Below are 144,179 nucleotides of genomic sequence, written 5' to 3'. Positions count from 1 at the left end.
ATGCCTTCCTTGAAGAAGCTCTCTTCCTCCCTCTACAAAGATTTCAAAGAGTCCCTCTGTCACTGCACACCCCAGGTCATCTCCTCTGCACGGAAGCTCTTTTCCCCTCCCCCCACCTTGTCTCAGTCAAATCCCTCGAACTCAGCACCGCCTTCCTAACCTGCAATCTTCTTCCTGACCTCTCCGTCCCCACCCCACTCCAGCCTATCACCCTCACCTTGACCTCCTTCCACCTATCGCATTCCCAACGCCCCTCCCCCAAGTCCCTCCTTCCTACCTTTTATCTTAGCCTGCTGGACACACTTTCCTCATTCCTGAAGAAGGGCTGATGCCCGAAATGTCGAACTCCTGCTCCTTGGATGCTGCCTGACCTGCTGTGCTTTTCCAGCAACACATTTTCAGCTTTGCATTTTCCCTTGAACCAGGGTTGATCCTCTGGCTTGGTGTAAAGGTTGAGTGGGGGATATGCTGTGCCTTGAGGCTGCAGATTCCAGTAAAATTCTGCTTTTGTTGATGGCCCACAGAATCTAATGGGTACCACATATTGAGCTGCTATATCTGTCCAAAATCATTTAGTCACACCACACAAAAGAATGTAGTCTCAATCAATTGAAAACAGAACTTGGACTCCACAAGGACTGTGTGATGGTTGCTCTTGTCGATACTATCATGGACAGATATATCTGCAACCAGCAGATTGGTGGCCCAGTCTAGCAGCAAATATCCTTTAGGACCCAACCAGCTCAATTAGTAGTACTGCTGCTGAGCCACTCTTGGTAAAGGACATTGAAATCCCCCAGCCAGTGTACATTTTGCACCCATGCCATCCTCACTGCTTCCTCTAAGTGTTGTTCAACCTCCTCAGCTGAGGTTAGTGCTGTACACAATAATCAGCAGCAGGTTTCCTTGCCCACATTTCACCTCATGCCATGAGACTTGCAGTTTGAGTTATAAGGAGAGGCTGGTAGGCTGGGATTTCTTTCCCTGGAACCTCAGAGGCTGAGGGATGAACTTATAGAGATTTATAAAATCATGAGGTGCATAGATAAGGTGAATAGCCAAAGTTTTTTCTCAGGGTAGGGGATCCCAAAACTAGAGGACATAGCTTTAAGTTGAGAGGGAAAAGATTTAAATGGGACCCAAGGGAAAATTTTGTTTTGCAGAAGGTGGTTCATATGTGGAATGAGCTGCCAAAGGAAGTGACAGAGATGAGTACAATTAAGCATTTAAAAGTCATTTGGACTGGTACATGGATAGGAAAGATTTAGAGGGATATGGGCCAAAAGTGGGCAAATGGGACTAATTCAGTTTAGGAAACCTGGTCGACATGGACAAGTTGGACCGAAGGGTCTGTTTCTGTGCCGTATGACTCCATGACTATAACTTCATGTTGAGGACTCTTATAGCATATCAAAGACTGACCAATCCACATGGGAATGATAATAACAACTCTTGGGAAATGCTAGCAATGAAGAGTCTATTTGGACTGTAGCAGTAAATATTAGTGGTTTTCCCAGCTTTACCAAAAGGATTATCAGCAAAATCAATCAATAGCAATTTTTTTTTTATTTTAGCCTAAAGCTGCAGCCTGCTTTTTTGTGCTGTATGACTCTATCTAAAGGGCTGACCATACATCATGACATTCAAACAGATCTTGTTTATCCTTCACAAGGATTGTATCATCTGATAAATTCTTGGACTTACACATTAGTAGGTAAGGTACTTGGAACCAATACTATTTTCAGAAGTACCTGCTTAGTTTGAGTTTTGTGTTTATATAATTTGCACCATTCCTTGCATGAGTCAGATACGTTTGGAGCAGAAGCTGGATGCATTTATTCCACCTGCCCACTTAATCCCTCTCTACTTTCAGGGGCTAACCTCCAAGAGCATTTTCTCTTATTTAAAGGAGGTGAAGTTGAATGGCAGTGGTTGAGGATGGTTGCTTCTTGGCTGTGACACTTATGAAATCTTGAATGTCACGGCAGTGAGGACCAATTAAGAAAAGTGGTGAATCCAGGACTCAAATGATCACAGCCTCTTAGAAAGGAAGATATTATCACTCCCATGCGAGATTGGGAAGTGTCGATGTCCAATAGAATCTGGGAATGGAGGCAATCTTTAAAAACTGACAAAACTCTAAAAATACAAGCTAGATGCCAGAAAGGATGTTTTGCAGTCTAGAACCAAGGGACATAGACTCCGAATGAGGGGTCAACCATTTAGGTATGAGACAAGGCAGAGCTTCTTCCCTCAGAATCTTTGGAATTCTCCACCAGAGGGCTGTGGAAACTCTGTCATTAAATCTGTTCAAGACAAAAATGGATAGATTTCAAGTCAGTAACAGCATCAAGGAAGATGGGAAAAGCACAGGAATATGGTGTTTATCTTAATAAATGACAGAGCAAGCTTGCTCTGATGTTCAACTTTAAACTTTCTCAGGCATTCTATACCATCAGAAGCTCAATAGTTTGGTCTTTGGTAAGAAAACAAAATCTCTGTAGTGCTGCCATTTCCTTTTAGTGGATTTCTTTTGCAGCCTCCAGTTGCTGTACAGATCACAATAAGTCTACAGACTTCTGTTATATAGATCACAATTTTTGCACATTGAATATTCACAGAATCACAGATTTACACAGTGCAGAAGCAGGCCATTCAGCCCATTGTGTCTGCACTTGTTCTATTGTCAAGTGCCAATCTCCTGCCTTTACCCCATATCCCTACACATCATTACTGTCCAAATAATCATCCAATGCTCTCTTGAAAGCTTCAATTGAACCTCCCTCCACCATGTTTCCAGGCAGTGCATTCCATATCCTAACAACTAGCTTTTTTTTCCTGATATCACCCTTGTTTCTTTTGCACATCGGTTTAAGTATATGTCCACTCACTCTCATTCTTGGTCCTTTATAAGTCCATTCAGCTTCACCCTATCTAATGTGTCAACCTGCCCAAGATTTTGAAAACTTCTATCAAATATCCTCTCCGCCTTCTTCTCTCCATGGAGAAAGTCCCAATGTCTTCAATCCATTCTTATGACTGAAGATCCTCATCTCTGGGAACATTCTAGCTCTGCTGTTTACCTAATTTTCCTATAATGTATGATACTAACATGATCCATTTTGTGATTAAGCATTTCTTGTTGTGTGCACAGTTTTTTTTTAATGGCTGCTTGTACTTCATCTTGATGGACCTTTTATGACATAGCAACACAGGATCAGTCACAGTCCCTTCTAGACTAATTTACCATTCAGTAAGACCTTTGCTGCTTTAGTTGTGGTCTCAGCTCCACTTTCTTGTCTGCACTCTATAACACTGAACTATACTGTATGTCAAAAATCATTTTTGAATAAATTTAAGGCACTAGTCTCTATTATTTTTGCAGGAGGAAAATTCCAAAGTATAACCAACCTTGGACAGAAGTGGTGGTCTCTTAGTTTTAAATAATGTCCCCTAGTTTCAATATCTCTGACAATTCCTCTTGCATCCTTCAGTGTCTACCCTATCCAGACCCCTTGAGATCTTATGTTTCCTGTGTGGTCACCACTCAGCTTTCTAAACTCTTATGGATATAGGTCTAATTTGTTCAGTCTTTCTTCAAAAAATAAGGACTTAATCCCAGGAATTAGTTAATTGAATCTTTTCTGAATTGCTTCTACTGAAATTGTATCTTTCTTTTAAGTAAGGACAAGAAAACTGTAAATATTTCCCCAAATGTGCCTGCTGTTTTTGTATTACTGGTTGTTTTTCTCTTATACCTCTACCTCTTTACTATCGTGTTAGTCACTCTTTGCTTGTTCTGAAGGTCTGTTCAGTCATCTGATCAACCATAAATCTTTGCAGATTTGCACATTGTTTCTTTCAATTTTACACTATCCTTAACTTCCTGTTTTTTTTCCACAGATGATGGATCCTTCTCAAACAATCTTTATTTCGACCTTGGATAGATCCTTGCTGTTCTAAAATTATTAAGAGTTATTAAATATTTCCTCAAATGTTGGACACTGTAACCATTCTGACCTAGCATTTAACCTTATTTCCCTCACTCCTCATCCAGCTTTGCCTTCATACCTTCACGGTTACCATTATTTGGGTTTAAAGCACTAGTCAGGGATGCATGCTTTCCCTTCAAACTGGATGGGAAATTCAATCATATTGTGATCATGGAAAATTGATGAGGAGGATCATCTGAGGTTTGAAACTTTTCTGTCAATGTGGCAAACCTGTGCAGGCTGGGGATGATACGTTGCATATATTCAATTCTGCCAGTGCAGATGTGGCAGCTGAGTGAGAGGGTAGGCTGGTAGAATTTGGTGGCAGCTAAGTAAAGGGTTCAGTATCTAGTGGGTGGGTGATGGGTTAGGGCATCAACTGATTTAGTGAGGATTAGGGTGTCCTTTGATCAAAGAGGGGAGGTGGCAATTAGATGGGTGATGGGAAGAATAGCAGCTAAATAGGTAAGAAGGACAAGGTGGGTCCAATGGCCACTTCTGTTTTGAGAGAAATAGAGGGTCTGTCCCACCTCCTTGCAATATTAGGGCTTGTGTATCTTTGTTGTCCACCAATTAAAGCATGTTTACAACTATACACGCAGCTCCACTTAATCAATTATCACAAGGATTTTTGATTACATACAAGATCTCTGTAACCTCTCTCCCATTGTAGTGAAGCATAGCTCACACCTAGCCCCTTATCTGAAGCTCCAACTCCGAAGATGAATAGATGATAGTCTGAGGACTTAAGGCCTCAACCATGGGAAGCATCTAAAAGGACTGAGATATCTTCTCTTGTATCCAATCTAAAATTTATTAAACCTTCCGTTTCCTTAGTCTTTCCACTCCAGTATTCATTTTAAACACCTATGACATCAGAGGAGTTGATTTCTTGCTATGACACTCTGTCACAGTACCGAAGAATTTTCCACCCTACTTCTCTGTGTCCTCTGTGCAGGGATTTGCACAGACTGGGTTTAATATTCTCAGCTGTATTGCAGTTGAACCCTGTACTCTGTCTTTGCACTTTTGACTCTCTGTAAACCTGGAGACTCACAAGTGAAGTTCTGTTGTGACCGAAGACTTTTTTTTAAATGATAACACACCTTGTCATCGGCATGTTTTCTTAGTGCTCACTTCTTCCCTTTATCAGTGGCACTTTGAACTTCTGGAATACTTCACTCACTGTAGCTGATTGATCTCTCCATCTTCCTTACCATGTGATCTGCTGTGGACCTTCTCCCATACTTTTACAGCTTCTCCGTGGGATATTCTCTTCCTCATTCAATGTCCAGATATTCCCTATCACTGCTCAGATTCACTTTGGGTTTCTCCCATACTCCCTTGGATTTGGATCACTGGGCTGGCCTTGTGGTTTAAACTCACTATACTTCACTTAAGGTTCTTACTACCTATCTCCATTTCCATAACTCTGGTCGCCATTGCCACCATGCTACTAAACTCTTATGATTGAACAGGGAAAACAGCCCCAGCCTATTCAATCTTTCCCTATAGCTCAAATCTTCTAACTTCTTGTAAATCTTTTCTGAACCCTTTCAAGTTTCACAACATCCTTCCGATTGGACGGAGACTAGAATTGCACACAATATTCCAAAAGTGGCCTGACCAATGTCCTGTACAGCCTCAACATGACCTCCCAACTCCTGTACTCAATACTCTGACCAATAAAGGAAAGCATACCAAACGCCTTCTTCACTATCACATCCACCTGCAAGTCCACTTTCAAGGAACTATGAATCTGCACTCCTCTTTGTTCAGCAACACTCCCTAGGACTTTATCATTAAGTGCCCTGATTTGCCTTTCCAAAATGCTGCACCTCACATTTATCTAAATTAAACTCCATCTGCCACTCCTCAGCCTACTGGCCCATCTGATCAAGATCCCGTTGTAATCTGAGGTAACCTTCTTCACTGTCCACACCTCCAATTTTGGTGTCATCTGCAAACTTACTAACTATACGTCTTATGCTCGCATTCCAATCATTTATATAAATTACGAAAAGTAGTGGACCCAGCACTGATCCTTGTGGCATTCCACTGGTCACAGACCTCCAGTCTGAAAAACAATCCTCCACCACCATGTGCGCCCAGACGAGAGTTTTCTACAGCTGCAACATGGCCTTGTGGCTCCGAAACTCAATTCCTCTACTAGTAAAATCTACAACCTGGATAATGGAGCAGAGTGTTTTGTAGCCAAAGTCACCAATGATGCAAAGTGGACAAAAAATAAGTTACATAGTGGGCAAAAAAAAACAAGAGTATAATGTGGGAAATTTGAACTTGTCCACTTTGGCAAAAAGAATAGAAAATAGAATATTATTTAAATAGAGTGATGTGCAAAACACAGCACAACAGGTGGGACCAAGGGATTACATGCACGTGAATCGCAAAACCCTAGTATGCATTCATAGCAAGTAATTAGGAAGGCGAATGACAAATTGGTCTTTGTTGCAAGGGTTGTTTTTCAGGAAGAGGAAGAGAAGCATAAAAATGTAGAAGTTTTACTATAGCTGTTCAGTGCATTAGTGAGAATGCACCTAGAGTACTGTGTACTGTTTTGGTGGCTTAAGGAGATATAAATTTACATTTGAGGCAGTTCAGAGAAGGTTTGCTAAGCTGATTCACGGGATGGAGGGGTTGACTTGGACATTATTAAACTGTAGAGGGTTCAGAAGAGATTTACCAGGATGTTGCCGGGTATGGAAGGTTGAGTTATAAAGAAAGGCTGGCACTTTTTTCACTGGAGCATAAGAACCTTAGAGATTTGTAAAATCAGACGGGTACAGGTATGGTTAATGATGAGAGTTTTTTTTACTAGGACGGGGAACTTCAAGACTAGGGGATATATTTTTCAGGTGAGGTGAGACAGATTTAATAAAAATATGAGGGGCAAGGTTTATACAGAGGATGGTTCATGCGTTGAATGAACTTCCTGAGAAAGTGGTCGATATGGGCACAAATATAATGTTTAGAAGATGCCTGGATAAGTATACAAATAGAAATGGTTTGGAGGAATATAGGCCAGGTGCAGGCAGGTGAGACTAGTTTACTTTGGGATTATATTTGGCATGGGCTGCTTGGACTGATGCCGTATGACTCTGAGGTATTTGGGTTTATGTTCACTGTAGTTTCAGAAGCATATGAGACCATCTTACTAAAACATGTAAGAGGTTTGACAGGGTGGATGCTGAAAGGATGTTTTTCCTTGTGGATGAATCTTGATCTAGGGATAGAACTTAGAAAAACTGAATTATCTTACGTTTGCACAGAGACGAGTAGGAAACTCTTCTGTCAGATAGTTTTAGATCACTTACAATGTGGAAACAGGCCCTTCAGCCCAACAAGTCCACACCGACCTTCCGAAGAGCAACCCACCCAGACCCTACATTTACCCCTTCCCCTAACACTATGGGCAATTTAGCATGACCAATTCACCTAACCTGCACATTTTTGGACTGTGGGAGGAAACCGGAGCACCCGGAGGAAACCCACACTGACACAGGGAGCATGTGCAAACTCCACACAGACAGTTGCCTGAGGCAGGAATTGAACCTGGTTCCCTGGTGCTGTGAGGCAGCAGTGCTAACCACTGTGCCACCGTGCCTCCCATTGTTGTTGTTAAAGTCTCGAATTCTGCTCACTAACAAATGTTAAAGGCTGTATCATCAAATATATTCATTGTGGAGTTAAACAGATTTTAGATTGAGAGGGCAGTCACTGGGGAGGAGCTTAGCAGCAAAATGGAATTATCATAACTTAGGTGGACTAGATTTGAGAGGCCAAAAGACGACACGGTGGATCAGTGGTTAGCACTGCTGCCTCACAGCATCAGGGTCCCAGGTTTGATTCCAGCCTCAGGCCACTGCCTTTGTGGAGTTTGCACATTCTCCCTGTATCTGCATGGGCTCTCTCTCACAGTCACAAAGATGTGCAGGTCAGGTAAATTGATGAAGGGCTTTTGCCTGAAACGTCGATTTCGCTGCTCGTTGGATGCTGCCTGAACTGCTGTGCTCTTCCAGCACCACTAATCCAGTATTTGGTTTTCAGCATCTGCAGTCATTGTTTTTACCAAATTGCCCATAGTGTTAGGTGCATTAGTCAGAGGGAAATGGGTCTGGGTGGGTTATCCTTCGGAGAGTCGGTGAGGACTGGTTAGGCCGAAGGGCCTGTTTCTACACCTTTGGAATCTAATCTAAAAGACTTCATCCTGCTTCTAATTTCTTTCTTGTTAAAAGGTTTGACAGACTAGATACAAAGAGAATGTAAGAGCGTACTTGAGGCCATTGATATTTGATAGTGATATAAAACTTTCATAGCAAATTCAGAAGAAACTTCTTTATTCAAAGAATGGGAAAATGGGGATCTCATGATCAGAGGGAATCTGGAGAAGTATTTCACAGTGTGAGACTATGCGGTTGGTTACGATGGTAGAGTGCAAATGAATGAGTGAATGTTGTGAACAGTGCAGTGTTAGTGAATAGATGACTCTTAATGAGTGGGTTTCTGTGAGTGGGTGTGTGAGTGTGGTTGAGTGGGTGAGTGTGTGTGAATGGGTGGGTGGATGAGTGTAAGTGAGCAGGTGAGTGTGAATGCATGAGTGGGTGAATGTGTGTGGGTAATTGGGTGAGTGTGTGGATGGGTGGTTATGTGTGAGTGGGTGGATGGGTGGTTATGTGTGAGTGGGTGGATGGGTGGTTATGTGTGAGTGGGTGGATGGTTGGTAATGAGTAGGTGAATGTTAGTGAGTGTGTGTGGGAGTGGGTGGGTGTTAGAGAGGGTGAGTGTTAGAGAGGGTGAGTGAACATAGAACATGCACCCATGAACCAAACATAACACCAAATTGAATGAATCCCTCCGACTGCCCTTGTTCCATATCCCTCCATTCCTTGTATATTCATCTGCTTATGTAAAAGCCCCTTAAATCCCCCTTTCATAGCTGCGCATTCCAGACTGTTACCACTCTCTGTATAAAAACCATGCTCCACACATCTCTTTTAAACTTTTCCCATCTCATCTTAAATGCATGCATGCCCCCTAGTATTAGACATGTCAACTTTGGGAAAATGATTCTGACTGTCAACCCTAAAAATGTACCTCATAACTTTATAGACTTCTATCAAGTCTCCCCCATTCCCCCCCCCCCGCCGCCTCTGCTGCTACAGAGAAAACAACCTGAGTTTTTCTAGCCTCTCCTTATAGCTCAAACCCTCTCATCCAAGCAGCATCCTGGTAACCCTCTTCTGCACTCTGTCCAAAACCTCCACATCCTTCCTGTAATGTCGCAACCAGAATAGAATGCAATACTCCAAGTGCGGCCTAATCAAAGTCCTATAAAGCTACAATATGATATCCTGACTCTTGCGCTCAATTCCCTGAAGAATAAGGCAAGCATGCCATACACATTCTTTACCACCCTATCTACTCGTGTGTGCACTTTCGGGATACTGTGGACTTGAACCCTATGATCCCTCTGTACATCAATACTGTTCAGGGTCCTGCCATTAACTGTATATTTTTCCTTAGCATTTTGATCTCCCAAAGTGCAGCACCTCACACTTACACAGCTTAAACTTCATCTGCCATTTCTCCACTCATATCTGCAATTGAGTGTATCTGCTGTATCCTTTGACAACCTTCTACATTACCCACAACTCCGCCAATCTTTGTGTCATTTGCAAACTTACTAACTTACTTACATTTTCATCCAAGTCATTTATATAAATCACAAACAACAGAGATCCCAGTACAGAATCCCTGTGGAACACCACTAGTCACAACCTCCAGCCAGAAAAACACCCTTCCACCACCACCCTCTGCCTTCAGTGAGCAAGCCAATTCTGAATCCACATGGCCAAGTCACCATGGACCCCATGCATCTTAATCTTCTGGATGAGCCTACCATGAGGAACCTTTTTGAAAGCCTTACTAAAATCCATGTCTACAACATGCTGTACCCCTATTGATTATTTTTGTTTCTCCCTCAAAAAATTCAATCAAGTTAGTAAGACATGACCTGCTCCATACAAAACCATTTAGGCCATGCTTTTCCAAATGCACATAAGTCCTTTCCCTAAGAATTCTTTCCAATAGCTTTCCAACCACTGACGTCAGACTCACCAGTCTGTAGTTTCTGGGATTATCCCTATTTCCTTTCTTGAACACATGAACATCATTAACTACTCACCAGTCCTCTGGGACACCTCCAGAGGCTAACATGCATCCAAAAATCTTGATCAAGGCCTTATAAATCTCCTCTCTTGCCCCTCTCAATAACATTCTTGTAAGTCGTTTCTTCTCCTTCTCAAGTTTAATAACATTCCTCCTATAGAAGGACAGCCAGAATTGTACACCACATTGCAAAAGTGGCCTCATCAATGTCCTGTACAGCTGCAACATGACATACTAACTACTATACTCAATGTTTTGACCAATAAAGAAAAGTGTGACAAATGCCTTCTTCACACCCGGTCTACCTGCGACTTTACTTTCAAGGATCTATGCACCCCTGGGTCTCTTTATTAGACAACACTCCCAGGGCCCCACTATTAACTGTATGATTCCTGCCCAGATTTGCCTTACCAAAATATAACAGCTCCTGTTTATCCAAATTAAAATCCATCTGCCACTCCTCGGCCTATTAGCCCATCAAGGTCCCATTATACTCCGAGATTATCTTCTTCACTGTCCACTAAAAACTCTATTTTGATGTAATCTGCAAACTTACTAACCATTCTTATATGCATGTCCAAATCGTTCATGTAAATGACAAAAAAGCAGAGGACCCAGCACTGATCCTGTAGCACTCCACTGATCACAGGTCTCCAGTCCAAAAAACAATCCTCCAACACTACCCTCTATTTCCAATCTTCAAGCCAATTTTCTCTCCACTTAGCTAACTCCCTTGGATCCCATGTGATCTAACCTTGCTAACCAGTCTACTATGCAGAACCTTGTCAAATACTTTACTGAAGTCCACTAGTGCTTTGCCTTCATCAATCTTTGTCCTTGCTTTAAAAAAAATTGTTCTCTGCCAAGCTCTTATCTGCCTTGACTTGTTCCCTGTTAGGTACTCATTTTCCCGATAATAGGAATAACCAGACCCAGGAATTACACTATGTCTTCTTTAAGTCTTTATTTCAGAAGCGTGGCAGTTGCATGGCTGATACAACTGCAAAAATGTGACAGCTTCATAGATGGTAGAAGGCAGCTGCTCCTGTCCAATCATGATTCACGTTCTTATAACCTTGTGTTTTCTATGGTTCGGATGTACCTGTATTTGTTAATTTCTGTAGCAATGTTAATTTCTTTAGCAATGGCACTTGAAACTGATCTCTGTGGTTACCGGCGATTATTCAGTGAAGTACTTCATATCACGTGAAACTAATATTGCAGTTACCACCTGTTATCCACTTTAGTGCTTCAACCATTTTAAAGGTCATGTGTTCCCTCTAGAATCAGTTCCTAGTTAGCAATTACAAAATCACTCTTCTTGCCCTGTAAGTATCTGCTAAGAACTCATCCCTGATCTAATCAAGTCCCATTATGTTTTCCCAGATCTGATTAAGCCCAATTTAACCCTTTCTAGTTCTGTGGGTTTCCACTGAATCACGTACTCCCTTAACTACTATACCAGCTTTAGCCTTTTCTCCTTTCTCACTATCGCTTTGGTTCCCAACTATTCCCCTCCCTTACCAATTTAAAGGCTTCTCAGTAACACTAGAAAATCTCCACATAAAAATATTGGTCTCTTTCTAATTCAGGTGGAACCTACCTTTCTTAAACAGATCACTTCTATCCCTTCAGGGATCCCAATGGTCCAAAAGTGTGAATCCTTACTCCCTGCACCAGCTCCTTAGCTATGAATTCATCTGCTCTATCCTCCTATTCCTACTGTCACTAGCACGTGGCACCAGCAGTCGAGCAGATATTACTATTCGCAAGGACCTACTTTTTAACGTCTTGCTTAGTTTCCCGTATTCTCTCTGCAGAATCTCACCCCTTCTCATTGGTACCAATGTGCACAACGATCTCCTGCTGGTCACTTTCCCCTTTTAGAATATTCTGCTCCCTTTCCGAGACACCCTTGACCCTCACACTTCGGAGCCAATACACTACCCTAATGTCTCCCTGACGACTGCAGAAATGTCTGTCTATTCCCAAGAATAGAGAGTCTCCTATTAGAATCAATCACTTGAAACCTGGCATACCCCTCATTGTAGTAGAGCCAGTGACGGTACCAGAAACCCAACTGTCAGTCCTATATTCCCTTGTGAGACCATCCCCGCTAGAGTATCCAAAATGTCATACCTCTTTGAACTGGGTATAGGCACAGGAGTCTCCTGCACTACCTGACTACCTCTCCTACCATTCCTATCAACAACCATCTACTTGAATGTATTTGCAGTGCCTTCACTTGAAACTGCCACCCATTACACCCCCTTACTGTTGTAAACTCCTCATTTCCTCCAACCCTACATTCTGATAACAAGGAGTAAATCTGAGATTTAATAGGGAGTCTTTTCTTCGGTGATGTGTGCTGGTGTAGAAAGGGTTAATGGTGGTTATTGGCTGAATTATATCTTAGAATTCCTTATGTAAGCATGACAGTAAGTAGTCAAAAAGTGTGGTGCTGGAAAAACACCAGCATCTGAGGAAGGCCTTATGCCTGAAACGTCGATTCTCCAGCTCCTCAGCCGCTGCCTGAAGTGCTGTGTTTTTCTAGCTCCACACTTTTTGACTTTGATCTCCAGCATCTGCAATCCTCATTTTTTCCATTGCAATAATATAGATTATACTGTGTGGATGTGAGTGCTGAAGTATAAACTTGTGATATCTTTCTTAAATCCCCCACAAATTAGCTACTGATAGATATCACATGGAGATCACTGTGGATGAAGTGTTGAACATTATGGTTCAAGGATCCTGGATGTCTCAGACTATCTGCAGCCAAGGTGTCAGTAGCTTGTGAGAGATAAGCAACCCTGGTGATTGCAACTTCTTTCATCCTTGAAATATCAGAAGAAGCTGCTCACATCTGAAATGGGTGGTGACTTAACAAGTCCAACAGTGAAAGTTATATTGCAGCTTAACAGTGCAAGTGAACATATATTTAAAAAGTGAAAGAAGATTTACAATGATGCTACCCATGCCACCTATGTGTCATAAAATAATTTTTTTTCTCCCTCCTTCTCCTCTCAGTGCAGTCCACAGATGGATGGAGGGACCCACAGAAAGACTGGACATATTAATTCACTGAAGTCCTTCTTTGCCAAAAACAAGTAAGATTTTCAGAGGTCTCTTGCCAGGATCCTTTATTGTTTCATCTGCAGAATTAAGCTGCACATATTACGTCAATAAGTTATATTCTATAAGGATTCCATTTGCTGCCCACATTATTTATGACTGTTTCCAAGTCTCACTGAAGGTCTCGAGCTATCTTTTCATCAAGTAACATGCAAACTTCATTCTATTAGTTACTTGTTTGTTTTGCATTCCTTTTATTCACCCCTCTTTTGATTCAGTTTCAATTTATTTTTTGCTAAAATAAACACAAAGAACTGCAAATGCTGCTGCAGAGTTCTGATAAAGGGTCAGTGGGCTTGAAACATTAACTCTGTTTTCTCTTTACAGGAGCAGTATTTCTTCAGCATTGTCGGTTTTGTTTCACTTTATTTTTCAGTGTTGCAGCCCTTTTACTAAATTTGAGAAGGTACCTTTGGGGAATACAAGTTTGTAGTAGATGGGTTCAGCCACTAGATGGTGTTTGTGTCAATTAAGTTATGGTGATATCATGTCGGCTTCCTACTGTTCTGACATCAAGGTGGAGTGAACCAGCTGACCTCTGCACACAGGTAAACTGTCTTAATCTAGAAAATCACTTTTTAGGATTTTAAAAGCTCTATTTTCAATCTGAATGACTGAGTATTTAAGCTGAATGTACAGACTTTGACTTATAAAGCTGTGAGAAACCCTTTGCGTTTTTTGGTATTTAAATAGCAAAGCAATCTGCCAGTTTGTTTCATTTTCTTAAAAAAAGTGGGCTTCTAGCTTGACAGAGCCGATATTTTCTGGCTGTTTAATTTGTACAGCTGCATTCATGGAAGTTGGTGTTGTTAATTTTATGATTTCTTTGAGGTCCAGGCCTATCTGATTTTAATTAGGATTCCAATGTATACTTGAATCATTTTATAAGCAACCACTGCTGCTTCCCAGTGTGTTGGGAGATTTTGAGCCCATCAGATTGTTTGTACCTGATCAAGCTTTCATTAGCTTGTGTAATATAGGAAATTACTGTGGAAAACATAGTACTGAAATATTCAATATATGTTTATTATATATTCCATATATTACAGGTATATATAACCAAATAGCCAGGGTTTTCATTCTTCACATAAACTGAGGGGTTAGGAATCTTTAAGGTACAGTGAACCCCTTTTTCTCACCAGTGAGAAAGCCTAGAAAATCAAATTCCAATTCAACCCTTGAGTGGTGATTGGCAGAGCTTCTTGACCAATTAAGTTCTGGGAACTGAGATAGCCCTCTTTGCCACATGCGGCCATCCAGTCAGAGACTAACAGCCACTTTGTTTAGCAGTGATGTGTCTAAAGCCCAGTCACTGGCCATAAAGAGTGGGATCAGTACAAAGGTAAGTGATTTGTTGGCGAGAAAGTGGTTGACTGTGTAAGGATCAGGAGCAAAGGGGACCAGAGGCAAGGACACAGGGAGTGGCTTTCACTGTCCATTTGACTGCCCCCTAATCATACCATAGCTCTCCCCCTGATTGGCATAGATGGAGCCCCACAATGCCTCTCATCTAGCAGTAGTGGATCAGGAAACTTGACCAAAACTTAATTGCTGATGTAGTAAGAAGGGGTTGGTTATCTATCCAGTTCCAAATCGCTTGATTATTTTCCTTTCCTGCCACCTCTTGGGACAGTAATTTCCATCCATTATGGTTGGTTAGCTCCCCAGAGGCATTTTTACTTCCCTTATTCTTTTATAAGGAGAGAAGGAACACACTGGGGAATGCCTGTGAGGTCATATTTACAGACAATTACCTGGCAGTGAAGTGGCAAGAGAGGAGACTGCAGTGTACCCCAGACAGACAACTAGATACAGAGTCTGCCAGAGTTGATGCTGGGGCCAGCTGGCACTGGCATTTGGCAAGAACCAGCTGCTGAGACTTTCCTCTTCCGTCCTTTCCCAGAGATGCCTTTGAGATGGGGATAGTGTCACAGAGAAAATCAGTGGAATGCATTATTTCCTCATGCCTCCCTTCCTCTGGCTTCAGCATTCTATGTAACAAGTTATTTTGTTACTTTTATAATTGATTACTGATAATCTTTTCAACCTTCATGTTTGATTGTATCAGATACTGAATTTGACACAAAAGTTCTTTGGGATAATGTATTTTGACATAGCTAAAGTATACATCCAAAATATTAGGAATCTTGGAAATCTCTTTTCACATCTTTTCAATCTTTTCAATCCCTTTTCAGTTATTTTAAGGCCTTTTTTCATACAACCACATATTTCCACCTGGAATGTTCCCAACTTCAAGTCCAATGTGGGCCCTGGGCTTAGACACAGTGTGCAAGTGAAATATTTCCAAAAAAAAGGGAAAAACAGTGAAAAATGATAAAGTGCACTGACAATATACTCTGAGGTTAATGACTAACCAGAGGCCCAATTGAGAAACCTGTTCACCATCTGCTCACGGTGCCTAACTCTCTGCCCTTTATTTTTAACTGGTATTGTTCATGGGTACTTGTGCTGTTTTTGGTCACTGAGTTCATGCACTATGCTGTGATTGATTAAGTGCATCCTACCATACATCATTTGTGTGTGGCACGAAGTTCCTGTTCACACTCGGTTGCAGAAGGTTAACAGAGAAAATTTACTGGACATTTTTTTAAGAACCAGGACATGTTTGTCCTTCGGTTTTTTGCAAACAAAAGACAACATGTACCTACTTCTGGAATTAGAAAGAACCCTAATTCTAAATTATTGCTGTCAGTGGCACTGAAGCAGAAACACAATAAAGCTGAATGTTCAGTTCAATGAAAGTTATTTCTCTTTTATGCTAATTGGGGATAACCATTGCTTTGAAGCAAATGGAAATCTTAATTCTCGGTGAGAATCACAATTTAATGCTAGAACAGGTTCTGATGTTGATAGTTAACAACAAAACGTGTTGCAGAAAGTACTAAATCATCGGAGATTATATTATTTTGTGGAGACAACCTCTGTAGTAATATGGACATTTCAAGGGATGTCTGGGGTTTGAAGATCTAAGATCAATTTTAACGGAATATTGAACAAAAACAGGGAACATATTCATGTTGAATCACTTTTATATATGGATGGTGGGCTCAATTTGCAGCACTCTCAGGTAATGGTCTTACTGTTTAGATTAATGTTGAAAAGGAAAGAAACATCTTGGACATGTTGGCTTCTTGTCCTCCACAAAGTGAGCGTAAAAATGAGTAAGTTGCAATACGTGACTACAGAATAGCTGAGCCCAAAATGATGCAGAAAATGAGCAACACAGTTTGGTTAAAACAAATTGTTCAAGTTAAACTTAACAAAATTAATCAATATTAAAAATGAAATGATCGGTATTCCACAAAAATAAACAGCTGATAGCCCCTTAATTTAAACATTGCCTATCGACAAGAATGCTGGGGTGTGTAACAAAGCGAATGCTTTCAACAATCTCAATTCAAGTTTCTGAGCTAGGACACGCAAATAATCATGGAAAAGCTCTGAATCAACACAGTATATCCCTCAGAAGTATACAGTGAATATTTAAAAACAGTAGAATTGCAAACATCATCATAATTTTTAAGCAGCCAAGCATGCGAGAGCAAAATATGAAGGGGGCGGCAATGGCCCTTGTGGTATTATGGCTAGACAGTTAATGCAGAGACAATGTTCCAAGGGAGATGGTGGTATTTAAATTAAATTTTAAAAATGTAGAATTAAGGTCAGGAACAGACAACTGAGATCAAATGAATCCCTGGGGGTTATAGGGATTTAGGAGTGCACTTAAAAGGGAAATCAGGAGGGCAAAAAGGGGACATGAGATAACCTTCACAGATAAGTAAAAGCAGAATCCAAAGAGATTCTGCAAGTATAATAAAGGGAAAAGAGTAACTAGGAAGAGAACAGGGCTCTTTAAAGGTCAATGAGGTCATCTAAGTGTGTGAGATAAGTGAGATTCTAAATGAATAATCCTCGTCAATATTTACTGGGGAGAAAGACATGGGAGCTAGGGAACTTGGATAGACAGTGACATCTTGAAAAGAGTCCATATTACTGAAGACGAATCACTAGAAGTCTTAAAATGCATAAAGGTAGATATATTACCAGGACCAGATCAAATGTATCCCAGGACATTGTGGGAAGCTAGGGAAGAAATTGTGGGGCCCGGAGTAGAGAAATTTGTATCATTGATAGCCACGTGTGAGGTGTCAGAAGATTGGAGATTGTCCAATTTAGTGACATTATTTAAGAAAGGCTGCAAGGAAAAACCAGAGAATTATACATTGATGAGCCTAAGATCAATGATGGGTAAGCTGTAGGAGGGGATTCTGAGAGACAGAGTTTTTACGCATTTGGAAAGCCTAGGACTGATTAAAGATAGTCAGGATGACTTTTTGAGTGGAAAATCGTGCTTCACCAATTTTAGTGAACTTTTTGAAGAAGTTACTAAGAAGATAGATAAAGGCAGAGTGGTGAGCATTGTCTACATGGATTTTAATCAAAGAGGTAAAAACAATGACTGCAGATGCTGGAAACCAGATTCTGGATTAGTGGTGCTGGAAGAGCACAGCAGTTCAGGCAGCATCCAAGGAGCTTTGAAATCGATGTTTCGGGCAAAAGCCCTTCTTCAGGATTAAAGGCAGAGAGCCTGGACCGTGGAGAGATAAGCTAGAGGAGGGTGGGGGTGGGGAGAGAGTCACATAGAGTACAATGGGTGAGTGGGGGAGGGGATGAAGGTGATAGGTCAGGGAGGAGAGGGTGGAGTGGATAGGCGGAAAAGGAGATAGGCAGGTAGGACAAGTCGGGACAAGTCATGGGGACAGTGCTGAGCTGAAAGTTTAGAACTTGGGTGAGGTGGGGGAAGGTGAAATGAGGAAACAGTTGAAGTCCACATTGATGCCCTGGGGTTGAAGTGTTCTGAGGCGGAAGATGAGGCGTTCTTCCTCCAGGCGTCTGGTGGTGAGGGAGCAGCGGTGAAGGAGGCCCAGGACCTCCATGTCCTCGGCAGAGTGGGAGGGGGAGTTGAAATGTTGGGCCACGGGGCGGTGTGGTTGATTGGTGCGGGTGTCCCGGAGATGTTCCCTAGAGCGCTCTGCTAGGAGGTGCCCAGTCTTCCCAATGTAGAGGAGACCGCATCGGGAGCAATGGATACAATAAATGATATTAGTGGATGTGCAAGTAAAACTTTGGATGTGGAAGGCTCCTTTAGGGCCTTGGATAGAGGTGAGGGCGCAGGTTTTACAGTTCCTGCGGTGGCAGGGGAAAGTGCCAGGATGGGAGGGTGGGTTGTAGGGGGGCGTGGACCTGACCAGGTAGTCATGGAGGGAACGGTCTTTGCAGAAGGCGGAAAGGGGTGGGGGGGGGGGGGGGGTGAAATATATCCCTGGTGGTGGTTTCTGTTTGGAGGTGGCGGAAATGTCAGTGGATGATTTGGTTTATGCGAAGGTTGGTAGGGTGGAAGGTGAGCACCAGGGGCGTTCTGTCCTTGTTACGGTTGGAGGGGTGGGGTCTGAGGGCGGAGGTGCGTGATGTAGACGAGATGCGTTGGAGGGCATCTTTAACCACGTGGGAAGGGAAATTGCAGTCTCTAAAGAAGGAGGCTATCTGGTGTGTTCTGTGGTGGAACTGGTCCTCCTGGGAGCAGATCCGGCGGAGGCGGAGGAATTGGGAATATGGGATGGCATTTTTGCAAGAGGTAGGGTGGGAAGAGGTGTAATCAAGGTAGCTGTGGGAGTCGGTGGGTTGTAAAAAATGTCAGTGTCAAGTCGGTTGTCATTAATGGAGATGGAGAGGTCCAGGAAGGGGAGGGAGATGTCAGAGATGGTCCAGTTAAATTTAAGGTCAGGGTGGAATGTGTTGGTGAAGTTGATGAATTGCTCAACCTCCTCGTGGGAGCACGAGGTGGCGCCAATGCAGTCATCAATGTAGCGGAGGAAGAGGTGGGAAGTGGTGCCAGTGTAATTATGGAAGATCAACTGCTCTACATAGCCAACAAGGAGACAGGCATAGCTGGGGCCCACACGTGTGCCCATGGCTACCCCTTTGGTCTGGAGGAAGTGGGAGGATTCAAAGGAGAAATTGTTAAGGGTGAGGACCACTTCGGCCAAACGAATGAGAGTGTCGGTGGAAGGGTACTGTTGGGGACATCTGGAGAGGAAAAAACGGAGGGCTTGGAGGCCCTGGTCATGGCGGATGGAGGTGTAGAGGGATTGGATATCCATGGTGAAGATAAGGCGTTGGGTTCCGGGGAAACGGAAGTCGTGGAGGAGGTGGAGGGCTTGGGTGGTGTCTCGAATGTATGTGGGGAGTTCCTGGACTAGGGGGGATAGGACTGTATCGAGGTAGGTAGAGATGAGTTCAGTGGGGCAGGAGCATGCTGAGACAATGGGTCGGCCAGGGTGGTCGGGCTTGTGGATCTTGGGAAGGAGGTAGAACCGGATAGTGCGGGGTTCCCGGACTATGAGGTTGGAAGCTGTGGGTGGGAGATCTCCTGAGGTGATGAGGTTCTGTATGGTCTGGGAGATGATGGTTTGGTGATGGGGGGTGGGGTCATGGTCGAGGGAGCAGTAGGAAGAGGTGTCCTCGAGTTGACGTTTGGATTCAGCAGTGTAGAGGTCAGTGCACCAGACTACCACTGCGCCCCCTTTGTCCGCTGGCTTTTGCACATCCACTAATGTAATTTATTGTATCCGTTGCTCCCGATGCGGTCTCCTCTACATTGGGGAGACTGGGTGCCTCCTAGCAGAGTGCTTTAGGGAACATCTCTGGGACACCCGCACCAATCAACCACACTGCCCTGTGGCCCAACATTTCAACTCCCCCTCCCACTCTGCCGAGGACATGGAGGTCCTGGTCCTCCTTCACCGCCGCTCCCTCACCACCAGATGCCTGGAGAAAGAATGCCTCATCTTCTGCCTCGGAACACTTCAACCCCAGGGCATCAATGTGGACTTCAACAGTTTCCTCATTTCCCCATCCCCCACCTCACCCTAGTTCTAAACTTCCAGCTCAGTAACTGTCCCCATGACTTGTCCGGACTTGTCCTATCTGCCTATCTCCTTTTCCACCTATCAACTCCACCCTCTCCTCCCTGACCTATCACCTTCATCCCCTCCCCCACTCACCCATTGTACTTAATGCTACTTTCTCCTCACCCCACCCTCCTCTAGCTTATCTCTCCACGCTCCAGGCTTTTGCCCGAAACGTCGATTTCGAAGCTCCTTGGATGCTGCCTGAACTGCTGTGCTCTTCCAGCACCACTAATCCAGTACATGGATTTTAGCGAAGCCTCCAATGAGGTTCTGCATGATAGACTGATTGTAAGGTTAGATCAAATGCGATCCATGGAGCTAGCTAATTGGACACAAAATTGTCTTGATGGTAGGTGACAGAGGATGGTGGTTGAGAGTTGTTTTTCAGACTGGCAAGCCTTTGACCAGATCTGTGCCACAAGGATCAGTGCTGGGTCCATTGTTGATTGACATTTATATAAATGATTTGGATGAGAACAAAGGTGACATGGTTACTAAGTTTGCAGATGACACCAAACTTAGTGGTATAGAGGACAAATAAAAAAGGATATCTAAGAGTACAAAATGATTCTTGATCAACTGGGCCAATGGGCCAAGGAATGGCAGATGGACTTCAATTCAGATAAATGCAAAGTGTTGCATTTTGGTAAGACAAACCAGGGCTGGACTTACACAATTAATGGGAGGGTCCTGGGGACACAGAGAGACCTAGGGGTACAGATATATAATTGCTTGAAAGTAGTGTCACAGGTAGACAGGGTAGTGAAGAATGCATTTGATATGCTCGCCTTCATTAATCACAGCATTCAGCACAGGTGTTGGGTCGTCATGCTACAGCTGCACAAGATGGTAAGGCCATATTTGGAGAACTGCATACAATTCTGCATAGGAAGGAGTTATTAAACTGGAAAGGTAGCAGAAAAAAATTATAAGGATGTTAATGAGACCGGAAGGTTTAGGCTATCAGCAGAGGCTGATCAGGCTGATACACTTGTTTCCTGGAATGTAGGAGGCTGAGGGATGACCTTACAGAGGTTTATAAAGTCAATAAGGGGCATAGATAAGATGAAAAGGCAAGTTAATCTCCCCCAGGGTGGGGGAATCCTAAACTAAAGGGCATAGGTTTAAGGTGAGAGGGACAAGATTTAAAAGGGATGTGAGTGGCAATTTTTTCACACAGAAGATGTTGCATACATGAAACAAGCTGCTAGAGGAAGTGCTAGAAGTGAGTACAATCACAGCATTTAAAAGAAACTTGGACAGGTACATAGGTAGGCAAGGTTCAGAGGGTTATGTGCCAAACACAGGCAAATGGAAAAAGTTCAGTTTCGGAAACTTGGTCAGCGACAATGAGTTGGGCCGAAGGGTCTGTTTCTGTGCTCTATATCTCTCAGACTTGGAACTGATTCTTCAAGAATATTTTTAGGAAGGACAGTCAAGAAGGAAAGTAAGGACTCATATGGGAAAAGGAGTATGTAGAATCTGTTTGCATGGAGCTAAGGAACATCAATGGGCAACAGACATTGGTTGGAATTATTTCAACCAAATAATAGTGGGAGTATGGAGCTGGTGTTAATCAGGAAATGAGAGACAGTTGTAATATGTACAACACAGTTATCATGGGTAACTTCAAGTTGTACATAGACTGGATAATCCAACTAAATCTGTGCTGGATGAACTTCTGGAGAGCATTGGGATGATTTTCTAGAACAATACATTGAGCAAGAGAACATGCTGATTTTGATCTGGTATTATGTAATGAAAAAGAGCTCATTAACAATCTTAAAATGTGAAAGTAAGATAGTTCAATCTGAAGCAAAAGTGTTAAACTTGCAAAAGGGAACTTATGAAGTGTTGTGATTCTCCCCAGGCTGTGGAACTGATTCTCCCCAGGCTGTCATCGACTCCATTGTGGCCCTGAGTGTAGCATGTGCACAATTTGGTGAAAGTGCCATGTCAGGTGAATGACTTGCACATTACATCAATCAAGGACTGCTTGCTGTGCCCATCCCCCATTCAAAGTAACATCAACCATGAGACCTGTCTTTCACTTCAGTACAGTCCAACACATACTTATGTGATATATGATGCTGGAATGTTCCTTTCCTCCCAGAGAACCTTTGGAAGCTCTGCAGGTAATAGGGTGTTTTTGGCAAGCATTCACTTCTCTGAGACGATGTTTCCCCTCATGGAAAAGTCTAGGACCAGCCAGCACGGTCTCAGAACCAAGGGGCACCAATTTAAGACTGAGATGAAGAGGTATTTTCACTCTCAGTAGGTTGAGTGTCTTTGGAACGCCTTGCCACAGAGAGCAGTGGGGGCACATGGTGTATACTTAAGACTAAGATAGATAGATTCTTGATGAACAGGGGAACCAAGGGTTATGGGGAAGAAGAAACCCTGCCCTGAACCGCCAAGTATTACCCTGAAAATCCATTTACATCTGTTGTCCTAATGTAGATATTAATCACCTTCAACATTACTTCCACTGTCCTCCCTGCTCCCAGGACTCCATCATTACATCTTAATGTAATCTGTCCACTTTGCTCCTCTATGCTCCCGTTGTTTATGCCATGGAAGTGGTCTCTGCCAATAACCTCCCATACTCAGCAAACTATGCCCTCTGATGTTATTCTAGAAACACTCCCTACACCTTGAGATAGCCTCCCCATCACTGTCCTTTTCCCACCTCCTAATATCTCAGTCCGTTATCCCTTTAGGTTCCCCTTATACGCCTCTCAATAATCAATGGCCAGATTCCCAGTACTGTATTAACATGAGGCCTATGATCAACTTTGACAAGCAGCCCTTAGACCCCAAAGGCTCGCTGACTAATAATTGTCCTGTCTAATGGGACTGGTCTTCCTGACTAGTGTCCACTCCCTGGACTGGGGATGGACAGATCCCACTATGGTGAGAGTTCCAAGCTGATTACTGACTGTGGTCAAATCCTGCACTGTGTGTGGACAACATCCTTGTCTGACAGTACTAGGACACAGTGCCCCTTACCCTCCCTTTGGCTGGACTGAGGGCTAGCCCTCCCCCTGTTTCTGACCTATTCCTCTGATTGGATACATTGTTGAGCAGGGAGTCAGCACTGCTCTAGGGGTTTAACCACTATCTCAATGCGGCCTACATCAAGATGACCCCCCACCCCATCCTCCATTATGAATTTTAGGGGGATCGTGATCACAGTTCCCTAATTTAGGCAGGCAATGATTTGTGAGTAATGTTCTGATAGTCTATTCACTTTGTCAAGAAACAGTAGTTTAGATATGACACGAGTTAGTTACAGAAAGAAAGTAAACAACTGTCATAATTGGGAATGGTTCACTGATAACAGAGGACAAAGCGACTGCTGCATGGACATTAAAGTAGTGGGGCCAGCATCCTGCTCTCTCACTTCCCTAGGTCTTTGTCCTGTTCCTCTGCTCTGTCTTCCATCTCCCTGATGAGGACTGCCTGATGAAGACTGCTCGGCGAACATGAGGACTGCAGATGCTGGAGATCAGAGTCAAGGTTAGAGTGATTTGGGGATGCCGGTGTTGGACTGGGGTGTACAAAGTTAAAGATCACACAACACCAGGTTATAGTCCAACAGGTTTAATTCTGTGTTAGGATTGAGCCCTCCACTATCACCTGATGAAGGAGCGTCACTCCGAAAGCTAATGTGCTTCCAATTAAATCTGTTGGACTATAACGTGGTGTTGTGTGATTTTTAAGATTAGAGTGGTACTAGAAAAGCACAGCAGGTCAGGCAGCATCCGAGGAGCAGGAAAACCTGTTCCGGTCCAATAACCCATCTCCACTCCTGACACCTTCTCCTGCCACTGCAGGAATTGCAAAACCTGAGCTCACACCTCCTCCCTCACCCCCATCCGAAGCCCCAAAGGAGCCTTCCACATCCATCAAAGTTTCACCTGCACATCCACACGTCATTTATTATATCCGTTGCTCCCGATGTGGTCTCCTCTGCACTGGAGAGACAGGACACCATCTCACAAAGTGCTTTAGGGAACATCTCCGGGACACCCACACCAATAAACCCCACCACCCCATGGCCGAACCTTTCAACTCCCCCTCCCACTCCATCAAGGGCATGCAGGTCCTGGGCCCCCTTTATTGCCACTCCCTCACCACTCGACGCTAGGAGGAAGAAAGCCTTATCTTTTGCCTCAGAACACTTCAACCCCAGGGCATCAATGTGGACTTCACCAGTTTCCTCATTTCCCCTCCCCCTACCTTACCCCAGTTAAAATCTGCCAGCTCAGCACCATTCTCATGACCTGTCGTACCTGCCAATCTTCTTCCCCAGCTATCTGCTACAACTTCCTCTGCGATCTATCATCTTCATCTCCACCTCCATCCACCTATTGGACTCTTAGCTACCTACTCCCCAGCCCCACCCGCCTTCCAATTATCTCTCCACACCAGACCTCCCTGCATTATTCCTGAAGGGCCTTCGCTCAAAACATCGATTTTCCTGCTCCTCGGATGTTAGCTGACCTGATGAAGACTGATACTTATAAGATCTGATCAGTGAGAACCCCCTAAAAAGCCTCCCCTCTGCCCCTGGCACTTGTTATTTCAGATTTCCAGGGCCGGTAACTTACATAGTGTCAATCACTTATCTCAACCCTTTTGACCAATGGACACTCATCACATTGGATAATTGTTGATCCCTTGTCCATCTTCATTTGATGGTTCATTCTTTGGAAGAACAAATATTTCTTAGTTTTTAAAACAGCCTCCTGATAATAAGATACTTTTGGCACCAGATAAATGGTTCACGCTAGTTCGATATGATCCCTCTTTTTATAATTTTCAGTTTGTTTTTATATGCTAGAATTTCAGAAACATAATCACAGCTGTCATAATTGCTTAAATGAAGTATTATGCCACAGTAAATAGTAGAAAAAAAAGTTTTATGGGACCCCGATATTCAACACCCACGTGTACAGATCTCTGCTGACAAGCAACCTCTCTGTAAGAGTTTATCCATTTGGCAGTACTCATAGCCTTTAAATTTATTTGAAGTTCCAATGCACTAACTGGCATGGCATTGCAAGATAAGGCATGTATGATGCAAGCATTCAGGTAGGCACTAAGTGAGTAAGAGAGGATGCTAGCACAATGTAGACATGTCACCACAAAGCAAACGTGTGGTATTGCTCAGTCTGGAGTTCCATGGTTATCCAGATGCACAGAAGCTAAGCTCGTGCAGAAAAGTAGAGCTTTCGACAATCTTAAAAAACGTAATACTTAGGGAAGCTTAGAGCTGTATTGAAAGTACAGGATTGAAATGAGAAAGGAAATTAGGGAAACAAAGATTGGGTATGAGGAAATATCTGCCAACAAAATTAAAGAAAACCCAAAGATGTTTTATCAGTACATTAAGAACAAGAAACTAATTACAGAAAGGGTTGTGGCTCTCTCAATTATATGTGATAACTTGTGTGTTGCTGCAGAGGATGTGAGCGAGGTTCCCAATCAATATTTAGTTTCTGCCTTCACAAAAAAGATGGATTATACAAACATTCGGGTTAAAGATAAGGAATGTGAAATATTAGCTACATCAGGGATCTACTGCAGGGACTAATTTCCTTGAAGGTGCATATTTCACTTGGGCTTTCAAAAGGAAGTCATGGGGGAAATAACAGACTTTTTGAGAATCATTTTCCAATCCCCACAGAATTCAGGCAAGATACAAGAGGACTCGTGGTCTATGAACTTATACCATTACTCAAAAACATGCGAGGGTTTGCCTGTAATTTTAGGCCAGTCAATCTGACCTTGATTGAGGGCAACTTACTAATATCAATGTTGAGAGATAGGATTCAGTGTTATTTGGAAAAGTGGGAATTAATCTGGAATAGTCAACACAGTTTTTTAAAGGGTTTTACTAACCTATTTGAATTTTTCAAGGAAATGACAAGGAGGATTGAAGAGGGTTGTGCAGCAGATGTTGTTTACACAGTCGTTTCACAACTTATCACATGGCAGACTGGTCAGAAAAGAATTGTTGTTGACAATCACTTGCTCACGAGTTTGATCGTCCATCTAGGAGATTCCTTGTCACTGCTCCTGTCTAAATGTTTCTTTGTATAAAATTAATATGTGTGAAACATTTGAGGCTTCCATAAGTGATATTTAATCGTTTGTTTAATTGGCACTTTTATTGAGTTGTATGAACAGCATTTTATTCCGCAAAGAAAATCTGTGAATAATAGCTTTTCTTTTTGAGTAGCTCCACACACATCATTGTGATTACATGGTTCATTGGTTCAGGACATAGCCCTTCTATTCCCAGTATGTTCTATCTATTGGTATGAATTGTTCGGTGCACTATACAAGGCCATATTGCAGGGGACATGACTTATGTGTTGGAATGGGCAAGAACAAGGCCTTTTTGAAGTTACTTCTCAAAGGGTTCCCGAATCCAAACTATGGTTTCCTCAAGTGCCATGAACTCTGAGTCAGGAGGAAATTGGACTGACCCTTTGAAGATGAAAAGAGTCTAACAGACCCCTTTATTCTGACAGTATGCCCTCTGGATCTAGATGCTCCAACAAGGGGAAATAACCTCACTGAATTTGCTCTTCTCCACTGTTAAGCTCCTAAAAATCTTATGTTTCAATACAGTCTCCTCTCATTCTTCTACACTCACTGAGTACAAGCACAATCTATTCAAACCTCTCATCCTTGGAATCGATTGTTTCTGACCTAAGTTCCCCACTCTCAAACTGTGCAGGATTGGCTAACAAAAAGAAGACAGATTAGCCATAATGGAGGCATTTCTGGGGTGGCAACCTGTCATGAGTGGAATGCCAATGGGATCAGTGCTGGGGCCACAATTGTTTACAGTACTTCATCTAATCTTGAAAGTTTTAGAGCAATATAGAAGAATCAGAATGATGATTAAAGATCAGCCCAAATGTCAGAGTCACAGAAGATTCTCTTCCTTCAGTGACTGACAATGGCACTCACAGATTGCATGGAATATTGAATCTTTGCATCGGATATCAGCCTTAGATGGGTGGTAGCTTCCCAGATTAGGGAAATGTTCCACGCTTTGAAGGACTTCACCATTGATCTTAATGGAGGGATTATCTGGAACTTGATCTGGGATGAGTTGGTAAAGAATTTGAGATTTCTTGAGATTGAAGCTGAGACCAATTCTTCAGTATGTCACTGCGAAGGTATTACAATTCTCTTCTGGGAGAGCAGAGATGTCATTATCATAGGCATACTGCAGTCAGTCCGGAATTGCTATGGAAGACCCTGTCAAAGGCCAGTTTTGCGGTGAAATTCATCAACATCCTGTAAACATGATAAAACATTTAGCTGGGATTGATTCAGCTACATAAAATTGAATTATATTTGTGGATTTTCTTTTCTATATTCAGTAGGATGGTTTTATCAATAGAGATTTCAAATTAAACCGTATTAGAAAATGAAAAAAATGAAATATTATTATTCTAAACATTTAATTCAGTGTTTATTATTTTTTGTAGACAGTATAAGATTAACTTTCATAAATGGGATGTATGTACTTTAAAAGAAAGCTAAAGCAAGTAGAGAAAAAATAGTGAATGTTTCTTCATTATAAAATTTCTATTAAACATAATTATAACATTTTTCTCTTGATTAAAAAGTGCAATTATGTTCATGTTAATATTGATGATGAGTAGTTCTGGATTTGTATTCCTTCAGTAGAGCATATCTCACTTATTGCACCAAATAGGATCTTCTTCTATTGGACAGGTTTACACATGTCATAATTGCATTCACATTCTTGGAAAAGGAGGTATTCCAGAAGAATCATTTGGCCATTTTTACAGGTGGCTTTGGCAGTCAGCTTTTTGAATTTCTTTGGCATACAGCAGCCGCAATGTGTTTCAATCAGCCCCGTCACTCCATTATAGCTGTCAATTCGAAATGGAAGTGTCAGTCATTTCATACTGAAAATGTATACATTCAAAATTTATCCTTGACACACACATTATTTTACTACTAAGATTAAAAATAGTTATTAAAGAGTAAAATAAATCAAAGGGAAAAATTATTCTGAAAAGTTGTTCCACTTCAAAATTTGGGCCCAAAAGCACTCTATATTGCCTATTCAGTCAGTATTTCTAGGTTCAGATTATCCAATGGTTAGAGATGTTAAAAATTAAATAGTGGATACATTCAATTAGCTTCTGTTAACCCTGCAGCAGGGTTAAAAATAAAATGATAGACAATGACAGGCATCATTGCCACTCATAACCATAGATGTGGGCCTGATATACATTTGTGTGTCAACAAATTAAAAATAATCACTTGGATCCATTTTCCTTGGACAACCTTTCTTAGATTTTAGCGGAAAAATTGAATTATTTGATTTGGTTACCATTTCTCAACACTATTGTGTAGTCATTTCCAAGTTAACACTGCTTGGTTCAGCACTATATAGGTTATTATATTGGAAAGATTGTTTATAAAGCAACACTTTTCTATTTGAGATATAAGGGTCTGACTGTCTTGCATTAAAACGAAAGAACCTTTCAGCACCATGATTCTCATGCAAAATATATAAATGGAAATTGATCCACCTGTGATGTGATGTCACCAGATGGCTACAGGTATATTTTATTCTCTAAATTAAACTTGTGGCTCAAAGGCTGGTCTGGGAGTGAACAGTTTCAATTCATGGGCACTGGCTGTAGTAACTGGGAAAGAAGGGGCTGTACTGTTAGGATCGGCTTCACATGAATGATATTGAGACTAGTCCTGTTGAATTATATAACTAAGGCTATACAGATGGCTTTAAGCTAAAGTCAAAGTGACGTCACAGGAAAGCTGTTGGCTGGTAAGGGAACCAATTTAAGGAATTCTCCCCAAATCCCATCAACAAGAGTCAGGGTGTCATGCTGCAGCTTTGGTTATTCCTCACTTAGAGTACTGCATTCAATTCTAGTTGCCACATTACTAGAAGAACGTGAAGGCTTTGGTCAGGTGCAGAAGAGGTTTAACATGGTGCTGCTTGGATTAGAGGGTGTGAGTTATAAGGAGAGGCCAGAAAAACCCGTATTCTGAGCAAGTTTCACTCAATCCGGAACATTAATTCTGATTTCTCTCCACAGGTGCTGTTAGACCTGGTGAGCTTTTCTGGCAATTTCTGTTTTTGTTTCTGATTTACAGCCTCAGCAGTTCTTTTGGTTTTCATTTCATATTTGACTGACTGTCACTTCTCTTTTATGCATGCCTGCCTTGAAGAAGTTCTGCTCCTGTCTCTGACAGGATTTCCATTCCAATCTTTTTTCCTGTCCACTGTCATTAATTTCACTGTTTCTGCTGGTGTTTGACCAAGCATTTGCTAAAAGCTACAGCCACATCACATTCCTCAGTGACTGCCTGTTCTGAGGGAGGGTCACTCTGCCCGAAACGTTAACTCTGATTTGTCTCCATAGACGCTGCCAGACCTGCTGAGCTTTTCTTGCGATTTTTGTTTGTGTTAGAACTCACTTGTTTTCTCTGGTGCAGGGGAGGTTCAGGAGAGATTCGATAGAAGTCTATAAAATTATGAGTTGCATAGATAGGGTTGATGGGTCAGAAGCTTTTTCCTAGACTCGAAATGTCTAATACCTGGAGGCATGCATTAAGGTGTAAAGGGGAAAGTTGAAAGAAGATGTGAGGGACATGTTTTTTATACAGACAATGGTAGGAGTCTGGAATATGCTGCCAGAATTGGTGTTGGAGGCAGATACAATAGGGGTGTTCAAGGGACTTTTGGATAATCAAATAAATATAGACCAAGGGTAGGCAGAAGTGATTAGTTTAATGTGGTGTCTTGTTAGGCACAACATCATGGGTCAAAGGGCTAGTTCCTGTGCTATACTGTTTTATGTTCTGAGGGTGCTCCATGAACACATACATGCTTTACTCTTCAAGTTCTGCCACAAAGAAGAACTCCACTCAGGGCTTAGAGATGCTCTGATTGTGACTGTTAGCAAAAAGTGTGACAAGGCTGGCTATGGGAATTACAGAGGGATCTCCCTTCTGTCAACTCATGGTAAAATACTTGCACGTGTCCTCGCCAATAGATTTCTGCTATTATCTGAGGCAATTCTCCCTGAATTGCTGTGTGGTTCTGTCCGTCCAGAGGAAGAATAGACATGATCTTCACAGCATGTCAATTACAAGAAAAATGTCAGGAACAGAAACAACTACTTTACATGGCCTCCATCGACTTAACTAAGGTTTTTGACATAGTTAATGGTTAGGCTTTCTCGGGCAGATGTGGCTACCCTGATAAGTTCATCAGGAAATTGAGGCTGCTGCATGATGACGTGTCTGTGACAATGCTTAGCAATTGTGATTGGAGTCTGAGCCTTTCACCTTGGAGATAGTAGTCAAGCAGGTGTGCACCATTGCCCCAATCCTGTTTACCATCTTTACTGCAGCTATCCTCAATCTTGCTGGCCAAATTCTGTCCAAGGGAATTCAAATCATTTACCATATGGATAGCAGGCTTTTCCACCTTCAAGGCCAAGGGCAAGGTCTCAACCACCTCTATCTTGGAGCTTCAATATGCTGACGATAATGCCATCGCAGCACACTCTGGATGATCTATAGTGCATTTTAAATGCCTTTGCCAAGGCATGTAAGTTCCTAAGCCTTACCCTTCATACAAAAAAAACTCTAGTATGCCAGCAACCATCACCCAATAGTCCCACCACCCCTCCTACAACAAGGGTCAACAACCATCCCCTTGAAAATGTGATCTCTTTCCATACCTCGGCAGCCTTCTCTCCTCCAAAGCCAACATTGATGCAGAAATACAACAGCATCGCAATTGTGCCAGTGGAGCCTATGCCCAACTCAGAAGGGTATTTGAAGACCATGATCTATAGCCCCAGACTAAACTTCTGGTCTACAAAGTCCCACACTGCTACATGGAGTTGAAACACGGACTACAGTAGGCAACTTAAAGCACTGGAACACCACCAGAGATTCCGACAAAAAATCCTGCAGATCACCTGGGAAGACAAGCACACTAAAACTTTTAGAGTAGGCCAACAGAGCCAGCATCACCACCACCATCATTTAACAGCAACTCCAGTGGACCAGCCATGTCATCTGAATGCCCAATTCATGTTTCCCAAAACAGATCATGTACTCCAGCTGAAGGAAGGTCAGTGTGACCCTGGTGGTCGAAAGAAATGTTTCACATTTCCAGACCAACCTCAAGAAATTCTATAACAACATGAACAACTGGGAGGATACGGCTACAATCCTGAATCACTGGATAAGCATTTTCCAGCAGAGAGCTGTATGCCATGAAAACTATTTCACCGTGCCACCAAACAGAAGCAACTCTTGCGCAATGACAGACGGAACATCAGGAAGACCCACCTCCAACCACCATTACCATCCACCAATTCCCACAATGCAATGAATCTGTGGATCCCAGATTGGCCTCTTCAGCCACCTGAAGACCTAAACATAGACACTCTTATGGAGGACAATCATACTTGATCCAAACGATCAGCATACTGACAGCATAAATTAGAAGAGGAACCAAGGCAGAGTGCATTCAGTCATTGGTGTCTCCAAGAAGTAAAGTGAAGCTGGATGGCCTCTACTTTAATGCCAGGTGTATTAACTTTAAGATGAGTGAAGGATATGGACTGAAAGATATAGAATCATAGAGTTATACAGCCAGGAACAGACCATTCTGTCTAACTTGTCCATGCCGACCAGATATCTTAAACTGGCCTAATCCTACTTGCCAGTATTTGGCCCACATTTCTCTAAACCCTTCCTTTTCAGGTACCTTTGCAGATCCCTTTTAACTGTTGTAATTTTACTGGCCTCCACCATCTCCTCTGGCAACTCATTCTATACACACACCACCCTCTGCATGAAAAAGCTGCCCCTCAGGAAATGTGTGGAACTGCAATGTTGTTGTTCCATCGTAGAAATGTAGTTGAGTGAGGAACAAGAGTGCAATTTAACATACCCAGGTATAGGAGCTTCAGGCAGGACAGGGAGGGTTCAAACAGTAAAGGTATTATTAGTAAGGGAGTCAGTTACTGCAGGGAGGAGGGACAATATCTTGGAAGGGTTGTCAGATGAGGGTCTGTGCGTAGAATTTAGGAATGGAAAGGGCACGGAAATATTGTTAGGTATGTATTATAGGTCTTCCAAAGAGTCAGCAGACAATTAAGGAGCCAATATGTCGTCAATTCACCAATGTGCATAAAAATAATAACAGGGAAATTATATCAGGGGATTTCAGCAACCCCAGTATTAATTGAGGCAATCACAGTTTGAAGGGTTTAGCAAGGGCAGATTTCTTGAAGTTTATTGAGGAGAGCTTTTTATGTCAATCTGTAGATGGTACTATAATTGGAAGATTCAATTCAAAAACAAACTATACAGTTAGTGGAAAAGCCCTGGGGAAAATTGATGTACAGAGAAATCTTTGTGTTCAGGTCCATTGTTCCCTGAAGATGGCAACGTAGGTCAGTAGAGCAGTCAAGAAAGCATACGACATTCTTTCCTTCACATTGGATTTCAGGGCTCCGTCACTTAAACAGCCTTCCACTACCACCTTCTGTCTCCTAGCACTAAACACCCATCCTCATCCAAACCTTTGGTCAACTCTTGGAAAAATCAACTATATTTGTTAGACATGACCTTCTCTGACAAAGCCATGCTGTCACTGATCAAATCTTACCTCTCTAAATGGAAATTAATTTTATCCTTCACTATCTTCTCCAGTAGTTTGATGTGTGTCCACTTTTAAATCTGCCTAAACCTGCACTTCTTACATCAATCTGCTCAGGAACTTCACAGTCTAATTCTATACTTGCATCCTTCTATTGACTACATGAGTTGGCAGGTCATGTTACTGTTGTGTAAGACTTTGGTTCGACCACATTTGGAATACTGTGTACAATTCTGGTCACCACATTATCAAAAAGATGTGGATGCTTTGGAGACAGTGCAGAGGAGGTTTACCAGGATGTTGCCTGGTATGGAGGGTGCTAGCAATGAGGAGAGGTTGAATAGATTAGGATTATTTTCATTGGAAAGATGGAGGTTGAGGGGGAACCTGACTGAAGCCTACAAAATCATGACAGGTGTAGACAGGGTGGATATCAAGAAACTTTTACCCAGAGTGGAGGATTCAATTACAAGGGGTCATGAGTTCAAAGTGAGAGGGGAAAAGTTTAGGGGAGATATATGTGGAAAGTTCTTCACACAGAAGTTGGTGGGTGCCTGGAATGTATTGCCAGTGGAGGTGGTGGGGTGGGAACGATAGCAACATTTAAGATGTATCTGAGCAGATACATGAATGAGCAGGAAGCAGAGGGATACAGATCCTTAGAAAATAAGGTGGGGAAGGTGAGACCTGTACAAGAAGGACAGGTTGCATCTGAACTGGAAAGGGACCAATGTCCTGGGTGGAGGGTTTGCTCGCGTAGTTCGAGAGGGTTTAAACTAGTATGGCAGGGGGTTGGGAACCTGAGCTGTATACCGGAGGTATACAGTTAAAGGGATCAGTTAAAGTGTGTTTGCTTTAACGCAAGGAGTATCAGGAATAAAAGTGATGAACTTAGAGTATGGATCAGTACCTGGTGCTATGATGTTGTGGCCATAACAGAGACATGGGTTTCTCAGGGGCAGGAATGGTTGCTGGATGTTCCAGGATTTAGAGCATTTAAAAAGAATAGGGACGGGGGAGAAAGAGGAGGGGGTGTAGCAGCACTAATCAGAGAGGGTATCATAGCTACAGAAGCTTCCATTGTCAAGGAAGATGAGTCAGTATGGTTGGAAATTAGGAACAGCAAGGGAGCAGTCACCTTGTTAGGGGTTTACTACAGGCTCCCCAATAGCAGCAGGGAGATGGAAGAAAGCATAGGTCGGCAGATTTTGGAAAAGTGTGGACGTAGTAGGGTTGTTGTAATGGATGACTTTAACTTTCCCAATATTGATTGGAACGTCCTTCAAGCAGAAGATTTGAATGGAGCTGTTTTTGTAAGGTGTGTTTAGGAGGGTTTCCTAACTCAGTACATTGACAGGCCAACGAGGGGAGAGGCCATTCTAGACTTGGTGCTCAGAAACGAGCCGGGGCAGGTATCAGATCTTGTCGTGGGAGAGCATTTTGGTGATAGTGACTACAACTGCCTCACATTCTACATAGCTGTGGAGAAGGAGAGGATTAGGCAAAATGGGAGGATATTTAATTGGGGAAGAGGAAACTATGATGAGATTAGACATGAGTTAGGAAGTGTGGACTGGGAGCAATTGTTCCATGGTAAAGGCACTATAGACATGTGGAGACTGTTTAAGGAACAGTTGTTGCGAGTGATGAATAAATATGTCCCTCTGAGACAGGCAGGAAGGGGTAAGATAAAGGAACCTTGGATGACGAGAGCGGTGGAGCTTCTCGTCAAAAGGAAGAAGGTAGCTTACGTAAGGTGGAGGAAGCTAGGGTCAAGCTCAGCTCTAGAAGATTACAAGGTAAAAACAATGACTGCAGATGCTGAAAACCAAATACTGGATTAGTGGTGCTGGAAGAGCACAGCAGTTCAGGCAGCATCCAACAAGCAGTGAAATCGACGTTTCGGGCAAAAGATTACAGGCGGGCAAGGCAGGAGCTCAAAAATGGTCTGAGGAGAGCCAGGAGGGGGCACGAGAAAGGCTTGGCAGAACGGATTAGGGAGAACACAAAGGCATTTTACACTGATGTGAGGAATAAGAGAATGGTCAAAGAAAGAGTAGGGCCGATCAGGGATAGCAATAGGGAACTTGTGTGTGGAGTCTGAGGAGTTGGGGAAGCCCTAAATGAATTTTTTGCTTCTGTCTTTACAAAAGAAATGAACTTTGTAGTGAATGAAACCTTTGACGAGCAGGTGTGCATGTTAGAATGGATAGAGATAGAGGAAGCTGATGTGCTGAAAATTTTGTCAAACATTAAGATTGACAAGTCGCCAGGCCCGGACCAGATTTGTCTTGGGCTGCTTTGGGGAAACGAGAAATGCAATTGCATCGCCGCTTGCGAAGATCTTTGCATCCTTGCTCTCCACTGGAGTCGTACCTGAGGACTGGAGAGAGGCAAATGTAATTCCTCTCTTCAAGAAAGAAAATAGGGAAATCCTCGGCAATTACAGACCAGTCAGTCTCACATCTGTCGTCTGCAAGGATTCTGAAGGATAGGATTTATGACCATCTGGAAGAGCATGGCTTGATTAAATACAGTCAACATGGCTTTGTGAGTGGCAGGTCATGCCTCACAAACCTTATCGAGTTCTTTGAAGATGTGACTAGAAAAGTTGATGAGGGTCGAGCTGTGGATGTGGTGTATATGGACTTCAGCAAGGCATTTGATAAGGTTCCCCATGGTAGGCTCATTCAGAAGGTCAGAAGGAATGGGATACAGGGGAACTAAGCTGTCTGGATACAGAATTGGCTGGCCAACAGAAGACAGCGAGTGGTAGTAGAAGGAAAATATTCTGCCTGGGAGTCAGTGGTGAGTGGCGTTCCATAGGGCTCTGTCCTTGGACCTCTACTGTTTGTAAGTTTTATTAATGACTTGGATGAGGGGATTGAAGGATGGGTCAGCAAGTTTGCAGACGACACAAAGGTTGGAGGTGTCGTTGACAGTATAGAGGCCTGTTGTAGGCTGGAGAGGGACATTGACAGGATGGAGAGATGGGCTGAGAGGTGGCAGATGGAGTTCAACCTGGATATATGCGAGGTGATGCATTTTGGAAGGTCGAATTTGAAAGCTGAGTATAGGATTAAGGATTAAGGATAGGATTCTTGGCAGTGTGGAGGAACAGAGGAATCTTGGTGTGCAGGTACATAGATCCCTTAAAATGGCCACCCAAGTGGACAGGGTTGTTAAGAAAGCAGATGGTGTTTTGGCTTTCATTAACAGGGGGATTGAGTTTAAGAGTCGTGAGATCTTGTTGCAGCTCTATAAAACTTTGGTTAGACCGCACTTGGAATACTGCGTCCAGTTCTGGTCGCCCTATTATAGGAAAGATGTGGATGCTTTGGAGAGGGTTCAGAGGAGGTTTACCAGGATGCTGCCTGGACTGGAGGGCTTATCTTATGAAGAGAGGTTGACTGAGCTCGGACTTTTTCAATTGGAGAAAAGGAGGAGGAGAGGGGACCCAGTTGAGGTATACAAGTTAATGAGAGGCATAGATAGAGTCGATAGCCAGAGACTATTTCCCAGGGCAGAAATGGCTAACACGAGGAGTCATAGTTTTAAGCTGGTTGGAGGAAAGTATAGAGGGGATGTCAGAGGCGGGTTCTTTACACAGAGAGTTGTGAGAACATGGAATGCCTTGCCAGCAGCAGTTGTGGAAGCAAGGTCATGGAGGACATTTAAGAGATTGCTGGACATGTATATGGTCACAGAAATTTGAGGGTGCATTCATGAGGATCAATGGTTGGCACAACATCGTGGGCTGAAGGGCCTGTTCTGTGCTGTACTGTTCTATGTTCTATGTTCTAAAATAGGCGACAGGTTTAGATCTGGATTGGCGGAGGCTTGGAGGGCTGAAGGGCCTGTTCCTGTGCTGTAATTTCCTTTGTTCTTTGTTCTTAGAATGCAATGCTGGACTGAATTCTGGGGAATGAAGCTCGACAGATGTTCATGTTGACTGTGATGGTGACCACAACACCCTACATTTTCAGTTTGTTCTGGAAAAGGAGAAAGATGTTCTGCAAAAAGGGTAATTATTAGGGTAAGGCATATGTTATTAAAATAAGACAGGATCTGTCTAAAATAGACTGGGAATAGCTACTTGATGGTAAATCTACAGCAGAACAGTGGGAGGTGTTCAAAAAGAAACCAGGGAGAGTACAGGCCCAACAGCTCCCTTTAGGGTGAAATGTAGCCTGGATGGCTAAGAATATTCAGGACTGGATAAAAATGACAAGAAACAAAAATAACAGGTACAAAGGGAGCAACACAGTGGAAAATCATAGAATTCCTACACTATGAAAAGAGTTAATTTGGTCTATTGTGTCTATACTGATCCTCTAAAGAGCATCCCATCCAGGCTCACCTTTCCATCCTATCCCCATAACCCTGCATTTACCATGGCTAATCCACCTAGCATAGTAGTACAAAATGTGCGGGAGACCTCAAAAAAGCAATTAGATGGGGAAAAAGGGGCTATGAGAAAATGCTGGTGGGCAAGAATAGGAAGAATTCCAAGATATTGTACAAGTATATCAAGGGGAAGAGAATAATCAGGGAAGGAGTAAATCCTATCTGGGACCAAGGGAGCAATCTATGTGTGATGTCATTGGGAGAGTTTTATATGAATACTTTACATCTGTCTTTATTTGGGAGAGAAAGGATGCAAGTATAGAATTGGACTGTGAAGGTCCTGAGCAGATTGATGTAAGAAGTGCAGGTTTTGGCAGATTTAAAAGTGGACACACCCCTAGGTCTGTGTGAGTTGTATCTCAAGCTGCTGTAAGAGACAAGGGTTCCACTTTATAAGAAGGGTGGTAGATATAGACCAGGAAACTGCAGATCAATGAGTCTCACATCAAACTACTGGAGAAAATAGTGAAGGATAAAATTAATTTCCATTTAGAGATGTAAGATTTTATCAGTGACAGCATGGCTTTGTCAGAGAAGGTCATGTTTAACAAATATAGTTGATTTTTCCAAGAGTTAACCAAAGGTTTGGATGAGGATGGGGTAGTTGATGTGATCTATATGGATTGCAGTAGGGCCTTTGACAAGGTTTCACACAGGAGACTGAGAAAGAAGATAAAACATGGTAATTTGGCAAGTTGGATACAAAATTGGCTTAGTGCTAGGAGACAGAAGTTGGTAATGGAAGGCTGTTTAAGTGACAGAGCCCTGAAGTCCAATAGTGTACCACAGGGATCAGTGCTGGGTCACGTACTGTACATGATGTTCATAAGTGATGGTGATGAGAATGTGGGGGGAATGATAAGTAAGTCTGCAGATGATACAAAGGTTAGGAGGGAGGTGTTAAGTTACAGCAGGATATAAACAGATTGGTCAGATCGGTAGATCAGTGGAAGATTGAATTTAACCCTGATAAATGTAAGGTTGTGCACTTTGGAAAAGGAACAAGACAAGGAAGTACTCAATGACTGGCTGGACACTCAGAAGCTCAGAGGAAGAGATGGCTTTTTGGAGTGTTGTCCACTATAGTGATTGGAAAGAGGTTAGCCAACCGGAAATAAAGGGGAACTTTGTGATGAGATATCGGCCTGCATGGAGTAATTTCATCCACAGGTTCCCTGAAAGTGGCAGGACAGGTTAATAAGGTGGTTATGTAGACATATAGAACACTTGCTTTTATCAGTAGTGACATAGATTATCAGATCAAGGAGGTTACATTGGATCTGGATAGAACTTCAGTTAGGCTAAAGCTGGAGTTCTGCGTGTAGCTCTGGTCACCACACTACAGGAAGGATGTGATTGCACTGGAGAGGGTGCAGAGGAGGTTCACTAGAATGTTGTCTGGGAGGGACCATTTGAGCTGTGGAGAAAAGATATGCTTGGGTTGTTTTCTTTGGAAAACTGATGGCTGAGGGGGGACCTGATATAGGTGTGTAAGATTACCTGGGGCATAGACAGGGTAAATTGAAAGCAACAGTTCCCCTTAGTTGATAGTTAAGTAACGACGGGACATCATTTTAAAGTAAAAGGCAGGAGGTCTTGAGGGAATTTGAGGGCAGCACTGTGGTTCAGTGGTTAGCACTGCTGCCTCATATCACCAGGAACCTGGGCTTAATTCCAGCCACAAGTGACTGTGCAAACTCTGCACATTCTCCCCATGTCTGTGCAGATTTCCTTTGGGTGTTCCAGTTTCTTCCCATAGTCCAAATATTTGCAGGATTGGCCATGTTAAATTGCCCTCTGGTGTCCAGGTTGTGCAGGCTAGGTGGGCTAAATATGGGAAAATGCACTGTTAGAGAGTCTGGGGGGGATGCTCTTTGGAGGGGTAGAATGGATTCAATGAGCCAAATGGCCTGCTTCCACGCTGGAGGGATTCTATGATTCTAAAATTTTCACCTAAATGGTGGTAGTGGTCTGGAATGCACTGCCTGGGATGGTAGTTGAGGCAGGAAATCTCACAGCCTTTAAAAAAGCACTTGGATGAGCATTTGACGTATCATAAAATTCTAGACTATGGGCCTACTGTGGAAAATGGAACTAGGATAGGTAGTAGTGTATTTTTGGCAGTAGAGTGTTGATGGGCTGAAAGGCCTCTTCTGTGCTGTATAATTCTATGCTTGAAGAGAAATACAGAAAGTTAAAGTGGAAGGACAAGGAAATAGTGCATGGCAACAAGAGGATAATGTTAATAGGAATGTGACAGGAAGGAACAGAATGTACAAACACGAATGCACCAGAAAATATGATCAGAGAAAGGAAAGATGATTTTTAAATAAACAGAATTAAAGATTCTCTATCTGAATACATGCAAAGCTTGTAACAGATGAATGAACTGATAGCACAAATAGAAGTGAGAATGCATTTATATGACACATTGAGAGTCATGTTTGTAAAGTGACCACCCTGTCCTGAATATTCAATAATATTTCACACTTCTGAAGGACAGGAAGAAGGGAAGTGGAGTTGGAGCTGCATTGCTAATGAAGGGTGTGATTAGTACAGTTGTGAGAAATAATCTTGTATGGAGGACAAAAGTATTAATTTGGGTGGAGCTTCTTGGCACCATACATTTGAAACTTAGCATCAGCATTATGTGAGCTCATCAACAAGGATGTACCATACACAGAGGAACCTCGATTATCTGAATGACATGGGCAGGGAATATTTTGTTCAGATAATCGAATGTTCGGATAACACAGTTTAAACGAGCATCGGAACCTTGCGATCTTGTTCGGATAGTCCAAAATTTGGATAATCGACATTTGGATAATCACGGTTCCTCTGTATACAGCAGAAGAACCATCAATCTACACAGAAGATGGGGTGGGTGGAGGGGGAACATAAATAATAGGTTAAGATAGAGCCCAAAGAGAGAGAAAAATAGTTGTTCGGATGGAGGACTGGTTAAAGGCCAGTCTGGGGGAATGAATAACTGCTAATTTGGACAATATGTTATGTGTGGTAGCAGCTCATGTAATGACAAGACATGGGGGTGGAGGAAAGCACGGGGAAAGGTGCTCAAGCCCTAAAATTCAATGTCAAATTGAACTTGATATTAAATCTGAGTCCTAAGTGGAAAATTAGGTACTGTTCTTCTAGCTTTCACAGAGCTTTACTGGAGCACTGCAGCAGAGATGTTCGCCAGGGAGCATGGTGGTGTGTTGAAGTGGCAAGCAACGTTTTTTTGCAGATAGAATGTAGGTGATCTGAACATAGGTCACCCAGACTGTGTTTTGTTTCTCCGATATAACGGAGCCCAGACTGTGAGCAGCGAATGAAGTAGACGACACATCAGACACAGGCTGCTGCCACACACAACCCAGCAATTTCTGTTTTTGTTTCAGATTTCCAATATCCACAGTTTTTTTTTTAGGCCATCAGCCTATGTTTGAGTCTCTCAAGCAAGCATTGTCAATGGAGAACTGCACCCTATAGTTTCACAGTCCAAGTCAGAGTACAATCCTGGAAGTCAAGGCTTCAAGAAAAGGGAAAAGAATATACAACATGCAAGATGGAAAAACAATTGCATGTGAATGCAATAGTTTCATCACAAGTGCAATCCAATTATTCCAACGTAGAATGGGAAACACTTGGTGGCTCAGTGGCTAACACTGCTGCCTCAAGCCTGAGTTCAATTCCAGCCTCTATGTGGAGTTTGCACATTCTTCCCGTATCTGCATGGGTTTCCTCTCACAATCCAAAGATGTGCAGATTAGGTGAATTGGCAATACTAAATTGCCCATAGTGTTTAGAAATGTGTGGGTTAAGTGCATTAATCAGGTGTAAATGTAGAGTAATAGGGTAGGGGAATAGGTCTTGGTGGGTTACTCTTCAGAGGGTCAGTGTGGACCTGTTGGACCAAATGGCCTGTTTCCACACTGGGATTCTATGAACTACACTAAGGGCATATAGCCATACAGCAGACATTATATCCACCATATGATATGAACGATTGGCTAGGGATTAACAGTGACATTGAAAAGTTAGTGAGGCATGGCAGAGCAACAGAATCATGACATTCACATGAAATTCTGTAAACCACTTGTACCAAAATCATTGCCAATCTATTACAGAATGGAGATGACTTCATTTTACTCACCAATTATTTCCCATTTCCATTTGACACACAGGTAAATAACATTTCAAGGACAACTATAACAGACAGATTGAGTGCCATAGTCATTTTGTTTGGTGCACCTGAAGAAATCACTTCTGACAATGCACTGCAATATATGGTCAGACATTTTAGAGATAGAGTCAGTTATTCTATAACGTGATGGTTGCGTTCTTGTGCAACTCTGCATTATAGAAAATTCACGTTTTAGAAAGAGCGCTTAAAGTGTGGCAATTTAATTGCGTTCCAGCCAACACATAAAATTTCACACTTTAGAAACAGTGTTCCCAATTCATTAGTTGCATTGCTGCGAATTTGCATTGATGAAATGTGCATTATAGCAGAATGACCTGTATGTGCACCAAATGAGACACCTTCACCACATCATTCGAGATCAATGGTTTCACTGTTTGTACTGTTAAATCACTGAAGTGAAGTGTAAGTCAATAAAACAATATTTTCATGTTGCCATGTTACACCTCAGAGATATGCCTCAGGGATATGCCTCATTGTCAGGAGAGAACATGCTCACTAAGCAAGTGAGAATGTTCCTGCCACCTATCCAAATACTCCAAGTTGTGGAGTGCCCTCCTTGACAGTAATGATGATGACAGGATGATGATGGTCCATTACTATTATATAGGTGAGGAACTATCTAAACTACATGTAGGGCAAAAGGCCAGAATCATACCACATTGAGAACATGATTACACACAGATTTTCAGAGTGCACAAAGATCCACGGACAAATGAAGTCATGAATCCTCATGAAGTAATACTGAAGAAGACTAGAAGTCAAGTAAGGAAAATATGTAATACACCAAGTGCACACAGTGAAATCAATAGAACACACCCAAACTATTAAAGTGTGATGGAATACTAGGACAACAATCAACATACTAATGACACGCCTCCAGAGGTTATATCATAACAAGTTCTAGGACAGTTGTCAAAATGATATTGAACTCTTACACTTCTTTATTGTAAATTTTACAATCACTATCCCTGAAAATGAATTTTGCTATTACACAATAGTTTTCTGATGAAACAGATAGCGTATGAGAGCTATGTTTGGAAAATTAAAGGGAATATCATATTATCACCTTTGAGGTGATGTCCATTTAAGGGCTTAATATGCAATTAAGTCAAGTACTAGGATGTTATCACATGACCACAGGACAGAAGCTCTTTGCAATGTGATACTCAAGGCATTGGATGTGTCTGGAGCTTACTCAAAACTGTCTACTACTTTACTTTTGGGGAGGTGATGGCCTCGTAGCTAACAGTCAACTATTAATCCAGAAATTCAGCTAATGTTCTGGGGACCCAGCTTCAAATCCCGCCATGACAGATGGTGGAATTTGAATTTAATTTTAAAAATTTCTGGAATTAAGAATCCATTAATGACTATGAAACCATTGCTGATTGTCAGAAAACTTCATCAGTCTCACTAATGTCCTTTAGGGAAGGCAATCTGTCATCCTTATCTGTTCTGGCCCATATGTGACTCCAGACCTACAGCAATGTGGTCAGGAATGACCTAGCAAGGTGGTCAGTTCAAGGACAGCTAGGGATGGGTAATAAGTGCTGGCCAGCTATCAACATCCACTTCCACAAATGAATACAAAAATAAATGCACCCTTGATTTTCAAGTGAATGGAATCCACCAGATGACGTGTTATACTTACATAACACAAAGGTATTCTAGTATCAACTTCCCAACAAATACTGAGGAAAAGACTGCACAGAGCTACAGAGTCATTGATGGACATAAATGGTCATCACTCCAATCCAACATTCCCCCTTAAATTTCCAACTGTTTGCGTATATAAGCAAGATTTCCACCAAACCTCTGTTGAAGTTGCATCATTTGAGCAGAGAAAGCTCTGAGCAGGGAATTCTCAATATTATATATTCTAAAATTGTTTCATTTACTTTAATGAGAATTGATACCAAGCAGAAATTTCTTACATGGTTTCTGAACTACAACGCCCTTTGCAATGATTGAGAACAACGTCGACTTTGCAGTCATTCTTCCTCAATGTAGCTGTGCTAGTAGTAATCGAACACATAGCTGTGAAAAGAAATTACATTCAGAAATTTGTAATATCAATCCCTTAAAAGAATGTTAAATGAATTTCAGATACTGATGAAAATATCTAAAAAAAAAGTGCATGCTTAAGAATGAATACTTTTCATGAATTTGTTTGTTAGCACTTCATGTTAAGTACTGGCTGGAATTCTGTGACGAGTGATCACCTCCTGACTCCCCACAGCCTGCCTACAGCATCTACAAGGAGTGGGATGGAATGCTCTCCTCTTGCCTGGATGTGTGCAGATCCAAAAAAATTGAAGAAGCTCAACACCATCCTGGACAAAGCAGTCAATCTGATTGGCACGCCATCTACCACATTAATCATTCACCCCCTCACCTCAGTGGCAGCAATGTGTACCATATACACTGCAGAAACTCACCAAATATCCTTTGATAGCCTCTTTCAAACCTTTAGTATCTATCACCTAGAATACCATCAAATGCAAGTTCCCCTCCAAGCCAACACAACCTACTTGGAACTATATCACTATTCCTCACCATTGTGTCAAAATCCTGAAATTCCCTTCCTACTGATAGGAAAAAGTGAGGACTGCAGATCTGGAGATTAGAGTCGAGAGTGTGGTGCTGGAAAAGCACTGCAGGTCGGGCAGCATCCGAGGAGCAGAAGAGTCTCATTCCTGATGAAGGGCTTATGCCCAAAACGTCGATTCTCCTTCTCCTTGGATACTGCCTGACTTGCTGTGCTTTTCCAGCACCACACTCTTGATTTCCTACTCTGGCACATGGACCAGAGGGGTTTAAGAAGACATCTCAAAATCACCATCTCAAAGGCACCAAAGCTGGCCAGGAGAACAATACCCACATCCCATGAATTAATAAAATATAAAAACTTATGTGAAGTTTTGGGTAGAACTTTAAATGCTATGAGTGTAAACAAGACATAACAGATATTTCCCTTAACTAATGAAACAGCCTACAACCAGGAAGTGAGTCCAAGTGCCAAAAATTATCAAATTCTGCACAATGTCCAGGGTAAGGATATTATATTAGGAGGAATGTGGAATTAGTTGCTGGGGACTCACCAAATAGGTAGTTTTAATAATGGCTGGACTTATTGTGAGGTGTAAAGAAATAAAGCCGAGAGTTCCTCCATTCAGGGGCCTGTGATCGACTTATGTTTTTTGCATTTTTGGTCAGAAACCAACAATTAGGTGGAGCGTTTGGCCTGCTTGTCAAATTGACATTTTGCAAATGTACAAAAATGGCTCAGTGATTAGCACCTCTGTCTCACAGTGCCAGGGACCCGGGTTCAATTTCGCCCTTGGATGATGGTCTGTGTGGAGTTTGCACATCTTCTAGTATTGTGTGGGTTTCCTCTGAGTGCTCTGGTTACCTCCCGCAATCCAAAAATGTCCAGGGTAGGTGGACTGGCCATGGGAATTGCAGGGTTATAAGGTAGGAGGGGTGGGTCTGGTGGGTGCTCTTGAAGAGTCCATGTGGACCTGATATGTTGAATAGCCTTCTTCCACACTGTAGGGATTCTATGATTCTAAGTTGGGCTGAACAAAATTATAAGCGTGCGTTCCAGTCCTTACTTTGCACTCCCCTTTAGAAGACTGGGATATAGTCAAGTATAATTCAATAGGGTGAAACTGCTAATTTAGGCAAAAATATAGCGCAATGATTCTGTTAAGATCAGGAACATTAAGTTTTATTTGACTTCAACAATTTTTCTTAAATCTGATTTAAACTAATTTACTGATTAAGTGAGAACTAGAGTTATATAAAATCTTTCATATCAAAGAATAATTATTTAAACCTTTCCTGATTTGTATGAAGACACTCACAAATAACAAGTGAAAATTCATTTTATAAAAAACACATACGCTTGCAGTGATATGTTTTGCAGCATCCATTTGCATCATATCCCAGTGGTATCTGCAAACAAACAGAAGAAAATAAATTTCATTTACCTCCATGAAATGCCTCAATGGAAATTTCTGAAGTTTACTGTATTCTTGCTATTGTCTTTTCTATTTAAGCTGAGATCAACTTTACATTTAAATAGTGTTGTTCACAAAAATGAGATGGTTTAACCTTATGAAACAAACTAGAGAATGAGAACAGGACATGCTTCCAATTGAAAAACTAACTTGATACATCCACTGATCAGTAGTTAGCAGGATCAGCCTGAGAGAGAAGACCATTGTGATAGATGGGGTAGGAAACTATCTAATTGTGACATTAGAATAATGTTAAGTAGTGCCTGGAATGGAAGACCATGTGGCAGAGGTTGTAGTAAAATATCTAATTGTGACATTAGAATAACTTTAAGTAGAATGTTGGCCAAAATCATAGTGGCAGAAGTAGAGAGAAAACAGGAACTAACATTATTGGTTTATGATATATCTGGAGAGAGAGAACTCTGACTAACACAGTTGGGTATGCTGATAAGCTAACAAAAACATGATAACAAAAAGGTATATAGAGCTACCTGAGGTTTGGGGGGAATCAAGAATTCGCTTTCTCCTTGTCACGGTTTTTTCTTTGCAAATAAAAGACCTACTTCTTGAAGAACTCTCCGCATCTCGTGGTAATTTTCCAGATTTTCTCCGCGACATACTCAAGGAGCCTTGGTGAATTTCAGCAGTGCATCTTTAGATAGTACACATTGTTGCTACTGAGCATCAGTGGTAGAGGGACTGAATATATGTGGATATAGCGTCAATCAAATGGGCTGTTTTGTCACAGATTGGCATCAAGCTTCTTGGGTGATGTTGGAGCTGCATTCATCCTTGACATAAAGTGTGCATTCCATCACACTCTTGACTTATGCCTTATAAGTGGTGAACAGGTTTTCAGGAGTCAAGAGGTGAGTTACTTGCTGCAAGATTCCCAGCCTCTGTTCTGATTGCCACAGTATTTATTTGACTAGTCCATTTCTGGTTTCTGGTCTATGCTAAACCCCAGTATGTTAATAGTGGAACATTCAGTGATGGTGATACCAGTGAAAGTCAATATGGTTTGTTGTTGGAGATTGTCATTGCCTGACCCTTGAGAGATGTGGGTGATGCTTGTGACTTGTTAGCCAAGCCTGGATCTTGTTCTTCCTGCATTTGGGCAAGGACTGCTTCAGCATCTGAGTAGTGGCAAATGCCACTGGTCATTGATGAACATCCCCACTTCTGACCTTATGATGGATGGAAGCTCATTGATGAAGCAGATTGTGGCAGCTGAGCCCAGACACTGCCCTGAGGAATTCCTGCAATTCTAAAAAAAAGGTCACTGGACCCAAAACATTAACCCTATTCTTCTGCTTTCTCTCCTGAGGTAACTGAGGAGGAAGTGCTGGATATCTTGAAATGCATAAAAGTGAATAAATCCCCAGGACATGTTTAGGTGTACCCTAGAACTCTGTGGGAAGCTAGGGAAGTGATTGCTGGGCCTCTTACTGAGATATTTGTATCATCAATAGTCACAGGTGAGGTGCCGGAAGACTGGAGGTTGGCTAATGTGGTGCCACGGTTTAAGAAAGGTGGTAAGGACAAGCCAGGGAACGATAGACCAGTGAGTCTGATGTCGGTGGTGGGCAAGTTGTTGGAGGGAATCCTGATGGATAGGATGCACATGTATTTGGAAAGGCAAGGACTGATTAGGGATAGTCAACATGGCTTTATGTGTGGAAAATCATGTCTCACAAACTTGATCGAGGTTTTTGAAGAAGTAACAAAAAGCATTGATGAGGGCAGAGCGGTAGATGTGTTCTATATGGACTTCAGTAAGGCGTTCGACAGGTTCCCCATGGGAGACTGGTGAGCAAGGTCAGATCTCATGGGATACAGGGCCATTTGGATAGAGAACTGGCTCAAAGGTAAAAGGGGGAGTGACGTTTTTCAGACTGGAGACCTGTGACCAGTGGAGTGCCACAAGGATTGGTGCTGGGTCCACTACTTTTTGTTATTTATATAAATGATTTGAATGTGAGCATAAGAGGTATAGTTAGTAAGTTTGCAGATGACATCAAAATTGGAGGTGTAGTGGACAGCGAAGAAGGTTACCTCAGATTTCAATGGGATCTTGATCAGATGGGCCAATGGGCTGAGAAGTGGCAGATGGAGTTTAATTTAGATAAATGTGTGGTGTTGCATTTTGGGAAAAACATCCCCAGAGAGTGTTGTTGAACAAAGAGACCTTCGAGTGCTGGTTCATAGCTCCTTGAAAGTGAAGTTGCAGGTAGATAAAATAATGAAGAAGGTGTTTGGTATGCTTTCCTATATTGGCCAGAGTATTGAGTACAGGAGGTCATGTTGCAGCTGTACAGGACATTGGTTAGGCCACTATTGGAATATTGCATGCAATTCTGGTCTCCTTCCTATTGGAAAGACGTTGTGAAACTTGAAAGAGTTCAGAAAAGATTTACAAGGATGTTGCCAAGGTTGGAGGATTTGAGCTATAGGGAGAGACTAAACAGGCTGGGGCTGTTTTCCCTGGAGTGTTGGAGGCTGAGGGGTGACCTTATAGAGGTTTACAAAATTATGAGGGGCATGGATAGGATAAATGGACAAAGTCTTTTCCCTGGGGTGCGGGAGTCCAGAACAAGAAGGCATAGGTTTAGGGTGAGAGGCGAAAAATATAAGAGACCTAAGAGGAAATATTTTCACTCAGAGGATAGTACGTGTATGGAATGAACTGCCAGAGGAAGTGGTGGAGGCTGGTACAATTGCAACATTTAAAAGGATGGGTATATGAATAGAAAGGGTTTGGAGGGATATGGGCTGGGTGCTGGCAGGTGGGACTAGCTTGGGTTGGGATATCTAGTCAGCATGGACGAGTTGGACTGAAGGGTCTGTTTTGGTGCTGTACAATGTAATTGTTGCACATTTCTTTATATTTTGCTAACATAGGGCAAGTAGTGACCATGTACCACCTGTTCACTGAGCAATTATTTTTCTGATCACCCAAAGTGTTCAGATTAACATTGGAAAATATGACTATAGCACCACCTAGAGTTCTCACAAGAAATAATAATGTATAAGCATAACAGAACAGGAAGTTTTGTGGCAGAATTCCTTCCTCTGACAGAGACTCTCTGTTTTCAAGTATCACTCTAGAAGGTTGAGTCATTGAGTCTTACAGCATGGAGACAGGCCCTGTGGTCCAACTGGTCCATGCTAACCAAAATGTCTATCCACGCTAACCCCATTTCCCTGCACTTGGCCCATATCCTTCTAAACCTTCCCTATCCATGTATTTGTCCAAATGTCTTTTAAATGTTGTTAATGTACCCACTTCAACCACTTCTGCTGGCAGTGCATTCCATATGGGGCACCACCCTCTGTGTACAAATGTTGCTCCTCAGGTTCCCTTTTATTCTTTCCCCTTTAACCTTAAACTGATGCACTACTAATCCTCGATTCCCCAACCTTGGGGAGGGGTTATGGGCCGGGTGCTGGCAGGTGGGACTAGATTGAGTTGGGATATCTGGTCAGCATGGACGGGTTGGACCGAAGGGTCTGTTTCCATGCTGTACATCTCTATGACTCTATGGATGGCTGGTTTGAATTAGATAAACGTAAACAGCTTGGGGTTTGATGCCTGTTTTGGCTGAGGTGGTTTTGGAATGTGTCCGTGATGGAGATTACATTGTTTGTGTCAAATGTGCTTTTGGAAGCGAACTAATGTGGAATGCATAATAGTGTAAAGGAATTCAGAATGAGATTGTTTTTTTAGGAGGAAATGTGACACTGTCAATGTGACACTGATGTATATATTTTAGCATTTAAATAGATAATACATAACTTACACAATTTTCATCTGGTCCAGGTTCAGTACAACTTTTAATAAGAGTTGTTTTTGTCAGTAGGCATTGATGATCTTTGTAGATACAAGTCCCAATGACCTTTGTACAGTTATAAACTTCCAGCTGAATACTTTCACCAATCTGTGAAAAGAGAAAGACTAGATTACTGTGAAATGGATGTTTTCATGAGGCTGTAAGTTCAACAGTTTGCATGCTGTTATTACCTTTAGATACTTTCCATTCACAAAGCACTCTGAAAAAAAAATAAAAACGCATTTTCAGTTTTAATACTGTAATAATCCAGAGGTTAGAATTAACAATGAGCCATATTAATATATGCTTCCTACTGTCTTTGCTGCTCCAGTCATAGCTTGCCCAGTTTAGGTTCATATCAGAACTGTACTTTTATTAATTACTCAGCAAAATAAATCACAACCTTTTCTTATCCACCATGCAGCAGGTGAAACCCTTATTGAGAAAGAACTATTTAAAGAAACATGGTCCCTACAGTTTCCATCTTCTTACTGTGTGGGAAATTACATACTCACATTTGTGTCTCACCATTCTTTCATATAATATTCTTTCATATAATATTTAAAGTATCACTTATAACAAAGAACAAAGCACAGGACCTGGCCCTTAGGCCATCCAAGCCTGCACTGACAAATTTTGCCCTTCCATACTGAAAATATCTTCACTTACAGTAACCATATCACTTTATTCACTTCCTATTCATGTATTCATCCAGGTTCTCCTTGAATGCGGCTGCTATTGTGTCTGCTTCCTCCACCTCCTCTGCAACACGTTTCAGGCACTCCCTTCCCTTTGTATGAAAAACCTGACTTGCACAGCTCTTTTAAACTCCCCCCCCCCCCCCCGCCTCATATCTTGAACCTGAGTCCCCTAGTAATTGACTTGTCCACCCTGAGAAAAAGGCTCACAGTTTCCACTCTATCCATTTATAATCATATAAATTTCTATCAGGTCACCCCTCAACCTCCTGCATTCCAATGAAAATAAATCCAGTCTGTCCAACCTTTCTTCAAAGCTAAAATCCCCCATACCAGACTTCATCTTGGTAAATCTTTTCTGCACCCTTTCCAAAGCATCCACATCCTTTTGGTTGTGTGGTGACCAGAACTGTATGTAATTTATGAGGCATAATCTCCCAGCACAAAGCCATGCTGACCACTCCTAATCAATCCCGAATTTTCCAAATGCAAGTATATCTTATCAGAATCTTCTCAAGTAACTTACCTAGCACAGATGTTCAGCTTACTCGTCTATGGTTCCCAGGTTTTGTTTTTCGTTGCAGCCCTTTTTGAATAAGGCCACAATATTCTCAAGTCTGTACAATGACAGTAACTACAATGGCTCACAGCCCGTAATCTCAAGAAAGTTTTAACTGTTTGGCCAAGGCTTGGCTTTGTTTCGGATTTTACTGTGGACTGACGTAGGGTCCATCTGTGCAGGACTTTTCCTCAGTCAGGCTATGCAATTGCCTTCACTCAAGTGGTATTTCCCAAGCTGAGTTGACCTGGCAAGGGTGTTCACTTCCACCAGCATATCCTGTAACTCATAAGCTCCACTTGTCAAATATTCCATTGACAAAGCCAGTTGTTGTGCCTGTTTGAGGTTTAAATGGGCCTTAGCTACTTGGCACTTTTGCACGGTCACATCATTAATCCCACATATCAAACAGTCTCTCAGCATCTCACTTATGGTTAAACCAAGGTCACATGTCTCTGCCAGTCATCTTAACCTCGTCAAAAATCCCGATACAGATTTCTCTCATTCTCAAGCTAGTCAGTAAAACTGACAGCATTTCAGAATTAGGGGAGGCTTGGGGTTACAATACACCTTAGCTAAATCTGCCAACATTTGTAAAGTTTTAGTACCTGTTTCATCAGAAAATGTTAGATTCCTCACAACCAAAAAAGCTGCAGGTCCACATACTGAAGGAGAATTGCTCATTGCTTTACCTCTGGCCCAATGTAATTTGCCCAGAAAAAAATAACACATTCTTTTCACAGACTGGGCCCAGTTTTCGATGGCAGGATTGAATGAGTCGAGGTTCCCAAATAAAGGCATGATGCCAGAAATGCTTACCCTAATTCAAATGTGCTCTTGCCTATGTCAGTGAGACCATACATAAACTTAGGGAATGTTTGGCTGAGCATCTCAGCCAGGCCTATAAGGCCAGCCTGACCTCCCAGTCACCGGCTATTTCAATTCCCCTTTCCACTCCCTCTCCGACATATCCATCCTCGGCATCCTCCATTGCCACAGTGAATTGGAAAAACAACTCCTAATCTTCTGCCTGGGCATTCTATAGCCTGAAGGACTCAACATTGACTTCTCCAATCTCAAATAACCTTCCCACCCATCCCCTAACTCCCTTCCATTCCATCTAGCAACCCTTCCTTCCAGGTACCAATCGGATTCATCTTTCTCATCGACCAACTAGGTTGTACCCACCACCTGTGTTCACCTATCACTACCTCACCATTCAGCCCTTCACACACACCCCCACCCTTTATCTGCATCTCCCCCCACCCCCACCTCCATTCCAGAAGAAGGGTTATACCAAAAATGTCGACTTCTCCACCTCCTGATGCTACCTGGCTTGCTGTGTTCCTCCAGCCTTCTGCTTGCACACTCCGATCCAAACTTAACTGTTGCAACCAAATCTCTTCAGGGGCATGTTTTTCTGTAATCACCACTTATGTGCATAGTAAATGATACTGACTCAGTCAGCAGAGCTAGTTCCTAGAGTGAGAAGAATCTGACACTTCTGTTTATTCAAGGTTTGTGTAAAGATTTGTAGCTCAGGTGCTGGTTGCCATAGTTGTGGATATGTTTGCCAAGCTGGGAAGTTGATTTGCAGACATTTTGTCCCCTGTCTAGGTGACATCTTCAGTGCTTTGGAGCCTCCTTTGAAGCTCTGCTGTACTGTGTTTTCCAGTACTTGGTTCCATTCCTGCTGCTTTCAGTTGCCGGTTCCTGTTGTTCATTGTAATGGCTGGTATATTGGATCCAGGTCTGTGTTTGTTGATGGAATCTGTGGATGAGTGTCATGCTTCTAAAATTCTCTGTCTGTCCTCTGTTTAGCTTGTCCTAAGATTGCTGTGTTAACCTAGTTGAATTTGTGGTCCTTATCATCTGTGTGTATGGCTACTTGGTTGCTTGTTGGTGTTCGTGGATGAGGATTGCTAGTTGTCTGCCTGTTTGTCCCATGTAGTGTTTTGTGCAATCTTTGTGTGGAACTTTGTAAATTACATTAGTCTTGCACATGATAGGTCTTTTGTCCTGGTGAGTTGTTGTCCGTGGCTGTCGGATTATGGCCTATCATGAATCCAAGCGGTCAGAGAGGTCTGGCTGTTAGTCCTGAGACCTTTTTTATATAGGGGGTGGAGGGGAGGGGGATATAAGGTAGTGTGATTAATATGTTGGGTCATGACATGTCCTCGATGTTTGTCTGCTTGGCATCTGTGGATGACATTGCAGGGATATCTATTCTAGTGAAGAATCTGTAGAGATGATCATCTTCTCCTCTTCGTAAGGTCAGGAGTGCTACAGTGCGTTGAGGCCCTTTTGAACAGAGTCCTAATGCAGTTTCCCTTTTATGTGTTCGGGTGGTTGATGTTGCATTTCAGGATCTGGTCCGTGAGTATATTTTCTGTATATTTTTGTCCTGCATTTACCATTCTGTGTTTTTTTTCCTACTATCACATCCAGGAATAGGAGCTTGTTGTTAGTTTCCTCTCTTGTAAATTTGATCCTTATGAGCATGGTGTTGATAATCTAATGTGTATTCTCAATCCCTTTTCTCTAAATTATTACGAAAAGGTTGCCCACGTATCAGATCCAAAGTTTGGGTGGATTTGTGGCAGGGCTGTTTGTTTCGTTTTTTTTCCTCTGACACTCCTGTTTATTATTTTTTTCTTTTCTTTTTCTTCTTACCCCCACACTACCCCCTAACTGCAGTAATGCTTATTTTTGTCCCCAGCACCCATGTTGTGCAGGTGTGAGACACAGTGAAAGACACAAGGTGCACCAATACTTATTCAATTTCCACCACCAGGAAGAAAGGAAACACCCAAGTGGCCAGTGACAAACAGTGCCCTTCACATCAAAGGGCAATGCTGTGTGATCAAACAGTGAAGGGGAGAGCTGTTTGTTTCTATCTGTCAACCACGGCTCCCTGACTGGACCAGGTTAATGGCCCCGATCAGAGAACTCATAATCTATGAGAGCCACCTGGCTGACATTGTTCTACAGCTGGCTACAGACTGGATAGCCGGGAACATCTATTCTCTTGCTTGTAAACAGATTGAAAACTAGATGGCCTAGATTTAAAGTAATTGCAAACCAAGAAAATGTGATGAGAAAATCTTTCACCCAATGAGTAATTTAGGTCAGAATGTGTAGTCTGTCTGTATGGTGGAGGCAGTGTCAACAGAGGCGTTCAGAGGGAATTGGCTGATTATTTGAATAGAATAAAAAGAATGGGGAGTCACAAGTGAATGACTCTAAATGTTGCACAGTCTGTGCAGACACAACGGGCCAAATGGTCTCTTTCTAATAGGTCTGTAATTCTGAACAAATCTGTGATTGGAGATAAAAAGAAAGTAGGAGACAGGGAGCCAATGGTTGAAGCACCAGTGAACCTGGGAGTAGTAAGTGTATGATTGGAGGAGCAGAAAGAGTGAGAGAGAAGGAACTTCTGATTGGATCAAAAGTTACAAAATTCCAGGAATTTGTGATTAGAAGAGCACCGAATGTAGGAAAGAGACAATTTGATTGGAAAAGATGTGCGTACAGGAGGCAGTGAATTGGTCATTGGAGAAACAGAGATCTTCAGTGTGGTGAGGGAGCAGTGTGTCTTGAAGTAAGTAAAGTGTGATGAATAGCCATCTAAGGTTCCAGAGTTCCTGGACAGACTAAAGAAGCTGAGAGTGGTCCTGATGAATCAACCAAGAGATATGAAAATGGGAATGACTTGGGAAAATTTCCCACCATCCAGGTGAACAACGTATGATGGAAAGAAGCTGATCTAGATATAAGTGAATGCATTCGAAGGAAACCAATTTCAGATACAAAATAAGATAAAGATTTGAGAGTGCTCTCTAATTAACATATCTCAATGGCCCAGAACAAAAGCATAGATATGTCTTTAGCAACCTTAAATTCTGTTGGCATAGTCCAATATAACCAAATAAACAAAAGGGTGGCCTTTGGAGGAAGAAGGGTAGGATTGATTTAGTCTCAATGAGTACCTGACTTCGGATGATCAGGTATGTAGTAGCTTAGAGTTAGGGGTTGTGTAGGTTTAGAGTTATTGATAAGCTATTTAGAATAAAGGTAATGTAGACCATGAATAACTGTTTTTACTATTGCCTGAGCCATATATACCAACTGGGAAGCTGCAGGATAATTGTCGCGTTTCACTTTGTTGGATAAGCAATGACACACCACATTCTGTGAGGATTTTTTTCATTGTTTTGTGAGATGCTTATGACCTAAGCTCAGGCATTCAAACTGTGACCACCCACTTGCATTCATTCATCCACCTTGGAGGTTTGGTGGGAGGTAGATATAACAGCACAATCAGAGTGAGTGTGATGTGGCAGAGAGAAGAGAGTGGCACTTACCCCAGCACAGTGGAGAAGGTCATTGACCTTTGATGGTGATGTTAGCCATTCCACCAGATCACACATGTGGGACAGCCTTGGTGGCATCCTTGGAACAGGCTGCCAGGATCCACTTGGATGACTTTCATTTGCATCATTCGCTAAGCCAGGACCTCCAGTTCTCTGGTGGAGAATCGTGGCGCTACTTTCCCTTTTAAAGAAACCTTCCAGAAATGTTTTTGAGTGGGCAGGATATCTTTAGAATGCCGGTGCTCATCCAGGTGCAGAGGCTGCTTTTAAAGATGACGCAATAGCAAATTCAGTTGATATCTATTGCTTGATAAGTTGTTTCTGGGATTGGAGCATAGAAAGCTTCAATTGGATGTGAGGGATGTGATAGAAGTGGGTTAGATGGTTCATGTGGTGAGTTTGGCAAAAGAACTTACTCAGCTGCATGGTGAAAAATCCTCCAACAAACTATGCAATCTGGACTCAGCCAAAAATATCGTAACATTCAACCATTCTCTTTTAAACATTCTCTTAGAGACAGTGTGACAAAAATAATTTTAATCCGCATGATATAAATGGGAATTGGTGTTTTGTCATTGAAGCAGTTCTTTTTCCTGAAAATTATGGACCTGTGGAACAGGCTGTAGACATTCAGATGAATCCTGATTCACTCACTTCCTTAAAGCCAGAGCTAGGTTTGTTTCTAACTCTAAGATATTATACATATACATAGGTATTGTTTAGGAATAAACACAGTCAGTATCGTCAAGATTGGTCTTGATCACTTCATCAGTTTATAGGGATAATGATGCAGCTTCTATTCCGTTGTTGATTTAATTTTTTTTGGTCTATGCAAGGGATAATCTAATTGTGGGGGTTCATATACAGTGATGCAGTTATGTGAGATAGGTTCAGTGAACTTCTGTCCAGGAGAGTCGTATGTCTGATTCAAGCCCAGCATAGTTTGTGAACAATCTATGGCTGTTTTGCCTTGAGGTGTTTAACCCTTCAAGGTTCACGTATTTTCTCATTTCTCTAGGGTATTGAGTAGTCTGTAATTGGACTCTTAGAGGACATTCTGTTTACTTGGCTGCTGTTCCTTTTTTTCTGTAGACTGCTCTCTCAATGCTCTTCCCTGCTCTGACTTTGTCAGATGTAGCACACAAGTTTGTAAGTAAATTTATAATGTCCTACAAAAAGCTGTCTAGTCATGTCACAATGTAATGGAAGATATGATTAGAAGAAGCATAAGGTCGACTCCTGTGGTATTATTCAAGGTAAGATGGAAGTTTTATGAGAAAAATATTATTGGAGAAAGTCATGGGCGGCACAGTGGTTAGCAGACAGACAGGAGCTCGGATTCAATTCCACCCTTGGTCGACTGTCTGGAGTTTGCACATTCTCCTTGTGTTTGCATGGGTTTCTTCTGAGTGCTCCGGTCTCTTCCCACTATCCAAAGCTGTGCAGGTTGGGGACTGGTGATGCTAAATTGTCCATAGTGTCCAAGGATGTCTGGGCTGGGTAGATTAGCCACTGCAAATACAGGCTTACAGGAATAGGGTTTCGATGGGGTGAATAGCCTGCTTCCACATTGTAGAGATTGTATGATATTACCCGGGACACTGATCAACTGTTACTGAGGATGTATCAATGGTCTGGAAGCATTAAAAGGAGGCAAATTCAGGCTGTTATGAGATGGGATCTGGCACCTAGCTGTGTTTTGTGAGGTTACCAAAGTCTGTAAGCATTAGTTCGGGATAGAGTGAGGAGGGCTGATTGTTGTCTGACTATCTGATATCATTTGAAGAAGATCCAATAGAAAGGAAGTGAGAAACTTTGAAGCAATATTCCTGGAACTAGAAACACTTACAATGAGATTTAGAAATGTATTAGCAGTGATTAGAAATACCAGGGGATGCAAGAATTTTTAAAGGCTTGAGCTAATTTGTTTAAGTCTGTGGGCCCCCTTTTGTTTGTACACTAAGCATTCATGTTAATTTAGAGGGGCCAACTTGCGCTTGGCCTGACAGAGGGGCTTTCAGATTTCTGGTGCTGAGAGATCTGAGGACAGAAATTTGGAACTAGAAGGTATGGAGAGGGGTCCTGACATTTCTTTAATGGAATCACAATTGTCTTTAAAGTACTTTAAAACCAACAGATAGAATACACCAACTGCTTTTCTATTAGTCACCAGATCTTTCAATCTAATCGAAGACTCTTGCAGTGTAATATTTGTTAGTTTTCCAACTTACAAAATGGGGGCAACACTGTGAATTAATTAAGTCACTGTGATGTCTTCACTGCTTATGGTCTGGAGAGGGAATACACACAGATTTTCTCAGTCCATTAATTTACAGACCTATTACATAGCCTAAATTAAAAATTACACAACACCGGATTATAGTCTAATAGGTTTATTTGGAAGTATTAGTTTTCGGAGCCCTGCTCCTTTGTCAGGTAGCTAGTGGGGCAGGATCATAGGACACAGAATTTATAGCAAAAGAACATAGTGTCATACAACTGATGCGATACATTTAACAAACCTTAAGTTATCTCTGGAATGTGACTTGAAAGAAGTTCTCGGATTTACATATTAATAAACTGAAACCTGCAACCCATTCTAAAGGATGAAAGACCTAACAACAATCTAGGTTTGTTAAATATATTGCATATATCGCATATTTGTCCACCCCAGTCCAACACCAGCACCTCCACATCATAGAACCAGACTATTTGGCCCAACCACAGGATCAAGTTCTAAATTGGGGCAAGGCAAATTTTGATGGAATTAGACAGGAGTTTGCAGGGGCTGATTGGTGTAGTTTGTTTGTAAGCACAGGGACCTTCAGCAAGAGGGTGGCCTTTAAAAGTGAGATAGCTAGAGTTCAAAGTCTAAATGTTCGCGTGAGGGTAGAGGGCCATAGGGGAACAAGAGAAACTGAAGCTCTGACCAGAAAAAGGGAGGCATGGCTCAGGTACAGGCAGCTGAGATCCAGGGAATACCTGGATGTATATAGGGGATACAGGAGTTTACTGAAGAAAGAAATCAGGAAGACAAAAAGGGAGCATGAGATAGCCTTGGCTGAGAAGATTAGAACCAAACAGGTTATTTAAGTACATTAAAAGAAAAAGAATAACCAGAGAGGGAATAGGACCCCTCAAGGACCGAAGTGGACATGCATGTGTGGAACCACAGGAAATGGGTGAGGTCCTTAATGAATATTTTTCCTCTGTGTTTACTGTGGAGAAAGACATGAAGACTTGGGAAATTGGGGAAGTCCGTGGTGATATCTTGGGGACAGTCCATAGTAGAGGAGATGTTGGACATATTAGAGCGTATGAAAGTGGATAAATCTTCTGGTCCTGACCAGGTATATCCAAGAACACTGCAAGATGCTAGAGAAGAAATTGCAGGGGCCCTGGCTAATATATCTGCATCATTGTTAGCCACTAGTGAGGTCCCGGAAGACTGGAGGGTAGCAAATGTTATGCCCTTATTCAGGAAGGATATGCAAAGAATAACCTGGGAACTATAGACCATAAGGGGTTTTACAAATATATTAAGGACAAAAGAGTAACTAGGGAGAGAATAGGGCCCCTCAAAGATCAGCAAGGCAGCCTTTGTGTGGAGCCACAGAAAATGGGGAAGACACTAAATGAATATTTTGCACCAGTATTTACTGTGGAAAAGGATATGGAAGATATAGACTGTTGGGAAATAGATGGTGACATCTTGCAAAATGTCCAGATTACAGAGGAGGAAGTGCTGGATGTCTTGAAACGGTTAAAGGTGGATAGATCCCCAGGACCTGATCAGGTGTACCCAAGAACTCTGTGGGAAGCTAGAGAAGAGATTGCTGGGCCTCTTGCTGAGATATTTGTATCATTGATAGTCACAGGTGATGTGCTTGAAGATTGGAGGCTGGCAAATGTGGTGCCACTGTTTAAGAAGGGCGGTAAAGACAAGCCAGGGAACTATTGACCGGTGAGCCTGACCTCGGTGGTGGGCAAGTTGTTGGAAGGAATCCTGAGGGATAGGACGTACATGTATTTCAAAAGGCAAGGGCTGATTAGGGATAGTTAACATGGCTTTGTTTGTGGGAAATCATGTCTCACAAACTTGATTGAGTTTTTTGAAGAAGTAACTAAGAAGATTGATGAGGGCAGAGCAGTAGATGTGATCTATATGGACTTCAGGAAGGCGTTCGACAAGGTTCCCCATGGGAGACTGATTAGCAAGGTTAGATCTCACGGAATACAGGGAGAACTAGCCATTTGGATACAGAACTGGCTCAAAGTTAGAAGACAGAGGGTGGTGGTGGAGAGTTGTTTTTCAGACTGGAGGCCTGTGATCAGTGGATCGGTGCTGGGCTCTCTACTTTTTGTTATTTACATAAATGATTTGGATATGAGCATAAGAGGTACAGTTAGTCAGTTTGCAGATGACACCAAAATTGGAGGTGTAGTGGACAGCGAAGAGGGTTACCTCAGATTACAACAGGATCTGGATCAGATGGGCCAATGGGCTGAGAAGTGGCAGATTGAGTTTAATTCAGATAAATGCGAGGTGCTGCATTTTGGGAAACCAAATCTTAGCAGGACTTATATACTTAATGGTAAGGTCCTAGGGAGTGTTGCTAAACAAAGAGACCTTGGAGTGCAGGTTCATAGCTCCTTGAAAGTGGAGTCGCGGGTAGATAGGATAGTGATAAGGCTTTTGGTATGCTTTCTTTTATTGGTCAGAGGATTAAGTACAGGAGTTGGGAGGTCATGTTGCGGCTGAACAGGACATTAGTTAGGCCACTGCTGGTATATTGCATACAATTCTGGTATCCTTCCTATCGGAAAGATGTTGTGAAACTTAAAAGGATTCAGAAAAGATTTATGAGGATGTTGCCAGGGTTGGAGGATTTGAGCTACAGGGAGAGGCTGAACAGGCTGAGGCTGTTTTCCCTGGAGCGTCGGAGGCTAAGGGGTGACCTTATAGAGGTTTACAAAATTATGAAGGACATGGATAGGATAAATAGACAAAACTAGAGGGCATAGGTTTAAGGTGAGAGGGGAAAGATATAAAACAGACCTAAGGGGCAACTTTTTCACGCAGAGGGTGGTACGTGTATGGAATGAGCTGCCAGAGGATGTGGTGGAGGCTGGTACAATTGCAACGTTTAAGAGGCATTTGGATGGGTATATGAATAGGAAGGGTTTAAGGGATATGGGCTGGGTGCTGGCAGGTGGGACTAGATTGGGTTGGGATATCTGGTCAGCGTGGACAGGTTGGACCAAAGGGTCTGTTTCCATGCTGTACATCTCTATGACTCTAAGTTTAACATCTGTGCTAGGTAAGTTACTTGAGGAAATTCTGATGGATAAGATATCCATGCATTTGAAAAGACTGGGTTTGATTTGGAGTAGTCAGCATGGCCTTTGCATGGGAGATCATACCTCACAAATTTGTTCCAGTTCTTTGATGAAGTGACCAAGAAGGTTGATGAAGGCAGGGCAGTAGTCGTAGTCCACATGGATTTCAGTAAGGCCTTTGATAATGTTCCACATGGTACTCGATTGATTGATTCCAGGGATCTGGCAAATTGGATGCACAGTTGGTTTGATGGTAGGAAGCAGAGGATAATAATGGAAGGATGTTTGTCGGATTGGTGGCCTGTGGCACGTAGTGTGCGTCAGGGGTTGGTGCTGGGCCCATTGCTGTTTGTTATCTATATCAATGATTTGGATGAGAATGTACAAGGCATGGCTAGTATGTTTGTGGATGACACTAAAATAGGTATCATCATGGACAGTGAGGAAGATTATCAGAAATTGTTTCTGGACCGTGATCAGCTGGTGCAGTGGGTCAAGAAATGGCAAACGGATTTAATATAGATAAGTGTGAGCTCTTGCATTTAGGAAAATCAGATCAAGGTCGGAATTTCATGGTGAATGGTAGGGCCTTAAGGAGTGTAAAGGAACAGAGGGACCTTGGAGTTCAGGTGCACAGTTTTTTGAAAGTGGAGTCACAGGTAGACAGTGAAGAAGGCTTTTGGCACACTGGCCTTCATCAGTCAGGGGGTACTGAATACAGAAGTTGGGAAGTTATGTTGCAGTTGTACAGGTCATTGGTGAGGCCGCACTTGAAGTATTTTGTTCACCTTGCTATAGGAAAGATGTTATTAAGCTGGAAAGAGTGTAGAAGAAATTTACAAGGATGTTGCCAGGGCTCAATGGTCTGTGTTATATAGAGATGTTGGACAAGCTAGATTTCTTTTACAGTGTAGGAGACTGAGGAGGGATCTTACAGAATGTGTAAGATCATGAGAAGCATAAATAGGAGACATACACTCAATCTTTTTCCCAGGATTGGGGAATCAAGGACTAGACGGCATCAGTTTAAGATTAGAGGGAAAAGAATAAAAAGGAACCTGAGGGGCAGCTTTTTTACACAGAGGGTGGTATGTATATGGAATGAGCTGCCAGTGGAAGTGTTTGAGGTGGGTACATTAACAACATCTAAAAGACATTTGGACAAATACATGGATAGGAAAGGTTTAGAAGGTTATGGGCCAATTGCAGGGAAATAGGGTTAGTGTAGATGGATATCTTGGTTGGCATGGACTAGTTTGGGCCAAACTAGTTTTGGCCCAAACTATATTGCAGGACAAAATAATTCTTATTAAAAAAAATCTTAACCATCCATGTCAGTGTGTATGCTTCACTCAGGCATCCTTAAATCCTTCATTAAAATCCAATATCTTAACCATCTTTTCACTCCTTCCATAAAAGCTTCTCCAGCTTTCTCTTTAAATGGATCTGTGCTATTCACTTCAATCATTTCCTGTGGTAGTAAAATCCACATAATTAGAACCCTTTGGGTTGAAATGGATAAACACTTGATGGTTTTTAATTATGCTCTTCTCCATGAAGGAAAGTGTTCTCTCTTTATCCACTCTGTAAAGCCTTCCATAATGTTAGTCTATTGTTAGTCACCCCGAACCTTCTTTCTTCAGAAGAAATCAAGCCTGTCACTCCTTTCCTGCTCTGTATATCTGTGTATCAGGTATAATGATGTAAATCTTCTCCACACCCTTACCAGTGCCTGTATTTTTTCTTAATATAGCAACTAGAAATGCATGTAGTACTGTAAGCACTGTCTAACTGAAGTGCAGTATAGGTTTAACATCCTTACTTTAGTTTTCTAGTCCTTTTGAAATAAAGTCTAGTGCTTGGTTGTTTTCCTATAACGTGATAACCTGTGGAAACACTTTTTAGTGATGTATTATTACTGTGCGAAGCCTTTGTTCCTGTAATTCATCCGACCTTCTAAATATTAAGTAACATTCCTATTCCTGCTTTCAAAGTATTCTACCTCACATTGATCTGAGCTTTTTGCCCATACTTCAGGTTTATCAATATGCACTTCTAATTTGTTGTCATGTTGACTATCTACATCTCACCAACTGCACTCCTCTCCCTGCTGATTCACAAATTTAGAAATAGATTTTTTGATTCCAAAAACCAAATCATGAATGTAAATTATGCGTAGCAGTAGTCCTAGTGGATCACCACTCCTTGTTTTCTGGCCCTTTGAATCTACTTGTTATTCTCACACTATACTTTCTATCTTAAATCCAGCTAACAACCTATTCTACCCATTGTACCCTGGCTCCACTTTTCTGGCCTATTCCTTGAGTCTTAATATGAGCAGATCAAAGGCCTTTTGAGAATCCAGATAAAATACCATGAACATTACTATGTATTGGTTACTCTGTTACCATTTCAAATCATTCAAGAATTTCCATTTAGAAATCCATGCTGACTTGTTATAAGTTTATTTTGTTTTGTACACTTTCTTCTATTCACTTCTTAGGTAGGAATTCAATCTTTGTTTTACTCTCAACAACGTTAACCGTTCTACAATTCCTTGGGCATGTTCTGTTCCCTTTCCTAAATCTAAGAGTGACAATAAATTTCTGCCAGTTTTATGATACTACCCTTTAAATGTGTAGTAATGCATCTATATACTACTACCTTTGTTGATTTAAAAAATGCAGAAGGAACTGATTCAGCTCAGGTCTTTTATCTGAGTTAACTCAATTTAATGAATACATCCTTTTTACTCATTTCTAAGGACTTTTACATTTCTCATCTCATCGTTCAAGGCATGTCTACCTAACACTACCTATTTCCCTGATAAACTCCAAAATGAAATAATTATTTAAGAGTACAGGCTAGGTGGATTAGCTATTGGAAATGCAGGGTTATGGGGATACGGTGGGTTTAAGGGAATGGGTCTGTGTGGGATGCTCTTCAGAGGATAGGTGTGGACACAATAGACTGGCTTTTTTCCATACTGTAGTGATTCGATGATTCTATTCTAATGAATAGTTCTGCCACCCATCCTATTGATGTATTATCTTGTTTATCCCTTCATGGTTATATGTCCACTGCAGCCTTTAAAATATTTTGCAAGGTTAGTTTATGTTTCTTGATCATTTAATTTTGTCTATACCTCCTTTCTTTCCTAAGTATTTTTGTGACTTCTCTTCTAGTCTCCTCTTTTGCATCATGCACTTTCCTGCTATGTATTACTTTGCCTCTTTCATAACCCTCACTTTATCCCAATTGTTTTTATTTATCCATCAGCAAGGATTCAAGGGCTCCTGAAATAGTTTACTTAAAAATAATTGGAGAAAAAGGTATTGGAAATCAGAACATCTCCAAATTAAATGCATGTAAAAGCTGAATATCATTTTCCTTACCAGATGAATGATTGTAGTGAAGTTTTTCTGGAAAAATAGGATTATATTTTCAATTAGTATTACAAGGAAAACAGTGAAGATGTTAATAAAGGCTTGAGACAGGAAATGATCATTTACACAAAAACTGTGGTGATGATTTATTTTGTTACGTTTTTGTGTGTTGGAGATACACTTGGTGAACATTACAACAAATGTTAAACTTTGCCTCAAAGGAAAGAGTTCTACAGACTGAGCCTCTGGTGACACTCTAAAATTTAGACATTTTGGAAACTGTGGGAGGACTCAAACATTTGGAGATCATATATATTTAAACCAGCATATTTGTTTTTAACCTGGTGGATAGTACTGAATGTGTTCTTCTGGAAGACAATAATTACAACTGTAATGAAGGAGGAAGATTTTTGGACACACATTTGAAGAATAGTTGGGAAAAAGTAAGTAGTTTCTTGCACAAAAAATGCACAATAGAAAGAGTTAAAACCCACTGATCAGTAATATTTGAAGTAAAAGGAGGCAATGAATTTATCACTGGACTGTTATTACAGAGATCATAGTAATGTTCTGAGATCCTGGATTTGAATCCTGCTTTGGCAGATAGTGGAATTTGAGTTCAGTAGAATAAACTGGAATTAAGAGTCTAATGATGACTATGATTCATTGAAAAAACTCATCTGATTCATTAATTTCCTTCGGGAAGGAAACTGCCATCCTTACCTGGTCTGGCCTACACGTGATTCCAGAATCATAGCAATGTGGTTGACTCTTAATTGTGCTCTGAGCCAATTAGGGATGGGCAAGAAATGCTGACCTAGCCAGTGACACCCTCATTCCATGAATTTTAAAAAACTGCTTGTGGGGCACTTTCAAAGGCGCGAATATTCTATTCAAAATGAACCTCTTGCTTTATTGATAAAATAAGAATGAAGGGTATTTATGGTCATGAAGTTAATGATTGTGGCAGAATATGATTCTGTTACTGATGAGGGTATGTCATGAATGTTCTGTGTTGCACTGTCAAACCTATTCTCGATCTTTTTCATTTTGCTTTGTGGCAGTGCCACATAACATGTACCTAGGCATGTCCAGAGTGAAGACGGGATCTTGTTCTCTGCAAAACCTATATCTGGCCACTCCTATCATTATTGTAGTGGTATTTATGCAACAACATAGTTAAGGAAGAAGTCAAGTAAATGTTTCACTGTACTTGTTATTTCACTATCTGCTGCGGACTCAGTCTGGCAGAAATGTCATTCAGGGTTCAGCTAGCAGTGTTGCAAATGAGTCATTCTTAGTACAAGATATTATGGCACCGTCGTCCAATATATCTTCTTTGTTTCTTCCAAATGGTGTTGAATGAGGAGGAGCATTGATTCATTAGGTGAGGGATGTTAATAGCTGAAAATACAACAATGAGTTCCTTGTACATGCTTAACCTAATGCCATGAGACTTCAAAGTGTCATTGTTGATGACTCCGGGGCCATACTTATCTGACTTTATATCACTGTGCTGCCACTAATGGTGGGTTTTCCTTCAAGTGGAAGAAATTTACTGAAGGAAGTTTTTACAGGAGTCTGAGATGTTGGCTGTATGGTATGAATCTGTGAATGTGTCTATGTTAGCCAGCTGTGTGAGTAGTCTGTGGGACAATTCTTTCAGTTTTGTCACAGCTTTACAGATACTAGTAAAGTGAATGCTGCAGAGTCAACTAGGCTGGGTGATGTTCGCTGTGTCCATTGTCGGGGTCAATGCCAAACAATCTGACTGGTTTTTTTTCACTAATTTGATACATGTTTGTCCTGGGGTGTGCTTTAGAATTATTTTGCCTCAGAGTCCAAATGTCTATACGACTGGACAGAACTGCTAAGTATAAATTTGCACATCGTGGTATGCAAGACACAAACTAAAGCATCAGGAGATCAAAGACAGCCACTGACAATTATGAAGGATTTTACTTGGTGGATAGCAGTTAGCAGGTTTTACTGGAAAAGGAGAATTAAAACGTTAACCAATAACTGGATTGTCATGCCAATAAAACTTCAAAAAGAGATCACAAACAATTTTTTATGTCAAAATTAACCATCTTAGCCATTTAGAAATGAATCTTAATTCCTCAAAACATGGGTACTACCTATGATAGGGGAGTTCAGAACTACAGGGCATAATATTAAGGTGAATGGAGAAAGGCTTAATAAGGACCTAATAGGCAACTTTTTCATACATAGAGCAGTTTATATGTGGAATGAACTGCCAGAGGATGTTGGTGGATGCTGGTTTATTTACAATATTTAAAAGACATTTGGACAGTTTCATGAACAGGAAAGGTTGAGAGGGATACGGGCCAAACACAAGCAAATGGGATTAGATTAGTTTTTGGAAACCTTATCGGCATGGATGAGTTGGACTGAAGGGTCTGTTTTTATGCTCTATGACTGTATGACTCTGCAAGCCTGCCATATCCAGCCATAAACAATTGTGGACAATTAAACAACTACCAGGAGATGGGGGTTCTATAAATATCCTTACTTTAGCCAAGCTCTTTCAGTCTAGGTATGCCCTGTGTACTAAATCTGGGACAATTCCAACCCAACCAGTTCCCATTCTCTTACTGTACTCTCTATCATCAGCAAAACGATGGAAAAGATCTTCAACAGTGTTAAAAAGCAGCACTTGCAAACTCTACCTGTACACACTGGGCCAGGTAAAGAAAGTTATCACAATCTTTGATAGTCAAGGATTCAGCAGCGCTACAAGAACTTAAAAGAAACTGTCACTCTAAAAAGAATGTCACACATTTATATAGCAGCTTTCAGATGACTCAACATCCCACAGCACTTGACCTGGGAGGTGTTATAAAATTATTGAGGGTTATAAAAACAGTGGGTCGAAGGGTATATAAGCACTGGGCTGGAGGCTGTTATAAAATTACTGCGTGGTTACATAAGCACTGGGCTGGGGATAGGGGAGTGTGATGAAAATCTTGCTGCAGTTGCAGTGGAAATAGGAACTCCAGCCAGTGGGTGGGTGTTTTGTAGGCTGTGCGGCCACTGATAGGTCCAGTTCCCAGAGCCATAAGACCCAGTTCGGAGGCAGTCAGGAGACTGAAGAAGTGGTGCTTGGTCCCTGGAACTGTGTGAACAGGAGAGCTCAAGTGAAGCTTAAGATGGTACGATCAGGTGAGGGAGGATAGGGAAGGGAGGAAGGGTAGGTAGGCAGTTGTGTGCTCAGGCAGTTATAGACCAGGTTATGTGACTCATTACATGTTTTATGTAATCATAAAATGGAAGTCTGACTTATGGCAAGTCTGGGGTCATTAGGTTAGGCACAACTGTGCATAGCAGGAAGGATCGCAGCTGCCTGACTAGATTTTACAAATCCCCTGGGAAGAAAAATGTACCAATACCATTATCCTTGACCATTGAGGCACTGATTACTCTTGATCAGTAATCAAGAGTACGATGGGCTGGGCACTTTGTCTGAATGACTGACATGAAACTCCCAAGCAGACTTTCTACTTCCAGCTTCAAAACAGTAGGTGAGCTCCAGGTGGATAGAGGAACTGCTTCAGCCATACCCTCAAAGCCTCACTGACAAAAGTGTAGCTTCCAACAGACACCTGGAAATCACTGGCCCTAGACCGCCCAAAGTGGAGGTGGAACATCCTGGAATCACCTTGAGACATGCCGTCGGGAAAAAGCGGAAGCCAGGTGAAAACAGTGAAAGGAGCACACTAACACATCAATGGCCCATACACTTCCTGCGACCACCTTCAGCCCCAAGTGTAATAGAGCCTGCGGTAGCTGCATTGGTCTGTATAGCCACCTACAGACTTACCCTGACAGTGGAAGAGAGTTGTCCAAGGGATCGCCAATCCTGTGCCATCCTGTCCTGGTATGAAATTTAAAATGATAAACTTTGCCCCAACGCAAAGATTTCTACCAACTAACTCCCTGCTGACACTTAGATTTGGACATTTTAGAAAGTAGGGCCTGAGTCAAAAAACAAAGGGTTTAAAGATATTCACACAATTGTATGGATTTAGTCACCTGGTGGATAGTACACAGTAGGTCTTTCTAGAAAAGAAGAATTAAAGCTTAACCAATATTAAACAGAATGGAAATGGTTTGACATACACCCATGCTTAAAAACCGAATAGGAAAATTATGAGATAATATTTTTAGATGAAACTATTATACAAACACCTGATGCCTGCCTGTCAGAATGGCAGGACATTAAACTACTATCCATTTCTCTGGACTATGGAAACCACACTGATTTGGGTGGCAGCCTCAGACCAGGCTGGTAGTGGTTGGTGAATGTGGTCTCCATTGCTGGTTGTTGAGAGAGAAAATGCCCTTTCTCTGCACCACCAAGTCCACCAGGACCTGAAGGTCCCTGTTGGAGAACTGCAGCACCATTTACTCTTCACCGACACTTCCTGCATGTCTGCTACTGAGTATGGCAGTTTTAGAATATCAGTGTTTGTCTGGGTGCATTGCAGCCTACTAAAATATGATAAAGATGTTGGTGTTTCAGTAGATTTCAGGTGAATGTGAGTTCTTTTGAAAAGGCACCTGGTTACATGGGGCTAAGATTGGGCAAGTGGGGTGTCATAGGGAATGTAAAGAGATAAAGAGTAAGATACAGAGAGGGATCTCCCTGGTGAGAGGCCTTCCAAAAAACATGACAACACTGACACGCAGTTAAACAAACATAATCAACTGGGCCTCGCACGTAGCTTACATTTTGGAAATATTGCAACCATGTGCATCAGTCAAATCATTCGAAGATCAACAATCGTCACTGGGCATGTGTACTTTACCTGGTGGATAGTAAATAATAGGCCTTTCTGGAAAAGAAGAAATAAAATAATCAATGGCAGTGGAGTTTGCTTAACATACACAAGTTTAAACCAAAAGAAAGGAAAAAAGAAAGCAATTTCTGATTCATGGCTGACACAAACCAACAAATGATGACCAGTAGTCAGAATGGAACAGTTTTCAGGAACAGAGAATGAAGGCTGCAAAACGAGATTCAAAATGGCTTCTCTAATCTTATACATTTGTGAAGCACACTAGTTGTGATGCATGTCAAACTGATCCAAAATAATTCTTGTCAATTTAGCAAACTAAATGATTACAGTGCATATATTAAGAAACCTCTCACCAATTCAATTTTGGGGCATTGTCATTGTCTGTGAATTTACACTGAGCCATTGTTGTGGTTCTGTTCACTGAGCTGGGAATTTGTCTTGGAAACGTTTCGTCCCCTGTCTAGGTGACATCCTCAGTGCTTGGGAGCCTCCTGTGAAACGCTTCTGTGCTGTTTCCTCCGGCATTTATAGTGGCCTGTCTCTGCCGCTTCCGGTTGTCAGTTCCAGCTGTCCGCTGTAGTGGCCGGTATATTGGGTCCAGGTCGATGTGTTTGTTGATAGAGTCTGTGGATGAGTGCCATGCCTCAAGGAATTCCCTGGCTGTTCTCTGTTTGGCTTGCCCTATAATGGTAGTGTTGTCCCAGTCGAATTCATGTTGCTTGTCATCCGTGTGTGTGGCTACTAAGGATAGCTGGTCGTGTCGTTTCGTGGCTAGTTGGTGTTCATGGATACGGAACTGACAACCGGAAGCGGCAGAGACAGGCCACTATAAACGCCAGAGGAAACAGCACAGAAGCGCTTCACAGGAGGCTCCCAAGCACTGAGGATGTCACCTAGACAGGGGACGGAACGTTTGCAAGACAAATTCCCAGCTCGGCGAACAGAACCACAACAATGAGCACCCGAGCTACAAATCTTCTCCCAAACTTTGAACACCTACGGGCGAGAGACGCTAAGACAAGCCAGGAAATGGGAATCCTGTGCCAACCGCCTAAGCGCCACATACGAACAACTCCGGTTCCTGCATGAATGCCGAAAGAATCAAATCCTTCCACCATGTGTCAGATATAGACCACCAGTCAACAATCCACAAGCCAGGGACACAGCCAGGCAGAACGGACTCAGGATGATCCAGGTAATGATTACAGATGCTCACAACAGACTACACAAATACTGACAAGAAATTGCGTGCCAAAAATCGTTAATTTCAAAAACCACCAATCAGGAATGGACCCGGACCATAGAACAGGCCATCACCATAGGACAGAACAGGACAACACACCGCAAAAAAACGGCACTAAAAGAAAAAATGGCCAAACTAACACACAACGAAGAGGACACCACAACACACACCTGGGTTAAAAACCTCTCCCACAGACAGGTCACAGACACGGAAAGAACAATACTGGCCAAGGGACTCAACTACAACCACAGGGACGCCAAGACAGCAGACTTCCTAGCAGCACTAGAATGCACACTCAGGAACAATGGACTGACAGAAGAGACACAACAAACAGTGAGACAAAGTATCGTATCGCTGATAACAAGAAAAAGACAAACACATAACCTCAACACCAAGGAGAGGGAAGCACTAAAATCACTAAGAAACGATAAGAACATAATCATACTACCAGCAGACAAAGGCAGAATGATGGTCATCCTGGACAAAGCAGACTACATCCAAAAAGCACAACAACTACTTGCAGATACCAACACCTACCAAAAGAGGGAGTTTGACCCAATCCCACAGCTCACCAATAGGATAAACAACACACTGAGGAATCTACAAAAAAACGGACAGATAACCAGGTCTGACCTACAAAGAATGAAACCTGAAAGCAACAACACCCCCAGATTCTATGGACTACCCAAAGTGCACAAACCAGACATCCCACTCAGACCCATAGTATCACTACGAGGGACACCATCACACAAACTGTCTAAAGAACTACAGCAGAAACTGAAACACCTGATTAGTGGATCCAGACAATCTATACATTCGACACAGGAATTCTTGGACATCATCAGAAATATACACATAGACAAGGAAGAAACTATGGTCTCATTTGATGTAACGGCACTGTTCACCTCTATCGACAAAACCCTAGCCAGAGAAACAATAGCCAACCTGCTGGACAGACATAACAGACAACAGGATGTTGAACCTTTCAACAAAGACTGCATACTTAAACTACTGGACTTATGCCTCACAACACACTTCACATTCAACAACCAGATATACGAACAAATCAACGGAATACCCATGGGCTCACCGATCTCTGGACTCATAGCAGAAGCAGTAATGCAAAAGTTAGAACAAACAGTCTTACCGCAAATTCAACCCAAACTCTGGGTCAGGTATGTGGATGACACCTTTGTAATAATTAAAAACACAGAAATAGAGAACACACACCAGATCATCAACGCCACACTCACAGGAATCCGATTCACTAGAGAGGAAGAAAAGGACAACCAACTCCCATTCCTAGACGTGATGGTACAGAGAACACTGAACGGAGAATTCACCACAAAGGTTTACAGGAAAGCCACACACAGAGATCAAGTCCTAAACTATGAAAGCAACCACCCCAACACACACAAACGAAGTTGCATCAAGACACTATTCAAAAGGGCCACAACACACTGCAGCACACCAGAATTGCAAAAAGAGGAAGAGGGACACCGATACAAGGTATTCGCCAAAAACGGATACCCTCGCAATTTCATCAACAGATGCCTAAGGGAGAGACAACGGAACGAGGACATGCCGCAACCCAAAGGACTAGCCACAATACCATACATCAGAAGCATTTCCGAACTGACAGCCAGACTACTGTGACGACTAGGGCTCATAACAACACACAAACCCACAGCCACTCTCAGACAACAACTCACCAGAACGAAGGACCCGATACCCAACATGAGCAAAACCAATGTAGTGTACAAAATCCCATGCAAGGACTGCACAAAACACTACATAGGACAAACAGGAAGACAGCTAACGATCCGTATCCATGAACACCAACTAGCCAAGAAACGACACAACCAGCTATCCTTAGTAGCCACACACACACACAGATGACAAACAACATGAATTTGACTGGGACAACACTACCGTTATAGGGCAAGCCAAACAGAGAACAGCCAGGGAATTCCTAGAGGCATGGCACTCATCCACAGACTCTATCAACAAACACATCGACCTGGACCCAATATACCGGCCACTACAGCAGACAGCTGGAACTGACAACCGGAAGCGGCAGAGACAGGCCACTATAAATGCCGGAGGAAACAGCACAGAAGCGCTTCACAGGAGGCTCCCAAGCACTGAGGATGTCACCTAGACAGGGGTTGAAACGTTTGCAAGACAAATTCCCAGCTTGGCAAACAGAACCACAACAACGAGCACCCGAGCTACAAATCTTCTCCCAAACTTTTTATACACTGAGCCAATACTAATCCTTGACAGTAACTTTGGCGCAATCTAGCAGTTCTCCCAAAGAAACCACATAAAGAGTAATTTGCCCTTGATCCAAGAGTCAAAGAAACCCTTTGAATGATCTACTTCAAGGGTCAATGATGGTGATTCCAAGGAAAGCAACTGGCCCAAGTGGAGTCCCTGGCCATGCACTCAGATCCTGTCTGGACCAGCTGGCGAAAATATTTGCTGACATCTTTGACCTTTCATTGCTACAATCAGTTGCGAATGCTCATGAGTCTGCATGCTATCAGCAGATCTGAGCAGAAAATAGTGATGTCATCCATCTTCAGAGAGGCTTTGACCTGCAGACTCTGCTGCCTAGAACAATCACCCTTCTCAGGCTTGTATCCTTCCTAATGGACTTAGCAAAAGACTCTATACAACACACAAACAAGGCAGAAGAGAATGGGCAGCCCTGCCGGACTTCAGATGTGATCAGGAAGTTTGCAGATTGCATTGGTGTTACTCTACATCTCAAACCAGCTATCCAGCCAACAGAGATAAACCAACCCTACCTAATATCTCACAGCACACTTATGTTGATTAAGTAAACTAAAGCATAGCCACTCCAAGTAATGTAAAAATGCAGGGTCAATTTGTGCACTGTGAAATCCCATGAATTAAATGTGATCAGTTTTTCTGATGTTCATTCAGGGATAAATAATGACCATGCCTTTGTGAACGACTCATCTGTTCCATTTGGAAATAATGCTAGGGAACTAATGCAGTGACCTGAGAGGAAAGGTCCCTTAAGGTTTCTTGCAAAGGACAGTACATCTGAAAATGATGCATCCTCTCAGTACATAGAACAGAACATACAACATATAATTTTACAGAGGTAAAAATAATGACAGCAGATGCTGGAAACCAGATTCTGGATTAGTGGTGCTGGAAGAGCACAGCAGTTCAGGCAGCATCCAAGTAGCTTCGAAATCGACGTTTCAGGCAAAAGCCCTTCATTCCTGATGAAGGGCTTTTGCCCGAAACGTCGATTTCGAAGCTACTTGGATGCTGTCTGAACTGCTGTGCTCTTCCAGCACCACTAATCCAGAATATAATGTTACAGCACAGTACAGGCCCTTTGGCCCTCGATGTTGCACTGACCTGTGAAATTAATCTGATACCTATCTAACCTGCACAGTTCCATTATTATCTGTAAGTATGTCCAATGCCCATTTAAATGCCCTTAATGTTGGCAAGTCTACTACTGTTACAGGCATCATGCCTCTACTACTCTCTGAATAAAGAAACTACCCCGATATCTGTCCTAAATCTATCATCCCTCAATTTAAAGCTTTGTCTCCTCATGCTAACCTTCACCATGCGATGAAAAAGGCTCTCACTGTCCACCCTATCTAACCCTCTGCTTATCTTATACGTCTTGATTAAGTCACCTCTCAACCTTCTTCTCTCTAACGAAAACAGCCTCAGTTCCCTCAGCTTTTCCTTGTAAGACCTTCCTTCCATACCAGGCAACATCCTAGTAAATCTCCTCTGAAACTTTTCTAAAGATTCCACATCTTTTCTATAATGCGGTGACCAGAACTGCATGCAATACTCCAGGTACGGCCTTACCAGTGTCTTATACAGCTGAAGCATGACCTTGTGGCTCCGAAACTCAACCCACCTACCAATAAACGCCAACACACAATATACCTTCTTAACAACCCTATCAACCTGCGTGGCAACTTTCAGGGATTTATGCACCTGGATACCAATTTCTCTGTTCATCTACTCTGCCAAGAATTTTACCATTAGCCCAGTACTCTGCATTCCTGTTACTTCTTCGAAAGTGAACTACCTCATACTTTTCCGCTTTAAAATCCATTTGCCACTTCTGAGCCCAGCTCTGCATCTTATCTATTATCCTTCTGTAACCCACAACATCCTTTGGCACTATCCACAATTCTGCCAACCTTAGCGTCATCCGCAAATTTACTAATCCTTCCTTCTAGGCCCACCTCCAGATCATTTATAAAAATGACACACAGCAGCGGCCCCAGAATAGATCCTTGCGGCACACCACTGATAACTCAGCACCAGGATGAACATTTCCCATCAACCATCACTCTCTGTCTTCTTTCAGTTAGCCAATTTCTGATCCAAACTGCTAAATCACCTTCAATCCCGAAACTCTGCATTTTATGCAATAGTCTACCACATGGAACCTTATCAAAAGCCTTACTGAAGTCCATATACACCACATCAGCCACCTTAACTTCATGCACCTGTCTTGTCACCTTCTTAAAGAACTTAATAAGGTTAGTGAGGCAGGACCTACTCTTCACAAAACTGTGTTAATTATCCCTAATCAAATTATTCCTCTCCAGATGATTATAAATCCTATCTCTTATAACCTTTTCAACATTTTGCCCACAACCGAAGTAAGGCTCAGGGTTGTCCCAACTCCCCTTCTTAAATAAGGCAACTACATTTGCTATCCTCGAGTCTTCTGGCACTACTCCTATTGACAATGATGACATAAAGCCCGAAGTCAAAGGCTCTGCTATCTCTTCCCAGGCTTCCCAGAGAATCCAAGGATAAATCCCATTCAGTCCAGGGATCTTCCAAAATTTCTAACACCTCTTCTTTGTCAACCTCAATCCCATCTAATCTTGTAGTCTGTATCATTGTATTCTCACTAACATTGCCCTTTTCCAGTGTGAATACTGACAAAAAGTATTCATTAAGCACTTCCCCAGGTCCTCAGATTCCACACACAACTTTTCACTACTATCTTTGATTGGCCCTAATCTTACTTTCGTCATTCATTTATTGCTGATATACCTATAGAAGGCCTTCAGGTTTTTCTTGATCTTAGCCATCAACAACTTCTCATGTCCCCTCTTCTTAGACCTCTCTTTAAATCTTTTCTGGTTAACTTATAACTCTCAAGTCCCCTAACTGAGCTTTCACATTTCATCCTAACAAAAGTCTTCTTCTTCCTCTTGACAAGAGCTTCAACTTCTTTAGTAAACCATGGCTCCCTCTCTTGACAACTACCTCCCTGTCTGACAGATACATACTTATCAAGCACCCGCAGTAGCTGTTCCTTGAATACTCTTCACATTTCAAGAGTGTTCATCCCCTGCAGTTTCCTTCCCCATCCTATGCATTCTAAATCATGCCTAATTGCATTGTAATTGCCTTTCCCCTAGTTATACCTCTTTACCTGCAGTATATACCTATCCCTGCCCAGTACTACTGTAAAGATAACCGAATTATGGTCACTATTGCCAAAGTGCTCACCTAGCTGGCCAGGTTCAGTCCCCAGTACCAAACCCAACATGGCATCACCCCTTGTTGGCCTGTCTACATATGCACAGTAGTGCATCACAGCGTCACCTAGAATGCTACAATCGAGCAAGAGGCAATTTTTGTGGTGGAGTGGTATAATGCAAACAGCTAACATCCACTTGTCAAAACAGCATCAATGGACATCAGTGTGGATCAAGAATGTACACACTTAAACATTGATGAGCCTGTCTGTTTTTATCTGGTGAATAGTGTAGAGTAGGTTCTTCTAGAAAAATGTGAATTCAAACACTAATAAATTTTAAACAAGATGGTAACTGTTAGACATGTGCATGTTGAAAGAACAGCTGGAGAGGATTAATAATTTCTTACTGAAGAATTGTGCAGTAGAAAATGGCAAAAACTACTGATCAGTGCTGTGAGGGGATTGAGTATACAACTGCACAATTGCAGGGTCTGGAAAGATTTCAGGGGCTGAATATTCCAATCAAGGTGAATCCTCTGCTTTACTGGGAAAAAGATAATGTACACTACTCATCATTAATGACTTTTAAGAAACTTGGATAGGATAGGTATGGAGGGATATGGACCAAATGCAGGCAAATGGAACTTGTTTAAATTGTGGCAGCTTTCATGCTGTAGATCTCCATGACTCTGTGATTCTATGAGAGTGAGATTAAAGACTCTGACTGAATAGAATTCTGCTCGTGCTCCTGATGGTGGACAGTATATCATGTTTGTCACATTTTGCACTGCAGTAGACGTTCTGAATCTGGACTTTAGAATGGTGGAAGTTACAAACAACATGATGCAGTGTGTGCTCAATATGAAGACAATGATATTTCTATATAAGGACTGTCCACATGTCATCCTGAATATTACTGTCATTTATACAGGTATCTGCAAAAACTAGAAGGTGAGGCAGAGCTCAAGTAGCTTTCTCTCATGCTCAGTCTCTTGCCACCTGATAACAATCAGTCTGGCTGATTTGCCCTCCAGCAATAAGCCAGTAGTTCTGCCGTATTGAATAATTCTTGATAAAGGATATTGCAGCCCTACATCCATTCTACATTCTTTGCTTTTACCAAACAGACTGTAGCATCCAACACTTGGAAGGTGGTTTCCTTGTACAATTTGACTCAAATACATGAGCTTTCAAGGGGTCCATATCCACTATTCTGAACAACCACGGCCATGCACTCCTGACTTTGTACCACTGTGCTGCTACCTCTTGCAAATATTCCTACTAGTGGGACAGGGCATACTTTGGAACATTGTTGGGGGATGCTGGGGTGTTGCCTAAAAGGTATGACTGTGTGAGGGTGACTGTGAAATCTGTCATATGACAATTCTGTAGGACAGATCTCACAACATGTCACAAGTCAGTGGATGGTGATGAATTGAACTTTGCAGTGTCAACTGGACTATGAGTGACTTTGCCAAGGTCAATGCCAGATAGCCTGTCTGTTCACTTCTTTTGGATTGTTGACACTTGTTTGCCTTGGAGTAAAGTTTAAATTTACTATGCATCAGATACAAAATTTCTGCAAAGTGAGCCACTGCTGACACTTTTTGGACATATTACAATCCTAGGTAGCAGTCATCATTAGGAGAGTAACAGTATTCAACCATGAGCATCTACACTTTTACCTGGTAGATAGTAATTGGTAGGTTTTTCTTGAAGAGAGAGTTAAATCTTGAATCAATGGCAGGATGATAATTGTTTGACATATCAAAATTTAAACAACAGAAAGGAAAAACACAAAGCAATATAACAAAAGTCATTCATACAAATAGTTGATGCTCACTTGTCAGAAATGATGCACATTCCTGCAACGGAATCTGCAAAACAGGCTAAAGTGACTGAGAAGTACATAGCTGCAATACTGGAGGTAACTGTGTGCCAACCTGATCTAAATATTATCAATCTCACAATAAATCAAAATAGATATCACACACTTTATGAGAATCTCTCACCATTTCAGTTCTGTGGCATGGTCAAAGTGATTGCCTGGATATTTACACTGTATCAACACTAATCTTGGCACAATCTGGCAGTGCTCCCAAACAAAAAGCATGAAACAACATGTCTTGACCTCATTATGAAGTTTTGGGAAAGTATTACAAATAATGCAATTAATTCTTTCTCAAGGGTCAATGGACAGCTTCAGTATATTATCAGAACTTTTACACAGTCTTGGTGAGTTTTGTGTTAGAAAGTTAACTCATTTGAATAATTTGTGTACATGCCTTGCATATTGCACCAAGTACTGGAAGTATCACAATCCGTTGATAGTTGGGGATTCAGCAGCTATTTGAGTGCTTGAACAAAACCGTTTCTTTATTCGCTCGTGGGACATGGGGCATGGTTGCTAGCCAGCACTTATTGCTCTTCCATGGTTTCCCTTGAGATACACAGAATCCCTACAGTGCAGAGAGAAGCCATTTAGCCCGGGTCTGCACCAACCCTCAGAAGAGCATTCCGCCTAGACTCACACCCTTACCTTATCTCTGCAACCCTACATTTTCCATGGCTAACCCACCTAGCCTACATATCCCTGAACACGAGGGACAATTTAGTGTAGCCAATGCACCTAATCTGAGCACCTGGCAGAAGCCCACTCAAAAAACAGGGAGAATGTGCAAACTGCACACGGACAGTCAACCAAGGGTGCAATCAAACCCTGGCACTGTAAGGCAGCAGTGTTAACCATTGTGTCACCATGAGAAGGTGGTGGTAAGCTGCTTTCTTGAATTGTTTCACCCAATGATAGAGAAGTATCAGTAGTGTATTTCCAAGCTAGGATGGTGAGCAGTTTGAAGGGGAACCTGCAGGTGATGGTGTTCTTATATATGTGCTGCCCTTGTCCTTCTAGATGGAAGTGGTCATGGGCTTGGAAGGTGCTGTCTAAGGATTTTTGGTGTATTACTGCTGTGCATCTTGTAGATAGGACCCACTTCTGCTACAGAGCATCGACAGAGGATGGATTGGATGTTTGTTGATGTGGTGCAAATCAAGCAGGCTATTTTGTCCTGGATGGTGTCAAGCTTCATGAGTGTTGTAGGAGCTACACCCAACCAGGAAAGTGGAGAAGTAAGAGATGATTTACTTGCTGCAGTATTCCTAGCCTTTGATCTGCTTTTGTAGGCACTGTATTTAGATGGTGAGTCTAGTTGAGTTTCTGACAAATTGTAACCCCTAGATGTTGATAGTGGGAGATTCAGAGATGGTAACACCATTAAATGTCAAGGACAATGGTTAGATTGACTTTAATTGGAGAAGCTAATTGCCTGGTATTTGTGTGGTGCAACTGTTACTTGCTACTTATCAGCCCAAGCATAGATATTGTCCAGCTCTTGTTGCATTTGAACATAGACTGCTTCAGTATTGGTGCAGTTGTGAATGGTGCTGAATATTGTGCAATCTTCAGTGAACATCCCCAGGTCTGACCTTACAATGGACAGAAAGTCACCAAAGAAGCATCTGAAGATGCTTGGGTCTGAAATACTACCCTGAGGAACTCCTGCAAAGATTTCCAGAAGCTGAGATAACTGACCTCCAACAACACCTATCTTCCTATATGCAAGGTATGACTCCAACCAGTGGAGAGCTTGCCCCTTAATATGCATTGACTCCAGTTTTGCTTAGGCTCACTTGGTCAAATATGGCCTAGTTGTCAAGGTCTGTCACTCTCACCTTTCATCTGGAATTCAGCTCTTTTGTCCATAGAGCTGTCCAGCATGGAAACAGATCCTTCAGTCCAGCTCGTTCATGTTGACCAGATATTTTAAATTAATCTAGTCCCATTGCCAGCATTTGGCCCACATCCCCCTAAACTGTTCCTATTCATTTACTGATCCAGATGCCTTTTAAATGTTGTAATTGTATCAGCCTCCATCACTTCCTTTGGTAGTTCATTCCATACATGCACCACCCCCTGCACGAAAACGTTGCCCCTTAGATCCCTTTTAAATCTTTCCCCTGTCTCCGTAACCACTCAGCCACCCTGGGAAAATGATCTTGGCTATTCACTGTATCTATGCTACTTATGATTTTATAAACCTCCATGGTGGCACGATGGCTCAACGTTTGTACATTCTCCCCGTGTCTGCGTTGGTTTCCTCCCAAAATCAAAACGTGTACAGGTTAGGTGAATTAGCCATGCTAAATTGCCAATAGTGTTTAGGGATGTGTAGGCTAGGTGCATTAGTCAGGGGTAAATATAAGGTAGGGGAATGGGGATGAGTGGGTTACTCTTCGGAGGGTCGGTGTGGACTTGTTGGGCCGAAGGACCTGTTTCCACACTGTAGGGATTCTAAGGTCACCCCTCAGCCTCTGATGTTTTAGGGAAAGTAGCTTCAGCCTCTCCCTATAGCTCAAACCCTCCAACCCTGGCAATATCCTTGTAAATCCTTTTTGAACCTTTTCAAGTTTCACAACATCCTTCTTATATCAGGGTGACCAGAATTGACTGCAGTATTCCAAAAGTGGCCTAACCAATGTCCTGGACAGCCACAACATGACCTTTCAAATCCTATACTCAATGCACTGTCTGATAAAGACAAACATACCATTTTTGAACGAAGGTTGTAATGAAGTCAGGAGCTGAGTGGCCCTGGTGGAACCTAAACTGGTTGTCATTGAACAGATTATTACTCAGCAGGTGCTGCTTGATAGCACTGTTGATGACACCGTCCATCATTTTACTGATGATCGAGAGCAGATTGTTGGGGTGGCAACTGGTTGTCATAGAATCCTTACAATATGGAAACAGGCCATTTGGCCCAACAAGTTCATATCGACACTTGAAAGAGTATCCCACCCAGACCCATTCCCCTATCTTATTACTCTACATTTCCCCTGAATAATGCACCTAATCTACACATCTCTGAACATTATGGAATTTGGGCAATTTAACAAGGTCAATGCACCTAATCTGCACATCTTTGGACTATGGGAGGAAACCGAAGCACCCAGAGGAAACCCACGCAGACAAGGGGAGAATGCACAAACTCCACACAGTCACCTGATGCTGGAATCAAACACGGCTCCCTGGCGCTTGAGGCAGCAGTGCTAACCATTGAACCACCGTGATGTCCATTCTAGTATTGGATTTGTTCTGTGTTTTTTGTCCCAGGACTGCCTGGGCAATTTTCCACATTGTCAGGTGAATGTCATTGTTGTACTTGGCTAGAGGAGCAGCAAGTTCTGGAGTATGAGTCTTCAGTACTATTGCCAGAATATTGCCAGAAGAGTTCACAGCCTTTGCAGGATCCAGTGCCTCCAATTGTTTTCAGATATTATATGGAGTGAATTAAATTGGCAGAAGACTGGTATTTGTGATGCTGGTGACCATTGGAGGTAGCTGAGATGGATCCTCCACTCGACACTTCTGCTTTCTCACCACAGATGCTGCCAGACTTGCTGAACTTTTCCTACAGCAATTTCTGTTTTTGTTTCAGAACTCTGAGAAGTGGAGGAAAATTTGGTCCTCATCTGATTGAGAATGACAATGTGAAATTTTGAAAAGCCATGACAATGAATCTCATTCTGTCAAGTTTCAGTGGATTGTAGATTATCCATCTAGCACCAATTTGCACTGTCCAGGAGGTTAGCTCATTTCAATCATTGTGTAATGACAGTGCACACTGGGTCAGGCATTGGATAAATGTGATCCTTTTATATCCAGGCATTCTGCCTCTCTCCAAGCCATAAGAAAGTGTGAATGAAAAAGAAAGACAGACAGCTCTGTCGTATCATTCATGATACCTATTCAGACCTATACTAAACCTCTGTGATCAACATGGTTTAAGTGCCACACAGCATGATGCTGTTTGTCTCCAGTGAAAAGAAAGGACATATTTCTCAGCAAGGACTGCATACTTGTCACTGCCAACATTCCTGTCATAGATCAAGGTATTTGCAACAGGAGGATAGTTGAGGAAGAGTTCAAATAGCTTTCTTCACCACAACATGCAGGCCCAGTCCAGCAGATTTGTCGTTTGGGATTTGGCTACTCATTCTGCTATGCCAAGCCATTCTAGATAATGGACATTGAAGTCTCTCATCCAGTTTACAAGCTACGTATCTTGCAAGCAGTTTAACAAAGAGAAGCACAGACTCATCAGCTGAGAGACTGTAACAATAATTATAAAACTGTTTCCTTGGACATTTGGAACTGATGCTGTGACCATTTAAGTGGTTCAGAGTCATTGTTCAGGACATCCAGAGTCATGATTTCCTAACTTTATACCATTGGGCTGCTACCTCTTTTTTCATATTTCAGAAATAGTCTTAATTCATAAAAAAAATCTTTATATCCATATATATTCATTCAAGCAGTTTGGTTCTGTATAGTCCTAACATATGAAGAACAAATAAACATTGGAGTAGACTGCAGTATGGAAGGAGGCCTTCAGCCCATCGAGTCCACACCGGCCCTCCAATCCAGAATCCCATCCAGACCCACCCACCCATGTAACCCTGTATTTCCCACAGGCTAATCCAACTGCCTGTACACTATGGTCATACTAAATTGCCCAATCTACCTAAGCTGCATATTTTTGGACTGAGAAAGGAAACTGCAGCACTTGCAGGAAACCCATGCAGACATGGAGAGAACATACAAACTCCACACAGTCGGCTAAGGGTAGTATCGAACCTGGCATTGTGAGGTAGCAGTGCTAATCACTGAGCCATAGTGCTGCCAGTTTTCCTGACAGTTACAACAAAATCAAGGCATTTCTTGCTTATGCAAGATACTATTTACACAGATTTGAGGTACCAGGAGAGTCCTATAACTGGATGGACCCCCGTTGGCCTTCAGCTGAAAGGTGGTTGGTCAATGGTTTTCCCCCATTGTGCCAGGGCAACAGCTGCCACAAGCTTTAGTGCACACGGTCCTGGATCTTGGAATGTGCCAGTCTGCAATACTGGGTCAAGGTCAACTCCTTGCACTGGAAAACCAACAAGTTTCGGACAGCGAGAATGATTCTTCTCCAGGCACAGTCGATATTTGTCTCAGTGTGTGTCCCGGGAAACAGACCACATAGCACAGAGTTCTGCTTCACAGAACTGCTTGGGACGAGCCTCGACAAAAACCACTGCATTTCTCCAGACTTCCTTTGCAAAAGCACATTCCAGTAGAAGATGTATAACAGTTTCAAAGTCCTGCTTTAAAGCAGCATGTGGGGGTTCAGACTGACTAGGCATATATGAAAGTTCTCTCTTTCACTAGCAGCCAAACGATGTCTTGGTGCTTGTTGGAAAGTTCTGGTGATGAGGCATTCTGCCAAATGAGTTTCACAGTCTGTCCAGGGAACAACACTACAGGCTCCATCCTCTCCCTTTCCCACAGATTGTTGAGGATGCCACGTGCTCACCACTTCCTGAAGGAGTTGTGGTCAAAGGTGATTTTCTTTGCAAATTTCTTCATTATGGACAAATGATATGGAATGGTCCAACTACTTGGAGCTTTCTGCGGCAACAAAGCCAGTCCTGTCCTTTACAACTCCAGGGATAAGTAGAATCTCAGTACATAGTGACACTTGGTGTTTGCATACTGAAAGTCTGTATACAGCTTGTGCAGCTGCACACAAAGGTGACCTTCAGGATGAGGATGTTCTTTCCATCTTGGACCTCCAGATGAAGTGGATGATGGCTTGGGTGATTAAAATGGTGCAGATTCTGCACCATGTACAACAGCACCAAGAGTACCTCACACCTGATGACTGGGTTTTTACTCTAAATGGAAATGGAGCAGTGCTCCCAAAAGCCCATTTCAGCCTCACTTTGGCGATGCACTCATTCCAAGTTTTTGGACATGTTCTGTCCCCCCGAACCACATTTCCACCATCTTCAGATAATGAAAAGCCAACATACCATACACTTTCACAACAACCCTATCAATCTGGGTGGCAACTTTGAGGGATCTATGAACATGGACCCCAAGATCCCTCTGTTCCCCCACACTGCCAAAAATCCTGCCTTTAACCCTGTATTCTGCATTCAAATTCAACCTTCCAAAGTGAAGAACTTACATTCTGCCATTTCTCAGCCCAGGTCTCCATCCTGTCAATGTCCCGTTGCAACCTACAACAGCCCTCCACACTATCCACAACTCCACCAACCTTCATGTCATCAGCAAACTTACTAACCCACTCTTCCACTTCATCATCCAAATCATTTATAAAAACACAAAGAGCAGAGGTCCCAGAACCAATCCCGGCGGAACACCACTGGTTACCGAGTTCAAGGCTGAATACTTTCCATCTACCACCACCTTCTGTATTCTATGGGCCAGCCAATTCTTTATCCAAACAGACAGGTTTTCCTGTATCCCAGGCCTCCTTACTTTCTGAATGAGCCTACCATAGGGAACCTTACTAAATGCCTTGCTGAAATCCATATAGACCACATCCGCTGCTGTACCTTCATCAACATGTTTTGTCACATTCTCAAAAAATTCAGTAAGGTTTGCGAGGCGTGACCTGCCCCTCACAAAGCCATGCTGACGATATCCAATCAAACTATGGTTTTCCAAGTAATCCTAAATCCTATCTCTCAGAATTCTCTTAGAATGCCCACAACTGATGTAAGACAGACTGGTAATTCCCAGGATTATCCCTATTCCCTTTCCTGAAGAAGGAAATAATATATGCCTCCCTCCAATCATCTGGGGCTACTCCATTGAACACTGAGGATGTAAATATCATAGCTAAAAGTGCATCAATCTCTTCCCTCATTTCCTGTAGAAACATAGGGTATATGCCATTTGCCCCAGGGGATTTATTTATCCTTACGTTTTTCAAAATTTTCAGTACAACCTCCTTCCTAATATCAACCTGTCCTTGCATTTCAACTTGTTTCACGCTGTCCTCAGAAACATTAAGCTACCTCTCAGTAGTGAACACTGAAGCAATGTATTCATTAAGGACCTCACCTACTTCCTCCAAATCCAGGCACAAGTTCCCTCCTTACAATTGACACATTCCTCATGAGCTCTGGTTTCTCAGGAGTTCAGCCCATTTGAAGTACCTGTGCATATGGCTGTGCACAGAAAGCCAGGCACTGGAAGCAACATGGTCCATTGAAACCCAGGCAGTTGGTAGTTCTTTGAGTTCTCAAAATCTATTGTTAATGTAGAATCACTCACATGCATTTATAAGGAGACAGTAAGGAATGCAGATGCTGGAAGCCAGAGTCAATGAGTGCAAAGCTGAAAAAGTACAGCAGGCCAGACAGCCTCTGAGGATCAGGAAGGTGAACTCCTCGGATTGAAACCCTTTGTCAGGACTGGGGGGGAGAGTAGGTGGGCTGGTGATGGGTGGCTGCAGATAGGGGCCTATTGTGCTATTGTGATTGGTCAGTGGGAGGGGTGGAGTGTTTAGGTGAGTCGGAATATAGACAGGTAAGGTCAGGTCAGGGAGGTGAGGAGGAGGGTGGTGCTGGACATGGGATAAGGCTGGGGGTGGAGAAATTTTGAAGCTGGTGAAATCAATATTGATGCCATTGTGCTGTAAGCTCCCCAGTTGAAATATCAGGTGTTATTCCTCCATTTTATGTATGGCCTCAATCTGCCACTGGAGGAGGCCAAAGATGGACATGTCACTGGGGAGTGGGAGGGGCACTTAAAATGGATGGCAACTGGAAAGTCAGGTTGGTTGATGCATGCAGAGCACAGATGCTCTGCGAACCAGTCCCCGAATATGCGTTTGGTTTCCCTAATATAGAGGAGACCGCATCAGGAGCAATTGCGCAGGAGGTTGGACAAAGTGCAGGTCTCTGTTGGATCTTGAAAGATTGTTTGGGGCTTTGGACAGAGGTGAGATGGGAGGTGTGGGGGCAGGTGTTGCATCGCGTATGGTTACAGGGAAACAGAAATAGTGGAAAGGTTGGTGGGGAGTGTAGAGTTGACAAGGGAGTCGGGAATGAATGCTCCCTGTGTAAAGTGGACAAGGGTAGGCAAGGAAGTATCTTTTTGGTGGTGGGGTCTGATTGCAGTTGGTGAAAATGCTGTTGAGGGCATCCCTACTTACTGAGAAGGGGAAACTATGGTCCCTAAAATAGGAGGATGTCTGGGATGTCCTGAAGCGGAATGTCTTATCCTGGGTGCAAATATGGCAGAGGCAGACGAATTGGGAGTGCGGTTTAGAATATTTGCAGAAGGGCGGGTAAGAGGCAATTTAAGAGTCAGTGGGTGTGAAATGGGTATCAATGGTGAGTCGGTTTCCGGAGATGGAGACGGAGAGGTCCAGGAAGGGGAGGTTGATGTCAGAAATGGTCCAGGTGAATTTGAGGGCAGGGTGGAAGACATTGGCTAAGTTGATGTACTGCTAGAGCTCCTTGTGGGAGCACGAGACAGCACTGATGCACTCATCAATATAGGAAGAGGTGAGGGATGGTGCCTGTGTAGTCATGGAAGAGAGATTGTTCCACGAATCTAACAGACAGGCAGACATAGCTCATAGCTCAGGCCCATGCGTGTGTATTCATGGCTACCCCTTTGGTTTGTAAGAAATGGGAGGAATCAGAGGAAAAATTGGTGAGGGTGAGAAGCAGTTCTGCCAAATGAATAAGACTGTCAATGGAGGGGGGATTGTTGAGCCTATGGGAGAGGAAGAGGTGGAAGGCTTTTCGGCCCACCATGTGAGGGATACAGGTAAAAAGGGCCTATATGTTCATGGTGAAGATGAGGTATTGGGGGGCCAGGGAATTGGAAGTTTTGGAAGAGGTGGAGGGTTGGGTTAAGTCTTGAATGCAGGTAGGGAGTTCCTGGACCAAAGGGGAAAGAATGGAATCAAGGTAGGAAGAGATGAGCTCAGTGGGGCAGGAAGCAGGCAGAGACAATGGGTTGAGTGAGTCAGTTGGCAGTTTGAGCCTTGGATAGGCGATAGAAACAGGCAGTATGAGGTTGGAGAACTATCAGGTTCGAGGTTGTGGATGGGAGAACTCCTGAAGTGATGAGGTTGTTGATGGTCTGGGAGATAATGGCTTGGTGATCAGAGGTGGGGTCATAATTGAGGGGACTGTAGAAGGTGGTGTCAGAGAGTTGGCATTTGTCCTCAGCGCTATAGAAGTCAGTTTGTCTTACTACCACCACAGCCCCCTTATCGGCAAGTTTAATAGTGAGATTTGGGTTGGAGCAAAGGGATTGGAGGAATGCAGGTTACGAAGGGGCGAGGTTGGAGTAAGTTGCGATTTATAAGGCAACGCTTATGTCAAGACAAAAGCCTCATGTGGTTTCAAACTCATTAAGTATTTTGAAATATAGTCACATTCATTCAGTGAGCAAATGCAACAGACAATTTTTGTCCTGCAAGCTTCCATGCACAGAAATCTGTCAGAATAAAGATCTTAGTCAAGTGAGTGAAGCATTTTCAATAGTTCTTATGATGTAACAGGGCAAATGAAATGGCCAGTTGGTACATTGCAAGCTCACATGCATAGAAATGTGACAATAAACACATTGTCAGTTTTACTCAAGTAGACCTAGGGATAAATAACAAACAAGTATCTGAGACGAACTGACCTCAACGATTGAGAAATAACATCAGGATCTAATAGCTTGACCATGAGGGTGCGAGGTGATCTTTCATGCAGAGGCAAGTATCTCTAACAATGTTGTACTCTCCCACCACTTCACTGTCAACTACATTTTAATAATCCAGACCTCAGGTGAAAACTTAAAGTGGACACTTTTCCCCAAAGATGAGATTTATTCATACTGAGCCACAGCTGACACTCACATTACAACCTAATCAAAACTATGGGAGCAAGTGAGAAGGGAATCAAACATATCCATTTACGATCATGTACTTTGTTAGCTGGTGGATAGCAGTCTCTTGGTTTTCCTGGAAAGGATGAATGAAACTGGAATCAATATTGAACTGAAGAGACCTCCCTGACATGCACATATGTTTAAAAACATAAAGAAAACATGAAAAAAACCAACTTAGATCAGCTTTAAAATACAAAATGTCAACTTCTCCACCTCCTGATGCTGCCTGGCTTGCTGTGTTCTTCCAGCCTCCTGCTTGCCTACCTTGGATTCCAGCAACTGCAGATTTTTTGTCTCATTCCTTAGTTCCTGGCTGGGCAATTAATCTAAATATTTGAAGGTAAATACCAGTTTTAAATGACTGAATGAACAATCCAGGATATTTGCGGAACACAGTGTTTACTGTGTTGATACCCCAAAGAATCATTCCAAGTCTGGCAGAGGATCATGTGCATTTCCTCTAACCTAATTTACTGCATCTGTTGCTCCTGATGTGGTCTCCTCTACACTGGAGAGACCAAGCGCAAACTCGGGGACCAGTTAAGGGAATATCTATGGTCCGTATACTCCGATCAACCCTTCTCTTGGTTGCAAGCCATTTCAGCTCCCCCTCCCATCCCCCAAAGGATCTGTCCACCCTGGGTCTCCTCCACCATCAAAGCAAGGCCACGTACAAACTGAAGGAAGAACACCACATCTTCTGCCTCAGGAGCTTACAACCTTATGGCCTCAACATAGAATTCACCAGCTTCCAAATCTCCCCAGCCCCCACCTCATCTGAGGTCCTGCCGTCCCTCTCTGCCCCACCTCTTTGACCTCATCTAACCTGTCCACCTACCTGCTCCACCTTTCTCACTGAACAACTTCAATCACCTCCTACCTGCATCCATCTATTGCCAATCCCACCAATCCTTACCTCAGCCACACCCCTTCATTTATTTCACAGAACCCTTCCTCTTCCCTTGTCCTGATGAAGAGTCCTGCCCGAAATGTAGACTCTCCTGCTCTTCTAATGCTGATTGACCTGCTGTGCTTTTTCTAGCTCTACATTTTATCAACTTTACAGCATCTGCAGCCCTCACTATCTCCTTGATGTAAAATGGGCCTCGTTCTGGATCAGGAAGATTTTCAATCAAAGTAATGAACCAAAGATATTAAAGCACATATCATTCCTTTACTAGAATATATTTTGAATCAACGGTCAATGTTAATGAATGTGAATACATGCAGAGTCACCACTGATCCCTTGCCAGACATTTGGCACAAACATAAAGGTCCCAGAAAAATGGAGTAAAGTATCAATGAGTGTGAATGAATTTCACAATGAAATTTTGAAAAATCATGACAAATAATTAATATAATTTCCACGCAAGCATCAGAAGACTGTAGATGATCCTTGTATCAGCAGGTCACAGGATACTAACAGTGTCAATTTGCATTGTTCTTCTGACATTTTGCTATGGGGAACATTAATTATCATGGTAACATTGCTTCAATTATTCAGAATGTGATACTACACACTGGGTCAGGTATTTGGAGGAGTCCTAACCCTTTCATATCCAGGCATTCTGCCTCTCTCAAAGTCCACAGACATTAGCCTAAATTAAGAAGAATCTACATTTGTCAAGTATCCTTCATGCACTCTGTTCTGAACCTATGCAATGCAGCATGTTGGAGGTGCAATACAGCATGATGCTGCCTATCCGTAGTGTGAAGAAAGGAGATATTTTTTGTGCCTCTCAACATTACTGAGATGGTATTAAGGTGTTTGCATGAGCAGGCTAATTGACAAAAAGCTCAAGTAGCTTTTCACTCTTGTGCTCATTTTCTCACCATATCATGAACACCCAATCTAGCAGATTTGACTTTTGGGCTTTGGCCTGTATTTCTGCTATTCCAGATCACGGACATTGAAGTTCCCTATCCAATCTGCAAGCTGTGCAACTTCCAAGTTCCAGGAACAAACATACAGGGAGACTGGGAAACTTGCAGGAACAATTGGGTTGTCATCATAGGGGATTTTAATTTTCCTAACATAGACTGCCGTAATGTTAAGGTCTTAGATGAGGTGGAATGTGTTAAGTGTGTTCAGGAAAGTTTCTTCATGCAGTATATAGAGGGTCCGCCTCGGGAAGGGGCAAAACCTGACCTACTCTTGGGAAATAGGGCAGGACAGATGACGGAGGAGAGAATGGGGGAGCACTTTGTAACCAGTGACCATTGTTCTACTAATGTTAAAATACTTAGGGAAAGGGATAAAATTGGTCCATAGGTACAAATTCTAAATTGGGTCAGGCGAATTTTGATGGAATTAGACGGAATTTTGCAGGGGTTGATTCAACTAGTTTATTTGCAGGCAAAGGGACCTCCGACAAGTGGAAGGCCTTTAAAAGTGAAATAGCTAGTGTTCAAGGTCTATATGTTCCTGTTCGGGTGAAGGGAAAAGTTGCCAGGAATAGGGAACCTCAGATGACAAGGGATATAGAGGCTTTGATCAGAAAAGAGGAAGCATGGCTCAGGTACAGGCAGCTGGGATCACGGGAATCCCTGGAGGTATATAGGGGATACAGGATTTTATTGAAGAAGGAAATCAGGAGGGCAAACAGGGAGACACCAGATAGCTTTGGCAGAGAAAATTAGGGTGAATCCAAAGAGTTCATTTAGGTATACTAATGGAAAAAGAATAACTAAACAGAGAATAGGACACCACCAAGAACAATGTGGACATGTATGAGTGGAACCAGAGGAGATGGGTAAAGTCCTCGGTGAATATTTCTCCTCTGTGTCTTGGGAACTTCGGGAGGTTAGTGGTCATATTTTGGGGACAGCACATAGCATAGTAGAGGAGGTGTTGCATGAATTAGAATGTATGAAGATGGATAAATCTCCTGGTCCTGAACAGAGAGATCTAAGAACCATGCAAGAGGCTAGAGAAGAATTTACGGAAGCCCTAACTGATATATTTGCATTATCGTTAGCCATGGTTGAAGACCTGGAAGACTGGAGGGTAGTGAATGTTGTGTCTGTATTCAAGAAGGGCTGCAAAGAAAAAGCTGGGAATGAAAGACCAGGAAGTCTATCCTGTGTGGTAGGTAAGTTGCATGAGAAGATTCTAATGGATAAGATGTACATCCTCTTGAAAAGATAGGGTTTGATTGGGAGTAGTCAGCATGTCTTTGTGCGTGGGGGATCATGCCTCACAAATTTGTTAGATTTCTTTGAAGTGATCAGGAACGTTGATGTAGGCAGTAGACATAGTCTATATGGATTTCACTAAGATCTTGAGAGGCATGGATAGGGTGCATGCAGCAGGCTTTTTACCAGGATTGGGGAAACAAGGACAAGAGAGCATCAGGTTAAGGAAAGAGGGGAAACAATAAATGGGAACACAAGGGGCAACATTTATTTACTGAGGATAGTATGCATATGGAATGAGCTGCCAGCAGAAGTGGTTGAGGTGGGTACATTAACAACATCTAAAAAGCATTTAGACAAATACATGGATAGGAAAGGTTTAAAAGGATTTCCTGACTTTTATTTAAAACTGGGTTAGTACATGTGTGTCCTGGATTGGAATTTGAACACACTTTGCCTCAAACACAAAATTTCTGCCAGTTGGATCACAGGTGATACCTTATAATTTGAATTAATTGCAATCTCACACACAACGATCATCATCAGGACATCAACAGGAGTCACTCATGAGCAGGTACTCTTTTACCTGGTGGATAGTAGTCCATCTGTTTTTCTGGAAAAGAACAATTAAAAGCTTAATCATTAACAGGATACAGATTGTTTGAAATACAAATGTATAAACAACAAAAACAGAAATAACAAATCAACTTTTGTCACAAAACTGCTGATGCCCATTCCTACGAATAGTCAAACCATTTTCAAACAGAATGCAGCTCAAAGCAATGATCTTACTATTACGTAGTCCCACTGGGTGCTATGCCAATGCTAAACACTGCAAATCTAACTGCAGAATGATTCCTGCCAATACAAAAACAAAATGCAACAAAGTACATATCACACATTTAGCAGAATTGTTCAGCAGTTCAATTTATGGGCATGGAGATCTGCATCAGCAAGCTAGTTGACAAAGTGCTCAAGAAGCTTTTTACTCTCGTGCTCATTTTTTAACCATAGTATGCAGGCCCAGTCCAGCAGACATGACTATTGGGCTTTGGCCAGTAGTCTACATCATGGACATGGAAGTTCCCCAACCAGTCTGCAAGCTGTGCAACTTCCAAGTGCTGTGGAACAAGAGGCACTGATACATCAGCTGAGATATTATGGTCTCAATAATTATAAGATGGTTCTTTTTATATTTTTACCTCATCCTGTGACTATTTAAAAATTTCAAAGTCATTGTTCATGACTTTAATGACCATGATCTCCAGACCTCATAGCAGCATGTTTCCACATACTGTGGATCATCCTACAATGGGGACAGGACCTGATATGGTCATACCTTACTGCTGATGGCGAAGTCTGGGATGTTGGCTGAATGGTATGTTTCTTTGAGTGTGACTATGTGATGTGCTTGTGCTGTGGGACAACTTTCTCAATATCCTGCCAGTCTCCACATGGTGCTGAAGTGAACTGCACACATTTGACAGAGTTGAGTATGTCTTTGCTGAAGTCAATCTGAATTTACTGACTTTTATTTAAAACTGGGTTGGTACTTGTGTGACCTGGGCTGGAATTTGAACACACTTTGCTTCAAGACACAAACTTTCTGCCACTTGGACCACAGGTAACACCTTAATATTTAGATTCATTGCAATCTTGCATTCAAGGATCATCATCAGGGCATCACCAGCAGTCACTCATGAGCAGGTACTCTTACCTGGTGGATAGTAGTCGATTGTTTTTTCTGGAAAAGAACAATAAAAGCTTTAATCATTAACAGGATATAGATTGTTTAAAATACAAATGTATAACTAACAAAAATGGGAACAACAAAACAAATTTTGTCACAAAACTCACTGATTCAGAATCACAGAATTCCTACAGTGTGGAAACAGGCTCTTCAACCCAACATGTCCACACTGATCCTCCGAAGAATAACCCACTCAGACCCATTCCCCTACTCTATATTTATCCCTGACTAATGCTCCTAACCTACACATCCCTGAACACTTTGGGCAATTTTAGCATGGCTAATTCACTTAATCTGCACATCTTTGGATTGTGGGAGGAAAACAGAGCACCCGTAGGAAACCCACACAGACACAGAGGGAACATGCAAACTCCACACAGTCGCCTGAGGTTGGAATCAAATCCGGGTCCCTGGCAATGTGAAGCAATGGTGCTAGCTACTGAGCCATTGTGCCACTGAAACCACTAATGTTCATTCCTAAGAATGGTCAAACCATTTACAAACAGAAACTGAAGTTTGTAATACAGGCTCAGTCACTCAAAACCATGATCTAGTCCTTGCGTGTGCCCCACAGGTCGCTATGCTGAAGATAAACGCATGCAAATCTAAATTCAGAATGATTCCTATCAATATAACAAACAAAATGCAGCAAAATATACATCACACATTTAGCAGAATTGCTCACCATTTCAATTTATGGGCATGGCTATTGTAATGCAATAGACGACATGCAAACACTGATTTTTATCACTAATTTTGGCATAATCTGGCAGTACTCCCAAAGAAACAGCAGAAATTATAAACTGGTCTTGATCCAACTGTAAAGTTCAAAAATATTTGAAGTACTTCCTCTCAAGGGCCAGTGCATGAAAAGTGATCCAGTGACTGTGTGGTACCAAGCCCACAACTACAAGAGTGTCAATTGACACATTCCTCATGAGCTCTGCTTTGTCAGGAGTTCAGCCTATTTTAAGAATCTGTGCACATGCCTGTGCACACAAGTCCAGCTACTGGATCCAGAACAGTCTGTTGAGATTCTGGCAGTTAGGAGCTTTTCGAGTTCTCAAAATATGGCGTTGATATAGAATGACTGATGTGCATTTATTCTGTCCATTTGTGTCACGGCAAAATCCTCCAGTGGTTTCAAGCTGATTAAGTGTCTTGATCTGTAGTCACATCCATTAAGTGAGCAAATGTAACAGACTTTTTTTGTTCTGCAAGCTTCAATGCATAGAAATGAGACAGAAGAAAGACCTTAGTCAAAGTAGTGAAGCAAGCGGGGGGTGATCCAAGATGGCAACGACCTAGGAGGATCACGTTGCTGGGCTCCGGACCACACCATTGGCAGGACGGAATTAGAACCCGTCCCATCCATGCCACTGTGAACAAAAAAACAGTAAAAGAGTTAAAGAACCTGAAAATCTTGCTTACCTTTGTTTTTGCCACAGGAGAATGCCAAAGAAAGGAGGCGGGCCGCGGCTCAATCCACCAAGGCAGTGGGCTTATTTATTCACCAGGCCTTGGTTGAGGAGCTTACCAAATCTTGCGAGGTCCTGGGGAAGCAGATTGAAGAAAACAATTGAGGAAAAGCTGACCTTAGTCTCTGCTAGGCTGCAAAAGCACAAACAGTATCTGGAAGACGTGGGGAGAAAGACTGATGAGTTTGAATGCAGAGTGGAAAGGGTGGATGCAGAGGCTGATTCATCCAAGAGTTGGATTGAAGCCATGGAAGCACAGGCCTGTGGTTTGCTGGATCTGGTGGATGGCTTTGAGAACAGGGGCAGAAGAAAGAATCTTTGTGTTGTTGGCATGCCAGAGCGGATGGAAGGTGAGCAGTCTTCTTTGAAAGGTGGTTCCTGGAATTCCTTAGTTTGGAGGCTGAAAAGGAAGAATAAAAATTGAGAGCGCCTTCCAGGTCACGACATGGATACCAGAACGGACCAGTGCCCTCTAGCCCTGTCCTGGTATGGTTCCATCATTATAAAATTCAAACGCAGAGTCATGGAAGCTTCCAAAGCTCAAGGGAAGTGTCCGAAGGCATTGGTGGCGTGGGCTCCAGGATCATGCTTTTCCAAGTTCTTTCAGCAGCAGTGATCCAGAAAAGGAAGTCCTACAACAGCATCAAGAAGAGATTGAGAGAGCTTGGGATCCAGTACTCTTTAAGATATCCAGTAGTGCTTCGGATTAATCATAATGGATCCGTACATTTATTTGACTCGCCAGAGAAAGCTTGACTTTGTGAACACGCTGACTTAAGCCGGACGATTGAATAGGCACAGGTAACAGAGTTGTTCAGGTTTGTCCTTCTTCAGAGAGGACTTGGTGGAGTCTCCTTTCATTGGTAATAAGTTGTGTTAAATTATGTTCGGGATGGATAGAGCATTTATCTTTAAGTTCTAAGTTGTTATATCAAGGAATGGGTGATGCATTTACTTTTAACTTACTTGTGTATATTTACTAATCTAGTTTTTTCTTACCTTTTGTTTGGATCCTTTATCCTGGGTTGCCTGTGTTTGTGTCGCGACCCTAGCTAGTAGGAGTTAGGAGGGTGGTTGTGATGGTTGGTAGGGTTTTGGGATGTGTAGGTGCCCCCTTTGAAATGGGGTGTGTGTGTGTGGGGGGGGATCTAATCAGTGCCTCAGGTGAGAAAATCAGTGCCTTTGAGAACAGGGGCAGAAGAAAGAATCTTTGTGTTGTTGGCATGCCAGAGCGGATGGAAGGTGAGCAGTGCTTTTCTGTTTTTGATGTACATAGTTTTTGCAAGTTTAGTAGGTTTGTTTATTTGTAGCTGTTTTAGTTTATGTAGTTTTTGTGTTTTGTGGATCTTCTTGTACTGAAGCTTGGTGATTCACAGTTTGAATTCTTCCTCTTTGGAGTCTAAATGGTACTATAGAAGGTCATGGCTAAGGGTGTGTTCAAGTGATATATCTGGAACATTAAGGGAAGTCACTCACTGGTCAAGAAGGAGATGGTACTCTCCAGTCTTAAAAGGGAGAGGGTGGACGTTGCCTTACTGTAAGAAACACACCTAGATGATGCAAAGCATTTGAGACTGCAACAGAATGGGTATGAGCGGGTTTATTTCTCATCTTTCAATACTAAGACTAGGGGGGTGTCCATATTTGTAAGGAAGAAGCTCCCATTTAAGTTGTTAGAGTTTATTAAAGACACACATGGGAGATTTGTAATCCTCAAACCTTTGATAAATGGGGAAGAACACGGGATCTGAAATGTTTATTGCCCCCTGGCCCACCCCCTCAAGTTTTTGATAGACACACTTTCTAAACTGGTTAACCTTGCATCTCAGCATATTATCATGGTGGGGGGGGGTTTAATTTTCTAATAGATCCTACAGTAGACAGGTTGCCCAAACCCCCCTCAACATCTTCTTCAAGATCTAAGAAATTATGGGATTTGTGTGTTCAACTAGGACTGGTAGATGTTTGGAGGCACCTTCACCCTACTGACAGGGATTTTACGTTTTTCTCGAACCTGCACAGATGCCATACCAGCACTGATCTCTTTGGGCTCAGTGGTGTCATGTACAATTGGCAATATCACTATTTTTGATAATGCTCTAGTGTATCTAATGGTCAAGAGTAATGATACTATAGTGGGTTTGAGGCATTGGTGACTGGCTCCCTTTATCCTGAAAGATAGCAAGTTTACTGAATTCTTTTCTACTGAATTCAGGGCTTTTTGGCCAGTAATCCATCCATTCTCTGGGAAACTGCTAAAGCCTATTCTAGGGGGTGAGTTAATTCCTATTCTGCCAGTAAGAAATGGCCTTCGTTGGCTAAATTGCAGAGGATCTCAGTGCTTCAGTCCGCACTGAATTCCATGCTCAACAAATAGCTAAGAGGGAGCTTACATTTGCAAAGCAAAGGCTGTTTGAGCATGGGGATAAGCCAGGCAAGTACTTAGTGTATTTCGCCAGGAAAAGGAGTGCTCTCCAAGCCATTACCTCAATCAGGGAATATACTGAAATTTAACCATGATCCTAAAAGGATTAATGCGGCATTTTGGAAATTTTACTCCCGACTATACTAGTCTGAAAGTTTGAGGATGGGTGGGCTATGGTAGAGTCTTTTTTTAAGAATTTGGAGCTCCCGGGAGTGACCCCTAAGCAAAAGTCTCTCCTCAATATCCTACTGTCAGTGCAAGAGGTGCTGGAGGCTGCATGGCAGCTTCAGAAATAGAAAGGCACCTGGTCCTGTTGAACTTCCAAGTGAGTTTTATAAGCAATTTATAAATACACTGTCAGGACCGCTGCTTAGTATGTTTAGCGACTCACGTAGTCGTGGCCTCCTCCCGCCATTTTTAAGAGAGGCATCTCCCTTAAAAAAAGGAAGGCACTGGAGGACTGTGCTTCCTATAGGCATATCTCACTTCTGAATGACGATTTCAAAGTCCTATCTAAGACTCTTGCACTAAGACTAGAAACTTTGATGCCCTACATCATTAAGGAAGATCAAATGGGTTTTATAAAAGGTTGCAGATCATCAAGTAATGTCACAAGGTTACTCAATATGATCCAAATATGTCAACAGCCATCCGTACATGGATTTGTGATCTCTCTCTAGACGTGGAGAAGGTATTTGACTGGGTTGAGTAGACGTACCTTTTTTTATAGGCAAAAGTGAGGACTGCAGATGCTGGAAATCAGAGTCTAGATTAGAGAGGTGCTGGAAAAGCACAGCAGGTCAGGCAGCATCCGAGGAGCTAGAAAATTGATGTTTCGGGCAAAAGCCCTTCATCAGGATTCACTCTAATCTAGTACCATTTTTATACTTTAAAGCAGTTTGGCCTGGGTGAGGTCTTCATCAGATGGGTAAAGGTTTTGTATAGTGACCCTCTTGCTATGGTTCTCACCAATGATGAAATAAACAATTTCAATATACCTAGGAGCAGTCGACAGGGCTGTCCCTTATCACCGTTGCTTTTCATATTGGTGATTGAACTGCTGGTGGAGGCAATATGTAGGGATCCCGATATATCTGCTCCAGAAGTGGGGACAAAGTTACATAAGATTGCATTGTATGCATATAACGTTCTTGTCTTTTTATCAAGCCCAACAGTTTCGGTGCCTCATCTGATACAATGCATTAATTTGTTTGGTGGCTTTTTGGGTTACAAGATCAACTTTGCAAAATCAGAGGCCATACCAACGGTGGTGTCTCGAAAATGCCTGGTCCTAAGGACGAATCTTGATTTCCATTTAAATGGTCATAGGAGGGCTTTCTCTACTTATCATCGCTCTCGTCTTTGATCAGCTTTTTAAAACCAATTTTGCCCATTCATTCGACAGAATCAAACAAGATCCTTGAGATGGGAGGCGCTTCCAATCTCTTGGCTAAATTGGATAACCCTCATTAAAATGAACATTCTCCCCTGCCTGCTGTATCCTATGCGAATACTTCCTTTGCTTTTTACTACGCAAACATTTAGAAGGCTGAACGGCTGGTTCAGTTCCTTTATTGGTTATCGCAAGCGACCACTTATTAAACTAACAACCTGCAGCTACTCCACAGACTGGGAGAGGAGTGGACCTCCCAGACTATCAATTAAGCTGTCAATAGTGACCCGCACTCACTATGGTTGGACATTTGAAGTATCTCAGGCAAGTTGTCACCTTACTAGCTTGCTGTTCTTGGACAAAATGAGGACAGTTAAGGACTATTGCCATAGCCCAATAGTTATTAATACTATTGAAGCATGGAGGGAAATTTGCCAAAATGTAATTTTTTACACCCATAGTTGGTATGTTGGGTCTTCAGCCGGGGATGGACTCGGGGTTTAAACTATAGGCAGCTAGGGGTGTGTCTTGCCTGGGTGACTTATTCAAGGAGGATATACTGACATCTTTTGACCAGTTGGCTTGGAAATACGAGTTGCTCAGTAGGGATCTCTTCTGTGCTTTTCAAATTTGAAATTTCATACAAAAAGAAGCCACACTTCTAACTGATTCTTATAATCAGACAGAGAGAAGAGGGTGCAAGTGTGGCGAACACACTTCCTGTCAGCAATGTCTATCACCTTTTGGGATACGGCCCATTGGACAATTCCGAACGGCTCTGTAAGGTGTGGGAGAGAGAGCTGGACGTTGAGATCTCTTCTGAAGTAAAGGAGGATATTGGGGAAAATGCAACGAGGATCTCAATTTGCAACAGGACTCATGCCTTGCAATTGAAGATTCTCCACAGGGTCTGCTTGGCTCCAGACCGCCTTTCAAAATTTCAAGTGGGAATATCTCCAATGCGTCCTAAACGTAAAATGAGAATGGGAACTCACTCATTGTCTCTGCTCCTGCCACAGGCTGCTGGCATACTGGAACGCTGTGGAGGTGAAATAGAGAGGGTCTTGGGGATAGAGGTGGAGATGGACTCGGTATCTCTTCTTCTTGGCTTTGATAATCCACCTCCATTAGATGTGCACAAAAAAAAGCTTTACAGTATTCTCACTTTATGTGCATGAATGAACATTCTGTTAGGGTGGGTGCCTGAAAATCCCCCGGGAATGTAAGGATGGCGTAAGCTATCATGAAACACATCCCTTTGGACTTTCTTACATGATTTGGAGATGCCGGTGTTGGACTGGGGTGTACAAAGTTAAAAATCACACAACACCAGGTTATAGTCCAACCGGTTTAATTGGAAGCACACTAGCTTTTGGAGCGACAATCACCTGATGGAGTGTTGCTCTGAAAGCTGGTGCTTCCAATTAAACCTGCTGGACTATAACCTGGTGTTGTGTGATTTTTGACTTTCTTACAAGTATGGTGCACTGTAAAACTGAAAATTTTTATAAGACATGGCAGCCTTTTTTTGGACTACTTGGGTACAGATTTGTCTGCCATACTAATAAGGGCCTTTATAAGATCATGACGATTCTGTTTAATGAATCTGGCATCCAGAGAGGAGGAACTACGAACACCTGAATATGTATAAATGTATGCTCTTGATGGTCGAGGGCTTTTACTTTGTTTCGTAGAGCTGTATTATTATTACTGTCATGATTCATCAGTTAGTTGTTAGCTATTAGTTATTATTTATTTATGTAATTCGTGGATTTCTTTGTATCGTTTTGAATCGTTTTGTTTTGTATTTGTTCTAATATCTAAACAAAAATTCCTTTTTTCAATAAAAATATATTTTTTAAAAAAGCACTTAATTAAGTAATTGGAAATGACCAATTGGTACATTGTAAGCACGCATATATAGAACTGTATAGACAATAAATACATTATCAGTTTTACACAAATATACCTAGGGATAAATAATAAACAAGTGTTTGAGAGGAACTGACCTCAATGATTCAGAAATAACATCAGGATCTAATTTCTTGATCATGAAGAGGCTATGTGATCTTTCATGCAGAGGCAACTACCTTGCACTCTCATGTACTGCACACCAACTATATTTTGACAATCCAGACCCCAGGCGAAAACTTACTGAGCCACAGTTGACAGTCACATTTCAACGTAATCAAAACTTTGTGGACAAGTATTAATGTAAGGGAATCAAACATATCCATTTATGATCATGTATTTTGTTACCTGGTGGATAATAGTCACTGGGTTTCTCTGGAAAAATTGAATGAAATTGCAATCAATATTGAACTGAAGAGATGCTATCTGACATGTACATACGGTTAAAAATATAAAGAAAACATTTGAAGAACTACTTAGATTATGCTCTATAATACATACAGCTGATTCTTGGTCCCTGGCTGGACAATTAATCTGCAAACCTGAAGATGAAGAACGGTCTTGACTGACTGAATGAACTAATATAGGCCGTTTGTGAAACACAGACGTCACTGTGGTGATGCAAAGTGGGCCTCATTTTCGACCAGGAAGGTTTTTGATCAAAGTAATGAACCAAAGATATCAAAGCACACACCATTCCTTTACTGGAATATATTTTGAATCAGTGGTCAATGTTATTGAATGTGAATATATGCTGTGTCACCACTGATCCCTTGCCAGAAGCCAGAGAAATAGGGTTGTGACAATGCTGCTCCTTTAACATAGTTATGCTGTCCTTGGCTTTTTTTCAGAGATGCCGTAAAAGCAGTGATTACAAGAGGTCTAGATTTGAAGGGTTTGTGCTCAATTTGATTATAGCTAACAGATACTGCCTCGGAAAAAAGGCTTTCAAGTTTAAAAATAAACACTTGTACAATGAGGAGTGGCAAGTTATCCCAGCTCCGTTTTCTCTGGTTTGGTTTGATTTGATTTTAGTAGTGTGGCTGTTCACTGAAAGTAGTCAGTCAGGTGTGACGCTTCTGGAAACAAAGAAGCAGTTCCATGTTGATCCTCCCTCTCTCTGACATATTTTAGATTTTGATTAGATTAGATTACAGCGTGGAAACAGGCCCTTTGACCCAACAAGTCCACACCGACCCGCTGAAGCGCAACCCACCCATAACCCTACATTTACCCCTTACCTAACACTACGGGCAATTTAGCATGGCCAATTCACCTTACCTGCACACCTTTGGACTGTGGGAGGAAACCGGAGCACCCGGAGGAAACCCACGCAGACACGGGGAGAACATGCAAACTCCACACAGTCAGTCGCCTAAGGTGGGAATTGAACCCAGGTCTCAGGCGCTGTGAGGCAGCAGTGCCAACCACTGTGCCACCGTGCCTCCTGGAAGACCCCGTGTTTGATTTTTCCTTTTTTTTTGCGAAAGGGTGTTTATGGGGAATGTTGCAAGTATTTGGAACAGCTTGATTAAGCTAGGATAATCTGTTGGGTTTTCAGATAGGTTAAGTTATTCAGCATTCTGTTCTCCTTCATTTGTGTTTCATTTGGTAATTTTGCAAATAAATCCTCCTTTTTTAAAACTAAGTGATTGGGCCACCTGCATTACTCCTAGAATATCCACGTTATACCTTCTTAAAACAATAAACAAAGTTAGGGTCTGGGCTACTTTCTTAAAATGTTTTGAGGGGGTCAGGCCCGGCCTATAACAGATTGGGGGCTCTTTGCCAGATTTGTTCTATAGTTCCAAATTGGGATGAGAGTTGTTTTACTCAAAGGCTGTGAATGGTAGGTGTATGGTCTTTTGTCCTGGGTGTAGATTTCAGTTGGTTTAAACAGTGCTCTGGATAGCAATGGCTTTTTCAGTCACCAAGAGTTTTCTGGGGTTGGAAGAAGTGATTTTGCGGGTTTTACAAAAGGTGATTAAGACCAGGCTTCTGCAATTATCAGACAAGCTGGGGCTGGAGCTGCCTCCTACTGGAAAGAAAGAGATAATTACAGCAATAGCCCAAGCATTTAAATTTGCTGGAAACACCATCAGAATCTTTAGAGATGACTAAAGTTCAATTGAAAATGAAGCAGCTTGAATTAGAGGCAAAAGACAGGTAAAGGGCTAAAGAAATGAAACAGTTTGAATTATGATTAAGAGCAGAGGAAAGAGAGAGAGAGGAGAGACAAAAAGAGAGAGAAAGAAGGAGAGAAGATGGAGAAAATGAGAGAGAGGAAAGGAAGAAAGAGAGGGAATTTTAACTCCAAAAATTGGCACTTAGACAAGAAAGTCAGCTTAAAAGGATGGGGATGAAGGCTGAAGGTAAGCTTAGTGAGGATGAGCAAACTCATGGGAGCCAAAGGCCTGGTGAGAAACTGTTCAAATACATTCACGCATTTGCCTAGATTTGGAAGCCTTTCTTATTTTATTTGAAAAGGTGGTGAAACAAATGCAGTGGCTAGTGACCATGTGGGTTTTGTTGATCTAAACCAAACTTGTAGGTTGAGTTAGTGAGGTATTTGCATCATTATCAGAGGATGTGTATGGGGTGTATGAGGAGGTGAAGAAAGCCACCTTAAGGGGATATGAGCTTGTGCCAGAAGCCTACAGACAATGTTTCAGGAATCTAAGAAGAGACCCTGGTCAAACCAGAAGTCTTGGTAAGAGTACTGGCAAACTCTTAGCACCACAAATACAATTCGCTCCTGCTAATATTATAGCTGGTTCACGGGTAGGAGTGCTGCTTATTGTGGTTGAAAAGCCAGTGGTAACTCAGGCTACTATAGGACACAAATCCTGAATTTTTTCTTGACCGTGTAGTAATGGGGTCACAAAGTCACCAATTGAAACAGGAGAGATCTAAAAGTATAGATAAGAACGTTGAAGTGGAATTGGGAGAGACTGTTTGATCAAATAGTCGATACAAACCAGGAGCAGATAGATGACAAAGCAGACACCTTTAGCTCAAATAAATTAACTTGGCTATAGCAGAAAGTTGACAAGTTAAAACAATTATATCAAAAGGCATATACAGAAAAGAATCTGAATGTATCCCTGAATGCTACTATCTTAAAAATGATGTTTTGATGAGGAAATGGAGATCATCACATATTCAGGCAGATGGGAAATGGACAGAAGTTCATCATGTTATATTGCTAGTGGGTTATTGAATGGAGGTGTGGCGAATGGTGCATGACTATCTCTAGGGGGTCATTTAGAAATGAGAAAAGTTCAAACTAAATTAGAAAAACATTTTTACTGACATGGACTGCACAAGAATGTAGTTGAAGTTTGCCAGATATGTCATATATAGAGACAGAAAAATTGCAGGTGCTGGAATCCAAGGTAGACAAGCAGGAGGCTGGGAGAACACACCAAGCCAGGCAGCATCAGGAGGTGGAGTAGTCAATGTTTCAGGTATAAAGGGTTATACCTGAGACATGTAAAGTAATTGGAAAGCCACAGGCAGTAATAAAACCTGCATAAGTATTTGTTAACAATAATGATGTGTGCACTAGATTTCCAAAGGCTGCTTCATTATGCAATATCACAACTAAAATGATTGTAGAGGAGTTACTCAACATTTTCACTAGATACAGACGACTCACAGAGATACAATCAGATAAAGGGCCAAACTTGACATCAAAATTATTCAAGGAAGTTATGGACAGCTTAAGAATAAACAAAACAATTCAAATCTACTGCATACCAACCAGGGTCACAGGGAGCGCTAGAAAGATGGCATCCGACATTAAAGACTATGTTGAGGGGTTATAGTCAAGACTATCCAGATGATTGGGATAAGAGACTTCAGTTTGTACTTTTGTGGTCAGAGGTGCACCAAATGAACTAACCAAATTCAGTCCATTTGAATTAGTTTTTGGGCGTGAAGTGAGAGGTTCACTAAAATTGATTAAGAAGCAAGTGGCGAGTCGGAATTTAGAGACCACATATTTGGACTGTGTGTCAAATTTTTGGAAATTATTAAATAGAGTGGGAGAGTTGGTTAGACAGCATTTAAAAGTATCACAGCATACAGTGAAATAGGAAGCAGACAAGAAATCAAAAACTCACAATTTTGCTCTCAGAGATAAGGTGTTAGTATTACTTCCAGTGATAGGTAAACCTTTAAAAACAAAGTTTAGTGGATCTTATCAAGTCAAAAGGAACTTGAGAGAGGTGAACTGTTTGATAAGGATTCCAGACAGAAAGAAATCTCACCAAGTGTGTCATGTGAATATATTCAAAAGGTATTTTAACAGGGAAGGAAAGCCAAAGTAGGCTATGTTATTGGTTACAACACAGAGTGAAGAACCAAGTTCAGAGGATTCTGAATTGGACATTCCTCAAATTAAATTGGACAGTGACGAAGTTGTCAAATTGGGATACGTTATTGAGTTGCCTTCCAGAGGAAGATCTATATGACCTGGAAGAGCGTTTACTATCGCATGGGAAGATATATGGAAATAAGTTGGGAAGGACAAAACTAATTATGCATGATGTCGATATAGGAGATGGTGTTCCAAATAAGCACCACCCTACTGGCATAACTCTCTAAAGTTAGCACAGGTTCAAAAGGTGCTCTGAGACAACATAATTGAAGTGAGTTACAGTGACTGGAAATAAGCCAAAGTAGTGATCCCAAGACTAGATGGTACCTAACGGTTATGTGTGGACAATCGCAATGCAATGCCATTTCAAAGACTGATGCATATCCGATTACACATTTGGAAGACTGTATTGAAAAGGTGGGACAAGCAAATTATATTTCTAAATTGGATTTGCTGAAAGGATGCCGGTATGTATCTTTGTCTGAAAGAGCGAAGACAATTTCGGTTTTTGAAACCCCAAATGTACTATATCAGTTTAAAGTCATGCCATTTGTTATGAAAAATGTGCCAGCCACATTTCAGAGACTAACCAATAAAGTCATTGCCAGATTAACCAATTGTGTCGTACATATGGATGAACTGGTGATTTTTAGTCACACGTGGAAGGAACATTTGTAACATTTATCAAACTTGTTTGATCGAATTTGGGAGGCAGGCTTGGTGATAAACCAAGCTAAAAGTGAATTTGCCAAAGCCATGAAACTCGACATGGACAAATGGTCCCACAGAATGCACAAAGGTAATTGGGCAGTTTCCCATCCCATCGACAAAAAGGACAGTAATACGATTCCAGGGATTCATGTGGATTTTATCAAAAATTTGTATGACATTTTAGTAGTGTGGCTGCTCCACGCACTGAATTGCTAAAGAAAGGCAAGATGTTTCAGTGGACAGCGGACTGTCAGAAGGCATTTGACAGCCTGAAAGCTGTGTTATCCACTGCCCCAGTATTAGCCAGACATAACTACGCAAAGTTATTCAAGATGGTTAGCGATGTGAGTCACGTGGGTGTCAGTGATAGGCTTTTACAGGAAGACGATGAGAAGACAGAAAGACCGAACTGGTGTTTCTTCAGGAAATTGAACATACCTCAGCAGAAATATTTGACAGTTGAGAAGGAGACTTTGAGCTTGTGTTGGCATTATGACATTTCAACGTTTATGTTACCAGTACTGCATCTGAGACAATCATAGTCACTGATCATAACCCATTGAAGTTTGTGGAGAAGTTTAAGGTAAAAAAATCTACACTGTTCAGATGGAGCTTGTTGTTACAGCCATTGACTTGAAAACTGTGCATGTGGCAGGATGAGAAAACATGATAGCTGACACATTGTCAAGACTTGAATGAGAAATGGAATCATTCGGTGGCAGGAGTAAAATATGCTGAAACAGAATGTGGTAGTACATGTTTATATGTTTATAGCTGATATTGTGTTGCTGGAAAAGCGCAGCAGGTCAGGCAGCATCCAAGGAGCAGGAGAATCGACGTTTCGGGCATGAGCCCTTCTTCAGGATTCTCCTGTGATTCCTGAAGAAGGACTCATGCCCGAAACGTCGATTCTCCTGCTCCTTGGATGCTGCCTGACCTGCTGCGCTTTTCCAGCAACATATTATCAGCTCTGATCTCCAGCATCTGCAGTCCTCATTTTCTCCTCGAAGTTTATATGTTTATAGTCAATGTAATGTGTATGTGTGTTGTAGTAACAATTTAAGATTAAGGGGTTTTAAAATTAGGCTATCTTTGGACATTGATGGTTCATTTTTGTTTTGGGGGGGGGGGGTGGGCAAGTGTGACGATGCTATTCCTTTAACAAGGTTCTGCTCTCCTTGGCTTTTTTTTCCCCAGAGGTGGTAAAGACAGTATTTGAAAAGGTGTTTGTAGTGCAGGAATCTCATTCCTTGCTTCTTGTAGTAACATTAGATATATCTGCTCCAGCCCTGAGGACTTATCTATCTTGATGTTTTCCAGAATTTCCAGCACATCCATGTTCTAAATATCAATCTGTTCAAGCCTATTAACCTGCTCTACAATATTCTCACCATCAACAAGGCCCCTCTCTCTATGTGAATACTGACGTGAAAATCTCATTTAGGGCCTCCCCTACCTCTTCAGGCTCCACTATCCCACAGGCAAGTCCCTCCACTATCCCTGATCAGCCCTATCCTCTCTCTGATCATTCTCTTATTCTTCATGTAAATGTAGAACGCCTTTGGGTTTTCCCTAATCCTTCTCACCAAGGCCTTCTCATACTCCCTCCTAGCTCTCTTCAGTCCATTTCTGAGTTCTTCCCTAGCTACCCTGTATTCCTCAAAAGCTGTGCAAGATCCTTGCTTCCTCAAGTAAGCTTCCTTCTTCCTCTTGACGAGAAGCTCCTCTATTTTTGTCATTCAAGGATCCTTCACCTTACCATTCCTTGCCTGTCTCATTGAGGTAAAGTTATCCAACACTTGCAACAAGTGCCCCTTAAACAGCCTCCACATTTCTGTTGTGCCTTTCCCATAGAATAATTGTTCCCAGTTTATACTCCACAGCTCCTGTCTAATTGCAGTATAATTTCCCCTACCCCAATTGAATACCTTCCCATATTGTCTGTTCCTATCCCTCTCCATGACTATGGTAAAGGTAAAGCAGGGTTGTGGTAACTGTCACCAAGATGCTCTCCCACCGAGAGATTTGACACCTGGCCTGGCTCATTGCCTCACACCAAATCCAATATGACCTCCCCCGGTCAGCCTATATACTTATTGAGTAAAGAATCCTTCCTGGACACACCTGATAAAATCGTCTCCATCCAGACAGTCTGTACTAAGGAGGTTGCAAACAATATTGGGGAAGTTGAAGTCACCCATAACAATAACTGTGTTACTGACTTCCACCCATACTGACTCAGGATAGGTTAGGTTACTCTATATTCTGTACATTTTTGGTATGCTTCATTTGGTAATCTTGCAAATAAATCCGGTTTTGTTTTAAACTAAGTGGTTGGGTGGGCCAGCTGCATCACTCCTGGAATATCCACTCACACCTGTTTAAAACAACTGGGCTACTTTCTGGAAATGTGTTCAGGGGGTCTAACATGGTCCACAACAGGATAAAGTATCGATGGGTCCTGACCTGAGTGTGAATGAAATTCAATGAAATTTTGAAAGAAAATGACAAATAATAAATATAATTTCTGCTCAAGCAGCAGAAGATTGGAGGTGAGCCTTGTATCAGCTGGTCACAGGATGCCAACAGTGCCAATTTACACAGTCCTTCTGACATTTTGCTATTGGGAGCATTAATTATTATGTAAACATTGCTTCAATTATTCATGACATGACAGTGCACACTGGGTCAGGTATTTGGAACAACCCTAACCCTTTGATATGCAGACATTCTGCCTCTTTCCAAGTACACAGAAGATAGAATGAATTAAGAAGAATCTACACTTATCAGGCACTTTTCACACTATCTGTTCTAAACCAATGCTATTCAGCATGTTGCAAAGTGCAACACAACATGATGCTGCATGACAGCGCTATGATGAAAGGATATATTTCGTAACAATGACTGTACACCTGTCTCTCCCAACATTACTGACATTGAGGTATCTGCATCAAAAGGCAAGTTGACAAAGAGCTCAAGTAGCATTTTATTCCCGTGCTCATTTCCTACCCATATAATGCAGGCCATATCTAGCAGATTTGACCAGTAGTTCTGATATTCTACATTATGGATATTGAAGTTCCCTAACCAGTCTGCAAGTTGTGCAGCTTCCAAGTGTTGTTTAACAAGGGGCACTGATTCATCAGTTGTGATATTACAGTCTCAATAATTATAAAATGGTTCTTTTTATATTTTGACTCATGCTGTGACTATTCAAGGGCTTCAGAGTCATTGCTCAAGACTTCAATGGCCATGACCTCATAGGAGCACATTTGTTTGTCTTGTGAATCCAACGTGTGAATGGGACAGGAACTAATGTGGTCATACCTTATTGCTGATGGTGAGGTCTGGAATGTTGGCTAAATTGTATGATTCTTTGAGTATGACTACGCGACGTGCTTGTGCTGTGGGACAACTTTCTCAATAACCCGCCAGTCACCAGATGACACTGAAGTGAACTGAACACATTTGACAGAGCGGGGTCTGACTTTGCTGACATCAGTGCTGAATTTCCTGAATTGTATTTAAAACTGGGACGGTACATGTGTGTCCTGGGCTGCAATTTGAACACACTTTGCCTCAGACACAAAATTTCTGCCATTTGGACCAAAGGTGACACCTTAAACTTTAGATTAATTGCAGTCTTACACACAAGGATCATCATCAGGACATCAACAGCAGTCACATATGAGCATGTACTCTTTTACCTGGTGGATAGTAGACAGTTGTTTTTTCTGGAAAAGAACAATTAAAACTTTAATCATTAACAGGATACAGATTGTTTGAAATACAAATGTATAAACAACAAAAACAGAAACACCAAGACAATGTTTGCCACAAAACTCACTGATACAAACTACTGAGGCACCCCAGTAAGAATGGTCAAACCATTTACAAACTGAAGTTTGTGAAACAAGCTCAGTGACTCAAAGCAATGATCTTGTCCTTACATGAGTCCCAGTGGTTGCTATGCTGAAGTTAAACACGTGCAAACTTAGCTGCAGAATGATTCCTGTCAATATAACAAACAAAATGTAGCAAAATGCACGTCACACATTTAGTAGAATCATATACCAGTTCAATATACAGGTATGGCTAAAGTAATGAAATTTACAAGAGAACACTGATTACTGACAGTAATGTTGGCAGTGCTCCCAAAAAACAGCAGAAACAGTAAACTAGCTTTGATCCAACTGTGAAATTCAAGCAAAACATTTGAAGTAATCCCTCTCAAGGGTCAATGTACAGAAAGTGATCCAGTGACTGTGTAGTGCCAAGCCTACGACTACATGGGTGTCCACTGACACATTCCTGTGAGTTCTGCTTTGTCAGGAGTTCAGCCCATTGGAAGAATCTGTGCACATATGTGCGCACACATGGCCAAGTACCTGTATGTAGTATAGTCTGTTGAGATTCAGGCAGTCAGCAGTTCTTCAGGTTCTCAAAGTGCGCCGTTAACATGGAATGACTGATGTGCATTTATAAGGCACCATTTGTGTCAAGCCAAAATCGTCCTGTGATTTCAAGCTGATTAAGTGATTTGACGTGTAGTCACATTCTTTACATGAGTAAATGTAACAGACAATTTTTGCCCTGCAAGATTCCATGCATAGAAATCTGTCAGAATAAAGATCTTAGTCAAGTCAGTGAAGCATTTTCAAAAGTATGCATGAAGTAATTGGGCAAATGAAATGGCCAATTGGTGCATTGCAAGCTCGCATATATAAAAATGTGAGGATAAACATATTGTCTGTTTTACACAAGTATACCTTGGGATAAATAACAAATAAATGTGTAAAAATAATTGACCTCAAAGATTCAGAAATGCTTCAGGATCTAATAGCTTGACCGAGAGGGAGTTACGTGATTTTTTTTAAATGGAGAGGCAAGTACTTTGCACTCTCTGACCACTACATGCCAACTATATTTTGACAATCCAGACCTCAAGCGAAAATTTAAAGTGTACACTTTTCCCCAAAGATAAGATCTGTTCACACTGAGCCACAGCTGACACTGACATTTCAACTTAATCAAAACTATGGGGATAAGTGTGAATGCAAGGGAATCAAACATATCCATTTACAATCATGTATTTTGTCATCTGGTGGATAGTTGTCACTTGGTTTCACAGGAAAAGATCAATGAAACTGGAATCAATATTGAACTGAAGAGATGCTATCTGACATGTACATATGTTTAAAAACAGAAAAAAAACACTAAAAAAAACTAATTAGATCAAAGTCTATAATACATACAGGCAGTGACTTGTCCCTAATTGGGCAATTAAGCTACGAATCTGATGGTGAAGAACACTTTTGATGACCGAATGAGCTAATGTAGGCCGTTTGTGAAATACAGTCGTCACTGTAATGGTGCCAAGTTGGCCTCATTCTGGACCAGGAAGGTTTTCGATAAAAGTAATGAATCAAAGATATTAACACACACACCATTCCTTTACTGGGAATATATTTTGAATCAGTGGTCAATGTTATTGAATGTGAATTCATGCAGTGTCACCAATGATCACTTGCCAGAAGTTTGGCACAAACAGATATAAGCCAGAGAAATAGAGTAAAGCATGAATGGTCCTTAGTTGAGTGTGAACGAAATTCATAGTAAAACTTTGATAAACCATGACAAACAATGAATATAATTTCATGCATCCAGGGATTGGAGATGATCCTTATATCAGCAAGTGAGTGGATGCCAACAGTGCCAATTTGCACTATCCTTCTGACATCCTGGTGTGGGGAGCATTAATCATTGTGTAAACATGACACTGCACACTGGGTCAGGTATCTGGAAGAGTACTAATCCTTTGATATCCAGGTATTCTGCCTCTCTCCAAGTGCAGAGATAATAGCATGAATTATGAAGAATCTACACATATCAGGCACTTTTCACACTATATGTTCTGTACCTATGCAATTCAGCATGCTACAAGTGCAACACAACATGATGCTGCACAGCCGCACTATGATAAAGGGATATATTACTTAGCAATGACTGTCCACTTGTCTCCAACAATGTTACTGAGATGGGTTGAGGTACATGCATCAGTTGACAAGAGTACAAGTAGCTTTTTACTCCCGTCCTCATTTTCTCACCACATCATGCAGGCCAAATCTAGCTGATTTGACTAGCCGGATTTGGCCAGTAGTTCTGGTATTGTACAAAGTTAAAAATCACACAATGCGGGGATCTAAGATGGTGGCAATCTAGGAAGATCACTTTTCAGAGTTCCGCACCGCATCACGTAGACTTAGAATCCCTGCAGTGTAGAAACAGGCCCTTCAGCCCAACAACTTCAAACTGACCCTCCAAAGTTTTTTGCCACCCAGACCCATTTCCCTACTCTATTACTCTACATTTACCCCTGACTAATGCACCTAATCCACACATCCCTGGACATTATAGACAATTTAGCATGGCCAATTCACCTTACCTGCACATCTTTAGATTCTGGGAGGAAACCGGATCACCCGGAGAAAACCCACGAAAACACAGGGAGAATGTGCAAACTCTACACAGACTGTTGCCCGAGGCTGGAATCGAACCTGGGTCCCTAGTGCTGAGAGGCAGCGGCGCTAACCACTGAGCCGCCGTGCTACCCAAGGTGGGACAAAGGCAGGACAAAGCCCTAACCCACACTAACCAGGTCATTGTGGCATTATAGGACTCTGAAAAAGTCACAGAGTGCTAGAAAGTTGTAAGAATTCACGTACCTGCATTCTCGCCGTCCAGGGATACCTAACAAGGTAGCAGTCTTGCCCACAGCCTGGGCTGCGGCCCAACCTACAGAAGCTTTGGAATCAATTTCTTACCAGGCCCTGGTATCAGAGTTGACGAAATCTCGCGAGATGATAAGTAAGCAAATTGAAAACAAACTGGACCTGATCTCTATTATGCTGCATAAGCATGAGCTGCAACTGGGAGACCTCGGGAAAAGATTGGGCAAGGTTGAACGTAGGATCACAGTGGTAGAAGCCGAGACTGAGTCCTCTAAGGATAGGATCCAGGCCCTGGAATGCAGGTCCATAATTTGCTTGACCAGGTCAATGATCTTGAGAAAAGGGGCAGGAGGAAAAATATGCAGATCGTTGGTCTGCCGGAGAGGAAGGAAAGTGAGTGATCAGTGGAATTTATTGAGGATTATCTGCCAATATTCCTTAAGGAAACTGAAATGGGAAGTCTGCAGATTGAGAGGGCTTACCGGGTCACGGCACGGAGGCAGCGTCTGGACCAATGTCCTCGCCCTATCATGATGTGGTTCCGTAATTATAAAGACAAGCAGAGAATTGTGCAAGCTTTCAGAGTCCAGGGAAGGATCCGAACACCTTAGTTTATGAGGGCTCTAGGATCATGTTTCTCCAGGACCTCTCAGTGGCGGTGATCCAGAAAAGGAAATCTTATGATGGCTTTAAGAAAATACTGAAGGAGCTCAGGATCCATTACTCTCTAAGGTACCTGGCAGTGCTTTGGATTATCATCCTATTTACTTTTAACTTGTCTGTTCACATTGTTATTCTTTTTTGTGTTTCCCTTTTGTTGCTTGTGTTTGTGGTGTGGCTCTAGCTAGGAGGAAAGAAAATGGTTGGGATGGCTAGACGCTGATTTATGGGCAATATAAGACCAGTTCAGGTATTTAAATGCCCCAGTTGCTGTGTTGACAGCAGGGTGGGAAGTTGGGTTTTGGGGTGTGTAGGTGTCCCCTTTGGGCAGGGGGTGAACTCCCCTATCCAGTGCCATTGGCGTTTTATATGTTGTTTTTTTTTGGTTTTTGATAGTTGTGTAGGTTTGTTAACTGTAGTGGATTTAGTTTGTGTAGTTTTTATGTTCTGTGAATTTTCTTTCATTAAGGCTCAGCAATTTGTAATTCAAGTTCTTCCCCTCTGAAGTCTAAACATTACTGTAGAAGGTTATGGCTAATGACTCTTTGAAATGGTGTACCTGGAATATCAAGGGGAGTCACTCACCAATTAAGAGGAAAAAGGTACTCTCGAGTCTTTGAAAGGAAAAGGTGAATATTGCCTTATTGCAGGAGACGGACTTGGAGGATACAGAATATTTGAAATTGCAGCAAAATGGCTTTGATTGAGTTTACTTTTCATCTTATAAAACTAGGAGTAGGGGAGCGGCCATATTGGTTAGGAGGAATTTAACGTGTTAAAGACACACATGGGAGGTTCGCAATCCTTAAAGCCCTGATATTTGCGGAAGAATATGGTACTTTAAATATGTACTGTCCCCTGGCCCACCCCCTCAAATTTCTGGTAGATGCATTCTCTAAATTGATTAGTCTTAGCATAACATCATAAGGGGATATTTTAATGATCTTATGGATCCCGCGGTAGATAGGTTGCCCCTCGGCCCCTAATACCTCCTTTACAAACCAAGTAGTTAGTGGATTTGTGTGTGGAGTTAGAGTTGGTGGACGTCTGGATGCGTTCCACCCTACAGACAGGGATTTCACTTTTTTCTTCCAAACCACATAAGTGTCACGCTAGGATTGATTTTTTTTAACCCCTGTGGCAAACATGGACTTGGTGGCGAATTGTACAATTGGTAATATTGCCATTTCCAATCATGCTCCAGTGTACTTGTTGGTTAAGATTAAAGACGTTGTAGCAGGTCCGAGACACTGGTGAATGGATCCCTATATCCTCAAAGGCAGTACGTTTGTAGAGTATTTCTCTACAAACTCAGGGCATTTCTAGACATTATTCCAGGTTTGGCTAGTAGCCTGTCCGTTCTTTGGGAAACTGCCAAAGCCTATGCTGGGGGTTAGTTATTTCCTTCTCTGCCAGTAGAAAACGGCAGAACAGTGAGCAACAACATCTGCTTGAAGCATGTTTGAAGGCAGCCGAGAAGGCTTACTCTGACAGGCCCTTGTTGGCTAAGCTACAGAGGATCACAGCACTTTGGTCTGCATTGAACTCCATGCTCACGCAGACAGCAAAGAAGGAGCTTGTTTTTGCAAAACAAAGGCTGTTTGAGCATGGTGCCAAACAGGCAAATAGTTAGCGTATCTTGCCAGGAAAAGGAGTGTCCCCCAGTCCATTATGCCGATCAGGGAAGGTGCTGGAAACCTAACCTGTGATTCTAAAAAGAACAATGCGGCATTTCAGAAATTTTACTCTGAATTGTACCAGTCTAATGTTGTGAGGATGGGCGGGAAAGGATGGAGTCTTTTTCAAGAATCTGGAGCTTCCGAGTGTAACCCCCAAGAGTCTTTTCTTAATGTCCCTTATCACAGCAAGAGGTGCAGGAGGCTGTGAAGTAGCTTCAGAGTGGAAAGGCGCTTGGTCCTGACAGACCTCCCAGTGAAATTTATTAAAGATTTATAAACATACTGTCAGGACCGATGCTCAACTTGTTTAGTGACTCATACAGTCATGAACGCTTCCCACCATCTCTAAGAGAGGCCAATATCTATTTTATTCTTAAAAAACGGAAAGCCCAGGAGACTTTGCTTCTTGTAGGCCCATTTCACTTTTAATGTTGATTTTAAAATGTTTTCCAAGACCCTTGCATTAAAGCTGAAAACTGTGTTACCTTCTATTATTAAAGAGACCAGATGGGCTTTATATGTTAGAAGGTTGCTTAATGTAATTTAAGTGTTTCAACAACTGTCTGTACAGGGATTGGTGATCTCAGAGAAGGCATTTGACTAGTCTGAGTCGCCGTACCTTTTTTATGCTCGAGAGCGGTTTGGCTTGGGCAAAACCTTTATAAGATGGGTGAAGATTCTCTATTGCGATCCTCTCGCCACGGTTGTCACCCACGGTGTGCGATCAAGCAATTTTAATATCTTAGGGGCAGCTGATCGAGCTGCTGGCAGATGGCTATTCGTAGGGATCCTAATACATCGGCTCCAGAAGTGCGGTCAAAATCACATAAGATTTCATTGTATGTGGACAAAATCTTCATCTTTCTGTCAAACCCAGCAATTTCAGTGCCTTGTCTGATACAATGTATCAATTCGTTTGGCACCTTTTCGGGTTACCAGATCAATTTTGCAAAATCAGAGGCCATACCTATACGTGGTCTTACAAAAATACAAGGTTTTGAAGGCAAATCTCTATTCCCTTGTAAGTGGTCATGGGGGTTTTTCTTTATTTGGTTATTTTAATTATTTGAGTGTTTGATTGGCTGTTTAAAGCTAATTTTGTTCATTTATTTGACAAAATCAAACAAGCCCTTCAACGATGTGAGGTGCTTCCAGTTTCTTGGTTAGGTTGAATAGCCCTCACCAAAATGAACATTCTCTCCTGTCTATTGTATCCTATGCGAATTCTCCCCTTGATTTTCATTAGGCAAGTCCTCAGGAGACTGAAAGGCTGGTTCAGCTCTTTTATCTGGCATCATAAGCAGCCCTGTATTAAGTTAGCTAAATTGCAACTGCCTCACAGACTCGGTGGAGTGGATCTCCTGGACATTAAAAACTATCAACTCATCTTGCTTTTATCTTATATGAGTGACTGAGCTTGTGGGGACCCTCTTTCAATATGGTTAGATATTGAAACTTCTCATGCAAGGTGCCCCCTTACTGGCTTGCTATTCCCGGACAAAATGAGGACAGTTAAGGAATATTTCCACAACCCAATAGCTATTAATACTGTTAAAGCTTGGAGAGCAATGCGGCAGAGTGAAGGCAATATTGCCAAAACATCTTTTTTTACACCTATAGTAGGTATGCTGGGTTTTCAACTGGGGATGGTGGACTCAGGATTTAAACTTTGGGCAGCTAGGGTATGTCTTGCATGGGTGATTTATTTGAGGGGGCCACAATGATGTCATTTGACCAATTAGCTCAGAAATAGCACGAATCACTCTTGTCTTTTTTTCAAATTAGGGATTTCATTCAAAAAAGGACCACACTTTTAGCCAATTCCTACAGATCTAATATAGAGAAGAGGGTGTTCAGTGCTAAGAACACACTTCCTGTCAGCACTATTAATCACCTGTTGGGGGGGGCGGGGCGGCCCTTCAGACGAGATCAAATGGCTTTGCAGGGTGTGGGAAAGGCATTTGGGCGTCGAGATCTCCTCAGAGACATGAGAAGATATTTGGGAGAATGCAAATATTGATCTGCAACAGGACCCATGCTTTACAGTTGAAGATTCTCCACAGAGTCCACTTGACTCCAGATTGTTCATCAAAATTTAAACCAGGAGTATCTTCAATGTGTTCCAAGTGCAAAGCGAGTACGGGAACTCTTACTCATTGCCTCTGGTTCTGCTTCAGGCTCCAATCATACAGGAGCGCTGTGATAGGTGCAGGTGAGAGGATCTTGGGGACAAGGGTGGAGATGGACCTGATTTCTCCTCTTCTTGCCTGAAGAGTGTATTCCCTGTAGATGCGCATAAGAAAAAAACTTTTCAACATCCTTACTTTTTGTGCAAGAAAGAAAGTTCTATTAGATTAGGTGTCTGAAAATCCCCTGAGTTTGTTGGGTTGGTGTAAGATAGTTATGAAACATATCCCTTTGATTTTCCTTACAAGTATGGTGCATCATAAAACTGAGAATTTTTATAAGACGTGGTGGCCTTCTCTGGTCTACCTGGACACAGATCTGGCTGCAACACTAATAAGGGCTTTTATATAACCGTAACATTTGGGTTTTATGTGTCTAATACAGGTGGGGAGCTGTGAAAGTATGAGTATGTGTAAATTAATGCTCTCGATGACAGAGAGCCAGTCTTTTGTCTCACTGAGATATTATTATTATGATTATAATTATTTATTAGTTAGTTGTTAGTTCTTAGTTATTATTTATTTATGCATTTAGTTAGGTTTTCTATATATGTATATAGATTTATACATTTGTACATGAGTGCAATTTGGTTTTATTTTTCTTGTCATTTGTACTGTTTTAAATTATATTGCTTTGTATTTGTTGTAATATTAAAAAATCTATTTTTCAACGGTGGCACAGCGGCTAGCACTGCTGCCTCACAACACCAGGAACCCAGGTTCGATCCCAGCCTCGGGCGACTGTGTGTGTGGAGTTTGCACATTCTCCCCATGTCTGCGAGGGTTTCTTCCCACAATCCAAAGATGTGCAGGCCAGGTGAATTGGCCATGCTAAATTGCTCATAGTGCATTAGTAAGAGAGAATTGGGTCTGGGTGGATTACTCTTCGGAGGGTCGTTGTGAACTTGTTGGGCCAAAGGGCCTGTTTCCACACTGTAGGTAATCTAATAAAAATATACTTTAAAAAATCAGACAACACTAGGTTATAGTTGAATAGGTTTGTTTGGAAGCACTGGCTTTCGGAACACTGCTCCTTCATCAGGTGGTTGTGAAAGCCAGTGCTTCCAAATAAATCTTTTGGACTATAAACTGGTGAAGTGTGATTTTTAACTTTGTTCACTCCAGTCCAACACCGGCTCCTCCACATCTTGATATTCTACGTCATGGACACTGAAGTTTCCGAACCAGTCTGTTAGTTATGCAACTTCCAAGAGTTGTGTGACAAGGGGCACTGGTACATCAGCTAAGATAGTATGGTCTCAATTATGTTAAGATGGTTCTTTGTATATTTTGACCTCATGCTGTCACTCTTTAAGGGATTCACAGACATTGCTCACGACTTCAATGGCCATGTCCGCGTACTGTGGATCATCCTGCAATGGGGATAGGACCTGATATGGTCATACCTTACTGCTGATGGCGAAATCTAGGATGTTGGCTGAATGGTATGTTTCTTTGAGTGTGACTATGTGACGTGCTTGTGCTGTGGGACAACTTTCTCAATATCCGGCCAGTCTCCACATGGTGCTGAAGTGAACGGCACACATTTGACAGAGCTGGGATCTGACTGCTGCCACCAATGCTGAATTTCCTGACTTTTATTTAAAACTGGGTTGGTACATGTGTGTCCTGGGCTGCAATTTGAACACACTTTGCCTCAGACACAAAATTTCTGCCAGTTGGACTAAAGGTGACACCTTAAAATCTTGATTCATTGCAGTCTTACACAAAAGCATCGTCATCAGGACTTCAACAGCAGTCACACATGAGCATGCACTCGTTTACCTGGTGGATAGTAGACGGTCAGGTTTTCTGGAAAAGAACAATTCAAACTTTAATCATTAAAAGGACAGAGGTTGTTTGAAATATAAATGTATAAACAACAAAACAGAAACAACAAGAAAACTTGCCAGAAAACACACTGACACAAACTGCTGAGTTACACTCCTAAGAATGGTCAAACCAATTATAAACAGAAACTGAAGTTTGTGAAACAAGCTCAGTGACTCTAAGCAATGATCTTGTCCTTACATGGGTCCCACTGGTTGCTACCCTGAAGCTAAACGAATGCAAATCTAACTGCAGAATGAATCCTGTCAACACAACAAACAAAATGCAGCAAAATGCACATTACACACTTAGAAGAATCACATACCAGTTTAATATATGGGCATGGCCATTGTAATGAAATTTACAACATGAAAACATTGATTGTTGACAGTAATTTCAGCGTAATCTTGCAGTGCTGCCAAAGAAACAGCAGAAGCTGTAAACTAGTCTTGATCCAACTGTGTAATTCATGCAAAATATTTGAAGTAATCCCTCTCAAAGGCCAGTGCATGGAAAGTAAATCTGTGACTATATGGTACCAAGGGTGCCCAGTGACACATCCCTTGTGAGTTCAGCTTTGTCAGGAGGTCAGCCCTTTTTCAAGAATCTGTGCACATATGTGTGTGTACACACGGCCAGGTACTGGGAGCAATATGTTCCATTGAAATTCAGGTAGTCATTAGCTCTTTGAGTGTTAATATAGAATGACTGACATGCATTTATAAGGCACCGTTTATGTCAAGGCAAAAGCCTCCTGTGGTTTCAACTGTTTTTTTTAAGTGTTTTGAAGTGTAGTCACATTCATTAAGTGAGCAAATGCAACAGACATTTTTTTTTCATGCAAGCTTTCTTGCACAGAAATCGGACAGAATAAAGATCTTACTCAATTTAATGAAGCACTTTCAAGAGCACTCATGAAGTAAGTACTTACCTTGTGAATGAGTGGCCTCCATTTCAGCAGCGGGAGTTGTGACAGAGCTGGCCAGGGGGCAACTGAGAAGGCAAATTTGAAGATAAAATACTTACCTTGTGAATTGGCGAAACGAAAGTTGAACAGGAGCAGAAGCAGACACGGGGAGTGCTGGGTAAGTGAACTAATATATTCGGACAGTGGGTAAACCTGAAACACTATACGTGTAGTATCTCCCACCTGTCCTCCTCTAACCTAAAAAAAATGTGGAGGGTTGGTAAGGATTTTTAAAATCTATTGAAGCAACTTAGAGCAGAGGGGATAGAACGGAGGGCAGGTGCATGCTCCTCACTGATGTGGGAGGTAAGGGTCACCACTAGTGTCTCTGCTGACTTCACCTGCGAGAAGTGCACCCAACTCCAGCTCCTCACAGACCATGTTAGGGAGCTAGAGCTGGATGAACTTTGGATCATTCGGGAGGCTGAGGGGGTAATAGACAGGAGTTATAGGGAGGTAGTCCCACCTATGTTACAGGGTAAAGGTAGCTGGGTGACCATCAGGAGAGGGAAAGGGAATAGGCAGACAGTGCAAAGATCCCCTGTGGCTGTTCCCTTCAATAATATGTACACCGCTTTGGATACTGTTGCGGGGAGTGGGGGGAACCTACCATTGAAAGCCACAATGGTCAGGTCTCTGGCACTGAGCCTTGCTCTGTGATTCAGAAGGCAAGGGGCGGAATAGGAGAGTGATAGCAATGGGAGATTCACTGTTTAGAGGTACAGACAGGGGATTCTGTGGCCGGAAACGAGATTCCCGGATGGTATGTTGCCTCCCGGGAGCCAGGGTCAGGAATGTCTCGGATCGAGTCTATAAGGGGAGGGTGAGCAGCCAGAAGTCGTATTACACATCAGTACTAATAACATAGCTCGGAAAAGGGATGAGGACCTGAAAATTGAATATAGGGAGTTAGGTTGGAAGCTAGAAGGCAGGAGGGACAGAATAGTAATCTCAGGATTACAAATGGTGCCATTTGCTAGTGAGGCTTGTAACAGAGAGCGAGTGCAGCTGAACACATGGTGTAGGAGTGAGGGCTTCAGATATGTGGATCAATGGGATACCTTCTGGGGAAGGTGGGACATATACAAGGAGGACGGGTTGCACCCGAACTAGAGGGACACCAATAGGGGGCAGGAGGTTTGCCAGAGCACTTCAGGAGGGTTTAAACTAGCTACAGATCAGAGGATGGGGTAGCTGGTGAAAAGACAGTTCCAGCTTGCAGAGAGTACGTGAGGAAGGATAGACAGTTGATAAGGCAAAGTTACATTCAGTGTGATAGGTTGAAGTGCGTCTATTTTAATGGACGAAATGTCAGGAATAAGGATGATGAACTTAGAGCATGGATCAGTATGTGGAGCTATGATGTTGTGGTATTATGGAGACTTGGATATCACAGGGGCAGGAATGGTTGTTGGATGTTCCGGGGGTCGAAGCTTCAAAAGGAATAGGGTGGGAGGTAAAAGAGGTGGGGGAATGGCATTGCTAATCAGGGATAGTATCACAGTTGCAGAAAGGGAGGTCATCGAGGAAGGTTAGAGAACTGCCTTTATTCCTGATGAAGGACTTTTGCCCGAAACGTCGATTTCGAAGCTCCTTGGATGCTGCCTGAACTGCTGTGCTCTTCCAGCACCACTAATCCAGAATCAATATGTAGATAGGTCGACTCGAATGGAGGCCACATTGGATTTGCTGCTGGCAACGAATCAGGTCAGGTGTCAGATCTCTCTATGGGAGGGCACTTTGGTGACAGTGATCATAACTCCCTGACCTTTACTATAGTCATGGAGAGGGATTGGAGCAGATGCTATGGAAAAGTCTTGAATTGGGGAGAGGGGATGACAATTCTATTAAGCAGGAACTGTGGAGCAAAAACTGGGAACATATATTGTCAGGGAAATGCATGACAAAACTGTGGAGATTGTTTAAGAAGCACTTGATGCAAATGCTGGACAGTTTTGTCCCGCTAAAGCAAGGAAGGGATGGTCGGGTGAAGGAACTTTGGATGTCAAAAGATTTGAAACATCCAGAAGAATGGACTTAGGAGAGCTAGAAGGGTGATTCTAATCTAAAAAACAGACTTAGATAATCTTACATGGATTCAAGCAGTTTTTCAGCAAAATAAAATGTAATTCAGCAAGTATAAATTCATCCCCCCCCCCCACCCCACCAGGGAAAAGACCTTGTCTATTTACCCTATCCATGCTCCTCATGATTTTATAAACATCTATAAGGTCACCCCTCAGCCTTCGATGCTCCCGGGAAAACAGCCCTAGTCTATTCAATCTCTCCCCATAGTTCAAATCCTCCAACCCTGGCAACATCCTTGTAAATTTTTTCTGAACCCTTTCAAGCTTCACACCATCCTTCCAATAGGAAGGAAACCAGAATTACACGCAATATTCCAAAAGTGGCCTAACAAATGTCCTGTACAGCCGCAACATGATCTCCCAACTCCTGTACTCAATACTCTGACCAATAAAGGAAAGCATACCAAACGCCGCTTTCACTATCCTATTTACCTGCGACTCTACTTTCAAGGAGCTAAGAACCTGCACTCCAAGGTCTCTTTGTTCAGCAACACTCCTGAGGACTTTACCATTAAGTGTATAAGTCCTGCTAAGATTTCACTTTCCCAAAATGCACCACCTCACATTTATCTAAAATCCCTTTGGATTCTCTAAACTTAACTCTATTTACCAAAGCTATCTCATGTCCCCGTTTTGCCCTCCTGATTTCCCTCTTAAGTATACTCCTCATGCCTTTATACTTTTCTAAGGATTCACTTGATCTGTCCTGTCTATACCTCACATACGCTTCCTTCTTTTTCTTAACCAAACCCTCAATTTTCTTTGTCATCCAGCATTCCCTATACCTACCAGCCTTTCCTTTCATCCTAACAGGAATATACTGTCTCTGCGCTCTTGTTATCTCACTTTTGAAGGCTTTTCATTTTCTAGCCATCCCTTTACCTGCGAACATCTGCCCCCCCAATCAGCTTTTGAAAGTTCTTGCCTAATATCGTCAAAACTGGCCTTCCTCCAACTTAGAACTTCAACTTTTAGATCTGGTCTATCTTTTTCCATCACTATTTTAAATCTAAAAGAATTACGGTCACTGGTCCCAAAGTGCTCCCTCACTGACACTTCAGTCACCTGCCTTATTTCTTAAGAGTAGGTCAAGTTTTGCATCTTCTCAAGTCTATACATCCACATACTGAATCAGAAATTTTTCTTGTACATGTTAAACAAATCTCCATCTAAACCCTTAACACAATAGCAGTCCCAGTCGATGTTTGGAAAGTTAAAAACCCCTACCATAACCACCCAATTATTCTTACAGCTAACTGAGATCTCCTTACAAATTTTTTTCTCAATTTGCCTTTGACTGTTAGGGGGTCAATAATACAATCACAATAATGTGATCATCCCTTTCTTATTACTCAGTTGCGCCCAAATAACTTCCCTGGATGTATTTCCGGAAATATTCTCCATCAGTTTAACTGTAATTCTCTCCCTTATCAAAAACACCACTCCACCTCCTCTTCTGCCTCCCTTTCTTTCCTTGCTGTAGCACGTTGTATCCTGGAACATTAAGCTTCTAGTACTGTTCATCCCTGAGGTTTGTTTCTGTAATTGCTATGATATCCCAGTCCCATGTTCCTAACCATGCCCTGAGTTCATCTGCCTTCCCTGTTAGGTCTCTTGCATTGAAATAAATGCAGTTTAATTTATCAGTCCTGCCTTGTTATCTGCTTTGTCCCTGCCTGCCCTGACTGTTCAGCTCACTTCTTTTCTCAACTGTTCCAGTCTCAGGTTGACCTCTTTCCTCACTATCTCCCTGGGTCCCACCATTTTTGCTTCTTTCAATCTGCAGATCCAGAAAATAGCCCTGTCTTATTCCTCTACAAAACACTGCTCTAGGCTAACTTATTACTTATAGCTTATATTTTAAGTTTAATCAAAAGACATATCTCAATAATACAAATAATCAAGAAAGATCCCAGATTATTCACTATGACAGACTCTGACCTTAAATTCACCTGGACCATCCCTGACACCTCCCTCCCCTTCCTGGACCTCTCCATCTCCATTAATGATGACTGATTTGACACTGACATTTTTTACAAACCCACCGACTCCCACAGCTACCTGGATTACACCTCTTCCCACCCTACCTCCTGCAAAAATGCCATCCTGTATTTCCAATTCCTCTGCTGTATCTGCTCCCAGGAGGACCAATTCCACCACAGAACACACCAGATGGCCTCCTTCTTTAGAGGCCGCAATTTCCCTTCCCATGTGGTTAAAGATACCCTCCAACGCATCTCGTCTACATCCCGCCCCTCTGCCCTCAAACCCGATCCCTCCAACTGTAACAAGGACAGAACCCTCCCCCGGTGCTCACCTTCCGCCCCACCAATCTTCACATAAACCACATCATCCACCGACATTTCCGCCATCTCCAAAAAGACCCCACCACCAGGGATATATTTCCCTCCCCGCCCATTTCTGCTTTCTGCAAAGACCGTTCCCTCCATGACTACCTGGTCAGGTCCAAGCCCCCCAACAACCCACCCTCCCATCCTGGCACCTTCCCCTGCCACTGCAGGAATTGCAAAACCTGCGCCCACACCTCCTCCCTCACCTCCATCCAAGGCCCCAGAGGAGCCTTCCACATTCATCAAAGTTTTACCTGCACATCCACCAATATCATATCTTGTATCCGTTGCTCCCGATGCGGTCTCCTCTACATTGGGGAGACTGGACGCCTCCTAGCAGAGTGCTTTAGGGAACATCTCCGGGATACCTGCACGAATCAACCCCACTGCCCTGTGGCCCAACATTTCAACTGCCCCTCCCACTCTGCTGAGGACATGCAGGTCCTGGGTCTCCTCCACCGCCATTCCCTCACCACCCGACGCCTGGAGGAAGAATGCCTCATCTTTTGCCTCGGAACACTTCAACCCCATGGCATCAATGCGGATTTCACCAGTTTCCTCATTTCCCCCTTCCCCACCTCACCTCAGCTCCAAACTTCCATCTCAGCACCACCCTCATAACCTGTCCTACCTGCCTATCTTCCTTTCCACCTATCCACTCCACCCTCCTCTCTGACGTATCACCTCCATCCCCACCCCCATTCACCTATTGTACTCTATTCTACTTTCTCCCCACCCCACCCCCCTCTCATTTATCTCTCCACTCTGAAGGCACCCTGCCTCTATTCCTGATGAAGGGCTTTTGCCCAAAACGTCTATTTGCCTGCTCCTCTGATGCTGCCTGACCTGCTGTGCTTTTCCAGCACCACGCTAATCTAGACTCTGGTTTCCAGCATCTGCAGTCCCTGTTTTTACCTAGACTCACAGCTATGCCCCAAGGCCACACTTAAAAACTATTCACTTATCTGTCTCTGTGCTGTGGCTGGTCCCAAACAGGTTCCTCCACGATCAGTTGTGAATTTCACTGTTTGATAATTAAACAGCAAAGGCAACTGTGGAGGTTCACTGCTGTGTCAGGGAGTTGTGTGGGTTTCTTTCTCTCTCTCTACCCTGCACTGACCTCACCATGTGCTGCCTTTGTCTGTTCCTCTCCCTTTTAAAAGTGCTGTTGTTTTGACGTTTTTTTTCCTCCAAAGTTTCAAAACAATGCAACAGCATATAAAAGAGTAATTGCTGCTCCAGGAATGCAAGGAAATCACCTCCAACACCTAAAATACCTCGAAAAATGAGCAGCCTGTTACAGTCAGAAATTTTTCCCATCCTCCATTTTGAATTGTGCAGAATAAGGTCATTTGGGTGTGTTGGCTTTCATTAACATAAGGTTTGAGTTTATGAGCCGTGAGGTTATGTTGACCATACTTGGAATATTGCGTTCAGCTCTGGTTGTCTTATTATAGGAAGGATGTAGAAGCTTTAGAGAGCGGGGGAGATTTACTAGGATGCTGCCTGGACTGCACAGCGGGTCTTATGAAGAAAGGTTGAGGGAGCTAGGACTTTTCTCATTGGAGTGAAGAAGGATGAAAGGTGACTTAATAGAGGTATACAAGTTGATGACAGGTATAGATAGAGTAGACAATGAGACACTTTTTTCCCAGGGCAGAAATGGCTATCACAAGGGGCCATACTTTTAAGGTGACCGGTGAACGGGTTAGGGGAGATGTCAGAGGTAGCTTCCTTAAACAGAGGGTGGCGGGTACATGAGATGCATTGATAGCAGTGATAGTAGAGTCAGACACATTAGGGGCATTTAAGTGATTCTTGCATTGGTTCATGGATGATAGTAAATTGAAGGGCATGTAGATTAGTTTGACCTCAGAACAGGATAAAAGTTTGGCACAATATCGAGGGCTGAAGGGCCTGTACTGTGCTGGACTATCCCATGTTCTATATAATTGGGCCAATGAAATGGTCAGTTGTGCATTGCAAGCTAGCATATATACAAATGTGACAATAAATACACATTCAGTTTTACCTAAGTATTCCGAGAGAAAAATAACAAACAAGTTTCTGAAAGTAGATAACTCAGATGCTGCCTGACCTGATGTGCTTTTCCAGCACCACCCTAATTGTAGACTCAAGTGTCTGAGAGTAACTGACTGCAAGTATTCAGAAATAACATCAGGAATATGAGGGGGCCAGGTGACCTTTCTTTCAGAGGTAAGTACCTCTGACAATACTAACTCTCTCACCACTGCACTACCAATTATATTTCAGATCTTGAGTGAAAATTTGGAGTGTAAACTTTTACTTAAAGACGACTTGTTCATAATGAGCCACAGCTGATAGTCATGTTTCAATTAAATCAAAACTGTAGAAAAGTGAGAATGTAAGGAATATATTCATTAACGATCATGTATTTTGTTACCTGGTGGATAGTAGTCACTAGGATTCTCTGGAAAAGATGAGTGGAAGTGGAATCAATATTGAGCTGAAGGGCACTATCTGACATGCTTTGATGTTTAAAGATATGAAGAAAACATTTAAAATGTTATTTAGTTTAAAGTCTATAATAATTAGACGTGGACAAACACATTGACTTAGATCGCATTTACCACCCATTGAGAAAAAGAACAGAAAATGACATCACCATAGGAAATTATGTCATCACAGGAAATGACATCAACAACCCAAGGAAACACAAACCTATAAATACAAAGTTGGCCACACCGCCAGCACTTTATTCGGGGGCTCACTGAAAATGTTACCTAGTATGGTGGCGAAACATCTGAAAATGAACCTTCCAGCTCAGCAAGCAAACCTACATCCATATACAGGTGGACTTGGCACATTCTCCCCGTGTCTGCGTGGGTTTTCTCCTGGTGCTCCAGTTTTGTCCCACAATTGAAAGATGCACAGGTGAGGTGAATTGGCCATGCTAAATTGCTGACAGCGTCAGGAATGTTTCGGATAGGTGCATTAGTCAGGGGTAAATGTACAGCAATAGGATAGGCAAAGGTTCTGGGTGGGTAACTCTTCAGAGGTGGGTGTGGGAGTATTGGACCTAATGGGCTGATTCGACACGGTTGGGATTCCATAAAACAGACAGTGGATGCCTGGTCCCAGATTGGTCACTTAAGCTACGAATCTGAAGGAGAAGAACAGTTTTGAGTGACTGAATGAAATAAACTAGGCTGTCTGTGAAACACAGTAACCATTGTGTTGATGCAAAGTGAGCCTCATTCTGGACTAGGAAGATTTTCAATCAAAGTAATGAACCAAAGTTAATAAAGCACACATTACTTTACTGGAGTATATTTTGAATCAGGGGTCAATGTTATTGAATGTGAATGCATGCTGAGTCACCACTGATCTCTTGTCAGTGGTTTGGCATAAAACTCACAGAAGCCAGAGAAATAGGGTAAAGTATCAATGGGTCCTTACCTGAGTGTGAATGAAATTCACAGGGAAATTGAGAAAAAACATGACAAATAATGAATATAATTTACACTCGAGCATCAGAGGATTGGAGGTGATGTTGTATCAGCAGGTCACAGGATGCCAACAGTCCCAATATGCACTGTCCGACTGATATTTTGCAATGGGGAGCATTAACTCTTATGTAAATATTGCTTCAATTATTCAAAATATGATGCTGCATACTGGGTCAGATACTTGGAAGAGTCCTATGCTTTGATGTCCATTCATTATGCCTCTCTTCAAGTATACAGAAGATAGCATGAATTAAGAAGAATCGACATTAAGCAGGCACCTTTCACGTTATCTATTCTGAAGCTATGTAACTCAGTTTGTTGCAAGTGCAAAACAACATGATGTTCCATATCCGCACTCAGACAAAAATATATATTTCTTAGCAATGACTGTACACTTGACTCTCTCAACATTACTAAGATTGACTGAGGTAACTGTATCAGCAGGCAAGTTGACAAAGAGCACAAGTAGCTTTTTACTCCCTTGCTGATTTTCTCACCACATCATGAACGCCCAGTTGAGCAGATGAGACTTGTGGGCTTTGGGCAGTGATTTATATATTCTACATCATGGACACTGAAGTTCCCTAAACAGTCTGCAAGTTGAGAAACTTCCAAGTGTTGTTTAACAAGGGGCACTGGTACATCAGCTGAGATATTACGGTTTCAATAACTAATAAGACGGTTCTTTTTATAATTTGAGTTCATGCTGTCATTCTTTAAGGGATTCACAGTCATTGCTCACGACTTCAATGGCCATGACTTCCCGACCTCATAGCAGCATGTTTCCACGTACTGCGATTGGGACAGCACCTGATATGGTCTGGGATATTGGCTGAATGGTATGATTCTTTGGGTGTGATTACTTGAAGTGCTTGTGCTGTGGGACAACTTTCTCAATATCCAGCCAGTCTCCAGATGGTGCTGAAGTAAACGGCACACATTTGACAGAGCTGGGTCTGACTTTGCAGACGTCAATGCTGAATTTGCTGACTTTTATTTACAACTGGGACGGTACATGTGTGTCCTGGGCTGCAATTTGAACACATTTTGCTTCTGCCACAAAATATCTGCCAGTTGGACCATAGGGGAGACCTTAAAATTTAGATTCATTGCAGTCTTACACACAAGTACCATCATCAGGACATCAACAGCAGTCAGAAATGAGCATGTAGTCTTTTACCTGGTGGATAGTAGTCACTGGGTTTCTCTGGAAAAGATTAATGGAACTAGAATCAATATTTAACCGAAGGGACGCTATCTGACATGTACATATGTTTAAAGAAAATAAAGAAACAATGAAAAAAAGGTATTTAGTCAAACTCTATAATATATACAGCTAATACCTAGTCCTTGACAGGACAATTAAGCAACAAACCTGAAGGTTAGCAACAGTTTGGGCAGCACGGTGGCACAGTGGTTAGCACTGCTGCCTCACAGTGCCAGAGACCCGGGTTCAATTCCCGCCTCAGGTGACTGTGTGGAGTTTGCACATTCTCCCCGTGTCTGCGTGGGTTTCCTCCGGGTGCAACGGTTTCCTCACGCAATCCAAAAAATGTGCAAGTTAGGCGAATTGGCCATGCTAAATGGCCTGTAGTGTTAGGTGAAGGGGTAAATGTAGGGTAATGGGTCTGGGTGGGTTACGCTTTGGAGGGTCGGTGTGGACTTGTTGGGCCAAAGGGCCTGTTTCCACACTGTAAGTAATCTAATCTAAAGTTCTGAGTGACTGAATGAATTAATCTAGGCAGCTTCTGAAACACTGGTCACTGTGATGATGCAAAGTGGGGCTCATTCTGGACCAGGAAAAGTTTTGACCCAAGTAATGAAGCAAAGATATTAACGCACGCACCATTCCTTTCGTGGAATATGATTTGAACAACCAGTCAATCTTATTGAATATGAATATTTGTGGAGTCACCACTGATCCGTTGTCAGATGTTTGGGACAAACACACACAAGCCAGTGAAATATGGTAAAGTATCAATGGGTCCTTACTGGAGTGTGAATGAAATTGACAGAGAAATTTTGAAAAACATGAAAAATAATAAATATAATTTACATTCAAGCATCAGAGGTTTGGAGATGATCCTTGTAACAGCAAGTCACAGGATGCCAACAATTTACACTGTCCTTCTGACATTTTACTAAGGAGAGCATTAATTATTATGTAAATAATGCTTCAATTATTCAGAGCATGACACTGCATACTGGGTCAGGTATTTGGAGAAATCCTAATGCTTTGATATCCATACATTCTGCCTCTCTCCAAGTACTCAGAAGATAGCATGAATTAAGGAAAATCTACATTTATCAGGCATCTTTCAGGCAATCTGTTCTCAACCTATGTAATTCAGTTTGTTGCAAGTGCAACACAACATGACGTTGCATATCTGCACTGTGACAAAAACATATATTTCTTAGCAATAACTGTATACTTGACTCTTTCAATATTACTGTGTTTGAGTGAAGCATGTGTATCAGCAGGGAAGTTGATGAAGGGTAGCAGATGTTGAAGGAGTTGAGGTATATAGAGAGAGGTTGGCGTTATTTTCCCTGCAGCGGTTGGAGGCTGAAGTGTGACCTTACAGAGGTTTATAAAATCATGAGGGGCAGAGATAGGTTATGTAGACAAAAGTCTCTGCCAGTTGGACAACTAGCGACACCTTCAAATTTAGATTCATTGCAGTCTTACACACAAGGATTATCGTCAGAATATCAACAGGATTCACACATAAGCATATACTCTTTTACCTGGTGGATAGTAGTCGATCGGTTTTTCTGGAAAAAAAACACAATTAAAAGTTGAATAATTTACAGGATAGAGATTGTTTGAAATATAAATGAATAAACAACAAAAACGGAAACAACAAAACAACGTTTGCCACAAAACTCACTGATACAAACTGCTGAAGCACTCTCCTAAAAACAGTCAAACCATTTACAAACAGAAACTGAAGTGTGTGAAACAAGCTCAGTGACTCAAAACAATCATCTTGTCCTTATGTGAGTCCCACTGGTTGCTATGCCGATGCTAAACACTGCAAATCTAACTGCAGAATGATTCCTGCCAATACAATAAACAAAATGCAATAAAGTACACATCTCACATTTGGCAGAATCGTTCACCAGTTCAATTTATGGGCATGGTGACTGTAATGAAATTCTCAACATGCAAATACTGACTGCTGATAGTAATGTTGGTGTAGTCTGGCAGTGCTCCCAAAGAAACAACAGAAGTTGCAAACTGATCTTCATCCAGTTGCGAAAGTAAAGCACAACATTTGAAGTACTCCCTCTCAAGGGCCAGTACACTGTGACTGTATGGTAACAAGCCCACCACTACAAGGGAGTGTATTAACACATTCCTCGTGAGCTCTACTTTGTCAGCAGTTCCGCCATTTGAGAACCTGTGCACATGCCTGCACACACAAGGCCAGATATTGGAGCAGTATGGACCGTTTAAATTCAGGCAGTCAGCAGCTCTTCAAATTCTCAAATTATGTTGTGAACATAGAATGACTGACACGCATTTAGAAGTCATCATTTGTTTCAAGGCAAAATACTCCAGTGATTTCAAGCTGATGAAGTGTTTTGAAGTGTAGTCATTAAGTGAGTAATTGGAACAGAAAAGTTTTGCTCTTCAAGTTTCCATGCATAGAAGTCTGTTGGAATAAGGATCTTAGACAAGCTAATAATATGGGGCAAGTGAGAATGCAAAGGAATCAAACATATCCATTTACAATTATGTATTTTGTTACCTGGTGGATAATACCAACTGGGTTTCTCTGGAAAGGATGAAAGGAACTAGAATTAATATTGAACTGAAGGGATACCATCTGGTATTTACATACGTTATAAAGAAACCATTTTATTTAAGCTCAATAATATTTACATCCAGTGTCTCGTCCTTTATTGGACAATTAAGCCACAAATCTGAAGGTGAAAGACAGTGATGAGTGAGTGAATGAACAAATCTAGTCAGCTTCTGAAACCCTGGTCACTGTGATGATGCAAAGTGGGCCTCATTCTGGACCAGGAAGATTTTTGACCCAAGTAATGAAGCAAAGATATTAACGCACACACCATTCCTTTACTGGGATATGTTTTGCATCACCGGTCAATGTCACTGAATGTGAATACATGTGGAGTCACCACTGATCCGTTGCCAGATGTTTGGCACACACACAAATGCCAGAGAAATAGCATAAAGTATCAATGGGCCCTAACCTGAGTGTGAATGAAATTGACAGAGAAATTTTGAAAAAAACATGGCAAATAATGAATATAATTTACACTCAAGCATCAGAGGATTGGAGATGATCCTTGTATTAGCAAGTCACAGGACGCCAACAGTGCCAATTTACACTAATATGCTGACATTTTGCGATGGGGAGCATTAATTGTTAGGTAAATTTTGCTTCAATTATTCAGAACATGACACTACATACTGGGTCAGGAATTTGGAAGAGTCCTAATGCTTTGATGTCTATGAATTCTGCCTCTCTCCAAGTACACAGAAGACAGCATGAATTAAGGAAAATCTACATTTATCAGGCACCTTTCACACTATCTGCTCTGAACCTATGTAATTCACTTTGTTGCAAGTGCAACACAACATGATGTTGCATATCCGCACTATGAGAAGATGATATATTTCTTAGCAATGACTGCACACTTGACTCTCTATAACATTACAGAGATTGACCGAGTGTACCTGTATCAGCAGGCAAGGTGACAAAGAGCACAAGTAGCTTTTTACTCCCTTGCTCATTTTCTCACCACCTCATGCACCCCTAGTCTAGCAGCTGTGACTTGTGGGCATTGGTCAGTGATTCTGATATTCTACATCATGGACATTACAGTTCCCTAACCAGTCAGTAAGTTGTGCAACTGCCAAGTGTTGTTAAACAAGTGGGAGTGGTACACCAGCTGAGATATTATGATCTCAATAACTTATAACACGGTTCGTTTCATTATCTGAGCTCTTGTTGGCACTCTTTAAGGGATTCACAGTCATTGCTCACAAGTTCAATGGCCATGAACTCCTAACCTGATAGCAGCATGTTTCCACGTACTGTGGACCATCCTGCGATTGGGACAGCACCTGATGTGGTCATACCTTACTGCTGATGGCAAAATCTGGGATTTTGGCTGAATGGTGTGATTCTTTGAGTGTGACTATGTGACGTGCTTGTGCTGTGGGACAACTTTCACAATATCCCGCCAGTCTCCAGATGGTACTGAAGTGAACATTTGACAGAGCTGGGTCTGACTTTGCTGACGCCAATGCTGAATTTCCAGACTTTTATTTAAAACTGGGTTGGTACCTGTGTGTCCTGGATTGGAATTTGAACACACTTTGCCTCAGACACAAACTTTCTGCCAGTTGGACCACTAAGTGACTACTTAAAATTTAGATTCATTGCAGTCTATCACACAAGGATTATCATCAGGACATCAACAGCATTCGTACATGAGCCTGTACTCTTTTACCTGGTGGATAGTAGTTGATCGGTTTTTCTGGAAAAAAAACCAAAAGTTTAATGATTTACAGGATATAGGTTGTTAGAAATACAAATGAATAAACAACAAAAACGTAACCAACAAGACAACGTTTGCCACAAAACTCACTGATACAAACTGCTGAAGCACTATCCGAAGAATGGTCAAATCATTTACAAACAGAAATTGAAGTTTGTGAAACAAGCTCAGGACTCAAAGCAATGAGCTTGTCCTTACGTGGCTCCCACTGGTTGCTATGCCGATGCTAAACACTGCAAATCTAACTACAGAATGAATCCTGCCAATACAGTAAACAAAATGCAATAAAGTACACCTCACACATTTGGCAGAATCGCTCACCAGTTCAATTTATGGGCATGGCTACTGTAATGAAATTTACAACATGTAAACACTGACTGCTGATAATAATGTTGGTGTAACCTGTCAGTGCTCCCAAAGAAACAGCAGAAATTGCAAACTGGTCTTAATCCAACTGTGAAAGTCAAGCACGACATTTGAAGTACTCCCTCTCGAGGACCAGAACACTGGAAGTGATCTCGTGACTGTATGGTAACAAGCCCATGACCACAAGAGTGTGCATTTACACATTCCTCGTGAGCTCGACTTTGTCAGCAGTTCAGTCCATTTGAAGAATCTGTGCACATGCCTGGACACACAATGCCAGATTTTGGAGCAGTATGAACTGTTAAAATTCATACAGTCAGCAACTCTTCAAATTCTCAAAACATGAGTGACTGACATGCATTTATAAGGCACCATTTGTGTCAAGGCAAACACACCATTGGTTTCAAGCTGATTAAGCGTTTTGAAGTGTAGTCATTATGTGACCAAATGGACAGACAATTTTTTTTCTCTTCAAGCTTCCATGCATAAAAATCTGTCAGAATAAAGATATTAGTCAAGTCAGGGAAGCTTTTTCAAGAGTACTCTTGAAGTAATTGGGCAAATGAAATAGCCAGTTGGTACATTTCAAACTCACATATACAGAACTGTGACAATAAACACATTGTCAATTTTCCCAAAGTCCATCTCGGGATAAATAGCAAACAAGTACCTGACAAGTAACTGACCTCAACGATTCAGAAATAACATCAGGATCTAATTGCTTGACCATGAGGGAGCTCGGTGATCTTTCATGCAGATGCAAGTATCTCTGACAATGTTGTACTCTCCCACCACTTCACTGTCAACGACGTTTTGACAATCCAGACCTCAGTTGATAAATTTAAGGTGGATGTTGTTCCCCAAAGATGACATCTGGTCACACTAACCCATTGCTGACACTTACATTTCAACATCATCAAAACTATGGGGGCAAGTAAGAATGCAACGGAATCAAACATATTAATTTACGATCATGTATTTTGTTACCTGGTGGATAGTAGTCACTGGGTTTCTCTGGAAAAGAGGAATGGAACTGGAATCAATATGGAACTGAAGGGATGCTATCTGACATGTACATTTGTATGAAAACATTATGCAACCATTAAAAAAGCTATTTCGTTCAAGGTCTATAATACACCCAGCCAATGCCTGGTCCTTGATTAGACAATTAAGCTACAAATCTGAAGGTGAACGACAGATTTGAGTGAGTGAATGAACAAATCTAGGCAGCTTCTGAAACACTGGTCACTGTGATGACGCAAAGTGGGCCTCATTCTGGACCTGGAAGATTATTGACCCAAGGAATGAAGCAAAGATATTAACGCACACACCATTCCTTTCATGGAATATGATTTGAACTACCAGTCAATGTTATTGAATGTGGATACATGTGGTGTTATTACCGATCCGTTGTCAGATGTTTGGGACAAACGCTCAGAAGCCAGGGAAATATGGTGAAGTATCAATGCGTCCTTACCTGAGTGTGAATGAAATTGACAGAGAAATTTTGAAAAACATGACAAATAATAAATATAATTTACAATCAAGCATCAGAGGTTTGGAGATGATCCTTGTAACAGCAAGTCACAGGATGCTAACAATTTACACTGTCCTTCTGACATTTTGCTATGGAGAGCATTAATTATTATGTAAATATTGCTTCAATTATTCAGAACATGACACTGCATACTGGGTCAGGTATTTGGAGAAATCCTAATGCTTTGATCCATACATTCTGCCTCTCTCCAAGTATACAGAAGATAGCATGAATTAAGGAAAATCTACATTTATCAGGCACCTTTCACGCAATCTGTTCTAAACCTATGTAATTCAGTTTGTTGCAAGTGCAGCACAACATGACGTTGCATATCTGCACTGTGACAAAAAGATATATTTCTTAGCAATAACTGTATCTTTGACTCTTTCAATATTACTATGTTTGAGTGAAGCATGTGTATCAGCAGCGAATTTGACGAAGGGTAGGAGATGTTGAAAGAGTCGAGGTAGACAGAGGTTGAATAGGCTGGTGTTATTTTCCCTGCAGCGGTTGGAGGCTGAAGTGTGACCTTACAGAGGTTTATAATATCATGAGGGGCAGAGATAGGTTAAGTAGACAAAGTCTCTTTCCTGCGGTGGGGGAGTTGAAAACACGAGGGAATAGGTTAAGGGTGAGAGGGGAATGACATAAAAGAGACATAAGGGGCAGCTTGTTCATACAGAGGGTGGTACATGTATGGAATGAGTTGCCACAGGCTGGTACAATTAAGACATATAAAAGGCATCTGGATGGGTATATGAATAGGAAAAATTTGGAAGGATATGAACCAGGTGATGACAGGTGGGACAAGATTGGGTTGGGATATCTGGACGTCATGGGCGAGTTGGACCGAAGAGTCTGTTTCCATGCTGCACATCTTGATGAACCTCTGATACTAAGTAGCTTTTTAGTCCCTTGCTCATTTTCTCACCACATCATGATCACCCAGTCTAGCAGATGTGACTTGAGGGCTTTGATCTGTAGTTCTGATATTCTACATCATGGACACTGAAGTTCCCTAACCAGTCCTCAAGTTGTGCAACTGCCAAGTGTTATTCAACAAGAAGTACTGCTACATGAGCGGAGATATTATGGACTCAATAACTTACAAGATGGTACTTTTTACAATTTGACCTCATACTGTCACGCTTTCACGGATTCATAGTCATTGTTCATGACTTCAATGGCCATGACCTCCTGACCTCATAGCAGCATGTTTCCAAGAACTGTGGATCATCCTGCGATTGGGACAGGACTTGATGTTGTCATAATTTACGCCTGATGGTGAAATCTGGGATGTTGGCTGAATGGTATGTTTGTTTGAGTGTGACTATGTGACGTGCTTGTACTGTGGGACAACTTTCTCAATATCCAGCCAGTCTCCAGATGTGAGGTGAACATCACACATTTGACAGAGCTGGGTCTGACTTTGCTGACGCCAATGCTGAATTTCCGGCCTTCGATTTAAAGCTGTATTGGTACATGCGTGTCCTGAATTGGAATTTGAACACACTTTGCCTCAGACACAAAATTTCTGCCAGTTGGACAACTAGCGACACCTTCAAATTTAGATTCATTGCAGTCTTACACACAAGGATTATCGTCAGGATATCAACAGGATTCACACATAAGCATGTACTCTTTTACCTGATGGATAGTAGTCGATTGGTTTTTCTGGAAAAAAAAACACAATTAAAAGTTGAATAATTTACAGGATAGAGATTGTTTGAAATATAAATGAATAAACAACAAAAACGGAAACAACAAAACAACGTTTGCCACAAAACTCACTGATACAAACTGCTGAAGCACTCTCCTAAAAACAGTCAAACCATTTACAAACAGAAACTGAAGTGTGTGAAACAAGCTCAGTGACTCAAAACAATCATCTTGTCCTTATGTGAGTCCTACTGGTTGCTATGCCGATGCTAAACACTGCAAATCTAACTGCAGAATGATTCCTGCCAATACAATAAACAAAATGCAATAAAGTACACATCTCACATTTGGCAGAATCGTTCACCAGTTCAATTTATGGGCATGGTGACTGTAATGAAATTTACAACATGCAAATACTGACTGCTGATAGTAATGTTGATGTAGTCTGGCAGTGCTCCCAAAGAAACAACAGAAATTGCAAACTGATCTTCATCCAGTTGCGAAAGTAAAGCACAACATTTGAAGTACTCCCTCTCAAGGGCCAGTACACTGTGACTGTATGGTAACAAGCCCACCACTACAAGGGAGTGTATTAACACATTCCTCGTGAGCTCTACTTTGTCAGCAGTTCCGCCATTTGAGAACCTGTGCACATGCCTGCACACACAAGGCCAGATATTGGAGCAGTATGGACCGTTTAAATTCAGGCAGTCAGCAGCTCTTCAAATTCTCAAATTATGTTGTGAACATAGAATGACTGACACGCATTTAGAAGTCATCATTTGTTTCAAGGCAAAATACTCCAGTGATTTCAAGCTGATGAAGTGTTTTGAAGTGTAGTCATTAAGTGAGTAATTGGAACAGAAAAGTTTTGCTCTTCAAGTTTCCATGCATAGAAGTCTGTTGGAATAAGGATCTTAGACAAGCTAATAATATGGGGCAAGTGAGAATGCAAAGGAATCAAACATATCCATTTACAATTATGTATTTTGTTACCTGGTGAATAATACCAACTGGGTTTCTCTGGAAAGGATGAAAGGAACTAGAATTAATATTGAACTGAAGGGATACCATCTGGTATTTACATACGTTATAAAGAAACCATTTTATTTAAGCTCAATAATATTTACATCCAGTGTCTCGTCCTTTATTGGACAATTAAGCCACAAATCTGAAGGTGAAAGACAGTGATGAGTGAGTGAATGAACAAATCTAGTCAGCTTCTGAAACCCTGGTCACTGTGATGATGCAAAGTGGGCCTCATTCTGGACCAGGAAGATTTTTGACCCAAGTAATGAAGCAAAGATATTAACGCACACACCATTCCTTTACTGGGATATGTTTTGCATCACCGGTCAATGTCACTGAATGTGAATACATGTGGAGTCACCACTGATCCGTTGCCAGATGTTTGGCACACACACAAATGCCAGAGAAATAGCATAAAGTATCAATGGGCCCTAACCTGAGTGTGAATGAAATTGACAGAGAAATTTTGAAAAAAACATGGCAAATAATGAATATAATTTACACTCAAGCATCAGAGGATTGGAGATGATCCTTGTATTAGCAAGTCACAGGACGCCAACAGTGCCAATTTACACTAATATGCTGACATTTTGCGATGGGGAGCATTAATTGTTAGGTAAATTTTGCTTCAATTATTCAGAACATGACACTACATACTGGGTCAGGAATTTGGAAGAGTCCTAATGCTTTGATGTCTATGAATTCTGCCTCTCTCCAAGTACACAGAAGACAGCATGAATTAAGGAAAATCTACATTTATCAGGCACCTTTCACACTATCTGCTCTGAACCTATGTAATTCACTTTGTTGCAAGTGCAACACAACATGATGTTGCATATCCGCACTATGAGAAGATGATATATTTCTTAGCAATGACTGCACACTTGACTCTCTATAACATTACAGAGATTGACCGAGTGTACCTGTATCAGCAGGCAAGGTGACAAAGAGCACAAGTAGCTTTTTACTCCCTTGCTCATTTTCTCACCACCTCATGCACCCCTAGTCTAGCAGCTGTGACTTGTGGGCATTGGTCAGTGATTCTGATATTCTACATCATGGACATTACAGTTCCCTAACCAGTCAGTAAGTTGTGCAACTGCCAAGTGTTGTTAAACAAGTGGGAGTGGTACACCAGCTGAGATATTATGATCTCAATAACTTATAACACGGTTCGTTTTATAATCTGAGCTCTTGTTGGCACTCTTTAAGGGATTCACAGTCATTGCTCACAAGTTCAATGGCCATGAACTCCTAACCTGATAGCAGCATGTTTCCACGTACTGTGGACCATCCTGCGATTGGGACAGCACCTGATGTGGTCATACCTTACTGCTAATGGCAAAATCTGGGATTTTGGCTGAATGGTGTGATTCTTTGAGTGTGATCATGTGACGTGCTTGTGCTGTGGGACAACTTTCACAATATCCCGCCAGTCTCCAGATGGTACTGAAGTGAACATTTGACAGAGCTGGGTCTGACTTTGCTGACGCCAATGCTGAATTTCCAGACTTTTATTTAAAACTGGGTTGGTACCTGTGTGTCCTGGATTGGAATTTGAACACACTTTGCCTCAGACACAAACTTTCTGCCAGTTGGACCACTAAGTGACTACTTAAAATTTAGATTCATTGCAGTCTATCACACAAGGATTATCATCAGGACATCAACAGCATTCACACATGAGCCTGTACTCTTTTACCTGGAAGATAGTAGTTGATCGGTTTTTCTGGAAAAAAAACCAAAAGTTTAATGATTTACTGGATATAGATTGTTAGAAATACAAATGAATAAACAACAAAAACGTAACTAACAAGACAACGTTTGCCACAAAACTCACTGATATAAACTGCTGAAGCACTATCCGAAGAATGGTCAAATCATTTACAAACAGAAATTGAAGTTTGTGAAACAAGCTCAGGACTCAAAGCAATGAGCTTGTCCTTACGTGGCTCCCACTGGTTGCTATGCCGATGCTAAACACTGCAAATCTAACTACAGAATGATTCCTGCCAATACAGTAAACAAAATGCAATAAAGTACACCTCACACATTTGGCAGAATCGCTCACCAGTTCAATTTATGGGCATGGCTACTGTAATGAAATTTACAACATGTAAACACTGACTGCTGATAATAATGTTGGTGTAACCTGTCAGTGCTCCCAAAGAAACAGCAGAAATTGCAAACTGGTCTTAATCCAACTGTGAAAGTCAAGCACGACATTTGAAGTACTTCCTCTCGAGGGCCAGAACACTGGAAGTGATCTCGTGACTGTATGGTAACAAGCCCATGACCACAAGAGTGTGCATTTACACATTCCTCGTGAGCTCGACTTTGTCAGCAGTTCAGTCCATTTGAAGAATCTGTGCACATGCCTGGACACACAATGCCAGATTTTGGAGCAGTATGAACTGTTAAAATTCATACAGTCAGCAACTCTTCAAATTCTCAAAACATGAGTGACTGACATGCATTTATAAGGCACCATTTGTGTCAAGGCAAACACACCATTGGTTTCAAGCTGATTAAGCGTTTTGAAGTGTAATCACTAAGTGACCAAATGGACAGACAATTTTTTCTCTTCAAGCCTCCATGCATAAAAATCTGTCAGAATAAAGATATTAGTCAGGGAAGCTTTTTCAAGAGTACTCTTGAAGTAATTGGGCCAAAGAAATAGCCAGTTGGTACATTTCAAACTCACATATACAGAACTGTGACAATAAACACATTGTCAGTTTTACCAAGGTAGACCTAGGGATAAATAACAAACAAGTGTCTGAGAGTAACTGATATCAATGATTCAGAAATAACATCAGGATCTCATAGCTTGACCATGAGGGAGCTAGGTGATCTTTCAAGCAGAGGCAAGTACCTCTGACAATGTTGTACTCTCCCACCACTTCACAGTCAACGACGTTTTGACAATCCAGACCTCAGTTGATAAACTTAAGGTGGATGTTATTCCCCAAAGATGAGATCTGGTCACACTAACCCATTGCTGACACTTACATTTCAACATCATCATAACTATGGGGCAAGTGAAAATGCAACGGAATCAAACATATCCATTTACGATCATGTATTTTGTTACCTGGTGGATAGTAGTCACTGGGTTTCTCTGGAAAAGAGGAATGGAACTGGAATCAATAGTGAACTGAAGGGATGCTATCTGACATGTACATTTGTATGAAAACATTATGCAACCATTAAAAAAGCTATTTCGTTCAAGCTCTATAATACACCCAGCCAATGCCTGGTCCTTGATTAGACAATTAAGCTACAAATCTGAAGGTGAAAGACTGATTTGAGTGAGTGAATGAACAAATCTAGGCAGCTTCTGAAACACTGGTCACTGTGATGATGCAAAGTGGGCCTCATTCTGGACCTGGAAGATTTTTGACCCAAGTAATGAAGCAAAGATATTAACGCACACACCATTCCTTTCATGGAATATGATTTGAACTACCAGTCAATGTTATTGAATGTGAATACATGTGGCGTTATTACCGATCCGTTGTCAGATGTTTGGGACAAACGCTCAGAAGCCAGGGAAATATGGTGAAGTATCAATGGGTCCTTACCTGAGTGTGAATGAAATTGACAGAGAAATGTTGAAAAACATGACAAATAATAAATATAATTTACAATCAAGCATCAGAGGTTTGGAGATGATCCTTGTAACAGCAAGTCACAGGATGCCAACAATTTACACTGTCCTTCTGACATTTTGCTGTGGAGAGCATTAATTATTATGTAAATATTGCTTCAATTATTCAGAGCATGACACTGCATACTGGGTCAGGTATTTGGAGGAATCCTAATGCTTTCATATCCATACATTCTGCCTCTCTCCAAGTACACAGAAGATAGCATGAATTAAGAAAAATCTACATTTATCAGGCACCTTTCAGGCAATCTGTTCTAAACCTATGTAATTCAGTTTGTTGCAAGTGCAGCACAACATGACGTTGCATATCTGCACTGTGACAAAAAAATATGTTTCTTAGCAATAACTGTAACTTTGGCTCTTTCAATATTACTGTGTTTGAGTGAAGCATGTGTATTAGCAGGGAAGTTGACGAAGGGTAGGAGATGTTGAAGGAGTCGAGGTAGACAGAGGTTGAATAGGCTGGTGTTATTTTCCCTGCAGCGGTTGGAGGCTGAAGTGTGACCTTACAGAGGTTTATAATATCATGAGGGGCAGAGATAGGTTAAGTAGACAAAGTCTCTTTCCTGCGGTGGGGGAGTTGAAAACACGAGGGAATAGGTTAAGGGTGAGAGGGGAATGATATAAAAGAGACATAAGGGGCAGCTTGTTCATACAGAGGGTGGTACATGTATGGAATGAGTTGCCACAGGCTGGTACAATTAAGACATATAAAAGCATCTGGATTGGTATGTGATTAGGAAAGATTTGGAAGGATATGAGCCAGGTGATGACAGGTGGGACAAGATTGGGTTGGGATATCTGGACGTCATGGGCGAGTTGGACCGAAGAGTCTGTTTCCATGCTGCACATCTTGATGAACCTCTGATACTAAGTAGCTTTTTAGTCCCTTGCTCATTTTCTCACCACATCATGATCACCCAGTCTAGCAGATGTGACTTGAGGGCTTTGATCTGTAGTTCTGATATTCTACATCATGGACATTGAAGTTCCCTAACCAGTCCTCAAGTTGTGCAACTGCCAAGTGTTATTCAACAAGAAGTACTGCTACATGAGCGGAGATATTATGGACTCAATAACTTACAAGATGGCACTTTTTACAATTTGACCTCATACTGTCACGCTTTCACGGATTCATAGTCATTGTTCATGACTTCAATGGCCATGACCTCCTGACCTCATAGCAGCATGTTTCCAAGAACTGTGGATCATCCTGCGATTGGGACAGGACTTGATGTCGTCATAATTTACGCCTGATGGTGAAATCTGGGATGTTGGCTGAATGGTATGTTTGTTTGAGTGTGACTATGTGACGTGCTTGTACTGTGGGACAACTTTCTCAATATCCAGCCAGTCTCCAGATGTGAACTGAACATCACACATTTGACAGAGCTGGGTCTGACTTTGCTGGCACCAATGCTGAATTTCCGGCCTTCTATTTAAGGCTGTATTGGTACATGCGTGTCCTGAATTGGAATTTGAACACACTTTGCCTCAGACACAAAATTTCTGCCAGTTGGACAACTAGCGACACCTTCAAATTTAGATTCACTGCAGTCTTACACACAAGGAATATCATCAGGATATCAACAGGATTCACACATAAGCATGTACTCTTTTACCTGGTGGATAGTAGTCGATTGGTTTTTCTGGAAAAAAAACACAATTAAAAGTTGTATAATTTACAGGATATAGATTGTTAGAAATACAAATGAATAAACAACAAAAACGTAACCAACAAGACAACGTTTGCCACAAAACTCACTGATACAAACTGCTGAAGCACTCTCCGAAGAATGGTCAAATCATTTACAAACAGAAATTGATGTGTGTGAAACAAGCTCAGGACTCAAAGCAATGAGCTTGTCCTTACGTGGCTCCCACTGGTTGCTATGCCGATGCTAAACACTGCAAATCTAACTACAGAATGATTCCTGCCAATACAGTAAACAAAATGCAATAAAGTACACCTCACACATTTGGCAGAATCGCTCACCAGTTCAATTTATGGGCATGGCTACTGTAATGAAATTTACAACATGTAAACACTGACTGCTGATAATAATGTTGGTGTAACCTGTCAGTGCTCCCAAAGAAACAGCAGAAATTGCAAACTGGTCTTAATCCAACTGTGAAAGTCAAGCACGACATTTGAAGTACTTCCTCTCGAGGGCCAGAACACTGGAAGTGATCTCGTGACTGTATGGTAACAAGCCCATGACCACAAGAGTGTGCATTTACACATTCCTCGTGAGCTCGACTTTGTCAGCAGTTCAGTCCATTTGAAGAATCTGTGCACATGCCTGGACACACAATGCCAGATTTTGGAGCAGTATGAACTGTTAAAATTCATACAGTCAGCAACTCTTCAAATTCTCAAAACATGAGTGACTGACATGCATTTATAAGGCACCATTTGTGTCAAGGCAAACACACCATTGGTTTCAAGCTGGTTAAGCGTTTTGAAGTGTAGTTATTATGTGACCAAATGGACAGACAATTTTTTTCTCTTCAAGCTTCCATGCATAAAAATCTGTCAGAATAAAGATATTAGTCAAGTCAGGGAAGCTTTTTCAAGAGTACTCTTGAAGTAATTGGGCCAATGAAATAGCCAGTTGGTACATTTCAAACTCACATATACAGAACTGTGACAATAAACACATTGTCAATTTTACCAAGGTAGACCTAGGGATAAATAACAAACAAGTGTCTGAGTGTAACTGATATCAACGATTCAGAAATAACACCAGGATCTAATAGCTTGACCATGAGGGAGCTCGGTGATCATTCATGCAGATGCAAGTACCTCTGACAATGCTGTACTCTCCCACCACTTCACTGTCAATGACATTTTGACAATCCAGACCTCGGCTGATAAATTTAAGGCAGATATTATTTCCCCAAAGATGAGATCTGGTCACACTGACCCATTGCTGACACTCACATTTCAACATCATTAAAACTTTGGGGGCAAGTGAGAATGCTACGGAATCAAACATATTCATTTATGATCATGTATTTTGTTACCTGGTGGATAGTAGTCACTGGGTTTCTCTGGAACCGATGAAAGAAACAAGAATCAATATTATACTGAAAGGACACAATCTGCTACATACATATGTTTGAAAACTTAAAGAAACCATTTAAAAAGCCATTTAGTTTAAGCGTGATAATATATACATCCAATGCCTCGTCCTTGATTGGACAATGAAGCTACAAATCTGAAGGTGAAAGACAGATTTGAGTGAGTGAATGAACAAATCTAGGCAGCCTCTAAAACACTGGTCACTGCGATGATGCAAAGTGGGCCTCATTCTGGACCAGGAAGATTTTCGACCAAAGTAATGAAGCAAAGATATTAAAACACACACTTTCCTTTACTGGGATATGTTTTGGCTCACCGTTCAATGTCACTGATGTGAATACATGTGGAGTCACCACTGATCCATTGCCAGATGTTTGGCACACAGACACACACAGTTGCCAGAGAAATAGCATAAAGCATCAATGGGCCCTAACCTGAGTATGAACGAAATTGACAGCGAAATGTTGAAAAAAACATGACAAATAATGAATATAATTTACCCTCAAGCATCAGATGATTGGAGTTAATCCTTTTATCAGCATGTCACAGGATGCCAAGAGTGCCAATTTACACTGATCTTCTGACATTTTGCTATGGGCAGCATTAATTGTGAGGTAAATTTTGCTTCAGTTATTCAGAACATGACACTGCATACTGGGTCAGGAATTTGGAAGAGTCCTAATGCTTTGATGTCCATGCATTCTGCCTCTCTCCAAGTACACAGAATGAATTACGAAGAATCTACACCTCCCTCCCCTTCCTGGACATCAACTTCACCAACACATTCCACCCTGACCTTAAATTTAACTGGACCATCTCTGACACCTCCCTCCCCTTCCTGGACCTCTCCATCTCCATTAATGACGACCGACTTGACACCGATATTTT

The 144,179-nt window shown here is 42.0% G+C and overlaps 1 protein-coding gene and 1 long non-coding RNA gene across 2 annotated transcripts; both read right to left on the bottom strand.

The window, feature by feature from the left end:
* Nucleotides 1-27,861: 27,861 nt before the first annotated feature.
* LOC140493352 (intestinal mucin-like protein) lies at nt 27,862-127,612 on the bottom strand. Its single transcript, XM_072591751.1, has 14 exons — nt 127,588-127,612; nt 125,342-125,368; nt 117,467-117,493; nt 108,133-108,159; nt 99,682-99,708; nt 92,094-92,120; nt 90,963-90,989; nt 68,675-68,701; nt 63,855-63,881; nt 49,681-49,709; nt 49,460-49,597; nt 45,543-45,594; nt 43,572-43,674; nt 27,862-28,233 (listed from the first exon to the last, which is right to left on the bottom strand). The coding sequence occupies exons 7-14, from the start codon at nt 90,979-90,981 to the stop codon at nt 28,062-28,064; spliced, it is 567 nt and encodes a 188-aa protein (XP_072447852.1). The 5' UTR covers nt 90,982-90,989; nt 92,094-92,120; nt 99,682-99,708; nt 108,133-108,159; nt 117,467-117,493; nt 125,342-125,368; nt 127,588-127,612; the 3' UTR covers nt 27,862-28,061.
* A 2,550-nt stretch (nt 127,613-130,162) lies between these two features.
* Nucleotides 130,163-135,526, bottom strand: LOC140493351 (uncharacterized). Its single transcript, XR_011963648.1, has 4 exons — nt 135,496-135,526; nt 133,299-133,325; nt 131,898-131,924; nt 130,163-130,189 (listed from the first exon to the last, which is right to left on the bottom strand). It is a non-coding gene; the product is annotated as an uncharacterized lncRNA (long non-coding RNA).
* Nucleotides 135,527-144,179: the final 8,653 nt, after the last annotated feature.

Source organism: Chiloscyllium punctatum, chromosome 22 (genome assembly GCF_047496795.1).
Source record: "Chiloscyllium punctatum isolate Juve2018m chromosome 22, sChiPun1.3, whole genome shotgun sequence".
Taxonomy (NCBI): Eukaryota; Metazoa; Chordata; class Chondrichthyes; order Orectolobiformes; family Hemiscylliidae; genus Chiloscyllium; species Chiloscyllium punctatum.
The sequence above is the reverse complement of the archived record's forward strand: the minus strand, read 5'-3'. Positions and strand labels throughout refer to the sequence as shown.

Coding starts and splice junctions, on each gene's coding strand:
- LOC140493352 (XM_072591751.1), bottom strand. Junction 49,598..49,680: donor TGAATGGAAAGTATCTAAAG/GTAATAACAGCA, acceptor CTCTTTTCACAG/ATTGGTGAAAGTATTCAGCT. Junction 45,595..49,459: donor CTGGACCAGATGAAAATTGT/GTAAGTTATGTA, acceptor GTTTGTTTGCAG/ATACCACTGGGATATGATGC.